The sequence below is a fragment of the Labrus bergylta genome, chromosome 15 (assembly GCF_963930695.1).
Source record: "Labrus bergylta chromosome 15, fLabBer1.1, whole genome shotgun sequence".
Taxonomy (NCBI): Eukaryota; Metazoa; Chordata; class Actinopteri; order Labriformes; family Labridae; genus Labrus; species Labrus bergylta.
Window position 1 is genome coordinate 14,328,990 of NC_089209.1, and position 144,179 is coordinate 14,473,168.

Consider the following 144,179-nt stretch of genomic DNA (forward strand, 5'->3'; position numbering starts at 1 on the left):
ACTTTATGCCAGATACTTTGTCACTTAATATACACAGTCCGATGGAAATTTGTAGCACGGCATCCAAAATATAATTATTGTATCATTACATACGATTAAATCTCTCTTTTTTCCACACAGAGGCAAAACGAAGGAAAGAAGTTGTTCTTCAGCCTCCAGAGACTATTAAGCTAACTGCTGCAGCCCTTACCCCCCCCCCCCCATCTGTCTTGAATTAGACAGCAGTCTCCACCATATAAATACCCACTTATCATCTCAGTAGTTATCCTCCCCTGATACAGGCCTAAGATGACACAGACAATAGCCATTGCACCGAGTCCCCCTCCAGGCATGTCTCGACTCACGGACTGCATTTAACTTTTATTACCCAGGGAGATGGATTGGCTGCTCCCCACCCTTACTTGGTGGTTCGGCATGTGTAAGCGAGGGGCTGTGGTTGTAAAGTGAAGGCAGCGCGGCTCAGTCTGATCGGAGCCAGGTAACTAAGAACAAGAAGCTCTGCCTCCAATTGGAAAAGCTGCTCTACAAGAGCACTGACTCATACACATTTGCTTTTAGGATAGCTTGTTGTTTTTATAATGACACAGTAACTTGTGATCTTGATGATTGGTTTGGGGGAAAAAAGTAATGAATAGGCCTAAAGCAATAGGGGTAAAAAAAGATTGCAGAAGCTAACATTACATTTTGGCAAGCACATGCCCAGTGTAAGTGTGAACACGTATTTCTATTGACCTTCAGCTGCAAAATTAGTTTCCAGACAAATCAGTTCCAACATTTAAATTAATAATTTTCTCTATTGAGTTCAATGGTTCTATTTTCACCTTCAAATGCTGAGGGTGTCAAGGTTCAGGGGAAAAACAAGGAACTGGACCCATGTGCAGAATTAACCAAAATATATATTTCTTAGAAAAGATCAAAGGCAAAACAAAAACTTACTTAAAAAGCCAAAAACTATAAGTAAAAAACACAGGTAAGCAGAAGTCTGGCATGGGACATGGAAAACAACATACAATACAGACAAACAACATACAATGAACTGACACAGAGGGCAAGAAACACAGAGACTAAATAGACATGGGGTAATCAGACACAGGTGAGACTAACAACACAGGTGAAGACAATGAGGGCAATCAACACTGGAGGGAAACACACAGAGGCAGGACAAGAAACACTGAGAACAACTATGACAAAGAGATGAAACACTGAGGACACTAAACATCAAGACACACTAGAACAGAGAGGGACACAAGGATTTGAAATTACAAAATAACACAGGAAACACTGAAGACTAAACTAGGAAACACACAAGGGAAAAACCAGCAACACATGGAAACCCAAACGCCAAAACCCAAAACCAAACAAGACCAAATCATGACAGAGGGCAGCATATAAACATTGAAGATGAGAATATAGGGGCGTTTTAGGCATGCCAGTAGGCTAACCTCGATAACAGAAAACTGTTATAACTAAATCATACCCTAAAAAGATCCTTATGGGTAATACAGATTCGACAATTGTAGAATTGACACTGTTCTCACACTTTTAGTATATGAAAATGTGTGTTGTTAACCTTTTGCATGAACTCCACTAATGTAGCATCTACAACTACCAAGCTAGGTTAATTAGCCTACTTTACCAGTTAGCAAAACTAGTCTGTTTTTTCTTCACCTTGACTGAATTTGTTGCTTCAGTTCGAAACATGACCAAGTTGTCTCTTCATCAAATGAAATGTTTTTCAACCGCAGAGATTTAAGTGTGTCTAAATATTAACCATACTTTAGCTAAGGCTAGCTCATTAGATAGGCTAAACTTGATGTAGCATTCCATTTGTGGCTGTATTTAGTGTTGTTTTAGTAAGTGAAAGCTTATGTTAAGAGCCCGGAGAGATTTCCAAACCACAGAGCAGAAACTGTATAGATTGATTTCCAGATCCGTTAAGAAATGACTGCACATTTTACATGCTACATCTTTTTTTCAATGGCATAATAACTTTCTATCTGAATGCAGATGTCAGAAAGTCATTCCATTCAACATTTATCCACATGCAACAATAGTCTGCGAAAATGTGAAATAGTTGTCACTTTAAAAACACAGGTAGGTGTTCGGATGTGAGCCAGTTATTATAAGACGGTCCACAGAGAGAGACTCAGCTAAGAGGGAAGTCAGGCTATTCCCCAGAGCCCCTCCTCAGCTGCAGCTGCACCACCGTGTTTTGACCCAAAGTGCTACACCTGACATGTGTGCCCTTTCAGAGCGGCAGGCCCTATTCTCTGTGGACAGGAAGTTCATTTCCTCAGAGGATGGAGCCACACCTATTGAATTTTATAATGCATGGTTTTTATTTTCCCCCCAAAAAATGTTGCCTGTTTCTTTTCCTCATGCTTTTCCTTTTGTCGCACTGAAAAATAAGTGCTTTACACTCACTGAACTTTAGAAATGTTATCTTCCTTTTCAGCACTGTATCCTAAAGTATATATCAGGCTATATACCACAAACTCAGCACAGCTCTGAAGGTGTGAACAAAGAGAGTAAAAAAAGAGGTAGAAGATTCATCTCCCTTGACCTGTTTCCCATAAGACACAGACAACTTTCACAAGGTGATAATTAAAATGTCATCACTCTGTTAAACATCTCGGGGTCGCTCCGTGGATTGAGAAACCAGAAAGATGGTGTATGACACATTTTTTTCCACATTTGTTCGCCGTTCACAACAGCCCAATGTGGCAACAAAAGAACCCAACAATGAATATTAATATGGACTATGGAGTCTCTCTTGTTTGTTTTATCCGATGAGCGGGATTTGCACCGATGGATACGCCTTAATTTGTATCCAACATAGATTTTTTAAAAGAAAACATCTACATTAGGTCCTTTTTTTCATCTAAATAAGAAACATGGGTAACGTTTGGAAGGCAGGGCAGGATGAAACAAAATTTAAAGAATACATTATTTCCCTTAAAGGCTTTACATCTAAATGAACACGCCTGTTTCAAAGTTGTATAGAGTTAAAAAGTGGTAAAAAAATAAACTCTTAAGTAAAAGACAGATACCAGAAACCTCTACTGAAGTAACACAGTGTTTGTTCTTGATTACTACACAACTCTGTCAACATCAGGACAAGGATAAGGATAATAATTTGAATCATTAGAAACATTTGCATGTGACTGCTTCTACCGTGCATGTGTGATAAAAATATCCCTAAAACAAACATTGAGACCTTTCCTTGATGGAAACATTTCACCGAGTTCTCAGGCGAGTCACTAAAGGGTTAATGTGTGGTTTCTGAGACAGAGAGGGAGAAGTAAACAAAACCAAAAGAAAAAAAAAAAAGTCAGCGGCGGGAGCTTCTCTCTACAGTGAAGTCGAGGCGTGACCCTCCAGATAGGCAGCGGGCTATCATGAGGGCGTCTCCCTGAGTGACTGGACCAGGAGAACACAGAGGGCCTTTGTCAGGGCTGTGTGCGAAAAACTGCTGAGCCAAGCAAACCCTCACCAACACCCCCCTCCCCCCCTATTTTTTTTTCTTTCGCCCTGAAGACACACACAAACGCTCACACACACACACACACACACACACACACACACACACACACACACACACACACACACACACACTTGTCTGTGTTAACCAGCGGTCCCGGGGGACGAAGGTTTTCTGTTGAGCTGGTGGGAAGTTACAGAGGGGGATGCAGACTGTTTTGTGGTTAAAACTCTGTATATATTAGCAAAGCATTCTGGGATGCATCTTTAACTTTAATAAAGCCTGCTGCAAAAAGTTTCTGAGTTTCTGCAGACAAAAACACTTTCAAGGAAATGTCATCCCGCCTGTTAAATGACTGCTCTTCTTGAAACCATTAAGAGTCTTCTGCTGCGGAGTGCTGCAATTTTTACTGTTTGCCAAGAACGCTCAGAAAAGAAACAAGACAAAGAAGAAAAAAACCCTTTTTGAATGAGTCCTGGTTAACTTACTGTCTGGGCAAAATAAAGATCTGACACACATCAGGACATCAAATTATTCTAAAATAAGACAAGATGATGCAAACATGTCAGCATCTCATTAAATAGAAATGCGAAAAGTGGTGTTATCTGAGGACATGACATTAGTGTCTGGAGAAACATGACCATCCAAACTAATTCATTTGTCTCACAATGTTCCTGAAGATAAGTGTAAATAAAGGGCAGACAGCTTGTCTGCATCTGATTTCTGTTTAAACATACAGATATCATAACACACTGTTTGCAGAAACAGAAACAAGAGTGTGTATGTATGCGACAGTTTAACAACAGAAAAATGCCCCAGAGCTTCTAGCAGTGTTGGAAACATGATTACTGTATATCAACTTATATTGCCCTGTAGCTCAACGTATTCCAACGTGTTAATCTTTATGCAGATTAGGTCAGACTTTCTTCTCTGTAAACTTCAAATTTGTATTTTCCCGAGGCCATTTGTTGACGTACGCACACACCGAACACACTCACTGCATGTATACCCTCCTTTAACCTCCCTTTCTGCCCCTGCTGACACAAAGCAGATGCCGTAGGGGGATCATTTTAGAAACATATACTGACAGAGGAATGAATCATAGTTTATGTAAGGTACAACCTTAACCCACCAGAGGCAACAAGAGCATGTCAAAACAGTGCTGAGTGTCATTATTGCATTATTCCAGGGTTCATGAAATGCGTCTATTGTTCTTTGTTATTAAACTTTTTAGGGAGGAAAGGAGGAAATAACTTGTGTTTGGTCAAATAGAAGACATTTATATTAAAAGACTGTGACTGTTTTCTTTGTTTATTTACATTTTTTATTTCATATTTTCAGGGGGTGTAGGATTTCAAAAAGTCATGATACTCAGATCTTTGTCTTGCCTCCAATCAGGTCTAAACTTCATTTATTCCAATTATCTCTCATCTCTCAGCCCTGGTTGAGTTTCGGCATGTTGACACTCATATATGTCTTTTACAGTACAGCAGTGTTGAAATATCGCCTGTAATTCATTGGTATGATTGAGACTTTTACTACATATCTTTCAAAGTGAAACAGACCACTGCTTCATAAATACAAGAGTGTTATCCTGACAAAAGCAACACTGTTTAATCATTCTTCCATCATCCCTCCCATTCTAACGTTGTTCACCACTTTCAGTAAAGCATCTGAATCTTTAGCTAGAATATGGAGTTTGGCGATCAAACATATAACATATATGTTTGGGGAGATAGTTGCGTTGGTTGTGCTGTTGGCAGAAATGATGCCAATGCTATTGTTGTTTCAGTTTGTATCTGACCTTGGCTGTGTCGCTTTGGTCAATTGTTTGACACATTGTCGTCAGTTACTCACTTATGTATGTAGGCTAATAATTTTTTGGTTTTGTTTCAGTATGTGTTCGACTGTGTTGGAAGGCGCACTCATCACCAGTGATGAATATTTAACAGTGACCTGTTTAAATTCATGTCGACTCAGCACTTTATTCTGATGAAAGCTGCTAAGCGCCTCAGTCAAGGATCACTGTTGTTTCTCAGAGGCTGCTATATTCAGTGCCTCTTACAGTTTACCATGTTAGATTTTTAAATGTATTTTTGTATTTTGTATTTTTCTTCTGTCCTGTTGTCTTGCCGTAAAACCAATTACCTTTCTGTGCCAAATAGAGTTGAAGTTGAGTTGGCGTATAACTAGCCTAGGTCAGTTTCTCATCATTAATTTGGCTGCTAAGCTAAACAAAGACCAGAGAAACCCCTTATATGGGAAGCAGTGCCTTATGTCAGTTACAGGCATCATTTTCTAACCAGTCCGACAAACACAGCAAACATGTATAGACAGTTTATCTGGACTACCAATGTGGTGTATGTGCGTTTATTGAGTGTTAAACTGTGCATGTGCTTAAAATCCTTCATGGTTGTTTTTAGCTAAATAAATCAAGCAAAAGCCATGTAAATTGTCCATAGAGTTTTAATGAAAAAAAAAACAGCAATGTACCCATTTAACAACAAAAAAATTAGAGAAATTGTAAGATTTGGAGAGCCAAGCTCTTATGTACAGCATATTGCACTAGAAAAAAGAACAAACATCCCCTGTCCTCCTCCGTTCCCTCCATCACTCTACGTTCTGCACTGTTCCAAACACAGAGCAGTCCCAACGATATCACAGCCAATGCTTTAACAAAAAAAAAAAGAAAATGCTACATCTGGCCTGGGTCTCACTTCATAGGGCACATGAGCGTGAAATCCTTGAGACCACTCTGAACGTAAAGAAAGCAATGTGAAGACAATACAAACTCGCCGCGCACACAGCACAGGAGTCTGAAATAAGTTCCACTGTTCAGTTCATGTGTTCAAAGATATATTGTGGTTTTCACTCCATTAAATTACATTCAAACCTTTTAAGATACAGGGTTTTTTTTTCTCCAGGAATGTTGGACATGCATTTTTACTCCATTTACATATATCCAAAAAAGCCCTTGAACTGAGTGTCACATCAGACTTGGTAAAAATCCCAAAAATGTAAGATGCCATACCATTGAAAAAAAGCAATCATAGAAAAGAAAAAAAAAAGTTGTGTTGCTGTAGTTCTTTCTTTGATGTATTCTTACAAAAAGATATTGAAAATGTTTTGCTAACATGTTTTTTTTTTAAAAAGATAGCAACAATAGCTGTATCAAATTCATGTCTTATGTATAAAAAAACACCAAATCACAGCACTTGACAGTAAAGATGCACTCTTTGTTGGATACTCAGAAAACGGATTGAAAAAAATTGATAAGAAAGACACTGAAGGTTGAACGCATTAAAAAAAGTTTCACTTGAGTCAGGGTTTGCAAAAGAGCGGTTGGTAACGACAGGACTCAACCCATCCCACGTCAGAATAATACTGGGCACCATGGTGGCTCATTCCTCCTTCAAATGTAAAACCCGCAGCCCTACTAGACTGTAGACAATAAAGCACAAGAACCCAGGCAAGCTGGGGTCGATACAGCATATTACAGATCTTAAAAAAGTCTCAGGAATCTAGAAGGGGAAGTTCAGCACAGGAGTCGAAAGAGAGAGGCGCAAAATACAGTATACAGGTTAAAAAAAAAAAAAAAAGTTGTTGTTGCTTTTTATACAGTGCACATAGATTGCAAACAGTCGTCTCTGGTAGTAAGAAGGATCTGTGAGGTGAAAGTCACCGTTTGTGCTGAGAGATGTCAAAGGTAGAGCCTGTGCCTCGTGAGCTGATGTGAGAAATCAAACTGATTTAAGATCGTTTTATAGAAGTTGATCTCACAGAGCCCAAGTGAAACAAGAGCTGTGACCAGTGACTTTAGGAAAAAAACCATGCCAAGTGTTGACGATGATGATGATGCGACAGGTCTGTTAACTCACAAGGCACATTATTTTTATTTTTTGTACATTTGATTGTCCGTTGTTTTCATAGAATTCGGCTCACACGGCGTTTGTGTGAGGATGCACGAGGCACATGGCTTTAGTCCAGCCTCCCCCCACACACAGGCATCAAACACACAACTGAATGCACGTCAACTAGAAGAAAAAAAGGACTGTACACACTGAGATAGCATCTATACAGTAGCACTGAGCGAATATACACACAAATAAATTAGAATAAATTATCCAAAAGAGACCAAACAAAGTGAATCTTCTTGTCAATAAGGACAGGGAGTAGTTAAACACGAGAGAGCGGGAGTATGAAGACCAGAGAGTGTGTCAGAAAAGATATCTGAATTGGCTCAGCGTTCATTGTTTGCAGGAAACAAACTTTTGGTTCAGCTGTTTTTTTTAGTCATAGAATAAAATATGTAACACACTTTTATGTTGAGTGAAAGTATTTGGAAAGATAAAAAAAAAAAAAAAATCGAATGAAACATCTTTGCTTGTTCAGCGTCGTCCACTGCATCACGTCCTCGCTAAAAGGCAGAATTTTGCGAACACTTTCGACATAAGCGTCAGGTAATCAACACGGTCACTTTAACTACTCCCTGAGGAAACCATAAAAGAGAAAGTAAAAAAAACAAAAAAACATCAGTGTCTTCAAAAGTTCATATCATGAGTCTACAACAGACTGAAAAAATACATCAAATGAGGAATTGTTAACATCGTATTTGAAGTCAGAGGAGACTTTTTTTCCTTACATTTAGAAACGGTGGATGTGTTGTTGCAAAATGCTAACGTAGCACGTAGCAAGGAGTATAAACCTTCTCCTTTACCTTGAATGTGTCTGTGAGAGTAGTAAAAATGTCTTGTTTTTTTTAACTGTACAGAGTGAAGCAGAATGTACCACTGGCAGTTTGGTGAAAGAAAGCACTTGAATGAAAAGTTGAGGTGATACAAACGTGTATCAGCACATCAGGTTTGAAGAAAGTGTGTGAGATATTTGACTAAACCTGGAGCAAAAAAAAAAAAAAAAAAAGCATCTCTGTGGCTTTTAACTCAAATGTTTCTGTCATAAAAAGGTATTTGTTAAGAGGTGTGTTTCTTTGACAACGCAAACATGTCTTGGGGAAATGTCCTTTTTTATGGGTGTCAGTTTGATTGCAAATGCAACAAATCCTGAAGATTGTTCCTGCTTCTTTCCACTGGCTTTAATATTGCTCAGCCCTAAAAAATAAATAAAAAAAAGATGCTGTATTTTTTTTCACAGGTAATTCACAATGCAGCAAAAAGGGTGAAGATTGTCAATCCAGCCAGAGAACGAACCCCTGAAGAGCTTCAGAAAGTGATCAAATTCATCCAAAGACTTTCAGCTGTCTGATTGTTTTTCCCAGTTCCCTGATGGTCATCCCACAGAGGAGATTTGTTTGTCTTTGTGCTTATTTGGTAGAAATATTACTGCAGATTTGGGGAACAGTAAGCACACTCTCCTACAAACACAGGATCACATATTGTAAGAGTAATCACAAATACAATCTTGAAGTAACTCGCCTATGACCTCTAAATTCAAGTATGCATGTGTTTTTCCTTTAAAACAACAGGATCTAATCAACACACTTGAACAGCATGAGTGGTACTCGAGTTGGAGATACGGATGGATGACACAGGTTGATAAAAATGTTTCTACATCTACAGTGGAAGCTGGTAAAAACACAGTGCCACACCAGCGTGTAACACATCATCTCAATCAACCATTTGAAGAAAAAAAAAAAAAAAAAAACGCCAGTGTGGAAAAGTCAAAGGAAAGTTCAGGGCGTGTTGTAACTCTGAGAATAAATTAGTAATGTGCCTCGAGTCCTCAAGGTTTGAAGTCAGAAACTTCAGCGCAAAAACGTCCATATCCACAGATGGTCTCCAAATGAAACTGGCCCAAATCTTAAAAATGGATTCTCTTGTCTTTATGGATTCGTTAATGCAAAAAAATAAAATAAAAGAGTTGTTGACCTGTGGCAGGAGAGAATAAGGCATTCCCCGGACTGATGGAGGTCCTTCAAGACTTGAAATACCAAATAAAAAGAGCGGTTTACTGTACAAAATAGGTCATCTTACAAATATTTCGAAAATATCTCTTTAAACACAATGGCTCCTTCTTGGAAAGACGAAAAAAAAGCTAATAAAAAAAAAAAAGTAACAAAAGAAATGTAATCAAGTCTCCGTCCAGCGGTGACTAGTGTCTTCTTCATCTCATCTTCAATTAGAAAACAAAAAAATCCAAACCCGTGTTCCATCTTACAGTGCCATCTCTTAAAGTCTGGACCCTCAACCCCGTGAGGAAGGGAAGAGGAGGGAGACAAAGGGGGGGCCGAGACAAAGCCGAGCAGGCAGTCCCTTCATCTCTGCGCTCCTCTCAGGCGAGGGAAGAGAGCCTCTCTTTGAAACAGAAAGCCAAACAGGGCCATGGTAAGGCGCATCCAGGCGGGCAGGTTTTGTCTCTGATGCCTCATGAACTGCAGACAGAAAGATAAAAACATATTAGTTTTTATTAGCACGTGGGACGGCATGTTATATCACAAACACTATGGCTGACATACTTTCATCATCATAAAAAAATGACTTCACGGACTCAGATTTCATAATATCAGGTTCTCTATGTGAACTGTGGTAAACCCTGTGTGCTGAAACCATGTGATCAGGTAGACTGGATGTTTCCACAACATTAGCTTTTGTGTCTAGCAAACAAGTGTGTCATAAGCACATCCTGCCTGACACAGGTACAGGGTAACACCTGGAGTCTGTAGGATCGCTTTGGAACTTTCATTACCAGTCAGATAGAATAATTGTAAAACTTCATTAAGTGTTTTAAAGCCTTGGGAGTTTTAGTTTGAAAAAGTCAAATGAATATACGATAGTCAAGATTATTCTAGCTAAGCATTCGCAAAAAATCGTAGAAAAAACATTGATAACTCTTAAAAAAACGTTTAAAATGCAGGTAAGTTTGCGTTTAATCAACTCAGGAAAGTTCACAAGTACTTTAAAATGAATACTTTGAAAGGGATTTAAAGTAATTTCCTCTACTGTAAGAAGGCTTGGCTTTGCATTTATCAAGTCTACAGGTAATCTCGTTTTAAATTTCGACTTCTAAACAAGAAGCTTAAAGCATGCTTTCAAAGAACAGGCTTCTTATTTCATCACAGCTCTCCTGTAAGAGCAAAGTCAGCCGAATAATGATCAAAAACAAAGCCGAGGAAGCTGAAACTGCTCCCTCCTATGGAGCTGCCTTCCCTGCTCCTGTCATGATCTGTCAGGCTGCTCAGCTCCGCACTGACTTCAGTCAGATGAAGGAGTTCCTGCTGCAGCCTGCGATCTCCTCTCTCTCTCTCTCTCCCCCTGCTCCTCATCTCTGATCCAGCACAGCCTCACCCCCCCGGCTCTCTCTCTCTCTCTCTCTCTCTCTCTCTCTCTCTCTCTCTCTCTCTCTCTCTCTGAACACTCAGATATTTCAGCCTGTTGCATAAGCATACTTGTAACGATCCCTCTCCCTCCACGCTCCATCAAGGTCTCTACCAGCCTGGCAATCAGAGCCCGCCACAGGCTATTTAATGCAGACCAAGCAGACTGAACTGAACTGAAGCAGCACCGCTAAATGTAACCTTAATTGTCCTTAATTGCCTTAATTCTATGCTGCGGAACTTACTTAAACAGTACCCTGGTTTGTTCCACATGAGGCTCATCTTTCTGCCTGGGTAGCAGTGAATTGTGTGTTTTTGTTTGCCCTTTTGGGATAATGCAAATTTGAGCTTGGATTCAATTTCTTCCCTAAAATGAACTAACACAACACCTATTTGATCTAATAAGATGAAGTTTCCAGTCTGTCTGGACCAGTTTTTCCACTTTCTTATTCATTTTTTATTGCAGCAAAGAAGCTTTTTAAAGGGAACAAACTGCCTCCATTTTTTGTTTTTACCAACTTGCTGTCTCTGCTGACCTCAAGAAGATAAAACACTATCATCCAGCAGACTTACAAAAAAAAAGTTTTATCATTCTAGTTGTAAAAGTTTTTATTTGTACGCACATTGAATTATTGTATTAATAAAGCATTACCATTCAAAATATTCTGATACTATGCTGTATTGATTTTCCCTGCACAAGTAGAAATTACCTTAACATATTGGTATTTCATTGGCCACATAAGTAGTTTGAACTCATACATAACACTCAAGCTGCAAATACAATCTACTCCACATAAACAAAAGCCCACACCAGTCACTTCTGCTCGGAGAGGTGAGTGAAAAAGTCTAACAATAGCGAGCAGACACAATAGAGAGAAGCGATTGGATATCATAAAGGACCACTTGTGTTCATTCTCCCCCCTTTAGAGTATTTCTACAGCAGCGGCAGTATCAGATCCTGCAGGATAAAACCGACTCCGGCGCAGACAGCAGACAAAAAAAAAGTTAAAGACAAAAAAAAAAAAAAAAAAAAAAGTCTCTCTTATCTCTGTGTCACAGAGTTGCCACACAAAAACCAAAACACACACAGAGATGCACACACTGAGCCAGTCAGCGGGACAAGTGAGGTATTGTGGGTAGCCATGAGTCAGATTCTATTTTTAGACGCACGAATAAACAGACGGCCAAGTCTACCCAGACACAGACGTGCTTCACTCGCGCTCGCGACAGACACGCAGAGCTCACCTGCTCCATCTCAATCTTTGTAGTGTTTGTCAAAATCTATCGCCGTATTTTCTTCATTTCTCTCCTCTTTATTTGTTCTCTTTCTCTGGTAACAACACTGTCAAGTGCTTTTCAAAACTTATCAACCACACCTTGTTCTCAACAAAGATCCCCCCCCCCCATCTTAACAGTCACCCAGTCAGGAGCAGATAAGAAACATGCCACTCCTCCCTGTATACTCTGTACTCTTTAACTTGATTCCAGTCATACGACTTCTGTGAACTCTAACCAGTAACTGCTTGATAAACACTGACACAAGTTAACACCCGAGGAGTGACACCAAATCTTGCCAAAGTCAAACAAAGAGAAGTGTTTTGTGTGTAGCGTAGAATTTATTCATCAACAAGCCGAATTAAGCACATATCATCAGTCTATGTGCTCAACTATTTCCTCAGGAGTTCTGCAAACATGCAAGCCTGCACAATCACCTGACTTCAACATTTCTAAAAAAAAAACCTTCAAAAGTTCGAAACTGTTTCATGCTGTGCGTGGTATTTTTTACGTACAAAGGTCAATAAGAGGAATAAGAACATGCCTGTGGACTTTTGGGTAAAAACACAAGTACTGAACAGAAGGCTTGCTTTGTCTTTTCAACCACAGAGAGGCGACAAAGGGATACAGGAAATTGGTTGGAGACAGGCGAATGTCATTTAATCTGCTCTTCCCCCCCCCCCAAAAAATTGTTGGGAGCATTAAAAAGTGGAGGGGATGGATTTCGCTCTTTTCTTTTCTTTTCCTCTGTCCTCATACAGACCTGGTAACATATCCCTATTATACCTGTTGACTGTAATTGCATGCTATTGATACCACTGACAAGTCATATGTAACCCTCTGCTCCTACTCAGGTGCAGCTGATGTCTTTTAGAAAACAAAGATGACCTTGACAAGAGGGCCAAACTTTAAATCACTATGAGAATATTGACAGACAGAAAAGGGCGACATATATCGCTAATTTTTTTTTTTTTTTTTAGTTTCACAGGTTTAGGTTAGTTATTACGTTATAATTGCCTCTTATTGACTTGGGAATTTTCCTTAGGTTTGGCAGAGAAAGTGGTTGATTGCCTGCAGAAGCTATTTTTATCTAGCGTGAGTTGTGGTCAGCCAAGATGGTTATTGTTCTGTCCCTTTCCGCAAATGAATGAGCCACAAATGTGGTGCTTGATAGCTTTCGTTTATGTTTCTTATCAAATGACAGAAGACTTGCATTAACGGCTTTCAAGTAGAACTTATTGCCTGAACAAATTCTAGTTTAATTCCTATTAATATCCCTTGTTTTTTTTTAACTTGTTCCAGTTATACCTTCAAGCAGATGCTCTCCTGGGGAAAAAAAATTAAGTCTCATAATTTCCATTTCTTCTTCCCAGAAATGTAAATCTGCTTTTGTTTGTATTGTTTCCCCCCTTTTTGCAGTCAATTGTTGGAGTCAGGCTTACCAGTTCAACATGATCCTGGTGGAACTTGTCTCCTATCTCTCGGAGTTTGCGACCGATTTGCGCCTCGACGCTCGCCCCCGCCTGCTCCTCCAGCCTTTCCGCCATCCTGTCGTCTTCCTCCCCTCTGTCTTCTTCCTCCTCCTCTTCTATCTGCCTCTCTCCCCTGTCCTCCATGGGCTCAAACTGAGCAGGGAAATGTGAGCGTAATCCAGCATTGCCTAAAAGGAAACATCAAGCCTTTTTAAACTTGTCTTGTTGTTGTTGAATCTCTGCGACACCGAGAGGCTGGTGTCTGTCACTGCTGAGGTGATGTCAAGGTGAGGAGACATTACTGATATCAGCTCAGTGTAACTACTTGTGTTTTTCTTTTTTAGACAAGATGGTGAAAAAACCTCTGAAAATTATTTTCCACACGCTTTTTCTCCCTTCCTTTCTCAAACACAAACAGCTTTTATCAGATCTTCTCAGAGGGGAAAATTACAACACACTCAAAGTACAACTCAAGAGTCCACAAAAAAAAAAAAAAAAAGCGCAACAATGTTGTTAGGGGGAAGAACTCAAACACCTCATTGATTCAACAATGGCCTCAGTGAACAGCATCTTTTTTTTTTTTTTTACGGCTGTGTGTCACTGAGTTTGCACATCGCCTCCAGCATAACTCTTGCCATCATGCCACTCGGAGGGAAAACATTTTGTTATGTTATCATGTTTGCAGAATGCGCTGCTATTCTGCTACACAGAGGAGCATAATATTTCCAAGAAAAAGTGAGCATGCTGGACCAAGGCCAAGTGCATGACATCAATTACTGGTTAGCTTATAATGAACCGCGATGACTGTGAATGTATTGAGGACTTTAAGTCGAGAACAATAGGAGCCTCTTAAACGCTGACACTGAATCAACAAACAAACAAAACTCTTCTTCAACTTTCCATCAATTAAATTAGGGTGATGTCACACTGATGTAATTAGATACAGGGAAACTATATTGGATTTAAATGGTTGCACGTATTAGGGTTGGAATGTGTCTTTATGTTATGAGTTGTTGATTTGGATTGTTTCAAGAAATGGCAATGTTAAAGGAATTAAAAAAGAAATGAGCTGGAGAGTGACCACCATTTATCAGATTCAGTTAAAAATGTATTTTTAGAGTGCTAAGTAAGAAGGATAAATTAAAACTGACATAGTAAACAAAAGGTTTATTGGCATGTTTCTGAAGTTCTCAGTATGCGATTTATAGGATGAGGGGATCTCCCAACTACAAGAAATCCAACGTCTAAGATTGTGTGATTTTTGTAAACAGCCAGTTTGCTTTATTAGACAATGAAGGCTGAAGACGCAGGAAATGTGGGGAGAGTAAGTCGGGAATGGCCGGCAGTCGATCCAGTGACCAGGGCTGAAGGCTCTATACATGGGTCAACTGCTCTTTCAATTGAGCTAAACTGGCATCCCAACTGTGTGAAAACTTAAAAGGGAATTTGTTTTGTTAAATGTCCCAAAAAAAACCCACAAATGATTCCACTCCCATCTTGTCTGGCACTTTAAATCAAATTGACAGGTTTAATCACTTGGGTCTTTGAGGCCAATAAGCTCCCAGACAAAAGGAATGACTAATACTCTACATCATGCAATGCTGCACACACTACGTGTCTAAAACTATAAGCCAACATCCCCGTCAGCAGGCTCAAAGTATTATTATCTCTCCCCCTCCCCCCCCCCCCCTCCTTACCGTGAAAGGGTAAGTGAGGCTGCCGGTGCAAACTGCAAGGCAGCGTGTCGACGCTGATGCTGTTGTTGTTATGGCTCTGTGAAGTAGGCATGGCAGCGGTGATGGCGGGGAAGGCCTGTCCGGCTGTGATCTGTGTGGATGGGTCTTCGTATTTGATGTCCCTGAAGGGAGTTCCCCAGAGCTGCGAGATGGGCCGTGACATGTCCTCCTCCTCATCATCCATCCGACGCCTCAGCGGTAAACTCCCTTAAGAGAGGAAGGGGACAGGAGATGGAAACTTTAGGAGGAGAAGTACGTTGATGCTGCAAAACTCAGCAGCACAAGTTTTGACAAGGTCAAAAAAGACACACAAGGCACTCAATGATTTGCCCTCATCCTACATCACTCCTGTTCCCATATCACACTGTCAGACAATCAAGACCCTCTGACCAAAGACTTCTGTCTGTCCACAGATCCAGGACAAGGGGTTATGGGGACTTTTTTTATCCGTGCCCCAAAACTCGCTATGGAACTCGCTGCCCCCTTTGAGCTCATTCTCCCCCTGTTATTGACATCTTTAGGAGTCATCTCAAGACACCCTTATTCCTTAGCTTTTAACTGTCCATGACTAAACCAGCACAGCATCCTCTTCATATTTTACATTATTTAACCACTCCTGATTTTCTCTACTATTTCTGTTTGTTTCATTCTTTTGTTCTTGTCGTATTCTGAATGTTGAAAAGCACTTTGGATTAACTCTGCTGTGTGTACTGTGAATGAATAAATAAAGTTCATTTGATATCGTAAATATCATCATTTGTTTGAAGACTGTGCAAAAAAAAAAAGACAAATCTCATTTGTTATTAGTAGAAACTCTGCCCCTGTGATAGACAGAAAATGATCACACATTATCTACATTCAGTGTCAATAATTCATTAGTCATTTGCCCAGTAAGGGGGCTAATGTAGTGTGAGGTTATGCTGAAAACAAACACGCAGACTTGGATCTGTCAGTGTTTACTCGGTGTAAAGAAAGGTCATAAAAACACAAGAGACCAGCTGTAGCTGAAGCATAATCTCCTATAACATAGTGATAAGCAGCAGCAGGAGCCAGACGTATGGAAACACCCTGTGGGTGAGGACTCTGTGGGTGGCTGAAAAAGCTCAGCCAGATTTGCCGCCCTCCCGCAGCAGATTTTGCCAACCTGTTTCTGATGATGTGCCAATCGAAATCCACCGAGAAGGTTTTTTTTTTTTCTACTAGCAACCCACATTAATCTTGAATAGTGTGCCACAGAAGAGAGCCCAGTCAGGGGATAAGCGTCCTCTCCCACAATTCTGCAGCTTAACATTAACACTTACTCTCTCTCTCTCTCTCTCTCCCTCTTTTAATCGCACAGTCACTGGCTGGCTGCATGTTTACACTGACAATCCATAAACACATAAAGTAGCGGATGGCGTGCGAGTGAAACCCCCGGTGAAACCAAAGTTCTGGCGAGACTGTCATGTGCTGCCACCGTTTCATGAGCGAGATGGCAAGTTTCACTCCATCCTCCTGTAAACAATCACACTCTTCCTTGTTGGCCACGTGCCACAATCTGCCCTGCTCTTCCATCTTTTGTCAAGGGTGCCTGTCTTTTTCTTTATTGTGTGTGTGTGTGTGTGTGTGTGTGTGTGTGTGTGTGTGCGTGTGAGTGAGTCAAGACAAATGGGCTGGGTTGACTGGCAAATGCGAAAGTTGAAACTGGATATACTGGTATTGTGTTTACCGAGTGATGCAGCCCCGTTTGTACATCTCATTGTGAAAGTGTCCTTTTGCATGATGTCATATCATATGGAGTCAAAAGAGGAAACTGCAATTTAATCAGCTGTGGAAAAAAACTGTCTGTGTAGCTAGACCACATTATTAGCGTCAGATGATTGTCTCTGGATTGGACTGTCTGTTTTTTGGAGGTAAACAAAAACATATTCTGACCCACAATAGATGTGGCCGCCAGCGTGTACAGAGCATATAGTCTACATTAACTAACTGTGCACAATTCCAAATAGCCCTTATCTGTGTTTACGTCTCCTCCAGACAAGTTAAGTCGTACATTAATTCATGCTATGCAAGAACTCTCTGCAACAGTACAAGTTTTCCTCAAGTGTACACCTATGTTGCTAGTCAATGAAAATGTGTGTGCTGCTGTCTTAAATTTCCCCTGGCAGCCAACAGCATACTGGCAAGACTGCCATAGTGTCAGACACATAAAAAAACACAAACATAGAAAGCGAGACACACGGAGAAAGACATCACACACACACACATAATATACACACGGAGATACACACTGCCTGGGGCATGCAGGGAGGCCTGGCATCCAGCACAGTGCTGGTCAGAGGCTCAAAGCAGCAGCAGAGAGTGGCTCCCTCTGCTGCACCATCTGTGCACCGGGCACTGCTCCATGCTCGGGGTGGGGGTGCACACAAGGTGAGCTCTGCAGCTATTTCACCTACTGCCTTCATGTAACTATGAAAACATATCCTGTGGTTATCAGTGTGCAAATGACAGGCTCCAATTAAGTCATGAACTCGGTTTTTTTTTTGTTTTTTGTTTTTTTTACCAACAGCATTTACACACAGTTCAGTTGGCCTGGGCTAAATGTTATTGTTACTTTTGTTATTAGTGGAAGTTACTTTAGCCCACAACACTAGTGTATCCGCACACACTGAAAAGGGCACTTAATGTGCGACTTGCAAGGTGGTTAAATTTGTTCAAAATTAGGCTCTGGAAGACCACTGCGGATGCTGTGCAGCTTGACCCGCCATCAGGAGCTTGATGACCGGGGGCAGCTCAGAGCGTACACCCGCGACGTTCAACCGCGGATCACTGTAAGCAGAACATTCACACGCCGACAGACGAAACATCTACTAGTGCAGGACACATTTTGCTGACACATGATTCTCAGCAACAACAAAAAAAACGCCAAAAAACCCCAATCATGTTTATTTATTTTTAATAAAATCCTGTTTTTTGTTTTTTTTTTAAATCCTGAAAGTAGCCTAGGTGAAACTCTAGGTTTGCTCTTTTTCTTTCAGCGTCAAAAAAAAAAGAAGATAAGTAGTAGGACTCCGAAAAATTAGGACAGTTTCATAACAGTGTTACTCGCATTGCTATCATTACAACCTTTATCCTCCGTTGACTTTCTCCTCACTCCAGTGACAACTCTTCTCCAAAACAAACACACCACAGAGAGGGAAGGTTTGCCAATACAAAGCTGCAATTAACAAACAATGAGTAGTACAAAAGCCGTAGTAGCAGGTTTTTTTTTCTTTTTTCTATGATGTCGGTTACAAACTCGTGGTGCAAAGCTTCGGTTACATGTTGTATCATTGTGTAAGGACGAAACAGTAACGCAACCAATCAGCCGGTTAAGAATCAAGCAGTCACACGCACAGTCACTTATCCACGCAGTCCAATTAAACAACAATAAAGACTTACTCATATTAAGGAACAAGACATAAACACATCCTTTAATGCCATCTCAGGCATAATATGCAAACCCTCCTCCAAGTCCGCTCACAGCGTCTCTCTGCCCGGGCATGCCCGAGCTGCCCGCACATTTGTTGACAAACTTCAACAGCACAACGAAGCCCCCGCGGCGGTGCAAAAAAAGACACAATTTATGCACTTTTTTTAAGTTTGTTCAACTCACCGCCAGCAAAAGCGCTTTCCGTTGTGATCGGTGGTATCTTGACAACTTGCTGTTTACCTTGTCTCCGACGGACTGCACTCATGCGACTCGTATCCCTCTTTGCATTACAGCCGCTCATAGAATAGAGGTTTGCTGACTGGAGTGGGGTTGTTTTTTTCCCTCTCTGTCAAAGCGGTCCGCCCCGACGGTCCGGGACCCCGCCCATTCTTAATAATGGGAAAGGAACACAGAGTCAGCTATGGGTGTCATGCAAAATAGGCTACAACACACTGAAAGGATGAAACAATGTTGTTGCTTTTGAGTCGCACGTCAATCTGAATTTTGTCAAATGACAAGTGCTTGAGGAAGCGTTTAGACTCGCCTATTTCATTTAATTCGGGAGTAAGCAATATCTCATCGTTACGGTTATCATGAATCATTCAAATCCATGAATTATTGAGAATGTTACATTAGTAGAAGTGCAGTAAACGTAGAGTTATGTAAATGCACTCGAAGGACCAAGCCTGTCTTAGACGTACAACAATATGTCAAATAGACATTATGCAAAATTCTTAATTTGTATAGAATAGGGATATCTCTCTCATACATGGGCTCAGTTAAGCACGTTGCTTTTGAATTGGTGTTGTATTAGGGTACATAGTCAAATGGAGAACACTAAAGCACTTATTCAACTATAGGCTATTTTATTATAGCCTACTCTGTGTGGTAAATAAACCTGTAATGGCTTCATCGTGTGCCAAATGTAGCCATCATTTTCTATTTGGGTGTGTATTTCTGAATAATTTTCGAATTTCAAATAAACACATGAATAAATCAGTCAAAACAGAAGTATAAGACATATATTAAGTTGAATCTGTATAGTTGTTGACATGGAAAAAAAAAAAATATTGTACCTACCACTTTAAGAGAACAGTGTTCCTCGCAACCATAAGCTGGTGACACGCAGTGGACCAATCAGGTGGTTTGTTTTGGTCCCGCCTTCTGCTTCGGGTATCTTGACACGTGGAGGAGGAAAAAAACACAAACCCAGATAAGGCATGTGACTGCTTTCAGCTCTGCTCAGCTGATTGGGAGCTGCTGCTAGATAGAGTGATTGTACCCACCCAGTAACTGGGGTCGGTGTGCTGATGAGTTGTGTATTGTCAAGGCAACAAATAGAGCCATTGATTGAATTGCCACACATTCATGTCAGTGTCCCATTGTACAGTAATGTCATGGTTATACATTTTATATAAAAAGGAACACAATAGAAAGACTATATTGACATGAAATACATTTTTATCTTTGTTTTTTGTTTTTTAAATCCTTTGAATACGACCACTAAAAATTAAACATTAGGCCTACATAATTAAAATGTAAAATTAAAAAAGGCTTAAGTAAGTTATCTAAACAAACCATTACATGAAATAGTTTAACGTGACTTAACTTAAATATAAAGGAATATGACATTGTATGATATAATTTTATATAACAAAACACAACATAGTGAAGTTAAAGTGTCCTTAAATGCACCATGGCTCTATAGTAACTTGACAACAACGCGTGAATGTACAACGTAAACATAGCGTGGAGCCATTTCAGTCCCGACCCTGAGGGCACCCATTGTTTAACATGGTGTACTCAACTGATAGATGCACAGTGACAGTGAACTAAACCACATCCCTGGCTGGTGACCCTCATTGCACGGTGAGGGGCACGCCCATCCATGGCATCACTCAAAAGAGGAAGAGAAATGTACAATGAAATCAAGCCTTAGCTGCAAATAAAGAGGTTACTGAGTTCAAAACAAGCTCCCACGAAGAGTGAGACTATCTGATCCGTGGTGTGAGTCAGATTTATTCCCAGGAGACAATTTCTGGATGAAAGCAGATGCTGTTGGTTTTTTATCATGTTGTGTAGGTCAGCCCGTGCAGGATGTTGTGGGTTTTTTTTGTTTTTTTTTGACACTGTCCCACTTCTTTATTGTACAGCTGGTAATGTGGTAAAGTGTGATTTTCTCAACTTCTCACAAGATTCCCATGCACAGCTTTCTGGCAGACCAGCAAACAACCCCTGCTCAGCCTTGTTACAAGCTTCCCAACCCCCCATCCACACTAACCTACTGCCTCCAACTCACAGTGAAAGGGACCCCACCCAAAATTTGGAAGTAGACATCTGATGGTGCTTGTTTTTGCTAACTCTCTTTCTCTTTTTTTGCGTGTTGTATGGGTGGGGGCATTAATGGATGATTGTTTAAGCAGATAGCATACAGTTTTAAACACAGTATAACATTTTTGCAAGTTATTTTGCTCTAAAACTTAATACCTATGATAAACCTTATGCATGGCTGTGCATTAAAGTAAAATTGAAAGTGAAAATGACTTATTGCATGAAAATTTCTTCTTTTTCAACTACATTTTGACTCATTGGTAAAGTATTGAATATGAAAAGAATTTGTAGTTTACAGCTGTAACATGAAGAGTTATAAAGGAATCCATAGCAAATATAAATGAAAGCACAAACATGAACGAGAGTTAAATGCCGACTAAAAACGCCATATTATTTTCTCTCTTGTTGAATGATGTTTAGGTATTTATGATTTGAAGGACAAAGCTGCGTTTTTTTGAATAATTAATAAATACCTCTTGATTAAAGCGCCCTTTGAAGATTAAAAAGCTTAGACAAAACAAAAATAAAATTACCCACTGGAATTAAAAAGTTTAAAACATCAGTTTTGCTACAGTTTGATGTGGTATTCTGGCTTTTAAAGCTAATTTCAGAGGTTGAACCTTCAAAAATTAATTAGTCCACTGTGAGCTGCATTTGAAAAACAAAGAAAAAAAAGAAATCAAATCGCCCATAAGCATTTCAGCGCTCTAGTCCTCCCTGAGCTCCCTTTATCAATAACTAATTAATGTTCCCAAACAATAGCTCCAAGATGAGAGCAATTCAATCACAGTCAGTTATTCCATTAACAATGGACTCTGGGGTATACAGTCATTTTTCTATCAGTTTCATGTGTTTTGGTGAAGTCTTTTTCACCAGAGTTAACTACATTTGGGTTGCAAATCTGATCCCCCCCCCCCTCCCCCTTGTGTTGTTAGAGAAAATAACATGATGTGCTGTCAATGCAAGAGTTTTAGAAACCCAAACGTCATGCATTGTGCAATCTCATCCTCTGTTTTTAAGCTGTCTTTTACTTTCAAGCGCGCTGTTTGAACCCCTTTGAAGAGGGAAAACAGCCTTTGTGTCGGCGCTGAACTCACAACTTGTCATCTAAACTGAAACTTCCAGTACCTCTAATGTGTCAGCAGCAGCGGCAGACAATGTGTCCTCGCCCATTTTTATCCCAGCAATTTTCCCCAGCGAGGCAGTCAAATATTATCCACCATGAGTTATTTCTGATTTTGTGCTGCCAGCAGAGGTGCGAAGGCTCTGGATGTTGAAATTTTTCAAAGTTCGCTGCATAATGATACAATTTGCTTTGTGGCTTTTTCCCTAATGGTGCCTGACGTCCAGACGCTTTGTCTTCAATCTTCAATCCGTTCCGCACCCAAACAACTCCATCCGTGTTTGTGCTTGTACTGCATGCACTCACGCATCACAATTTTATGGTTTTGATCCCTTTGCCGCTTCATTATCTACCTAAATCCTTGTTTTTAGGGGGCTGTTTTTCACATAAATTGATTGTGAAATATCATGACAGAGCTGCCAAGTTTTCACAGGTTATTGGAAACCTCTGTCCGCCTCCACACTCCCCTCCTCCTCCTCCCTCCTGTTCTGTCAACACCTCTTGATTTTAACCACAGGTACAGCAGGGGCTCTGCCAATAAACACTGCTCTCCCTGAGTTCATCCAGAGGTAACACATTTGAAGCCCAAAACCACCCGAGGGGAAAGACTTCCTTACGATTATTATGAATGTTTTGTCACTACATTAAAGCCGTGCATTAAATGTGAACCAATGCAGAAGTGACACTGGGCATGTTTTGGATGGAAATAATTTGTTGCATTGTCTTGCCGTTTGTCTTGACATGCTTCCAGCTGGGATGGCAGGTTGAAGTGAATGAAAGTTTAATGATTACTGAGCAGCAGCAGAATCAGCCATGGTGGTAAACAAACCATTCGTCTGGCAGCCTGATGACACCTTTGAAACATCCAAAACACTTCCTAGATCCAATTTGCAGGTGTCCTTGCACTGATGTACAGAAATATATTTTTGCTGTGACATTATTAGCATCCTATACTGCTTAGCTGCACCTATTATACAATGGAATAATTGTTTTTCTACTCATTTGTTGTGAATTGATTGTATCATTTAACACAATTGTCAAAACTACTATCTAGGACTTGTGACTCAACCAGACTTGTTTGGTCTTGAAGACAATTCAACAATCATGTAACAGGCATCAACACTTCATCAGTCATATCTTATTGACTCACTACTTCTGGAAGTCCTATGAATTAGTTGACTAACACTCTTTATAAACATACTCATAATCAGTCAATCAACTGTTCCAAAACTGTTCTAACAAAGGCCCTTTGTTGGCCCTGCAGCTACAGATGACAAGAACAAGGATATATTTGAATTACTATTGACAAAGAACACAAAGTGTTCTTCAACAAACCATTGACTCAAAAACAAAGTCAAGAGCACTGATTGATTGAGAAGTTCGATTGAGAATTTTAAGGATTAATACAACTGATGTGCATTTTTTGTAGGGGTTGTCTCCAATTAACTCATGTGCTACTTAAAGGTCAAATAATGTGAAAAACTCACCATGCTTTCAAACAGTAATACTATGTAATAATATGTGTCCCTTTTCTGTCTACAAACCCCCCAGTTATGAGAAAGTCCATCCTCTGTGTCTTCTAAAAGGCGAGATTTTCCCATCATGACATCACAAAGGGCAGTAACCCCTCCCCATGTGGGTGACACTCCACCAACAGCAACAACAAGGGGACAACAAGGGTGCAAGAAATCCTAAACCAATCCAAGACGTTTGAGAGAAGGGCGTGGTCAGACACATACCATTTGCATTTAAAGCTACAGACACAGAAACAGCCTGTTCTGAGCAGGTTTGAAATAGTGGGGTTTATAGCCATGATAAAATACAGGATTGAAACAAATTTTTTGGCAAACAACTTCACAGACATGTTTTATGGAGCTCTGAGACTTATTTAGACCTGATGAAAAGGAGAATAATATGTGGCCTTTAACTTTAAGATTATCTTTACAGCTGACCTACAATATGCATCATATGGAAGAATTAGCACTCCAAATCATTGCTGAGTTTTTTTTTTAGACATAACATAACATTTCGAGGTTGCTCAACTCTTCCTTGTTTTGTTTTTTAGAAGAGAAATCAGTGTTTCCTGCAAGAAATTAGCCAGTAAAGATGGTCGCTGGCTTGTTGGCTGGCAGGTGGGTATGGGGTTAAAGCAAATGCGATCATTAATTAAACCAAAAAACCTGACCACAATCTACACATGTATGTGAAAGCCTGCATCTTTTCAATAACCCTATCAATAATCCCAAATGAGCTGTGTGTGTTTGTGTGTGTGTGTGTGTGTGTGTGTGTGTGTGTGTGTGTGTGTGTGCACTGCTGCAGCTGCAGCGCATGCTGTGTTGTCAATTGAACCACCAAAGGAGGTGTTTGCATTTAAAGGCTTTAGCTTCAGTTTTTTGGACCAAACCCAGCACTCTGTAACTGAGTTTGTTTGTCTAAGTTTGCAGCAACAGACTAGAGCAGTCTGTCACGTTATGGCCAATACATTCCTGATTGTTGTCACCTGTAACCACCAGCTGATACCTGCAATATAAATACAGACACAGTGAGATGAAACGGAGAAAAGTAATTGCATTTAAAAGCATACACAAATATGTGAAATATATGAAATATCAACAGTTTAAAGCATTTCTTTGTGAAAGCCTGCAGAAAACTAAAGTGAAATTCAAAAGACTGAATATATTTTCTATTTGTAGAGTGAATGATCTGCGGATCATGAACCGCCAGAATAGATCTGTTGGAGCAAATATTTTAGGTTGAGTTGTTGGCGCATCATCAGCATCTGGAGCTGCTGTTGGAGCTCAGATACAGTTTAGAGACCCAGGAGGACTTTAATCAAGGTGAAGGACTAGTGTTGTTATGGCGGCTGCTTTAACTATAAAGCACTGAGGGAAACACTGCGAAAATGAAGTGGAGGCACAGTAGTTGTCTGTCCACTCACTTGCTGCTCTCGAGTTTAATTCTTGTAGCTCAGGGTGCACTCAAGTGGCATTAATGGGATTTTGGGAAGCCCGTGTCAGATGTGATGAACTGCTTCTTTCTGTAAATAGAGGGTTCAAAGGGGGGGAGGAGGTGGGAGAGATAACATGTCGGCAAAAGATATGCGAGTTTGTTTTTTTTAGGGCGGAGTAGACGAATCAATCTGCAAAACACAGAGACAGTTCATTTGTTACCTTGCAATCTTGACATGTTTTGAGTGCTGACATAGCTCAAAAGTTCTGTTGCCTTTTTATAAGACGCACCAGCATGGGCTCCTTCATATCTGCTTAAATACGGCTCCTCATCAAAGATGTCACACAATATTCTGAATACTTCATTGGCTGCTAAAGTGTTGGTAGGTAGGTACTGCAAAGTGGATTAAAAAAAGAAAGTAACGTTAAATCATTGAAGGAAGGAGACATGGATGGAAATAGAGTTGGAGTTGCTCTTGTTTCTACGGTAACTGTCGATGGGGAGGTACCAGGGATGAAAGTGGAGAGAAAACAAACCTCCCCGCTCCGATGGCAACAGCACAGCAATTGGTTCTCGTTTCCTGCGAGGACAGGAAAGGAAAAAAAAAAAACATAACAAGGTCCCCTAGTAGCCCAGGAGACACAGTTCGATGTTGCATCAGAAAGCAAAGAGGCAGGGCAAAATGAACACACGCTCACAAACACGCACACTCAACTCGCACATACACACACACCCCCATTGCACTCACACACACAATCACATGCTCCACTTCACCATTCAGCCGCCCCTCCTGCTACTGCTCACTCTCTCTCTCTCTCTCTCTCTCGCTCTCTCTCTTCTCTCTCTCTCTCTCTCTCTCTCTCTCTCTCTCTCTCTCTCACTCTCCCGCCAAAACATCTACAGCACGTGAAACCTGCCTAGAAACCGATAGGAAACTTCCGCCTCACTCTGATTGGCTGAGCTCCCTAGCAACCGCGTATGCACAACCAGCCAGTCAGATGCGTTGTGAGAGGCACACTGACCCAATGAAACAGATTATTCAGAGGCGCGGGCAGGCGCAGTGACCTGGTAACAGTCAGGAGAAGAAGTCAGGGAGACGCTGGAAGGAAAGAAGAAAATCTGTCTGTGATTGGCTGACAGATTTCTTCTTTGTTCTGATTGGCTAGATGCTCTTCTCTTTGCAGTCATTCATACATTTCTCTGCCTGCCTCAGCACTAGCACCTCGGTTTCCTACACCCTCAGCCAGTTCGTTCAATTTCCAGTGGCCACCCTGCCCTCAAGGAAATCCACTGCCCAAGGTCAAGGCAAAGACTGCACTGCTGAAAGAGGATTGGTTTAGACACCAGGAGCAGAACAAGATCCTAGTAACAAGTCTACCTCATCATGTCAGCATGGGATTAAAGCCTGTGATCAACAACTTGTTAAACAACACAAGTGCTCTTCCTGTTGTGGCTGCTGATGAGCTTGTTATTGTGCTGCTTGTAATGGACATGGGCCAGTGAAAGGCGTAATTAGCTTTTCGCTTAATAATGTAGCATTGACAGGGCTGTTCTCCGGGCAAGTAACACCACACGAATTAGCAAATTGGTTAGTTTGTTTTGAAAAACTTTGCCTTTTGAAGACAGCCCAGGCAAGGTCTGCTAAAAATCTTTTTAAACATTCCAAACTGCTTGCTCCAGTAGTGTGGGGAATTAATGTCAATACCCTGCAGGATCAGGAGTTCACATTGAATGGTTAATGAGTTGGGGGAGAGAAGGACTCAAATAATTCTGCATATCGAGCATGCCATGCATACTGCCTAATTTAACATAACTGCAGGCAGGAACTCGCTCAGGCAGGAACATTATACTGCTATGATTAGTAAAAACAACATTACCATCCAACACAGAAATTGCTCATGGCTCCCTAACAAATTAGTTTATTCGGTTTGGAAGATAAACTGCATCCATATTAGGGATTTTTTTTATTCGCTTTTAACAATAAACATTGCCCTGTGTTATTTATTCTGCACTGAATGATTCATTTTAAACTGCAAGGTGGAGCTAATAAGTGCTTTCGAGCCTTACCAATAGTAATAGTGTTTTGTTTTTCATATACTGACAAGAAGGGAGTATCACTCTACATGTGCTGCAGAACGAAAGCAAAACTGTGGTTAAAGAGTTTCTCGAAATAGAAGGCGATGTCAAAGGTTTTACTGCCTTCAATAAGAGACCAAAAAAAAAAAAAAAAACCCATAGAGACTTGAGAAAAAGAACAAAAGGAAAAGGGTGAGGTTCCTGAAAAGTTCTGAGTTGAGTACAAACAGGCATACTTGCAAAATTGCAAGTGGCAGATGTGCAGCAAACCTCTTCTGGAAGCAAACGCCGTACATTGGCACTCTGACAAATAAATACAAAACAGTCTGTTGGCTAAAATATAATAAATTACACAAATCTTCCAAAAATCAACAGACTTTTAGTAATGTACAGCTTTTAAAGCAACTAAATATACCTCACTGCTGAATGAGTTGCTAGAGGCGGCTATGGGACGGCTGTGGCTCAGTTAGTAGAGTCGTCGCCTCTCAACAGAAAGATTGAGGGTTCAAAAACAACTTTGATATCCCAATGGCTAATGTTAGCACTAACCATATCTTAGCTAAGATTACCATCTCAAATTGTTAATTTCACAATATTTAAGGAAAAGAAAAATGACCAGTTTATCTGTAAAAGCAACAGCATACATGGAATTGTTTGAATGCTAACATTGGCTGTTGAGACTTTGCTGTCAGCAGGTGAAGTGTTATCAGAAGTCTTTGACATATTGCCAAATTTCCCCTCAGGATCTTGACTATGCATTGTCTTTTCAGTAGTTTATCAGTACAGAAAAAACTCAAATTATTATTATGATTTGTCAAATTCCCTTGATTTAACTTTGAATACAACATTTCAAAATTATTCCAACATTTGAGCTTACCACCCGAAATAGGATGCTTGAAATGACAGTGAGACTATGGTAAACAATTGAAATGAATGCTTTCTTGCTGAAAGATGAAAGAGAAGATAAAGAACCTTAAAAGCTTGCTCATTTATATACTCTGTCTTGTTTGTATAATGGAGTCATTGCTGGTGGCCAGGTCACCATGTTGCACCATGAATGCCTTTGGAAGTCACTGCTCTTGGCCACAAAACCACAGAGAGTGAGTTTAACACTTTATAAACAAACAAGACATATCAAACTCAAAGTGAGTTTGGCGATATGTCAGTTTTTTTTTTTACATCAGCCAAGCTGTTTACCTGATTCTGTGCTAAGATAGCTTAACGGCCGCTGGATGTAGCTTCAGAGTGCAAAGGTGATGTACATTAAAAGCAACAAAATGTTGAACTTCAACAAAGCATCAAAAGTGAAAGTGAAAATGACAATATATTATTTGTTGTTAACCCCGCCCTCCTTCATTTTCTATGTGTGCAGGTGAGCATGTGCATTTGAATTAATCAGTATGCATGCTCTGTTTTACATGGTAGACTAGGACTTTGTTCCCCAAATAAACCGATGTTAGGAGTCCCTCGGGTCCTTGGTAGCCTGAGGAATTACGAGATAAAGATCACATTGCGTTTAGCAGTCATCACAGGAGGATTTTTCACTGGGAAATGTACTTTGATGCAATGTAAGATGTGAATTTCTACCATATACTTATTGTCAGGATAAATATGAACTCATGGGAAATATTGGTAGGGTGTGTTGAGATCAGAGGAAACCTAGCAAGCCCTGTGTCATCAAATAATGCAAAGGTTTGATATTTAAAGTTGAAATGTGAAATATCAGCAACTATACAAAAATAAAAGCCCTTGCTGTAATGAGGTAAAGCCCTAAACTGTTTTATTTCCTGCTCAGACCATTATTGTACTTGTTAAAGGTCGGCCATCTTTGTTTGTCCCGTTGCAAAGGCCTCATTAATGTCAAAGGGGATGACTTCAAGACAAACTGCCCTTGAGGGGCATTTCAAAATGACCTGGAGCATCCAATGACTCACTTAATTTAAAATTGCATCAAAGGCCCCCAATAAATCCGCCTTTTCAATACACCACTCCATCTTTCACCAGTCTAGGCATTTCTCAGAAACCAGTAAGTGTCATGATTTTTAAGGATTTTATGTTATGCATTACCTCATCCCTCAAAGCCATAGTCATTTACATATCCTGGGGTTTCTGGGGGAGATGAGCGGCATACTATTCTCATCCGTGAAATGACCTATTCAACTTGTTTTTTGTTTGGCCTGTAGAGAATCGCCTCTGCTGTCTGTGTGAAGCTAATTGGATACAGCAGAGCTCCAAGCGGAGCTTCACAGCCAAGGGGAAATAATTCAAGGAAATAAAGCATAAAAGTATTGTCTCCATGAAAACAGTATGCATTCAGCATTTTAAGCACCGGAAGAGGGAACAGAAGAAAGGGAAGATGTTGGACAGGTTTGTGAATAGACAGCAAAATCCTCCCTGAGCACCGACACACACACACACACAGCCTCTTAGATAGTTTTAGCAGGAAATGCCAAGGAAGGAATTAGCATATGCAATTTTCATTCACATTAAAAGAGGGCCATAATGTTTGGATGTAAATCTTCCAAATACTTCTCAGCCTTGTTCTTATCATCTTGACACACTAAAAGTGCAAGGCTGTTTTTACAGTGTAATTAAAAAATGAATATGCTCAACATGGAGAGAGAATTTTAAATCATACAAATGCTGGTAACTTAGCTTCAATTGCATCTCATTTGTTCACTCAGCGCTGACCTACTTAGCAACTTAAAAAAAAAAAAAAAACATTTATCAACCGAATGAATTATCCTGACTTGGATTAGCAGACATAAAAGACCATAAAGATTCCCCTAACATCACCTCTCTGACTTTGTTTGGAGATGGAGCAACCAGAACCAATCGAGCAGCTGCTCCTGTCTTTGAACTTTCTTACACTAGTGCAGCTTCCTGGGCAGCCCTGGTGTATCTCAGGGGGGTCAGCAGCTCTGAAGGATCTCCACTGCAGTCCTGAAGATTGCCTGGAGGTGTGACAGCTGCCCTCTGATCTGCTGGTGCCTCTGAAGATCTGAGGACAGACTTTGCTCATATCCTCTGTCGCGAGTGCTCCTCACATTAAAGCAGAAGCACTTCAGCAAGCCATGCAGAAACACAGTGTGATCCCTAATTTCCAGCATCTTCCTGAAACTAAAGAGCGGGAGATTATCAATGAGGAAAAAGGCAGATGTAATGTTCCCAAGACAGTCCCTGGTATGTTTGAATAATTTTAAGGTTGTCTTAATTAGACAGGCATTATCTAGCAGCTCGGTCAGGGCATACTAAAGTGGTGGAAAGCATTTTTAACTAACACCCACTATGCTTCACACCTCAAATTTTAGAATAAGCTGAATGCAATTTTGTACCCCTCAGAGGCAGCTTTGCTGAAATTTGTCAATCGGTGTTAAGAAATGATCCGGTTACCACAGAGGAATTTTATGCTCGTGGAATTCTATTTTCTGGCCAATTAAAGAAAGAAGGAGGAGGCTGCATGGCTGAGCTGCAAATTAATTTTCGACTGTCTTTCCCCTGGCTGCCTTCCTCTTTTCCCAGGGGGCTTTGCTTTTTGGGTGACTGAGCCTTACACAGCTTTCTGTCAGTGCTGCACACAGCACATGGGCAGCAGATGTTAGCAGGCTGTGTGCCAGGGTGGTATGGGTACCAGACTACCCTTTGTACCGTTTCAACAGATGTGGCTCCGTTTCAGGGCAGAGTGTTGGACAAACACACCTGTGGCTGGGACCACCAGCCTTTGACCACCAGCACACTCCTGTAGCTTACAGTATCTGTGATTAATGGGTTGTCCTAAATTTGCTTTCTGTGTGGGAGTTTAAGCTGTACCACACTCCAGATCTTGCTGTGCTAGATCTGATAAACGTTCTGTTGCATTACCAAGAAAGAGTCTTCAGTCTCAGTGGCTTTATAGGCTGTATGATGTCACAGCAGTGCTTAGAGCTAAATGGTAGATGCATGTACACTATATGATCACTTTGATCACTATGATGACTTTGCCTGCATTTATCTCAATTCTAACCATGTTCACCATTTTGTTAATACGTTATCACTTCCATGATTACGACTAATTATGTTTAAGTTTAATCTGATATATGGTCCTTCCTTCTATTCTGGCTGGAGGGCTTTTTTGAGTTTGACTGACAGCTGTGGCAGGCTGAGCTCCAGCATGGAAACAAAGAATCGAGAAGTAGCTTTCAAGCCATGGGCAAAGTATGTGTCATAAGGAGTCATATAAGGACATCTCCAGCAAGTAAAGAAACCTCAAGGGTTTCAGCAGGTTTATTTAAATGCTGTTTGATGTGCTTCTGCAGAACACCCAATTAGCCATGTAGTTTACAAACGTGCATTTCTTATTTTGAGTGATTGGTTTCTTGGTCAACGAGAAGACATTTTCTTGTGTAACAGGAAAGCTTATCTGGGTTGTTGTTCAAACTCTGTAGCTACTGCGTTGTTAATTAGACTGTATTGAAAACAATTAAGTCATCTGCATAGAGGAAACTAATGGTTTTGTTATGAATGTCAAATTAAGTAGCCCAAAACAAAAACAAAATTGGTTTTGCTTCCAATTTCCTCACATTTTTGGGGAGAAGGTGCATATATAAAAAAATGTAATTTGGAATTTAAGGCACTACTACAGCATGTACCCATAAGTTCACCCTGAGGGGACTTGAATGACCTCTCCAAATGCCGTGGCAATCCACCAAATACTTGTTGCAGTCTGAAACAAGGTGAACCTCGGTGCTAGTTTGGTTGAGGTTTTTGTCTTTACCTCAGGCAAGCCAAGGCATACACATTAAAAAAACCTAAAGATCAATGTCCTGCCAAGAAATGATGCCACTTGTGTTCAAAGCTTGAGAATAAAATATGATAACTTAATGAGCTGTGTTCAGGACATGCCTTTGGATTTTCAAGAAAGGTCATCAATTATTTATAAAGATGTTTCCATGGCAGATATGTTTAATTATACAAGATTTCTCCTCTGCCTGTATAATAATAATAGAAAATACCGGAAAGGCACTGTACTACCAGTAATGGCTGGAGACACTGTCTTCTGCTCAGGGCGTTTCAGTGTGGATGAAACAATCATCACCCAATAGACTCCGACAGCATCCTGACAGCCATGGCTTATATTCAGTAGTTCACAGAGGCGAAGATGTCACTCCCTACTTGAGAGACATGACCAGGATTTTGGCATAGTGGATTCGAGCTGCGACTGGCTGGTCCTCCGTAGCCGGCAGTTACAGTCAGTCTCCTCATCTTCCCCCAGTCAGCATCCCAGGGGAAGCAGGAATTGACGTGCCATTAAAGAGGCTTTGAAGAGAGGCAACTGTCAGCATGACTGCCTCCGCTTTTTAAGCAGTGAAGGAATGGAAGTACAGATGTGGGTGCAATGAGGACAGAGTGAGCAGACTTGGAAATATTCTTAGCGAGTCTTGAGTGTTGAACAAACAGGAGATGGGCAGAGCTGATTCTGGAGCACATACTGTGATCCAGAAGTTTTTCTGCAGGCAAAAGAGAAAAATGTCACCTGTGATTGTTTTACACTGCCTATTAAATGGATATGGGTATAAATAAACTGTTTAACTATATTGTACTGACCTGGATCCGTAAATAATTTAAAACAAAAAGTATTCAGTAAGGGTTTTTGTCCAATTTTCCAGTTTCACCATGACCTGTGTGACATTGCAAAGACATTATTTTAATTATGCACTGCAGGGGAGCCAAGCCTAACCATACCCACAATGATGTCATGTGTTCGGTAGTCATAAAACTGACTCGGCGTGCGAGATGACCTCATTTCCTGTGTTGTCACCATTAAGAAATCTGAATTTTCGGGACTTTCCCTGTGGCCTTATTTAGATTCAAATGACACCAAATTAAATCAATATGAAACTGTGCAAAAAAAACAGAAACTACAATTTTTCATTTTTTGTGTAATAGGCTTTCTGTTCATGCTAAAGGGGACTTGTACAGTATGCTCCTGTAATGCGTATAGAGATAAATATATGCAAAATGGCATTTATGTACACGTCAGAGCTGTAGCCTACAGAACATAATATCAATACATGGGATGTCATGAATGCTTTACATGCATGTCATAAATAATAACACCCATGAGCATTGTTGTAAGCTATGGTTGATTTAAAGACGTTATCCACATCTGAACAGTTCATGCCACACATGATCATGGCTTCATGGCTCATTTTGCACGCTGTCCCTTGAATGATTTTGTTCATTGTTTGTCTGCTGAGTCTCTCTGAATAAGCATGAGCCCCGCCCCTCCCTACAAGCAGCACCGCCATGTCTGGTAGCACAACTGGTGTGGGATCAAAAGAAGTCTTGTAAACAACCCATGAAAAGGGTTATGTTACGGATGACACCATCACTTAATTACAGTGTCTTTTATACAAAGATGAGCCTCGCTTGTTGCCACCATGGAGGGATATAAAACCATGGATGCAGATGATGCCTGCCGTCACTGGGCTGTGTTTATTTCAATGTTAAGGCTACACAAAATGTTAAACACACAATTAAACAAACCATAGCAGGTCACTCATCAAAAAAAGACTTCTGACAATAAGTCTGTCTCCTTTTTAACCTCATTTGATGCTTGTAAGCCCATAAGACACAAGTTTGGTTTAATTAAAGGAGGATAAGGAGCCCAGAGGTCACATGCATTATATGATCTTTGACCTTGTTTGTCTGGATGTGATTCTTTGGCACGGCATGACATTAGAAACACTGGGTTAAAACTAGTTTCTCGGGGCGCAGCTCTGATCCTGATCCACAAGATCCCATCCAATCATATGAATCTGCAGATAGAAGTCTGGTACTTTTTTTTATGACAGTATTGTAAGATGACTGTTTTTGAAACTGTGGTCAAAAGAAAAGAGGAAATTACCAAGAGCTCGACAACAAAGAAATCAACACAGCAGAGTTTAGAGGCTTTTTAATAGGAAAGAAAAAAAAAGGCCAAAAAAAGTGATCTGTGCTTTGCTGCTCACACTTACATTTGTCTTAATGTTCAATATAATGTGAGTTATAATAGCTAAGAAGGGTAATTTTAAGAAGTGTCAGACTTGGATAGTTTTACAGATGTAGTTCAAAGAGTAGAATCAAAACAGACTTTTGTTGCGGAAACAATTTTTGAAGAGAATACTCAATAATCATTCAGGGTTAGACAAGTCCTTGTTTAGGTTTCCTCCTCTTACTGCTGGCCGTACATTATTCCTTATTACACGGCTGTGTTAATACTTCATTCTGATTTGCCATGAGCTGAAAGAAGTCCAGTTCATTTTAAACCGTCTTTTTACTATGGGATAAAGAGACAGGAGACTAAAAAAGCGATGAAAACAGGTAAAAAGATGTAAAAACTGTACGCTATGACAGAGAAATCTACAAAGTTAAATAACCACATGATATAGTATATGATGATGTTTTAAAGCATGCTGAGTGATAAAGAAAAGGTAATTGGGCTTTGACATTGACGAGACAAAAAAAAAAACTCATCAAGGTGCTGTGCTGATTCATGAACAACCGTTTACCTTTTTTCACTTCACCATGACAGGAAATGTTCAGTTTCATGTCTATAAAAACAGCTAGGTTAAATCATTTAGAAAAGGCTCCTGTTAATCGTCACAATGGATGCATCAGTAACTGCAGATTCAACCAGAGGAATAAAGTATTTTTGAATGACTAAAATTATTTGCAAATTAAAATTTCTGTCAAATTAAGCTGGATAATGTACAGTGAGCTGAGCTACATGATCCCTTAATTACATTTTTCCTAAAAGCTATCCAACAGCGCTGACTCATTCATATTGACTAAATTAATTAAAAAAAGACATAAACCATCATTCACATTTTTTGGGTCAAAAAGCATCTGGCAGTATAAAAGAGATGTTACTGTCCTGCATGTATCTCTGTTATTAGGGCATAGAAAAATGTTTATGTATTCTTGATCTTTCTATTGTAAATAGAGGATGTACTATGGACGTCTCATTAAAATTTGGAGGACGATGTTCGACACTTTTGTCATTTGTTTGTCAACCCCACTGTCATTTAAGAACAACTATTTTTTATTCTTAAACGAACAAGTCAGCGTTTCTCACACTCTTCTTTGGCTAAACCCGCAATTGTTCGTCTCTGATTAAAAATGTCTTTTAATATCTTAAATTAGATCATTAAGGGACATTACAGAGTTATTTTTAGAGTTTGATTTATGTTTTTGGTCCTTGAAGGGCAGTTACATTCCCAGAATTAAGCTTCATCTGACCGGACTGGGCATGAAAGACAGCCACAACGTCCAAAACGCTGACTTCTTTTTCCCTGAAAATCGCTACAGGATGCGTCTCTGGGAATTTTTTTTTCTAGAAATGTCTTTGAAGTCCTCACCCAGATTAAGTAGAGGAAGTGAATGTTTGCTCAGGAGAAAGTCCAGGGAGAGGCATGCGGGCGGACAGAAATAGCAGCAAAAGTGTTTGCCTCAGTTTAAGGGGGTGGACAGGACTTTGGGGTCGGGGACGGAGGCAAACAATGACATCATGGGATCACCACCCACCCACACACACCCACATTTCACTACATTGCCTCTCCTGTGGTGATTGAGGTGTAGACACATCGGGATTAAGTGATGTCATCCACTAAGCAGCTCTTCTGTGGTCTCCCTCTGGGACCCCCATGACCCCTCAGGAGCCACCTGTAGTTCATGACCATTAGCCGTGTGCATGTATCAGGGGGGTTCAAAGGAAAGGCCACGGCCCAGATGGCCAACAATTGGTGTCAAAGGGTGCAAACAGTGCATCACAGCATTCCCATTACATGTCGTCACCCGGTCAGGGGATATCCACCCCAGGAATGTCCGATACCTTGTTACTTGTCGTCTGAAACCATGTAGGTCACTGAGACGGAGACATTTGATCATGATTACAGCTTGTTAGCTGTGCAATGTTGTTAGTTTATACACTTTATTTTGATTAATTTGATTGACTCATTAAAAGATTGAGACTGCCGGGCAACCAGCAGACACTCTTGAAAAGGTAGCTCCCAGACAAGACAAAACTAAGGCTGTCAAACGATCATTTAAAAAAAAAGTGATTAATAACTGAATTTCAATAGTTAATTAGGATTATTGGGAGATGTAGCTGCCAGTGTGGTGGCTAAGCTACGGTGGGCCTGAAGGGGGGAAAATAGCAAGAAATGTAGGCATTCATTTCGGATCTTGATCACATTGTGATTAACGGGTTAAGGCTGATAGCCCCAGACACAACAAACTAATATACTTCAGTTATCGTATAAATGAATAATGAAAAGGATAATTGGTGTATCAGAGGTGCTGTTTAGTGGATCTTGGCATTGTTGCACAGAATTAGTCAAGCCTTTCTTCCATTTTTCCTGTACTAAACTAAGCTAAGCTAATGCTAAACTAAGCAGTTGCTAATTTAGAAATCGCTAATAGTCGATTTTTCAATCTGATAGTTGCTCCAGGATATTCCTGCTGTTGGTTAAGTATTATTACTTCAAGTACTTCAAATCATGACTCTGTGGGTCTTGCTAAAATACTGAACATCCTCTAATACTATGAAAAGTGCAACAGTAGAACCATCAAACTAGATGACTGTAATGTCAGGTGAACAAAAAAAAAAGAAAGCATTATTTTTTTTATTTTATAGTTTAAAACAAAGTCATAGATTGGTTAAACATCAAGTAAACCTCATCAGAAATCCACACAGTTTCAGTTCTCTGACTTGAATCAGTTACCTCTAAGATCCCCCAGCAGCTCTGTACCTTTGCTGATACTTAATATTGAGGAACTGAGCAGTTAGTATTTAGGTAACAGGGTGACACCTCAGGTACAGGAGAACATCCTAGTATCTTAATTAGTGTTTCTTGTACGCATCTAGAGTCAAAAACCGCCCTGGGTTGATAGAATCGGGCCGTCTCCTGTAAAGACACTAATGCGTGTCTAATGAGTCCATCAGCCTGACAGCATGGCGTCCTGCGGGAGCCTCCATCATGATTACCAGCGTGTCACAGATGAATGTTTCTGGATTGAATGCCATCTGTCACTACATCGGATTGTGTGTTTACTCAACAGGGTTGCGAGGTAAATCATCTGCACCTGTTTGTTGTTTCTGCAAATTGGAACGACTTCCCATCACATGACACATCTCCATCATTTCCTCCATATTCTCAACGAGTCAGATGAGTGTTCCAGGAGAGGCCAGAGCCAGTGGAATTGAAGTCTCTATATACATCAAAAGCCACAGAGATATGAATGATTTACCACAGCCATAACTCAAAGAGCACACGCAATATATTAAGGTTTCAATAATTGATGCTACATGCTGTTAGCCACCAACACAATTTTCTCACATCAGGTGAAGCAATCAAAGTGAAAATGATGTATATCAACTTTACTTTGCATCGCAGGACTGAAAAAGGCTCCCTAGGGAGACGCAATGGAGTGGAATTACTCTCATAATATAAAATGGCTGTTGCACGCTACATATCTCCAACCTCTCACGCACTTGCAGCACTTCATGCTGAATGGTTTTAACTCTCAGATTCTGTGAACACAAAAAAAAAGCCATTTCCTTTCACTTCAAGTACAGTAAATATTTCCACCATGCCAGTTTTTTGTTTGCTTTGAAGCCTCGGCATAAAGATGGGAGTCTTTTCATCAGTCGACACGGCTGCTAGCATGTAAACATCCCATTACATGTCATCATTCAGTCATTAACTTTGATCTTGCTCTGTGTACAGGTGCAATGCTCTCGACAGGGGTGAAAATAAAATAAAAACCAGGTCAAATAAGATGTAAAAGCAGTGGATGTGTGGGAACAGAGGCTTCTGATTTGGCAAATGGGATTAAGGCACGCTTAGCTGAAACATCAACACAAACACATGAGCAAAGTAAACTATTGTTTCCCTCTGGAGGAAGCTTTTCCTTTCGTTTGTAATATTATACATAGCCTGCCATAACTTTAAACACAATAACACTGAATTATTGTTATGTAACTCTTAACTTCTGACAATATATTTTCAGAAAAAGGCGGTTGTAAAGCTTTGCATACATGCTAATTATCTTCCAGCTATTCCCAGTGAACATCAAATGTTTACCTGCCTTTAAATGAATGCATTAAATGTACCTTTTCCACTTAAATAGACGACAAATAACTACAGAATTGAAATAAAACCACCAGACTTTTCACAGCCACAGGGTTTGTGTAGCAAGCAATGAATAATCTTATGACATGTGTTACACTTCCACATTGTTTAGCTGCCATGCTGCCTTGTTATTGCTCATGTTCCTGCACACATCCGTGGACAGTTGTTCTTTCTTCAGCTGCAACATGTGCTCTGGTTTCTGCTCGACTTCCTCTAGGTGTGAAGGGAAGCCTTCTGCGCTTTAACCCGTGATTCAAGTGTGTGACATACCCAAAAAAAAAAAAAAAAAAAAGTAATCATATGATAAGGCAGATGCTTATGGTTTCCGAAAGCTCTTTTTGCCCAGATACAGCCTGTGTGTGTGTGTGTGTGGTGTGGTGTGGTGTGGTGTGGGTGGGGGGTGGGAACTTGTTTACAGCTCACACACGCTGCTTTGAGTCCTCTCGACAGGGGAAGAAAGACAGTGTATAGCAGAACTTGGCAGAGTGAAAGTGCAGCGGTGAGTTTTAAGGGATAAAAATACTGCCGGTGAGCTCAGCGGAGAGACTAGAGGTACAACAGCCTTTAAGCTTTGAAGCATCGCTATCTGTGGCAATCAGCCCAGTGCACTCAAGTAGGTTAAACCAAATCTCCATAATATGCAAATGCCAAGGATTAAACTTTCTGGAAAGTGGAAAGTTGCTTTTTTTTTTTTTTTTACCAAACAGGAGTGTTTATGCGATTTTATTGCACACAGTTCTTGTCTCTGAATGCAGAATTTTACAGTCAGACTAAAGCTTTAGAGGGTAAAACATGCTTAAGACTGAACCACTGACTATAGCACATTATATAATATATCTCTGGAAAGAAACAGGGCTTGTGTGAAGTCAGGGAAACCTTAAATGAGCAGATCCTTAGGGCGAGGAGCTCAGCGAGGGACTCAGTGCCAACCTGCCCTGCAGCCTGCAGCTCTATGCTTGATTGGTCTCAGTGGGAAAGCAGGATGGAGGGCAGAAATCCCATCTACGCACACATGCACACACACAGGCAGCATAGATATGCATAAAATACACATGCTGGTACATGAACTCGCATACTGTGTAAACAAATGCTTTAACACCACAAAACAAAAAAATTTCAGTTAACAGCGAAGAAAAATGCACATACACCCACATATTACAGCACATTACACCCACATTCAAACACATGACACCCACACAATGAGAGTCTCACTCAGCATGGGGGGCTGGGTTCACACTGCCTGCAAACCATTCAAAAGCTAATTCTTCTGCACTGATCCTGGCCAGCCACCTGCACCGATGAGGAGAGGAGATGGGAGGAGGGAATGGAGAGGGGGGAAGAAAGGGAGGAGGAGGTAGCAGTGAAAGAATGACATCACCTTCCCTGAAATGTCACCATTATCTCAAGCCTCGGCTTAGCCGTCTACAGAGCTGACATCATCCTCTCTTTGCCCCTCCCCCCTCTGTTTTCCGTGCGAGGTTGTGTGCGGTGAGAGGGAGGATGTTTGTTTGTGTGGATGTGCATGTGCATGCAGGCGTGTGTGTGTCAGTGAGAGTGGAAGGGTGCAGGAGAGCGTTTTCAAAGGAAGCATGAGTGAACGTTTGTCGGATCAGTCTCTTCCCTGCCTTTAACCTGACAGGACAGCAGTTCAGCTAAACGACAATTTAATGCAATTTACCTCATTTAGTGTTAACACAACAACAATCAGAGTTTAATGCTGACAAAAGGTTATTCAGTTTAAAAGGGACATGTTGCTTTGCATGTTGATTTGCACACATTTACTTTTATCTAAAGGCGTGTAAAGCATGGAAATCATATATGAAGTCACACTATGAAGTAATTTAAGATGACCTGTGACAGTAAAAAAAGAAATACACATGGAAATCAATGTAAGAGTGCATCTGAGGTTATTTAATAGTTTGGTTGTTAAGACGTAGTTTAATAGTTTGCAGCGCTTGCAGAATATGCATCTTGTACTGATAGGTTATCTTGATTTTGAATTATTAGACTCTTACATTTCTGTCTCCACTGTGATACAACTGAAGCCATTGAAATTTAGTTTGTGGTTTTTGAACAACTAAACATGTTTTTTTCTTTTCTAGTCCAGTGTCAGTGTTCATCTTGATAATCTTGAACCTTGCTGTCAACAGTCTTTTATAGCGACTATTTCTTTCATGGAAAGTAGTCCCATTTAGAAAACATTCAATCATCTTTGCTTTTTCTCTTTTTATTTGGTTGTACTGACCCTGAATCATCATGTTTGAGTCTTTAATAACAACCTGCCTGCATCCCCATTTAGAACCAAACTCCCTCAGCATTTAGTGACAGAATCACTTATAAACCTCCACTCAAATAAAAAAAAAAAACTACTTTTCAGATAAAATGAGACACTGCGTCAATGCTATATACAGTTAATGGATGTCATGTCATTTTCTCTATTCTTCATCCCTCTTTACCAGTCATTTATTTTCTATTGGCTATCAGAAAGAAATCTCAATCTGCCGCCTGAAGTTTACCCGATAGTATGCACCTGTAATTATGTTTTCTTTTTTAAATTCTTTGACACAGATGCACATAAACCAGCTTACAATTACATCCTGAACCATCTCTCCTCCATTTTTGTGTCTCAGCAGAGCACTATGAAGGCTGACCTCTGTCATGTCATTACACTGTTTGATGCCCTGAGCAGCTGACGAACATAAAATCCACTGAAGCATGCCAGGCGTGCCATCACTGCCCTCTGAACGTGTCCCAACACTCCCCGACTACACCCACAACGGTGACAGCCCCCAAATGCCTCGTTAAGATCCAGTCAGGGGAGAGTGACAGGTAAATGTGTCACCTCAGCTTAATACATCATACCTTATTGGAAATCAAGGGGTCATTGCGTTTTTTTTGTGTGAAACATATACTTGATAATAATCACAATGATAGAAATCCCTGTCTCCCAGTTCAGTTCTTTTCATGCTCCTACATCGCGCTAAAACAAATCGGAGACAAACCAAAGACCTCGGGGTGTCACTGGAAAGTAAAACAAAGTTCTGACAGGGGCGGCTGCTTTGTTTTGCCAGAAAGTTCAAAGTCACCACATTAAAAAAAAACAACCTTCACATTCAGGCATTTCTAACAGGTGTATGAGCTGGAATTTAAACCTCATTCTAGAGTGAGTTATCCCACAGAGTTTAAAGGGTTCAACAAAATAAAAAAACATTGATTCTACCTAGTGCCTGTCAAGAAAACTGATTTAACAAATCTATATTTAAAGGTCAAAATGGTCCTGTATTAGATCCATAATGTTTATCCTAGGAGTGTAACCTTTCTCCTTTCAAGTTTAAACAACTTAAAATTGTTTATGCACGGTAGATTTTTTTCTTGAAAGTAATTAATTTGAATTTAATTGATTCTAAACATCTATATTTATTACCCTTTATTCCTCTGTTTGGATCGATTTAGTTGATCTTATTTAACAGCCTTAATCACAGTGAGGGAGATTTGAGTTACTGGAAATAATCCTCTCAGTTCCTTTCTTTAATGTTGACACAAGTTACACTTTTTTGCCAATCTAACAAAATAATCAGCCAATCAGCTTTATTTTAACACTCAATTTCCACAACATTTGCGAGTCAGTGTGATCATTTAAGTCGCCCTTTGTGACGGTATCAAACCTGTCTTGTTTACAGGTCTAACCTGTCTTTAATGACCCGCTGTTTAATGACCACCACAGTGACCTTTATACTTCTTCCTGCAGGAGGTTTAATTGTATATCATTTCAAACAGCAGGTCTCCATTCACAGCCCCTCTTAACGTTTGGGATATGTGCAGTTTGTCCTGTTTGCTGAGCTGTAACCCAGGGGCCCCTTGCTGCTTCTCACCTCTATTGTAAAGCATGACAGGTTTATAATCCGCTCCTGGCCCAGGCCACTTCACACCTCGGTGAGCACTGTGGTCCCCCGCTGAGTCTGGATTCGGTGACCACCCCATTTTTGAAAGGACCCACACTCCCACACACACCTGCTGCCCTGAGCAAATAACTCCCCTGTTCCTCCTCCAGCGCTCTTGTGTCCCTTCTCTTTGTCTTACAGGTGTCCATTCTGCAAGTCAAAAGGTGAACAAATAGAGAAACCATTACTCACAGGAGTGATGTCAACAACATTTTGACCTCAGAGATCACTGCTGCAAGAATGTGGACTTAATGACCATCAGGGGAAAGATAAATATTCCTGAGTCTATTAAACAGGCAAAAGGTGGGGGGAAGATTTCTAAAATGAGTAACTGTGAGAAGGGGGGGAGGGGGGCAGACCTTTATGTTCAAAGCATACCAAGTGAACTATTTGCACAGCAAGCTTCCAGGGTGGGGTCTGTGGTCATTAGGGTGGGATGCTTGGACAGGAGGCAGAGACATAAGAGGTTTTATTCCCCATAAAAGAGAATAATCTTAAAATAGGTTCAGTGGAGTCAAAAAGGTTTGACCTCAAAATACCAGGCTAAAAAGTCATATTTGCTCATCTGGAGGTCAACGCCTTCACAAGTTTGGAGAATATGTGTTACACTGTTACACTCACCTTTGATTTTAAAACATTAACATGTTTTGTGCATAAACAGATCATTTGTGTTATGAATATCCTTGTGAACAGAGAAAGAAATAGAAAACTACATCATATTATCAGGTCACGTAAGTTCTGTGTCTTTAAAATTCTAAGGACAAATCAAGGATTGGATGTAAAAACAGTTATAAAATAAGTGACTTTAAGAGAAAATTATTACATTCATCTCATAGATAGAGTCCCTGGTTATTTAACAGATCACAAGTTAAAGGACAAAATATTTATTTGTCTTGTAAAACATGATGTTGGATGCTTTCCAACATCATGCAGTTCAGTTAGTTAAATCTCAGCCAGCAAAGACATTAAAAAGCTAAAAAGCTATTTTCTCTCCCTGGTCCTCGAAAAAAAAGATATAAAAAACAATTCAGTTCTTTGATTCTAATCACACAGAAGATTTTCATTTTGCAACGGTGAATATTTACTGGAAAACAACATCAGTGACAGTAATGATAAAAAAGTGTATCTACTCTTTATTTGACCAACATCGTTCTGATCTGTTCTATAGTCAGTTCACTCTATTACAGTAATTTTCTTTAAATCCTAAATAACCATTTCAGAGTTCTGCTCAGGAACTGTTTTTGTTGTTTTCTTCTGAATGGAATATATTGATTTGTTAGTATAACATAAACAGAATATTATCCAATTTCTATATCAAACTATTTGACTTGATACTCAAAGTATTTTTGGTTTTGATGATCATACCTTTTACCCTGACCAAGTAAAGTTTTAATTAAACTCTTAATTTAATTTAAGTATTCTTATATCTACTAGAAGAGAATAATCTGGAAGTTTACAATAAGCTAATTCAGTGCAGTAACTCAAACAGTGTAGTGAAGTTACATTTTAAAGCACTTTAGTCAAGTTTTTCTATTTGACGGAACTTTTTTTAAATACGTTAACTCTACAACATTTAAGACATGACTTTTTCCTCCCCCTATATGAAAAAGTGTATTTGCAGCTCCAGATCTAATGATAAAAAAAGGATTCATCTACACTGAAGAAATGATGGCTAAATTATTCTTCATTTCTAAAATTTGATTCTAAAATGAAACATCAGAAAAACAGAACTGTGCAGTCCATGTTCAATTCTGTGTTTTAACCTTTCTGGTCGATTGACCCACATTAACAGAATCTCAACATCCACAGTGAATTATATTTTAAGCAGCACGCTGCCGTAACATATCTGACACTCGTCCCTCAACACCCTGAACTCTCTGGAGAAGAGCAAGAGTTTCTGCATGAGCATGTCGATCAGCCACTCATGAGGTTTTATTTCTCTCGACAGGGAGGGGGCACCCATGGGCTCGGTAGGGAGGGGGGGATGTGATGATGATGATGATTTAGTATTTTCAGAGCAGGAGGGTCTTAAATAGTTGGTGTTAATGATCACATAGAGCCTGGTGAACAGTGAAACCATTGTAACTGCAAGAACTCACCATCTGCACAGTCCGTTTCTGCTACCGTCTGAATGCATATGAATCCGAGCTGGACGGCACCTGTTGGGGATTCTTGCCCTTGACACCGATCAGGTCTGCTGGGTGCTGCTGGGTGCGGTATGGTATCGTTCTAACCCAGACTTGAACTCCCTCACAGCTGTCATTGCTCCACACAGCTATGCCAAACGCTCTGGCACAGAGAGGAGAGCTGGGTGATACAACAAGAGAGAAATTAAATATGCCAATAAAGTTTTCAAAAATCAATGCATCTTACAAACACAGCAGGAATCAACATCAACTTATGAAATGTTCACAACACATTTAGTTTCCTGTGCTGATGGCAGCAAAGGAGTGATTAATGACATCACATTAAATGACATACATTTTGGATTTTTAAAAAGTATTTTACATGTATGCAGATCATAGTTTCAATTTGAAACAAATCAGTTAATTTAATTGTATTATCTTCTTAAGTTTAAACTCTAAAGTACTGTATGAATAAGTTAAATAAACTTTGCCTCAACCCGTCACATTTAGTTGCTGTTCACAGATTGGATACAGATGCATTGGCAACAAAAACACAATAATATAATAAATGATTAAATTACAGTAAGACAAGCTATTATGCTACATAATGCACTGCACAGTATAAGCAGGTGTGCATTAACTCAGATGTTGGCTGTTTAAGGCAGCCTTTCTGCTACAATGATTCAAAGAAAGCTTTTGAATATTTGCTTTTATAAACTTGTATTTCTTTGTAACATAACAATGAGTAAGGTCTTGTACCTGCTCTTTTGTAAAGCGTCGTGAGATAACATTTGCTATGAATTGGCGCTGGACAAATAATGAATGATTGATTGATAATGAAATCGCTGCATTAACTCACCAGCAAAACACAAATGTCTTAAGATGGAGTCAGACACTACAGACAACAACATAATCAAAGTTATAATCTGCTGTTAAAGTTCAAACCACACTAGTTGTTAACAAGATAAGTTATTAGTTAGTTTTAGACTTAGGAAAACTTTGTTCATTCCTTGTAAGAGACACAATGAACGTTGGATGATTAATTTAAGGATGACAAACAAGCAGGACTTACGTATAGGCCTCTTTCAAAAGCCACATTCACAAGAAAATCTCAGTTTTCTATCACTTTTGGTAGGCCTATCTATCAGGCACCTCAGTAATTAGTCTATTATTCAGAATGGCTTTGCCGTAAAAACTTTATCTAATACAATTTCTTTTAAACGTTTGCATCTATAAACCTGAATGTTTTCACTCCTACTTTTACTTTATATAGCCTACTGTTCTCTGAATAACGCTTCAAGAACATGTTGTTGAATAATTACAAAACATTTATGCTCATTCTAAATTCTTATCTGCTTAAATTAATGCTTATGACTGAAAACTTCAGCGTTAAAACAGAGCTGGACCTTTAAAGTTACTTTTAAAGCAATGCTTTTCTTTGGCTTGTAGCGCTCTCTACTGGTCAGGCGGCGTAATTACATCCGAGGGAGACGGAGGGAAAACAGAGGGAAAGGATTGGTCAGGGTTTATATGAATTTCACAGACATGGCCCTATTTCTATAAATGTAAGTGAAAAATACTGAGTAATGTGACCCCTTCGCGTATGAAACTTGGATACACGACGTGTTTTAGAGCTGCATGCTATAGTAGTTTTTAAAAGTATTCGGAAGTCTAACAGAGTCCAAAAGTCCCCTGAGACTCAGCAGAAAAAGACAAGTAGGACTGAGAAAGATATTTGTGACGATAACGTTGTTGGAACAAAAACAAAAAACCAGACACCAACCGCCATGTTTCTTGAAACTTCAGAAATAAGGAAGTGGTGGGCTCACCTTCCAGCAGAGTACACAGGTGAGGGAGTGGCCACCTGCCGCCTCCTGCTCCCCAAACAGACTGTCAGGCCTGGACTCTCCAGGAGGAATAACGCTCTTTGTCCGGCTTTTATTCTCTGAGGAAATCAATAAGAACCAGGTAAGACGCAAGAATACAAGTTTTTTTTTTATGTATGCTATATTCTGCGCAGGGTTTTCAAATAATATGCCGAGTTTGAGTTGAAAAAGTTATCAGTGATTGAAGAAGGTCCGCAATTATAGAGATTAACGCAATTTACGCCTCGCCGAGGCCTGTATTTACACCATTACACAAGTTTTAAAGTATAGGTGTTCTATTCAAATCTTTAAAAACAACATCTATGTCTTCCTTTTAAATATTATTTTAATTTTCGGTGGGACCATGCAAAATCTTCAACTTAACTTTGAAGTTTTAATAACTGCACTTCCATAGTAGTAAACTGATTTTAGTGGCACAGTGAGAAGTTGCCGTTTTCTCCCAGAGAGAGAGAGAGAGAGAGAGAGAGAGAGAACTTTGTTCATTATCACAGCGTGTCTGTGCAGGTGGAGGAGCAGCCTCTACATTCCAGTGCCTGGGGTCATGACGGTGCAGTGTGCAGACCCCTCAGCAGCACAACACATTTCACATGCCTGCCTGAATGCCTGCCTGTGTTGACAAGAAACTACCATATCTGCCTAGTGAAGCTTGAAATGCACAGATTTACAGTTTACAGATTTACAATGAATATGCTTTTATTTAAAAAAAAACCCATCCTTTTGCCAAATTAATGTAAATGATAGAAAGCCACTTCAGGTCACCTCACTTCAGGTTTATTTCATTTACCTCACACTTTTTCTATAACATACAACCTGTAGCAAACAACCTGACACTTAGAGGCAACAAATGGCTTACTACAATCTGGAGTGCATGTTATGACAGATTGCAGCGATCCTCCATTGCACCACTGTCAACAGAAGAAGAATCGAGTACCTGTAGGCTGATCGATACTGATATTTAGGAGTTTAAATAATGTACAATTTTGATTGAAGTCTCCTATTTGCCATAAACAAAAACCCAAATTATTGGATAGCATGGAAAACAAGTACATGAATATCAGTGTAATTATTTGGGGCCAACTTTGAATTTATGATACAAAGAATCACTCAAATACAAGCATCGTTTTAAACATATTGCGAAAGGATTCTAGTGACCTAAAGCCTCGTCGTTTTCTCTGTGAGGCCCTTGTGGAAGTCTGTTGCTTCTCCACCGACTGCTGTGGAACTTCATACTCATTCGTCACAATCTGTCCCTATAAATCCGGCCCCCGTCAGTCACCTCCTGACATCGCACCAGGAGCAAGAGCTCATATCTAACAGAGCACGACAGTTCAGATCGGAAGTATGGCCGCTATGAGGAGGAATAACTGGGAATGTGGAAAAATTCTTGGGTTCTGAATATATGGGGCGGCAGTCGCTCAGTCAGTAGGGACTTGGGTTGTGAACTGGAGGGTCACCCGTTCAAATCCTAGTGCCCGTTGCAGTCTTTGTTGTGACTGTGTGGTGATGGAGTTAGTCTCTCCTTTTTCTGATAAAAATCTCCCTTGGGAACTGTTGTTACCATAACAACTCAAGTGCAAGCATGACAGGGAGAAAAAGCAACAACAGCGTGATCTTGAAATTTTGACTTGCTTTTTGTAAAAAAAAAAACTAGATCTATGACAAACAAGTAGAAGAAGCACTTGAGGGCTGTAAGAGTTTAAAAAACAAACAAAGAGTAAGGTATTGTACCTGCTCTATGTAAAGATTCAGATAACATTTGTTATGATTTGGCACCATGAAAATAAAGATTGATAAAGACTTGCTTTCTGCATTATAATGTTAGTATATTTGTGATATTTATGAGCGATCAGGCTGTTGGATAATGCTGCCGTTCTTACAAATTATTGATCCACAGTATACAACAAAATAAAGAAAGTCAATATTAGGCCTTTACCTTTATCAGTGTGTGATGGATTTTACACAAAGTGACACAAACATACCACCGTTTATTGTATTTCTGGTGTTTTTACAGTGATTGTGACTTTTTGATACTTTAAGAAATAGAAAGTTTATTTACATAGTCGTACAAAAACAAACATAAAAATATAGTGTAAATGAGAGCACAAGTGGACTATTGGTTGGTGTGCGCACCCCATGTGCAGAGGCTGTGGTCCTCCAAGCTGACGGCCTGGCTTTGAGTCCAACCTGTGGCTCCTTTCCGGCATGTTGTTCCCCACTCACTCTATCCCAGATTTCTGACGTTACCCACTGTCCTGTCTCTCGAATAAAAAGGCCCAAAAAGTCCAAAAATACATCTTTAAAAAAAGAAAATACAGTGTAAATGTTAGGTTAGATTGTGATTCCTATCTTTAAATATCTGAATCAGGAATAAGTTAACAGATCTAGACCTTCAGTTTAGGTGTATGTTCACTATAACTAGAAACTGCTGCTATTTTAGTCATTATACTTACATGTTGTCTTTCAGTTTGTTTGGAAATAATATCACTGGAGTATCCCTGAATCCTTGAGGTACTTGAAATAGATGATTTGTCTCAACATCAGTTTAAACCTCTCAGATACTCCGGGCTAAAGACAAACTATGGTCAGTAAAGAAAGTCTTTCCCCTATACACATGCTGAATAAACAAAAGTTAAGGAGCCAAAGCTTACTTTAATGATGGCTGAGTTCCATAGAGGTGGAAACATATCAAGGCTTTATTATGTGCACACTGGCCTCATTTGAGAGGCTTCATGGTGCACTGTCACTTATGTCTCATTATCAATCAATCAATCAATCAATTTTTATTTGTATAGCGTCAACTCATAACAAGTGTTATCTCGAGACATTTTACAAAAAGCAGGTAAAAGACCTGACTCTTTGTCTTTTAACATTACAAAAGAGCAGGTAAAAAGACCTTACTCATTGTTATGTTACAATAAGCAGGTAAAAGACCTTACTTATTGTTATATTACAAAGACCCGACCTATCCATCATGAGCACTTTAGCAAAGCAGCAAAAGTTACAGTGGTAAGAAAAAACTGTTCAGGCACGCCGTCCATCAACAATCCGGTGGGGAGGGGGGTTGTTCTGACAGGCCGTCAACCAACGATCTTGAGGAGGCTAAGAGAGCTCAAGAGCTCCCAGGAAAGTAGGTGGTTAGTGACTTAGATTTACAGATAGATACATGTAGTAGTATGATGTACTGTATATGCACAGAGAGAGCGAGAGAGAGAGAGAAAGAGAGGAGCTCAAGGTGCCAGTTCCCCCGGTAGTCTAAGCCCATAGCAGCATAACTAGGAGCTGGTCTACACCAGCACTAACTATAAGATTTATCAAAAAGGAAAGTTTTAAGTCTATTCTTAAAAATACAGACTGTGTCTGCCTCCCGGACGAAGATGATTCCAGAGGAGAGGAGCCCGATAACTGAAGGCTTTACCTCCCATAGTACATTTAGAGATTGTAGGTACTGCATTCTGGGACCGTAATGTTCTCGAAGGGTAGTACGGCACTAGTAGCTCCTTAAGATAAGATGGTGCCTGGCCATTATGTCACCTTTCATGCTACCATAAGTCAATACAATAGCCATTTAGAAGTTCTTTTTCTATTTGCTTAAAAGCCCAATTTGACAAGACCCAGTCCTTCTGTATTCTGTACTTGTTTTGGGTTTTTGTGTTTCAGTGTGAAAGACCAAAACTACAAAAGAATCAGGTCTCACATACTTGTTAAAACCAGAACCGTCGAGGTCACAGAGTTTGAACTTTGACTTTAAGAAAACGTGTTTCTTTCTTTCTTCCTTTGTTGTTGTTTTTCGATGAGTAATGAATAACTATCTATAGATAATAAACTCTTAATTGACATATTCCAACCAACCTTCCTGTGTCGTCTATAATTAATCTTCGAGACTGAAACAAGCAAAATATTTGAACACAACAGATGTTGCAATGCTGTCTGAGAATGTGTAGCAACATGTAATGTATATATGTCTCCAGGTTGCCTCATTATGTCTTCCACATAAACACCGGGTTGTACTTGTATATCCACAGCCCCTCATAGTGTAAGCTTTCTTAAACTCCCCCTTCTTGCTCTTCCTCCTCTCTCTCTCCACCCCCCCCCCTCTCCGGCCTCCCACACCCAGGTGATGGTGCAACATGCCGTCCATGCTGCACACTCATCCTCTCTCTTTCTCTCTCTTTGCCCTTTCTCTCTTTCTCACTATACAAACACGCATACTTACACACTAACACACCCACACGGCCCTGCTGGGGAATTCATGGCCTCAGGCTAACAAAACACAACCCCGTCCAACAGCAGAAACGATCACAGCTCGGCTCCCGCACTGCAGACTTAACAGCATGGAGCTTCATTTATGAGAAATAAATAACGTTATGAAGGCCAGAGGGCACTTTTCCTGACGACTCAGCCGTAAGGTGGGTAACTGTCAGAAACCTCTGATCACAGCTGGGTGTGTTGTCGAGGAATTTAGCTCAATCTTTCTGTGTTTGCTGAGTCAACATGCCTGAAGATTATGATTGACAGGCCAGAATATTAATGGAGGACTGGAGTTTGACTTCAACTCTTGATGTATTTTCTTGATTCTTTTTACTTGATGCATCAGTAGTTTGCCGCCCTTACGAGGGTTAAATTCTACCTGAAAGTTCAATCAATGTGTGTGCAATGAGGTTTTATCCAGTGGAAAGCTTTCTTTTTCTTTGTGTGTGTAGTTGTGGCTGCAGCTGAGTGCTGAAGTTTTTACTGTGTTTGGTAACAAACTCTGTTTGTTCACAGCTAAGTGGTTGGAGAAGAATCTGCTGTTGCTTGGTGTTATTCCCTATGTGGTATTCATGTTTTAAAGGACCTGCAGGACATTTTTGGAAAGATTTGGTTTAAAGAGTTATCATTTCTGTTTGGTAAATATGAAGACGTATGTTCCAGGCTCTTATGTTCCAGCCTTGATTGGTAAGGTATTATTCGCGACAAATGTAAAGGGAGACAGAAGTTTTAATGCACTTTAAAGGTAAAATTTGCCCAGCAACTGTTAAGATATGAATGTTTAAAATCAAATAGCTGCTTAACTAGCAAATTTAAGGCCACAGGCTGGAAGGCATACGAAATCAACTTAAAGAGATACAGTAAGCTGTAGTGTGCTTTTCACAAATCGACCCTGGGAAAATACATTGACTATTGAACCTAGAGGGGAAAAACATCCCTTAGAACATACCCCCCCCCTGGCAAAGTCTTTTAAATGCATTATATTCAGAGGAGTTTGATGTAGGGGAGAGAAGACCCTGAGAGAACAGAGACTCTCTCATTTGAAGCTAACACGAGTAGTTAGTCATTGCTTAAAGACTAGAAACGAGGAGAAACAACAAGCCTGGCTCTGTGCAGAGGTAACACATTAGCACCTCTGAAGCTAACTAGCTAACAAATTGATCCCGATTTTTTAAAATTCCATCACAAAAAAGTTGAGTGTAAACAACCTCATTGCAATCACAGGAATTAATTTGACTCTGCCAACAAGGTACAGGTACAAAAACACATTTAAATCCCCAAATGTGAGGTTTTACCTTTTTTATATGTGCTAAACAACTGGAACACAGTTTGTAAAGTAGGACGCCTCTGATGCCCTGTTCTGGCATCTATTGTTGTCAGCAAACAGAGCCACTTCAGCGGTTTTACCCTGTTTCCAGTCTTTATGCTAATCTACACTAGCCATTGCATAACAGTCCAGAGCTACGCCATGACAGTCATCTCTCTGTTATTCAGTGTTATGTGGTTTTGGGATTACCCGTTTCGTTATTTCTGACAGCCTGTTGACAGGTAGATTCCTCTGCCACACTGAAGTCAGTTGTAACTAATTAAAAACAAAAATGGTAGTTTTATTTTGCAATCAGGAAGAAGGCATCATTTGAGGAGCTTCCCTTATTGCTATATGTGCTACATGTCTCCACACTGTCACAATTTCGCTGTATGAATCACACAGGCCCTCACTTGAAATCACGGCGAGGAAGGAATGTAATCGGCAGCATCTCAGGGTGAATTGTTGTGAGTCATAGACCGACAGGGCATGGCACAATATCACAGCATCAAGGTGAAGCATAGATGACAGTTAGTGCTGTGAGGAGGTATTATTGTGTAAAAAATTGTTACTGCTCACTACTCAATCTAAGAAATTCGATTTTTGCTTTTCCTGGACCATCAAAATGTGAAAACGAGTACCTAATTATCAGAGCCGGATCTATAAAGCTGTCGGGCCGATACTGACTCATTACATGTATATCATTTATGTGCTTTATGTGCATCAATAATACCGGCGAATACTTTTTCTAGAGAACATTTAATACGGGTGATGTAATACTGGTGTCATGACATAGTTTGTCCAGCAGAGCATGCCCTGACTCACTTATTTTTAATACTCTCAGCACGGTCTGTTGTGGACTTTAAGAGGTCAGATCAACAATTTGTGGATGATGTATCATAATGTGAATTAAAAGAAAATTCACTAATCTAGGTATACAAAATTAATTATGTGGACCTCTGTATCTCTAAGCATTGAGACTTTCCTTCTTAAATAGGAACAGGTATCAATCTCAGATATTCCATATATATATTAGAATGTACTTATTAAACAAGGCTATCCTCCTTCCATCTAATTTCTCTTCTCTACATTCAAGATCAAGACTTCAGCATCGGATGTTCAACAGCTCATTCCACGTTTATTAAAGTTGTTTTTGTGTCTTTTTTTTTTTCAAAGGATGCTGTTGGTATGATGATGCCCACCCAGCCTTGACAATGTACGAGGTGATGTCAGGGGATACCCTGGCCTGGAAGGGGCCCAGTCCGAGACAAAGTGAAGCAGAGCCCAGCCCAGAATCGCTCTTCACTGGGGATGGAGGGCCCATCAAAATACTCAAAGTGTGTTTCTGCACCAACAATAACCTGGGCAAGAATTTCAAGCTTGTGAAATGTGACAGCTCCTGGCAAATCAGGGTGAGAATAATCTAAGAAAAATATGGGTGAAGGGAGGTGATGTGTCAGAAAACTCAATTTGAGATTTGATTAAGTATTAGAAGAAGAGCCAGAGATCAGATTTGGCATCCTTAACATGCAAGAGAGATAATAAAACTGTTATATCTGCACATACAGTTCCCATCTCTTCGTCAGTGTATTGCAAAATATATTCTTCATAGTTCTCCCTCGGGCCGACTTTTAAAGCTGATTCATCAACCACTACACTTAAGCTAATATAAACTACCATGTAGTCATGTTGAGGACCAACGATTCTGGTGGTACTTCTTTTGGAGGGTAAACAAAGTTTGTCCTTTTTCCACCAGGCTATTATTCGATCGATTCTGATCAGCGGTCGATTGGGGCCGAACATCGAACACGCAGGATGCTACGGTCTCCTGCTGAAACACCTGAAGTCAGAAGAGCTTCACTGGCTGCATCCAGATCTGACTGTAGGCGAGGTGGAGCAACGCTACGAGAGCCATCATGTAGAAGCTGAGTGGAGGTGCAGATTGAATCCTGGGACATTGATATCTGTTTTTTTTTCTTGGAAAGGAACGTGTCATATGAACAATATACATGGAGTATCTGTTTTCTGTTTTTGAATGCAGGTATGACCTTCGTATCAGATACATTCCTGTCAATTTCTTGGAAAAATTCAAAGACGACAGATCTACGTTTGTATATTTGTACCAACAGGTAATATGCTAGAGCTTATTGGATTCATAACATTTTGACTTTTGAATAGAATTCAGATTTGTCACTGGATGATGGCAGGAAGAAGTGTTTATGTCATACTTTGTTAAAGAGATAAGCCATCTTGAAATCACTTTGTCTCATCTGGTTATATTTTCATAAAGCTAAGATAATTCCCATCTAATACCATGTGCTGCTATGGGCTAATTTCCTGTTATACCATGAATATGTTCCAATCTGTCTTTGCTACATCATAGGTGCGCAGTGATTACATGCAGTATCATGCTAGTAAGGTCAGTGATGGGATGGCGCTGCAGCTCGGCTGTTTGGAAATCAGGTGAGTCACTGCATTCCTCTTGTTCTTCTCTTCTCCATGGTCAAACTTGAACTATCATGTTTATGAGTGAAGTGATAAAGGTGACTTAATGGAGCTTCTTAGAGTTATTCTGACATGTTCTACTACATATTCTGTGGTCAGTGATTATGGTTTATAATGAATAATGTTAAGGTTATCAGTATGTTCTGTAAAACGATGATAATATGAGTTATTGCTAAGGATGAAGGAAATTTGCTGAGATGGTTTTAATTGGTTGCCAAGCTGTGTTTTTTTTGTTGCTCTGTTTATACAGGAGGTTCTATAAAGACATGAATTCAAAAGGTCTAGAAAAGAAGTCCAACTTTGAGCTGCTAGAGTAAGTTTTTATCCTTCCTGAATTCTTCAAATGTGATTGTTATGAAATTAAAATGTTCAACATGTGATGTTTAATGAATAAATACAAGATAAAAACCTTTAGTTTTTCTGAATGTTGTTGTACTAAAATAGAAAAGAAGTGGGCCTGGACCTTTTCTTTCCTCCAGAGCTGATCAACAGCATGAAGGTAATCGATCTAAACTTTGATATAATTACATCATCTACTAGTGAATGGTAAACCAGAACCTTCATCACAGTGTTTGTCATAAAAATTAAATTCTGTGTTTGTGATTCAGTCAAGGCAGCTTCGGAAGTTGATCCAGCAAACGTTTCAACAGTACGCGACGCTCAAAGAGGACGACTGTATGGTGAAGTTTTTCGAGACCCTCCGAGAGTTCATCAGATATGATGAAGAGGCCTTCCCGTGTGAACTAGTGGTGAGTGGTGACATCATGTGTTGTGTAAAAACGGAGAAACAAAAAGTCTTCTGATAATCATGGATAAACAACCTTCAAACTTTACTTTATTTGTACAGCACTTTTCATACAACAAAATGTAACCCAAAGTGCTTTACATCAACATAGATCAAACAGCAACAACATGACTCCCTCCCCCACCCCTATCCCACAATCCAAAATCTAAGGTAAAAATAACTAGATAAGAACAGGTACTGAGGAAACGCTATCATTTATTCTACATGAGGAAACACAGGAGGTTCAAAATGTAATAAAACTAGATGAAATGAGATTCAGTTAACCTTGGTCTACTCTTGATCATTGACGTTAACTCTGTCCCGTATCAACAGCAAGGTTGGAGTCTGTCAGTGGAGCTGGTCATCGGTGGGAGGGGAATCCGCCAACGCACACAGAAGGATTCAGCGGTAAGCACCTTTCCACATACTGCACACTGTGTTGCATAATGTAACTGCGCTAGCATTGGTCCAGGATTTCTGTTGGAGGATAGTTGGACATTTTTTGAAAGTGTCAAGATATGATGAAAAGATTGGCATCAGTCTTATGTCACTTTAAATACAAGGCTACCACCATCAGTTTGGTTTACTGAGCCTAGCTTAGCATGAAGACTAGACTGGAAGCAAGGGGAAAGAGCATGCCTGGCTGAATCAAAAGAAATGTATGCAGCTAAGCTAACTGCTTCCCATTCATCATAGAAACAAGATTGTGACAATAAACATTTCCTGTAACTCTCAGAAAATAGAAGTTAAACATATTTACCAGACTTTTCATCTTTTCCTTAAAACATAAATGTTTTTCAGAGTTTGATTGTATAACTTTACTCCTGTTGGTATTTTGTCCTCTCTAAACATACTTAGCATCTTTATATCTCTTAACCACATGCTAAGGTCACAGCAACATGCAGATGCAACATCGTTATCTATCTCACAGAATCTCATCTTCATTTCCTTTAATGCTTTGCTCTTCTTTTCGTGCCTCAGGCTGTTTTTCTGGCCGACTTCAAACAGATCAAGAGAATACAATGCCTATCTCAGAGTGACGGCAAAGCTCTCATAAACTTTGACATAGAGGGGGCCAGACAAGTGAGTATCACAATGATGCAATCTTCCTATTATACAATATTACTCTGTACGCGGTTAAGAATCTGAACGGCCAAAATTAGCAGGCACATTTGTTACAGATGGTGTCTGCACAGGAAATGTGACCTGGTACATGTGCCCTTTCTTTCTTCTCTTCTTATAGCGCCTGTCGATCAATGTGGCCACTGTCCCTGTGGCAGAGAACATGATGGACCTTATTGATGGCTACTGCCGCTTGGAAAATGACACAGATGATACTGTAATCTATCGACTAAATAAAGGTGTGTATGACTCAGCCACTTCCCCTACTGCTCTTAACACCACTGTGGTTAAATCTTACATAAAGGGCAGGCAGATGTGTAAGGCATGAGGCATATTTTGTTGCCTTAAGAGCAGTATGAAGAACTTTTAAACTCTTTCAATTCAACTTGATCAAAGCTAATTTCTATTCTAGATGCAAATGCACGAACTTCCCTACCCGAGCTCCCCACAAGGTGAGTGGAATCTGGCTGTTTCACACCTCAGAATGATTTGTGACCACTCTGAGCCTCGGTATAGCCGCACTCCTTCCCTCTTTGGTTGTAATATGAGATGAAAAGTTTGAGTAATTGATGAACAGGGATGTTTTATTGAATCATCCTGTCAGAGCTCTGAGGAGCCATAAGGCGACAATTTATGACTCGGGCTCTCTCTCATTCTGTCTTTTCTCTGTAGCAGCAGGGACACCAGCTCCATCAGGCACAGTATGGGTAAGAGGACAGTTCTCATTCTTTAAAGAGTCATTATCTCACAAAAAACAAGATGAAGGGGGTTTAAAAGAAGCACAGAGATCATGAACAAGTTCAATTAAAGTTCCTCTTTTCTTTTTTTTTCCAGGCTCAGATATTTATTGTGAAATTCTCGATGAAAGGCCAAGATCAGGTTTGTTGAATGTTGAACTTTTTTTTGTCAGCATATTCATTGTAAAGAAAAAAAATAATTTTTGAACAATTTAAATTTTGTTCTGTAGTTGTTAAGTACGGGATCGACCGAAGTGACATTGTACTTGGACGAATCCTGGGTGAGGGCTTTTTCGGGGAAGTCTACGATGGAGTTTACAAAAAAGCTGTAAGTGTGGCTTCCCTATCACAAGTTAGCTTAAGCTTATAGCAAATAATACTTAAAAGGTTATAAAGATTTACTTTCTCTGATGCAGGCAAGCTTGTTGGAAAAATGAAGGCAAAGGAAATAACTATGTTAGCGGTAGTCAAGTTTGCTTCATAGGTCATGTAATTTTGAAATACAGGCACACTGGTGGCGCAGTGGCAGGGCGCGCGTCCCATGTAGTGAGACTCTCGTTTCGAGCGGTAGGCCCGGGTTCGCTTCCACCCGTGGCCCCTTTCCGCATGTCATTCCCCGCTCTCTCTCCTTGGTTTCCGACTCTATCCACTGTCTTCTCTCTGAATTAAAGGCACGAAAAAGCCCAAAATAAATCTTTAAAAAAAATTGAAATACAAAATCTTAAAGGGGACATATTATGAAAAATCCACTTTGACAGTGTTTTTGAACATATAATTGGGTAACCTGAGTGTCTACCAACTGACAAAATGTGGAAAAAACCCATCAAGTCCTTTGTTTGTGGTCTGCATAAGTCTTACAACACTGAGCAAAATGCTCCGTTTTAAATTTGCACTCCTTGTGATGTCACAGTGGGATTCTGGTAAAAAATAATCCCCTCCCCTCCCCTGATATCTCCACCCATGGACTCCGTCTCCAGCCTAGAGCAAAACATTTGCGCAGGTCCTGCCATTTTTATTCTCGCTACAGAGGAGTGATGTCTACCGGGAAAACTCAGGGGGCGCTCATTGCATTTAAAGAGACACACACACCAAAACTGAGCATTCTGAGAGTGCTGGTTTATACAGGGTCGGAAACCTCCTCTGGTGCTTGATTCATGTTATATTTTGACGAAAGCACAGCACATGTGTTTCATTTAGACCACAGGGGAGTCGGACTGTTTTAAAAGGTGGAAAATGGTTATATGTCCTTGTTAAAGAAATCCATTGTTAAGGCTATGAATGGTGTAAAAACTGTTTGTTGCACATTTCTAAAGTACCAAAGATAAAGTCTTAAGAAAGTTTTTTGTTCAGCCAAATGTCCAAAAAGGTGACTCCAACATGATCAGATTTTTAATTAGATGCAACCAATCATCTAATCCTTTAACAGATTGATTTGGCTCTACAGTAAGGTGTTGTCTTTTTCGAGCTGGTTTCTTTAACACTTAGCAGCTTTGACATTTTTTCGCTCGTTGATTTCACAGGATGGCAATAGAGTTAACGTAGCAGTGAAAACCTGCAAAGACTGCTCACCTGATGTGATGGAGAAGTTCATGAGTGAAGCAGGTAACTGGGAAAATTATCCAAAAGAGAATATCAGGATACCAATAACTATTGTTATAATCACAAATATGTGTGAACTTCTTGTATTTGTCAGTTATAATGAAGAACCTGGATCATCAGCACATTGTCAAACTGATTGGGATCATTGAGGAGGATCCTGTGTGGATCGTCATGGAGCTTTATGAGCATGGAGAGGTTTGTGTTTATCCTCATGTCAGTATATTTTTTAGTTTAAATCATATTGTGTGGTTAAAGTGTTGTTTGAGAGGAGATCAGTATGCTTATCAAAAACGACTACAGCCCTATGAAACCTTGCACAGTTCTTGCATGAATTATGTCTGATTGTGTTTTTGCTACATTCATCCACCTCAATATGACAGACAGACCCTCATAGATGTTTTTTTTTTCTTACTTAAATGTTGTCACTCTTGCAGCTCGGTAACTACCTGATTCAGAACCAGAAGACCCTGACAAACATTACCCTGGTGCTGTTCAGCCTGCAGATCTGCAAAGCTCTCGTCTTCCTGGAGGGAGTCAACATGGTGCACAGGTCAGAGACTCCGATCATTTATTCTGTAGGAAGTTCCCTGATACTGTGATGTGTATTTTTTCTGTTGATAATGTTGTCTATATGATTGGAAGAATTGCAAACACAGTATACATGAACAATGAAGCTATCACCAACAATTAGTCCAATTAGCTGACAAATCTTCTGTATCTTGTTTGAGCTATTTTGCAGCATTTTAAAGATGTCCTGTGTCTCCTTGTGTTGTATCTTTCCTGCTGGATCACAGTCCTGTTGACAGATAAAGCTAGAAAACATCCCAAAACAGCATCAGAATGTTAAGTACAATGATATCAGGCAGTGTACGTTTGACATTTAAATTTAAGGGGTTTATATTAAGACAACATAACGGAAAGTAAATGTGAGATGAAAACAGAAAAACTGGTTTCAGTCATTCTTTCTACAGAATGTTATCAACGAGTTTCAGGCAGGAGAGCTGCCTCTCCAGGACTCAATCTGCTGTGAAGAAAAAACACAGACAGAGGAAATTAGTTTCTGCCTGTTTGGAAAAAGTGAAACATTCCTTTAGTATATTTTATGCTCTATTTTGGGATTCAATGAAGCATTGAAGAAGTAAATTTAGGTCATCAGCGAGGATCAGTCCACGCACTGTGCTCTGCTAGTATCAAACTGAATTGTACACAATTTCTGCTTTTATAATAATAATATCTATCTGTACATGTATAGAACTTATTATTATTATTATTTTTTTAAACAGAGACATCGCGGTTCGGAACGTGTTAGTTGCCAGTCCAGACTGTGTGAAACTCGGAGACTTCGGTCTGTCCAGATACATCGAGGATGAAGAATACTACAAAGGTAAGAGAAAAGAAGGCGTTAAAAGAAAGGACAATTTGACTTTTTGACATTAATAACAGAAATAATAATCTTTATACTTTCATCCTATATGTCAAAATACCATTCTAGTAAAGAGGAAAATACAATAGTATAGAAGCCTGTTCCGTCAATAAAAAAAAATCTCACAATTACCAACGTCTTCCATTTCTTTGCAGCGTCTGTTACTCGGTTGCCAATTAAGTGGATGGCTCCAGAGTCCATCAACTTCAGACGTTTCACGTCAGCCAGTGATGTGTGGATGTTTGGTGAGTTTGTGACACACAGCACAGCGGCTCAGTTCAAACACATTTAATGTAAGTAGGGCACAAGACAGGAAGCACACTCAACCAGACATGATAAAGGAAAGGTGGCTGGTTAATCTTCAACTCAAAATGTTACTGCATGATTTTATAATGCCATAAATGATATAAAGGCACTACTGTATGAATGGAGGCCCAGAGTTTAGTAAGTAGGGACACAATGTTTAGTTTTTTTCTAGAGGTAAAAATCAAAACAATGTAAGTATCACAAGTAATCACATCTTTCTCTACTTGTTTGAGTAGATTTGTGTCCTTTCTTTTGCACCACAAACACACATCAACAAACAAGGACTCATGCTCCTCAATTCTTGAATGCTCCTTCTCATAATCATTGTATTTATCATCGGGAATAAATAACAAAAAGCACTTATTACAGCGTCTTCTCTTTCTCTGTTTTGCATTACTTAATAGCCGTGTGTGTGTGGGAGATAATGAGTTGTGGGCAGCAGCCATTTTTCTGGCTGGAGAACAGAGACGTCATTAACCAGCTGGAGCAGGGAATCAGGCTGCCCAAGCCGGACAACTGCCCTCCTGCCCTGTACTCGCTCATGACCCGCTGCTGGTCCTACGACCCTCGAGAGAGACCCAACTTCACCGAGCTGGTGGTCAAGATCAGGTGATGCTTTATTATTAAATATGTACAAAGAACTGTCCTCTTGCCAAAGGTATAAAAGTACAGATTGAAACTATATCTGACTGTGATGCTTCCACTTGTGCATTGTAGCATTTACTTAAGAAGAAATTAGATCCTTCGATGGCCGGTTAGTGACTTAATGCTGAAGAACAACCCTGCTCTGAATTTTGAAATAATTTAAAAGAATCTGGACACATTATGTAGTGCAGTACAAGAGTTATGTTTTTATTCATTGCAGTAGATTTCAAAATAAAAGCATGGTGTTCTAAAGGTTTTTTTTACAATCTTATTTTTGAAAATGTTTAATATTATTAAGAATTAGCCCTAAAGTCAGGAGCTTGTGAGAAAACTTTTTAAACCAATCTAAACAAAGGGATTTTAAATTATCAGAAAAAAATGGGAACACTTTTTTTATTATATTAATCAAAAATTAAAGCTGTTGGATCTGTTGTATCACAATACATATCATGTGAGACGCCGGTATATCAATATTTTCTCAAACATCTGTTGTACGATTGTTACCTGATATTAAAGCTCATTGTATGTGGGTTTTTTTACCCTTTGACTACATCATGACATTACTTGTTCTCTTAAATCTGTCAGTGATGTCCACAAGATGGAGAAGGAGCAGGAGGTGGAAAGAGAGCGGGACAGGACGCGCTCTGTTAAATATCTTGAACCCAAGTTCAACTTCAACGAGCCTCCTCCGAAGGTATGTATCCCTGTCAAATTCAGCAGCTATTTGATTTTCAAAATGTACCTGTGCAGGTTTTAATACGTCTTATTCAATGTTCCCTGAAGCCCTCAAGAATGAAACCAGGGAGGTTTGGGAACACGCTCAGTATTGGTCTTCACATTCAGGTACAGCAGTGGACAAAAATCATCTCTCAAGATTTTTTTTTCCTCCAAGATAGTAAGACAAGTTATGTTAAGTTTTGTATGTCTGTGTGTTCGTCGGTGCAGCTGAATGAAGCTTTATGTGCCAGCTCACCTGACCTGGCCAGCCCATGTGAATATCAGTCACCTGTGGACTCCATGAACTCACTTACCCTGCCGGTCAGGTCCCCTCGCCCACGAAGCATGGGGGTAAGAAACCCTCTGCTGTGTTTATTTCTGTTGATTTAACTTCCATTTGAAGTCTGCATTCAAAGATCAAAAATGACTTTGCGTGCAGTTAAGCCATCATAGTTTTGTTTGGCTACCTGATTTTAGGAAGGCGGGTTTCTTCGACTGGAAGCGAACAGCCGGGAGGACGCCCAGCGCCTGTGGCAGCACGACAGGCAGAACATGCAGAACACGCTCCGCCAGCAGAAAGTGCAGATGATGGAGGATGAAAAATGGCTGGAGATGGAGGAGAGACTCCTGGTTAGAAATAGAGCATCATTAACTTTTGTCAACCCCCTCTCTGTGTCTCTGTGTCCCCCTGCTCCAAAATTCAGTGTGGCCCTGGAGGCTACGCTGAACGGGGCGTCATCAAACAATTTAAAGCCGCTGGTTCACTCTCGACGCCCCGCTAGTTTGAATCTCAACGTTCCCCTGATAACAGTTCCAAAGAGAGGGTCCATGTCCATAATCTATAAAATGAACCTGCCTGTTCTTTTGCAGGACCCCATGGGACCAGAGGACCCTGGCAGCCTAGTGGTAGGTTTCCGCCTGTACCGATTTAGTTAAAGGAGCAATATGTAAGATATTTACTGGATAAAATCATAAAATTACCTCACTATATTATCAGACATTAAAACACAAGCTACGTTGAAGTGCACTGCTTCTCTGTCAACAACACAGCAGCCAGCATGTCCTCCCTTTCAAACAACTGTTTTTAAAGCTCTGTATTACTGCACGTTCTCTACTTCTGCTCTGCTCTTGGAGAGCCTTTAAGTAACTCTTCAGGATGTCTGTAACTCATGAGATTTATCTTGTACTATTTTCAGTCTGCTGAAGCTGACGCAGAAAATGGTAAGTGTTTAAAAGAAAGTAACAAATCCACATTTAGTAATTCTATGATTCCTCTTGTCTTTGTTTCTCTTATTGTTCATCTTTGTGCCCTGCAGGACCTCCAGAGAAGCCCCCACGGCTCACAGCACAGGTTATTATGACAATTCAATTTACTATTCTAATATCCTTCGACCCACTGAAAAGACACTTTAATTTTATTAGCTTTGAGATTTTAAAATGAAAAAGAATGTATAATGAACTCAGTCATCTAAAAACAAAAAGCACATTTACCCTTCAGTTGAAAGAGCGTAGACACCACCATGCATTCACAATGATTTCTAGTTATCTCTGTGTGAAATATTGAATTATTAAAACACACCTTGTCACCTAGCCCGCACCCACAGCAGAGCTGGACCGCTCAGATGACAAAGTGTACCAGTCCGTCATGAACCTTGTCAAGGTCGTCGTCCAACTCAAGAATGACATCACCGAGCTTCAACCAGAGCGATACATCACAATCGTCCAGGTACGACTGAGACTGATCTGTTTCTCTCTTCACTTTGACACTTTGTTGCTGCTTTATTGGCTCATTTGAGGTGCCTGAATGTAATCGAAAGACAAAAGCCTTGAGTATTACAGCTGATAAATTCTCTGCATTGATCTCTGCCCACAGTCTACGGGGATGGCTTTACGAGATCTGATCCGCAGTGTGGATGACATACTGCCCTCCTTACACCAGTCTGTCAGGACCGAGGTACTGTTTATTGTCTGCAGCTTGTTTGCTGTGTTTTCTCATCGTCCTACTCCCTCTCTTTATTGATTTTTCTTTGTCCTCAAGCTGTTCTGCTGCTTGTCTCTGTAACAAAAAGTGACTGAACTTCTCTTTAAACACAAAGAAGCAAAAGAGAACATTAACATTGTGTGTTTTCCATTCTGGCTGAAGATACTATTTATCTTAACTTTATATATTAGAGCAGTGTCAGCCAGACATTTAACAGTTTATCATTGTACAAATGAAAATAAACTGCTCAGAGCATAACACACTTGAGTTTAATCAACTCCTCCCTGCTTTTCAATAAAACCATCTAAACGGCTGCACAAAAACATTGTATTCATATCTGTACTTCAAAATATTGTGGAGTATAACAGGCCTTTTTCATGGCATAACATTTTGACTTTAAATATTTCAAATCTTCACCCATTGTTTTGGTTTACCATCCCCTCAGATCGAGGGCACCCAGAAGCTGCTGAACAACGACATGGCAGAGCTGATCAGCAAAATGCGTCTGGCCCAGCAGAACGCCATCACCTCTCTGAAGGAGGAGTGTAAGAAGCAGATGCTGGCTGCAGCTCACACCCTGGCTATGGACAGCAAGAACATGTTGGACGCTGTGGACCAGGCCAGAGTCAAGGCCAACATAGCCAAGCCTGTGATCCTCTAGTGGACTGTAAACAATCTTTTATTTCAGGTATTAGACTTTGTCCTCATCTGTCGGTCAGAAATGACACACAGTTAAAGTCGGGCAGCGGGCGTCATCATTTCTGTAAATGAGTGTTGTTTAGTTTAAATATGATGCTAAAACTCGGTGGATAAAGTTGATGTATATTCTTGCCATGGTAGTATGTATACTGAAATGAATGGTTGTCTTATCAGCATCATGTTTAGGAGGTCAGACTGACGCTTTGATTTGTGATCTGTGAGTAACTGATTTAATCCTCTGCTCAGAAACAAAATTATTCTTGTAGATATCAGATTTTTTTCATATCAAGTTAAACAGATTTTACCGTGGAGGAGAAAGTTAAAAGATATCCAATATAATATAAAACACAAGAACATTATTTACTCTTTCAACAGTAACATGTGTAGAATGTAAAGATGAAAAAACAAAAAGGCAAACCATACCTATCGAGGTTTAGAGTTTAAAGTTAGGAGGAAAAGACTTCAATTCATAGATTATAGATGATCAGCTGTGTGTCAGGTACGTTGTTCAACTGAGAAGAGTTCAAGTTTTGGTTCGTTGCCATATTTGAAAATATAAAGCTCTAACATATAAATCATGAAAAGAAATGTCATGATGTATACTGCTATACGTTAATGTCCTTTCATTGACCAAATCTCTTGAACTTGTGCTTCTCTATTTTAGGTTTTCCGTTACTTTCAAAGAAGTGAGGTTTTGGTTTATTGCAGGTGATGAACACAAAATTGACACCTTTTATAATATCATGTAGTCCAATCTATTAATGCCAGTGTTTCCAGCCTCAGAAATAATAACAATCACTGTGTGAAATAAACACAGTAAGTATTTCTGCGTTTCCCTACAGATAGTAAATGTTATGGTTCTTTAATCTATCATACTGTGTCTGTGTTTTATGATTGTATGAACATTTGAGGGAACATTTGTATTCTGGACTTCGTGAAGCTGTATTCTGTTCCACCTTTTTAAATCACTTAATTCATGCTATAAAGATGCGTTTTCAGAAGGGAATTTATTACATCGTTTGATCATTCAAAAATAAATACAATCATGGCATCATGGCTGGGACAATAAGTGAAAAAAAGTATTTCAAACCAGTACAAATAACCTCAGTATATGTATGTGTGTGTGTACAGATCTCAAGTACAACATGCCACTGTCCAATCCAAGCCAGATGGAAAACTAAAATGATTAAAGACCCCCCCCCCCCCCCATGGAATAAAGTTTCTCAGGCTGACAAAAACACAGCGTTATTTGACATAACACTTCAACACACATTAGAAAAGTGTAGGCCCCTAACTGAATGGACATTTAAGCCTGTTCCCTTATCGGTCTGTATTGTCAGTCATGATCGAAAACTGAATAGAGTGAAATGGAAATGTTGTACTTTAATTTAAACATAAAAAGACTCCTGTGGTTGTGGGGATCCCTTTACTGTGCTCATAAAGTATCACCCATAGCATGCTGATGATCACTGTTGGGCAAGTAGGGCCTAACTTAAATAATACAGTACATAATAAAAGCAATTATAAGTTGCCTTTATGTGTGTTGGAAGTAGGCACTACCCTAGCTTTTGCGAGTTAAAAGCTAGATTTCGTAAACTCATACTCACGCATACCTGTACAGTCACTCTAAGTTGAACATTTAGCTAACTGTCGATAGAAAAAAAGAATACATATACACCTGCATTCACGTGGCTTAGGAATGATAGAAAATTGGGTTTTCAGTTGAAGAAAATAAGGTGAGGGCTCCCTCTAATTGGAAAGATGAATTGTTATAATTTACGTCATATTATGCTACGTAAAATGAATCGTAAATGGTGGCTTGGTCAAACACTTTGTCCATTTGTTTAAACTTTTTATTATTTTTATATTTTATATTAATGTTGTTGCGTCGTACCACTCTAAAGACCTCTGAATCTGCGATCTCCGAGCATGCCAGGAGCACGTGAATGCAGCGTAAAACAATTTTGAAGTAGCTTAATGTCTGACTGGAATTAAACCCTCTCCCCTGTCGTCTCCAGCCTTTGATAATGAAGTCAAGTTACTCATCTGGACCTGGAGCTGATGTCATTATCACACCCCTGATTCCTGGTAATACATCAACATTTTCCAACATATAGCTGATACTGATGCCAAATGGATGTATTAACTACACTTACTGACCACACATTTAAAACGAAAAACCACACAGTAGGAAACAAATCTCTACCGTGAAACCTCCCCCAATATGATCGACACCACGTTTTTTTTTTTAACTAGCATGTTATGCCAACAAACGTGCTTGAGAGAAACTAAACAGTGACATGCTACCATGTTAACATTAGTATGCTATTGTTACCATGTTTAACTAACTAACTATTGTTGGTAAACTTAAAGTTAAAAAAAACTCTGGGCACGTTAATGTGTCTTGGTCTTATCTCGTTCTCGGAGCTCTCTAGTCTCTGGTATGTCTTGTTCTCGGTTAGTGTGGTCTTGACAACAACAGTAGAACACAAGTCAAACACAATTTAACTTAACCTGACAGGTGAGACTGAGAAAGCACTCTCAGGTGTGCTGCTTTAAAGTGCAGCTTAGTACAAACCACATTTGATCCACATCTGGACAGCTGAGTCTAGGAATTTCATGAAATAGCCTTTCTACCGAGGATAAACTTGTTGATATTTGTTTTATAGATTTGAAGAAAAAACAACAACATTGTGTGTGATGGGTTATTGAGGAGTAGGCCTAGATTTTTAACAAAAACTAAGGTCACATTCCCAGTCTGGAAGTAGAGTTCAGCTACATTCTGGAGGTCAAAATTCAATAACTAGAGGTGAAAATGTACCCCCCCCCCCCCCCATAATGGCTAGATCATGCCAGCTAGCCAAGGGGGGAGAAAGAGACCAATGGTTCCAAGCAGGCACACAATAATGAACATCCACAGGAAGATGCGGTCAATCACCATGGCAACATACTTCCAGTCCTCTTTCACCTGTGTAGAAGTAAGAGCAACAGAGGGGGAATAAAGAAAAAAGTTAGCATTAAATTTTACAGATGTGACATTCTTATTAATATGTTAACATTAACGTTGTTTTGTTTTAGGCCACCTGGCAAACACAAGTCCAATATTGACTCTAGTTTCATTCTGTTTTCGTCTAAAGCAACTCCAGAGGGAAATATCAGTCCATTAAGCTCTTCATCGGCTAGTTTCTGACTTAGTTAGTTAAACTAAACCTTGTTATAAGGGTTAGAAAAGGTGAGAAGCAGCTACAATTTTAAAATAATATATCTCTGGATGCTTGGTACTTCAGGTAATCCCTTTCACATTCTTGTCACTTTATCATTAAATGATGTCACATTTAAAATGATAAGCCTCTCAGCAACAGAGAATGGACAATCACTGTGGCGGTAAAGTCATTTTCGAAGAAAAACATTCTATGATATAAAATAAGGGACTTAAAGTTGAAGTTTCACTGCTGTGTTTTGATGTCTAATGTATTATTTAAATGTATCTGGATTTTGGATTGTGAGTAGAAGAAAACAACTTATCAGAAGACATCATGTAAGAACATTTTTACACTATTTTCTGACCAAAACGGTCAATTGGCAGGTTAATCAATGATAAGAAGTTAGATACTTGTTGATACAGGAAGTTGAAGGTTTTAGTTAACTTTATGTAAGACGACCCTCAGATGAATTAGCCATGAATCCTCCTCTGTGCTCCTTTAAATGTAAGCTTGTGTCATTTAGATGGGCACAGGGGGCTGGTGAGTCAATGCACTGACATGGTCGGATCAAATCAATCTTAAACAGGACTTTACATACACCTGGCAGTTGTGAACACTGTGACATAATAATTTTACCAGTGCCTTAACAAGGTTGATCTCTGTTATTCACATATGCATATTAACCATATACATCAGGAAGATAGATCAAAAAGTCAATTATGACCCACTGCAGGAATACAGTGATTTAATGAAATGCATCTTTTGGAGTGACACTCTGATGATACTAAATGTAGTTTTTCATTGATACTCACGCTGAAATCTGCATCCTCTGCCCTCAGATGGTCTGCTATGTAGTGCACGCCTTCCAGAGCTCTTATCACACTTGGTGAAAGCAGGAAAGTTGATTCTGAAACAGTATTCTCTACTTTAGCTGGCTTCTGAGTGGGGTTGACTCTGGCCCCTGTTATCTGTCTGTTTGCCCCCTCCTGTCGGCCCAAGCTGTTCTGAGGGTTTTTTTGTTGCGGCGGAGGTGTTGACCCCGGAGGTCTGGGCGAAGGCGGTCTGAAGGAGAAGTATGAAGTCAGCGTTCCCAGCTCTAAATCCTCGTAACTACTCCTCTCAGTGTCCTCTGACATAGTCCCATCTCTTAACCAGTTCGCCGAGGTGCTGAGGCAGTTGTGGGATTTGTACCCGACTATCCGACCCTGCTGCCGCCGGTCTGCTGCCGCTTCCTGCTGGAGTAACAACAACCTGCGGCGCCGGCCATCTGGCGCGGGCCGCCGCATGAACAGCCAGCGCGGGATCATGTCCAGGAACACGGAGTGGACCCAGCGGGGCATCTTGTGAGTGCTAGGAGAGCGATGGTGCACATTGAGGACAAAAACAGTGATGACGATAGACAGAGTGACAAAAATCATAGTGAAGAGGAGGTACTCGCCGATGAGCGGAATGACGAGGGATGTGGACGGTATGATCTCTGTGATGAGGAGGAGGAAGACAGTGAGGGACAGCAGCACAGAGATGCACAGAGTGATCTTCTCCCCACAGTCTGAGGGGAGATAGAAAACCAAAACGGTGAGGCAAGAGATCAGCAAACAGGGGATGATGAGGTTGATGGTGTAAAACAAAGGAAGCCTTCTGATGATGAAAAAGTACGTGATGTCCGGATAGATCTCGTGGCAGCAGTCATATTTCTTTGTATTATACGTTCCCACAGCATTGATGATGGCCCACTCCCCGCTCTCCCAGTAGTTGTTCAGGTCCACAGTGTTTTCGATCCGCTCCAAGTCGATCTTGGCCTTGTCGTACGTCCAGGAGCCAAATTTCATTTTACAGTTCTGCTGATCGAAGGGGAAGAAGGTGACATCGATGCTGCAGGAGCTCTTGTAGATGGCAGGAGGAACCCAGCGAACTTTACCAGTGTGGAATAAATGAGCTTTAGTCATGTGAGTCACAGCAAACTCCCCGTCAGCGCTGGAAAAGCAGGCATGATCATATAAGTGATGTTGACATAGCAGATACTGTATCATATGCTGCACTGTGAGGGGTTCATATTCCTCTGTTGCATAGTGAAATATATATTTTTCCCCTTTTAAACTATGCAGTTAAGAAGTGTTATGATTTCCCAATAATCTTCTCCAGTAATCTCCCCTCCATTCATCCCTTTAATGGGGATAATAGCTCCTGCTGAAAAACCTAATTAGAAGTCTTTATCATTTCATCGGTTACACACCTTTTTTAATTTCACTTACAGATTGTGATAAAACATGCTCTATGGAGCAGGAATCCATCAGTCCCTCCAAACCATCCCACCCCCTCACCAGGTTTAATTTCTATGAACTGTATTAAGAAGAAATTCACCTTCATTAGCCTTATCACCAAATCAATGTATGCAGGTGGTCTTTACTTTCTAATAAAAATATTTCAATGAAAACATAGACATGTACAGAAATGTTCAAATTGACCTTAACATATTTCCTCCAATGTAAAAAAGCACATTTTAGTTGGAACAGGTTTAATCATATCCACTAGATGGCACCATCTTCATGCAATAAGCCATGCTGTAAAGGGCCATGAAATTAAACCTATGTATAATTGTGTGTAGTTGTTTTCTTTAGTGTATCTTAGAGTCATAACAAGAAAAGTTTAAGTAGTGGCCATGCATGTCAGCTTTGTGAAGGTGGTGCTATCAGTGTTGTAATACTTGAAATCCACTTTTTGCAGGTCTAGGTCTTATCTAAAGCATTTTTACTCAGTCTTGTCTCAGACTGGGCAGACTCCGGATTTTAAATCAAGGCCAGTCAAGACAGGCTATTTTTCCATGTCATGACTGTGATTAGAAGGAAAACTCCCCTCTCTAAAATAACTTATTTCAATTAATTCATAATTTGATTTTTGTTCCCCGGTTGCGGCCGCAACCTTCCTGGTGTTAGGGTCTAAGTGAGTCGTGACATGCCTGCTTCACACAAGAGAATGATTTATCAGTGATATTTAAGGTCTTGGTCTTGGTCTGGTCTCTGTCTCGTCCTTCCTTGGTCTTGACTCCGTCTGAATCACTAAATGTCTTGGTCTTAGCTCGTTCTCGGAGCCCTCTAGTCTCTGGTATGTCTTGGTCTCGGTTAGTGTGGTCTTGACAACAACACTAGCAGCTATTTTCTGTTAGTTACAGGCATGTGTTTATTCTAATATCTCACATACTTGTTGTACAGGACGATGTCTGGTACCCATATGAGCTCTGATGGTACTCTGATGGATGTCACGTTGTCGTAGTCAGATGGTCTCCAGCTTAGTTTGTAGTCATTCCACTCCTGGGAAAAAAAACAGAAAGTTTTTGAGTGCCAGATTTGTTTAATTAATTGTCTTTTAAATAATTCAGTTTCTCATATGCCATGAGCATGTAGAGCTGGGTTTTGTATTCATACCACTCTGTATCACAAACAAATGGAATATATGAATAATAAATCTAGACAACAGCGAATGCTTCTGACCTGCTTTAGCCACACATTGGTTGTCATCATCTGGTTCTTCTCATCCTTGCAGACAGACAGACGGACAGAAAGAAAGAGAGACAGACAGACAGACAGACAGACAGAGTAAAATATGTCAACTGTGTGCTCAGAAATGTGGGGTTGTTTTTTTTATTTATTTTGAGGGTGTGTGGGGGAGGGGGGTGTTATAGTGAACCCAAATATAGGTAGCAGCAACTTGACTTCAATACTTTGATGGACGTGAAGTGTTCTGTAACTGTGACAGGGCGCAAACCCTTTTCCTTAGTTTGTTTTGCTAAACCGTCAAATGCCAAAACATACTGTTAAATATATCGTGGTTACAGCATACAGAGGGTTAAAGATGTGCTTCATAACATTTTGGTTAAGTATAAGGAAGACAAACTCAGTAACCGTGCTGATTAAAGCTCTAGGATGGACTAATAACTCAGAAATGACATTAAATGTTGTCTACATTCTGACTCACATTGACTCAGTCTGACCTAAATGAGGTTTTTGCTCATGGACAACCCAAGACATGTCAATTTCACTTTAGAATACCGAATGTGAGTGTGGAGTGTGATTGACTGGCCAACAGTCTGGGGTGTACCCCATCTCTCGCCCAATGGCAGCTGGGATCGGCTCCAGCCCCCCCCCACGACTCCAAACGGGAGATAGTGGTATTGATAATAGATGAATGAATTTCTTTCAGGGCTAATATATATCAATGTATCATATCGTTATTTAGACTTTTAGAATGACATAGACCCGATCCAGGATATATGCATTATCCAAAATATGTGTATTTAAGTATACCTCCTCTATAGTCTTGATGTACTAAATGAATCGGACAAACGTGCTGTAAACAGTCAATGCGAGACGACTCACCACATCAATAAGCTGGGCAATGGAGAGTCCAAACTTGACAATGACCACGTCCGAGATGTTGGGCACAGGTCTGGACCACTTGTTGTAGCCAGCGAACAGGGTCTTGAAGAGATCATCCTCAGAGTGGTAGTGGGACTTCTCTTGACAAAGACCTGTGTAGCCATTAATTTCTGTAATTAATAAAGGCACTTCTCTCAATTATATGTTAAACATTTACAGAGGACACACACAATATCAGGGAAATGGAATAAATGAGTCACCTTTATTCAACATTGAACACATTCCAGTCCTGCCTTTTTAAAAAAGTAAATATGCTGTTAAAATATCAATGAGTTTTATCTTCAAGCTGTCTGTTCTGTTACCACATAACATACTTAAAAAAATATATATGACTGTAATAACGCCAAAGAAAGTGTTTTAATACTTTGCTGTTTTGACATCATAACCATTAGGATAGTTGTACTTTGATTAACATTTAGTAGTTATTCGCAAAGATAATGAGTCTCATAGAAAATGAATATTATAGGATAGAGCAGGAGCACAGTAAAACTGGGAAATCCTAATCCCCACTTAACAAACTGTAGTAAATCAGGCTGGCATACTATTTTGTGTAGCTGTCAGGAGAGACACTTAGAGTTTTAAACTATCAAGTTTTAGCACAGAAGAACACTCTAAACATCCAAGACTTTTCTTCCTTAAGTCTTACTGACTTATTGAGTCTTTGCTGATCTTCTGATCTCTTGATCTGAGCTCCCTGAGTGGGTCGTCTGCTAAAATCTCCCAAGCTGAGCAGAGTGAGGCAGACTGAGGGAGAGTCTCTCCTCCCTGCAAGGCAACATTCAATCTATTTAACTCTATAGTCTTATTATTACAAATATTTGGTTTCATATTCATTTATGCGGAATCAAATAGAATTTGAACATGAAGTCTAGACAGATTTGCGAACAGGCTCACTCAGGCTCTGACTGTTACTTTTCAGCAGAATGAAAAGCATGGATATTGACAGGAATCCCATCCCTTGGGGATTACTGCTTCTACCTTCATCAATGCAGTCAGAGTCAATTACACACATCATTACTTGCTTGTGTTAAGTGGAGGTGAGCTAATTTCTCACCAGTGACGGGTGTTTATTGTCGAGCTGTCTGTCACTCCTTTACAAGTCATGCATAAAAAAAAATCAACTAGCAGATTTCACTAAGCAGAGAGTGAAATAGTTTGTGTTTGCATTGCAAATTTACACCCCTAGCTTTTTGAATTTGGGTGTTTAAAAGATGTGAGGATCAACACGATCTACTTATTTTGGCATAATTACATAATAATGTTCCCACAGTTCTGTCACAAAAAAATAAGGACCTGGATGTTTTATGAGTGGGTCATCTAAACATAAAAAATAGCATTTTGGTTGGCAAATTATGTACTATTATGTAAGAGCATCAAGTTTGAACTACCTCTCACATTTCTTTTTAATACCTGTATTATTTGTTACCCACTCTTGTCATTGTATACAATGACACGAGTAAACATCTACCAGATTTCATTTCTTACAGTACATATTGACCTTCATTAGAAATGAATTCAAATGAAGTTTCTTTGACAACTTTGGAAATAAAGGTATCACTTTATGCTCAAACAAAGTGAAAATATTTATACCAGCACTCTCATGTCTGCAAGATCAATTTGACACAAGATAGGCAGCTGTTTAAGTAAGCTCAGAATAAAGATGGCAGAAGAAGGAAACGCTCACTTGGCTTTGCAAAGAGCTAATAATCTCTATGGTTTGTTTTCTATTTCAAAATGTGTCTGGCAGCTGGTCCTAGCCAAGTCTTTTGGCTAAACAAACATTTATACATTTTAAAACGTCATTCTTCAATGGATATTTAAAATATCCATTGAGATGACATTAGGTGTACATGCCATTATTACCCACTCCCTAAGGATCTCTGGGTGACAGATTGAGGGAATAATGCAACCCAATGAACCATGCTTTCATCAAGGACCTTAAAACGAGACCTTGGACCACCTGCACTTGGCAGCTGTCATGGTCTCTTACCCAAGGCCACATCAATACCTATCCATGGGTGAATTGGAGTTCTGACGACCTCATTGACAAGTATAAATAACTGGTGGTTGATAACCAGGCGAGGGGCTTAAATGTTTCATGGTGCTAACCTGAGGGAGTCAGTCCATGCAAATCTGCTGAAATGATTTATTGCAAATGCTAATTATTTGGCTTGAGGGTCTTTCCTGAGAAAGGTTGGACAAATATGTAACATGCAACATGACTTTGTAATACAATTATCCTAAAAATGTGGTCTTTGGATTTCATTTTGCAAGATGTAATTGTTTTTGCATTGGTAAAGAGGTACTAGATGTAGATAATTGTAAGAATTCAGAGCTAATTTACCCAAGGTTCACTTGGACTCATCCCCTGCCATTATGCACTAATTTCATTCTGGCAAACAGGCAGGCACCAGAGACGTCTTATCTGTTCTGACAGTCAGGGTGGTATGTGTTCATCTGGCCATCCACCTGGGAAGTACCAGATGTGGAGCTCGGAAAAAAGGCTCTTGGGTGCCATAGATCAAAGGTTCTTGCCAGCAGAGACTCAAATGAGATGAAACCTCCCTCAGCAAGCATGCTGGGCCATGGATGTTGGATCATAGCCAAGCTCCTTGGCGAGGTGTATCAAACACTGACCAGTTTGGACGATGGAGTCAGCAGCTTTTCAGGCCAGAGGCCCTTTTGTGAAATTGGGCTGTCCAATACTGAAGAGTAAAAAGTTCACTTAAAAAATCAACATGCGACAGTTCTGCGCGTGTTGACTAAAAAAAGCTGGAGTCAAGATATGGATATCTGGACCCTGTCAGTGTCATAATGAGAAGCAGGTTGGCACCAGATCAAGCACTTTCACATCCTATTGCTGAAGCGTGTCAAGATGGATGTAGGGGACAGAGAAGCGTCTTTGGTAGTGCACCTATGTCAAGTATATGTTACCATGTATATGCACACAATCCATGTTGCATTTGAGTGAGGAGAAAACTCAAATCTGCCCATAAAGAAGCTCCTGTTATAACAATAGTAATGATCAGACTTCTACTGTTTATCCTAAAGTGAATTGAACTATCGTCGTCTTAGGCAATGGTTCCATCAATATGTCCACACATGGTTTAACCTTGAATAAGTTTGTAGGCATATTCTGATAGGATTGGACCAATGAAAACTATTAATACTTATGTTCATCATTGAAAGCAATGTAACTCTTTTTCGTGTGGGTCCTGGGGGGGGCTCAGCTTTTCTCAAATACATTACGGATGGCTCCAAGAAAAAAAGGTTGGGAACCACTGGTTTAGATACCTATCCCACACTACTTTGGAGACCATTTTTTTTTCTTGTGAAGTGCATGACTCTTTAATTTGTATATTTATATCATCGTCATATATTTTCTCTGAAATATTAAGTGACCCCAGAGGGTTTCTAAGAGGAAATCTTGGAGCACAAGAGTTGATTTCGAGCTGTAATGTTTTTTTTTGCATTTCTTTTTGCAAAAAACAAAAATAATAAGTATTAGGAATATTATCATAAAGTTTTAGCCAGGTGCAAATGTTTTAGAAATGCGCTTACCTGACCGACATAAGAGCAGCAAACAGAGAGCAGCGCTCCTGACAGAGAACAGGTGGTTTTGTCCCATTTTTTCCTCTGGCCGTACCAAGTCCAACTTCACCGGAGAGCACCGAGTGGTTTCCGCACGATGCCAAAACGTTACCTCGAGATCTTGATGTGTGAGCAAACTCTGTCATCTTCGCAGCTGGGAGGCATATCAGGAAAAACTTCAGCACCACTTTTACTACAGCTGCGTGTATATATGTGGGCGGAGAGTAAGTATGGCGAGACTCTGGTTCGTTAACTTTACTGTCTCGTGCCCCAAGCTTTAGCATCGGAAGGTGTGCTCCGCGAGCCTGTCCTCGTGCGTAGCCGGTGAGCTGTCCATCACCCGGTGCTGAATCAGGGAGCAGCCACTGATGCACTGCCCTAGATAAACAATGTTGAAAAAAAAATCCAAATAACAGAAAAAAAATCCCGTTTTGTCGCTTTTTTTTTTTTTTATCAATAAAATATCAACTTCTTTACGCACGGTGCTGAGAATTTACGCGTCATTAGTAACTTAATCTACGACTTTGAAATACACATTGAATTTCATATGAGTTCCTCCCGATAATATTGACAACAATAAAAAAAAAAAAAAGCATTGTTAATTGTCACGCACGCGGGTCTGTTAGGTCCGCGAAACAGCATCATCCACTTTGAGCAGCCGGCACACGTCTGAATTCTTTGCGTCCTTCATCTGGTAGAACAGTCCCTCCTCCACTCCTCTCTCTCTCAGTCTCTCTCTCTCCTTCACACACTCACACTCACGCACACACACACACACACACACACACACACACACCGAATTCCTGTCGAAAAGTTGTACATTTCATACAAGTGAAGTTTTCCATCCATAATTAATTAGCTCACAGTTGATACAAAAGAGTAATGGCTGTCCTCATACTCTTTCTTGTTTGTTCGTTTATTAATAAAGGATGTGTAAATATGTGACACTGCTGAACAAACGCACGAGGGATATTTTTATGGGAAACAGCTAGAGGGCAGACTAGGCGAAAACATTACTTTGAAAAGTTTTACTTTCACTAAAATATTGAAGATGTGATAGCATGGAAACATCTGGAAAAAAAACCTGCGATCTTAAATTTCCTTAATATCCTCTATCCATAACTTTCAAAGCCTAACTTAGGGTTTGTTGCTGTTCACTTGATAAACATAATTTATATCATACATTATAATTATCAGACAATTCCCAGTACTGGGAAGGCATTCATTTAACAACTTCATGACATTTTATAGAAACCTCTATTCATTGATTAAGGATGCAAATAATCAACAGATTAATCCATTCCAAAAATAAATATTTGCTGCCGCATGTATACATGTGTTCATTTTTAAATCACTGAAGAAGCAGAGTGGGATTTTCCAGCAAAACTTCACCGACTTTCAAGGTGAAAGGCTTGAAGTGGTCATTATGCTCCAGCAACACTTGTAGTATGAAGATCAACTTTATTAACCAATTAGACCAAAGCGTTTGGACTTGTGTCCTTCATAAGGGTCATCAAGAAACACCTTGCACGCAAAATTTCAATAGGGTAGGGACGAAATTGAGAAAATTAATTTCTCAATTACGAATGATCAAAAAAGATATCTGTGTTTATAGGAATTGCCTCATTGTTTATAGCCTACATTTTCTTTTTTTAATTTATCAACTTTTAATAAAGTTTTCCTAAAAAAAAAAAAAAAGTACAACATTGCCCTTCGCTTTCTTGTTGTTTTTGTGTATGTGTGTGAAAAACAAATCTTCATTAGAAAACACCATTTATCCTCAGTGTAACCTGGCCCCCATCCTCACCCCAGAACCAGATGGTCGATGCACAGCTCTTCTGGAAGAGACTAACAGAGTCATTTTGTTTGCTCTCTGAAGGCCAATCTAGTTGATCCATAAACTCTCAACTTGGCTTAAACCTGCACCACAAACTGTTTCCACATTTGACCTCACCAAACTCCTGAAATAGTGCTTGGAAAAATGCTATTTTATGGGGTTTCTAGGTCATCCCTGCAGTTAAATGGAGCATATACCTTTTATTTCCTGCTATATTCTCTAATCTTTCACAGATTGACATTCCTGTACCACTGAACCTTGTTGATGTTATGGTTTACCCTGACACAATGGATTTGAATTTAAATAGAAAATTGTGGGAAGGTTAATGTTGTTTTAACATAACTCAGCTTTATTTATACAGCACCTTTCATACATAACAACATGTAGCCCAAAGTGCTAACATAGGTGTCACACAGGACACCAAACATCCCCCACTTGTTGTATGATGTCGTGAGCAGGGCACAAAGTCTTTTGAAGTATTTCTTAGCGGTGTATTTTTGCGATGTCTTTCAGCTGCTTGGTGAACACAGCATGCAGGGCCTGCGATGAGACCTCCAGCCTGTTGGCGATGTCTGCTGCAGCACGGAGCATGTCGTCAAAGGCCAAGGACTCCTCTCGGATTCTTCTCGAGAAAACGAACAATCCAGGTCCAGGTGGCGTGAGTGACAGGCGGGAAGAAAAGGACAGATGTGAAGAGAGAGACACAGGTGAGTAAAAGAAGAGACTACAATGTTAAACATATCAACAGGATCTGGGTGTTGGAGGGGGCACATATGGTTGTTGTTAAAGATAGTTATGTAATGGAAAAGTTTGTGTAAAGTAGAAGAAAATTTATATAAAATGCTAAAAAGAAAAAAAAACTACAAATATTGAGTTAGGGACACATGTTTTGGGGATTTAGTTTCTGATTTCTCTAAATAATGACCACACATTTGTTTGCAAAAAGAGAACTAAATGTAAGCCTTGAAACAACCTTAGGCATCCATGCAGAAACATGATGCAGGGTTATTTGTTTTCTCATTTTCTTTTGATTGACGTGTGCATATATTACGAAATACTGGATGAGATGGCAGTTTTTCTTCCCATGCTATGAAATTGCCCATTTCTGCCATCAGTCAAGATCTTCACTCACAATTCTGCTCTTTCTATTACCATAATGGTGTGTTTATGTAAGTCATAAACAATTGAAGTGCTGAGGCCTGTGAGGTAACTTCATGTTTAACCCCGGGTTTTCAGGGCTATGACATGATCACTTCTGACAGAGTGACACTGCATAGTCAGTCACATCTTATCTCCTCTGGAGAAAGTTTTATTTAGGATGAGACATCAAATTGTATAAAAGCACAACTGACCAATAAGTTGTCTTTGTCATGGAGCTAAGCGTACTGTGAGACAGAAAGAGAACAAGACAGTTTGGATTTCCTCTGAACATTTCCTGATTTTTCTTTGTAGGAGAAGATATTCATTGTGCTTTTTACAAACATTGTAAAACAAAGACACATTGAGGCAGTAAACCGTCATACTAGATGTGCTTATAAGTGACAAAATTAAGGCTAATGACCAATTAAAATAGTTTCATTTAAATGTTTGTTCTGAAGTTGGTTTCACTACATCAGGAATCGATCTTAAGTTGTCATGGTCGCCATAATAACACCTTCCTGCATGAAGCAGCTGTGTTTTGAGCCTAGAATATGTGGTCTTCATACTGACCATATTTGCTTTTTGTAAGAATTGGCACTTTGCTGCTTACAGACCTTTCCATGATTGCATTTAGTTGTAGGCTGCAAAGACCCCTCTCCTTTTTGTGAGGTGTCAAGTTTAAACCTGAGCTGCCCATTAACAGGGTCCTGGTTGTAAGGGTAAGAGAAGCCAAGGAAGAAAAATACATTGATTGGGTGTATTGAACTTATTTCGTAGGCCTTTGATCTTTCTTAGGTTGCTCACTTTATATTTCAAACCTGGTATAACTGGTATATTTCACTCACTTCTGCATGCCTGAGAGAGCCCCTGACTCCTCCCCCTCCAGCTGTTTTTCTAGATCTTCTTCAGCTTTCTCTACCACCTCGTGGCAGCTCTTCTGGTCCTCTTGTATGCCGATGATATTCTCCTTTATCACGTCTTCGTAGTTCTGATCTCCCAGCTCTGCCCCAACAAACTGCTCCAGGTTCTCCATCACTGCCTTGTTTCCGTGCTGGATGGCCTGCAGATAGGCCAGATGCTCTTTCTGGGCCTTGAGCCTTCGAGCTACAGCTGGATCAGTGTTGAAGTACACCGAGCACTTATCCGGTTGATGCTCGTACTGCAGTGTAGTTGAAGGTGAGGGTGATGGTGATGGTGAGAAAGCAGCTGATGTGATCCAGTCCTGGTTGTTTCTCATCCTCACAGGCTCATCACCTGCTGCCTGCGATGTGTCATTGCTGGCCGTTACCTCAGGGGAGATGTCAAAGCCCGAACCCCAATCTCCACTTTGGCAGAGCGTGGGGGTTGCTATTGAAAACCAGGCCAGGATGAAGGGTGTCCAACAACATCCCATGGTAACCTGGAGTAAGATGAGGTGAGTGGTTATAAAAAAAAGCTTCATTGTATTCAGTCAGCAGGTGAAAAGGAACCTCAAAAGGTTGTCTGACATTTTGGCTTCACTTTGCCAAAAGTGAGATTAAAAGATTAATACAACTCTCAGTAATTCCCCCACCATTCATTTGGAGTGGTGGCCTGCCACCCCAACGCGACCTCCTGCCCCTCCAAAAGAAAGGCACAAAACACTATTTATGGAATTAACTTAATCTATGTGCCGTTTGTCCATTTCATTAGAGCATGAGTGTCAGATATATGTTTCCTAAGCATGTCTTTGCTCTGCTTGTGTGTTCTTACCGAGGGTGAGTTTGATTCACACTGACTGACATATGTTCTTTAAGGTTCGTCTCAGTCACAGCGGCAGGATATACATTTTGTCTGAGCCTATTACTTGAAGAAGTCACAACAGTGTCCTTTTCTTTTACCATATCCTACTGGTATTAATTTGAAGATATTTCTCTGAAAAAATGTACAATACTGTGAGAGATGTGTTCACTCACCAATCACCCATGTTTCACATCACTGTGATTTTGATTGTGTTTAAGAAAATCCATATTTATAGCTGAGGGAGTGAGAAAGATATTGTCAGTGGGAAATCTATATTGACTTCTAATGAGAGAGAGCGGCACACTGTGTTGTCTGTTTATGAGTTAATCTCAACAGAAACAATCTGTTCTTGCTTTTAAGACAATTAAGAGACGGTCAGATCAGACAGGAACTTCCAGCAATATCTTATGTTATTTCTGTTGTTTCTAGGATTAGTCGGTCTCAAATACTTTTTTCATCCTATGAAGCAGTGTCTGTCACTGTGGATGAGAACAATGTAGGAAAGATTGTAGCCGTTTAGAAGTTGTGACTTGAACCTGGGTGAAAGTTCAGTTCCTGTCCTTCACTTGACCCATCAGCAGAACATGACATGCTTGAAAGAGTGTTAGTTTAGCAAGCAGGGGCCACTTTCTTTTGAGTTGGTCTGCCCAACTAGTGCCCTGACTCATCCAGTGGTGGCATGAAGTTTGATTTTGTTTAATTTGCTCTTCATTTTAGCTTACAGACAGATGTGGTAGTCAATCTTCTTATATAACAAATATATATGTAAACTTGCAGGGGCGATTCTAGGGTCTGTTGGGGCCCTAGGCAAAAATTTGGAGGCCCCTCCTGCCAGTGTTCATTATTTTTTTTCCTCTTTCTTTTTTCACCCCCAGACGGACAATTCCTCTTAATTTTCCTTCATTGAAAAATGTTGGTTTCACAGCAATAAGGTATGCAACGCTTAGCAGGGCATTGAGAGTGAGTGCCATAAGATGGGGCCCCCTTAGGGAGATTTCCTACTGCCATTGCAAAATTTGCACATTTTGAGGTAATGCTGTAAGCAGATCCTCTGTAAACTTGGGTTTTTAATGAAATGCATGTTTTATAATCCTGATTAAGCCTACATGGCATACAAGTTATAAAAAAGTAAATTATTCACTCAATATCTGTACTGGCCCTTGGTTCAAAATGCACAATGCTAAAATGAAAAAGAGAGTGAATTCATGTTAAAAAAAAAAAACATCTGTAACAATAAGTCAATATCTCTGCAGAACTTTGGCACGCTGAGTGAATATTTAGTGAGGGCCCTCATTTGTCCACCATCACCTTTTCAAGTCAAAGACATAAACACGTTCAGACATAAACACGTTCATTTAAACACACTCCAGCTGTGAGTCAAGACAAACACAGGCTGATTATGAGATACATTAGCACAGTTAAAAGTCTCATCTGAATGTTTCCCATGGTACTAAGTGTCTCCATTTGTTTGTTGTTTGATTTCAATCAAACAGAAATGTGGAGAGTTTTATGCCTATGCTGCCCTTGAAGACGTAAACGCATAATGGGGATCTAGACTTGTCTCGTGACCTTTCGACGTTTATTGTATACGTTTCCCAGTCGTCACTCTCTGCGTCACTCTGTACCTTTCAGTAATATAGAAATAGATTCTATTTCAATCTTTAATGTTATTGTGGCTCAAAATGTGACACCCTGAATGTCACATTGCATATTTTTGCTGAGATCAATTCAAACCAACACATGGTTTATCAGCTAACATTTACCTTTTTGTTGAACTTGACAAATATGTCACCGGCACATTATATATGGTGAGAAATGTTGTAAATATTTAAAGGTCACATATTATTCTCCTTTTAAACAAGTTCAAATAAGTCTCAGGGCTCCCCAAAACATGTCTGTGAAGTTTCTTTCTAAAAATCCACTCTGTTCCTGTAGTTCAGCATTATAAACCCCTCTATTTCTATTTTCATAATTGGGGGTTTTGTAGACAGACAAAGGACACACCATGGTAAAGTGAATTTTGCATAATATGTGACCTTTAAAGAAGAATCCAGCAGTAATAATGGAGTTAGTATGATTGCAGGTCTGCGATGACCTGCTTTGATTATTTAAAAGCTTGAAGAGCAACTGAACACATTTGTGAGAAATTGAGTTACTCCTGTTATACAGAAACTAACCCCATTGTAATTATAGCGTTGTTTTTCACCATCTACTTGATTTAATGTTATACAAATTCCCATCAAGGCCATTCAGACTTCAATCCTGTCGTCACATTCAATAAAATCCAAAATGAGCAACTTAACTTTTAAGATCCCAATATGATGAAAATTTGATGGATTTTTATAGACACTTTAATACTCAAAATGATGTTTCTTAAACATATTGAAGTTGTTTTAACTCATCTAAACAAAGTAAGGATCTGTGGTATTTGCATGTCAACTTTAAGTGTTAATTCATGTTTAAATAATAAGCATAAACATTTAGTTTGTAACTCTACATGACAAAAATCTCTAAACTCTGCCTTTGAATTGGATTGTTTTCGAACACCATCTCTGTAAAAATGTGTCACAAAGTTGTGGGTTGCCTGTGTTGTGTTCAGAAGCTGTAGAGGGGCCTCACACTCTGTTACTGGGACACCAATAAGCAATGGTATGAATTGTGTCTCTCGCTGTAAAATGACGTACAGCAGTGTTTGTGTTGGTTTTTGGTAAACAGCAGTGTCCTGGAGTTCTTTCTCAACATCTATTCCCCTCGTAAATCCTCACAACACCTGAGAAAACAGAGAGGGGGGAACTTTTGCGTTGCATCTGTAAGCTCATATGTGAATGTTTTTTTTTTTCACAAGTGACACAGTTTGGTGAAGGGTTTGTTTGTCCCTTTCATGTGTTTAACAGCTACTTTAACAGCCAAAAGTGTCACTTTATTAAACTGCAGACTTTTGCTATTTCTGCCTCTCTCCTCTGCATCTGGTTATGTATTTAAACATCTGAGTGGAATAATTGCAGAGCTTTTTCTGCTGTCAGAGCACATTTGGTTTAGGGTTTTACAGCAGCCGTTTTTTCTTACTTCAACCTCTCCTAGCTGAAGTGAGCATTAGATTTTGTTGACGTGCACCTATCGCCATGTTTTTGTGGAGAAGCACGGACTGAATGCCAAGTCATGCTCAATAGAGCGGACACCGTAAAATTGTCTATTTATTTTAAGATGAGTTGTGGTCTGTCCTTAACTGGAAAAAAAACAACCAACTCTTGGCTTCTGATTGTCTGTCTGTCTGTCTGTCTGTCTGTCTGTCTGTCTGTCTGTCTGTCTGTCTGTCTGTCTGTCTGTCTCTCTCTGTCTCTCTCTGTCTGTTTCTGATTCGTTTTAACAATGACCTCACATATGTTACAGCAGCTGAAACAAGAGACGTTTAAAGAAACCTTCAAACCAATCCAGACACAATCCAGGAGCTTTGCAATCCTGATGTCAGAGTGATAAGTTTGCTTATTTCTTTTGACTGACAATACATTTGAACAGACTGACATAGATAGATCACATGACTTTCTCTAGATGCGACACGTTATTGTTAACAAAAAAGGTTTGTTACAGATATGATTCACTTGTGAGCATTCACATCCTATAATCGATATCTGCTCATTTCCTGTAACTAATCAATGTTGATGAAATGTAAGTGACCAAATATTAAAGCAAACCTTTATAAAAGTCAATTTTTTGTGGAATAAGATTTAGAAAACACACTTTTAGGTGAATTAACTGTAACCTGATATTAGGGGACTCGAGAATAGACTTTAATGTCTCTTCAAAGACATTTGAATGTCCTTAATAGCTGCACAACTGCATGTTCAAAACTTTGTACTGCTCCGAGCTCGTTTGGACTTTTATAAATCAAAACCTTATGGCGTGGAGTGACAACAGTTTCAGCTTAATGACAACAGACAGCCAAATGGAGATGTAATCCATCTCAAAATAGAGCTTTACTGTCTCTGTGTTCACTCCCCTCTGCTGCAGTAAAAGGCACAAGTCAAAGGACATTGTAGTGACATTAATTCAGTCTCTAACTGAAGCCACACATGCTCCTCTTTATGTCACAGACTGGCAGAAGTTGCCTTTGGAGAATATCTGCACAATCTCACCCACTGGCGTCTTCTGCTTTCGTTGAAACAGTGTGTGAGTTTGAGACGCTCTGTGGCCCGTTTTGCCCTTTCTTGGCCTCACTGTGAAGGAGCTGTCATTGTGAAGTGTCTTTTATAAGCTGACTTTTCTTTGGGCTGAAAATAGCAAGACGCTCTCCTGCACTAGTAAAATCAGTTCATGACCAATCAGATCAGAGGAACATTCAGGTAGTTAAGTTCTTGTTTGCCATCTTCAAAATGAGAACATAATGAAGTGTACTCATAGTAGTGCTTCTCGTGACAGCAGTGTGATTAACAGGGATCAGTTGTTTTATGCACAACTGAATTATAAATCAGATTTATTCTAATATTCATGTTGTAAACTAGACCTCCAGAACAATGCTGTAACATAGCTGAGACAATTTCAGGTTTGCACAAGGTTGTACAATGACACTTAAAATATGCTTAAGTTGAAGAAATTATGAATTATATTTGCAGCTTGATTGAAAAACGATACAGAACTGATTATTAATACATTTGCAGACAGCTTTCTCAGCCTATCAATGAATTTTTTGGGCTAAAAAGCTGTATAAGAAATATATAGGAAGAACCCTCACAAAAGTGTGTAAGCCCAAGGTGACCTCTTTAAACTACATTTATTGGGTGTTTTAGTATTTATTTCCACTTTGAGATCATTAGAATTAATATTAAATAGTGATATTAACAGAACAACATGGTTTTGAGCGTTACATTAACATTTACACATTTTGTTTTTAACAAAATGTTAGTTTTTCCAGCCCTGTGGTTGTGAATTAGATCCTCGCTCACATCTTTAGCTGTTGCTCGGAGCTAATCTGAGTACGTTCTGTGTATCCGACACTCAGCCCCTCTGGCCCCTCTTGTCAAAGCCTGAACAGGTGTGTTGCACAGGTGTCACAACACTCAACTGCTTCTGTGTTGCTATGACAACTAGGTCCTTGGCAATAAGTCAGAAGAGCACAGAGAGGCCTTGCAGGTTCATGGGCCTCGAAGGTAATCATGTAAGGTGGAAACATACTTGGCAGCATAGTAATTAGAGAGACAAGTACAGGAGTGTTTGCACACACACACACCCACACCTACGCATATTCACACATATGTCGACATGCTCATGAACACCATCTGTCATAGATGAAGGTTATCTATAGGGTAATTATCTGTGGTGGTCTTATATTAACTTGTATATTTAAGTCATATTTTTCCACTTAAAACAGTGAAGTTCCTGCAGAAAAAAAGTCCATCCTCCCATTATCCACCAAGTTTAATAAATCAAAAACCCAAACTTACCAAAATCCTGTGATTCTCCACAGCTTAATTCACCTCCACCTCCACTTTTCAGTCAGGCAAAACGTCTCAAACAGCTCAGGACAGCCATTCACAAGCTCAGAGAAAGAATACTCACTCGCTTTCCTTCTTAATGTCAGGGGGAAGAAATGCACACACATGCACACACAATTAGGGTTTGGCTGCAGAGTGTGTCTGTCTGTGTGCCCCTGTTTTCTGCAGGGAGGGGGAAGAGAGGGGAGGAGGGTGAAAAAAAAAAAAGACTGAAAGTGAATGATTTCTTTCTTTTCAGTGGAAAGAGGGGCTGGCAGAAGGAGGGGTGAAGAGGGGGCGTAATTTACTTCACATCTGTCTGTGGGCTCTGGTAGGGGGACAGAGGAAATGTAAGGGTTTCTATAGTATAGAGGGAAATGTCTTCATGACCATGCTGGATGTACATTTCTTCTTTATCTAAGGAATGGTCCTATTGAAATACGTCTGAAGTGTGTACTTAGGCAGTGTGAAATGTGGTTAGAAAAAACACCAAGCTGCTTTCCTGAACATATGTTATGATTTTGAAAACTAGGGCGGCAAGTAATGACAGATTAATGACACTCTGCAGAGTTGAGTGCTACGGTTGGTTTGAAGTGTTGAAATGTTTTCTTAAAACATTTTTGTAAGTACTGTGGTGTAGTTTTTACTTCATTCAAAAAAAACGAGTAATCATTACTTAACAAGATTGTTTGGTTGGACATTCTGTAGGGCACAATTTTAACTCAACAACAACATTTAGTGCCAAGTGAGGAATAGTACTGCATCTTCAATCAAAGAGGTAGAAAGTAAGGTTTCTGTTTTAGACATCTAATCAATAAGTTTGTAATAATCTTTCTTTCTCTGAGTCTTTAGAAGTAGTTACGTGAAGCCTTAATTAAACCTTTCCATTCTGTAGATTCGTTGTAACCATAGTAACCAACATGTAAACATGCTATGGTTGCAAAATGTGCAAAAAAAGGCACATAAACAATCTGTTCAACATCGTTGTCTTTTGATAAGGTTTCTGATTTTGTATTTGAAAAATGTACAAAGTGTTTCTCTGACTGCATGTTTTTGCAACTTTCACTCACAGTTGAAGAGTCGACCTTCCCAGGAGCTACGCGAACAGCTGTTACCACTTTCACAAAGGGATAAAAGACAATGCTTACTATTTAAAATCAAATAGAGATGGCACAGTTTGCCATCTAATGACCAAGCCATGTTTGTTTTGTTGCTACAACCGAGTGCATTTAAAGGTATAATATGCAGAATGTTATGACAATGTTTACATTCAAATATCTAAATTAATAAAAAATTGACTAAGCCTATGTTATATATTTTTTTAGTTGAGTACTTACATTACTTCAAATATTTCCAACAGTTATCAAAGCCAGAGAAATCTATAATTTTTACAGTTGTAACGGGACTTGACCTGACGCGGCAGCCGCCATGATGAGCCGCCATGACAGACACGAAATGTTTATCGTTGCCAAGGAAACACCAGATGTTATATCAAAGACCGCTGCATAAGGAAGCATGAGCTGCTGCTAAAAGCTGCTGTACTGTTCCCGTATGAGCTGCTGTGATTTTTGTAAATTATACTTGGATACATCGTAAGTGAACATATCGTCTTTCTCAGGTCAGTTTCAGCCGTTTGTATCGAATACGGTCGACACGGAGTTCGTTTTCACCGGGTGGGAGGGAGGAGCTTTGAGAGTCCCAAAGCCTCAACGTCAGCTTTTGTTATTGTTTTGATTGAGAGAGCCCTGGCGGCGGATGTTACATACTATGCGTTTAAGAATTGCTTATAAATAAGATGTTTTTATTTCCTCTCAGCCTCCCTTCACACACGTTCTCATCGCTTTAATGCAGACTGCTAGAAAGCAATGTCTCGTAGTGCCAACACCTCGTAGTGCCACAGGCAAGTAGGTTCACTGAGGAGAATACATAAATAAATACACCTCTTAATCTTGGAGGTACATATCCATGACAGCTGCTGATGGCAACCAGTAATCCAGATCAGATTTGAGTAGAATGATTCATGATACCTGCTGCAGAACAATGTGTCACCAGAGGCTGAATTTAAAGGGAGGTTGTAGAAATCCATGACTTTTTATCGACCTCCAATCAGCAACATTGGCAGGTCTCTGGCACCGTTGAATTTATCTAGGAAGAGGATTAAACACATTTTACTTCATGGATAATCAGACATCTGATAGAGTCATGTATCAGTGCAGTGTCAGAGCTTTTGTGGTGAAAAGAAATGTTTACTTATTTGGTTGTTTTTGACCCTTTATGAGGTGACATGGAGAACTCAGCGGGAAAGGATTTTCAGTGTCATCACAACTTTTCTTCATTTTTTGAATAAAGTAAAACAGAGTAGGAGTTAAAGAGGTTAATTTAGCTTTAAAGCAAAACAAAAAAAATCACAACACAGTACACTTCTTATATTGATTTGAGGAATCCCTGCATTCATGTGCTGATACACATGTTTAAAAATGCATATCACCTATACTCATCAGTTCATGCAACTTCATCTTTAGTGATTAAAAAAAGTGGTTAGACATATTTAGGAAGGTTAAGACGAGTTGGTTATATTCTACACTAAACAAACATTTTAGATGCCACAACTTTTGTTTTAAAGTTTCTTTTAAAGCTCTCATTAAAAGAAACAGATAAACCTACTTTATCAAAAATCATTAGTGTAAAGGTGCACCATGGAGTTTTGGTAGAGAAATGTACAGATTCTGTTGTATATGTTCATAGCTCTATAAACAAACTGTCCTCAGAGGAAAATTTGTTACGTGAGATTTTATATTGGGGGGCCCGCAACAGTGAAACTGTAACTATCCTGGTAGCTTTTTAGCTCCAAACAGTGTTCCAGGGACCAATTTTTTCCAATTTTTTCATTTTGCATATTTAGTTCAGAAAATATAGCATAGAAGTGTTTCACTTCTCCAACTTTAAAATTTCACTGCAAAATCTACATAGTGCACCTTAAAAGCAAAAATGTTTACAAAAAAATACACACAAACAAATTCAAAATATTTTTTTTGTTGATGTTGCGAAAACCTCCAAACATGTTTTTTTTTCTGCGCAGTTTATGTTCATTTTGTTATTCTTGAAAAGGACTTGATGATAGCACCTTTCAGCCACATGTTCCCCTCATGCTGCTCGGGGCCAGATGGTCATTGTCAAACATTGCAGTGTGTTAAAAGCCTTCAACTTTGTTTGGACAAGCATGTAGCATGACCAAAAAGCCTCGCTCTACCTTAAGGCTCCGTATGGGAGCTGTTTTTCATTCTCAGTATAAACTATGTCACATAACTGACCGCAATATCCTTGACTTATGCCATGAATGTTAAATGAAATGCAGCAGCTTTCATTACGTGGGCAAGACATTTTTTTTTTACAATATTAGTGATAAGAGTTTGAACTACTACAGGAAGAAATAATAAGTCCTCCATAAATGAGAGAGGATGTTTTTCTGAAGAGGAAGAACTCGATATCCTTTAAACCTTTAAACAGGCTGATAAATATGATAACAAACTGTAGTGAATCTCTTTAGGAGACATTGACTCATTTCTATTTATGACAGTTTTTATTCAATACTCTGTATCATTAAGTATCCTTGTTAAATGATTTAATCCAACACTGTTATATCTCCATGGTAACTTAAAGCCCACTTTACTCCCATTATTATTATTTTAAAAGCCGAGACGAATCAAAATGTAAAATAAAACACCTCAGGGAGTTTAAAACATGTTGAACTGGGTGCAGAGGGGTTAGTTTGAAACTTTTCAAGAACTGATTCATGGGAAAAAAAATTGCGCCGTGTGACCAATTAAACGTGCTTACTTCTTCATTGTTCCTGCACATGCCCATTATCATGACGTAAACACCTGGGGATTTACGTTGCTCGTCTTTCTTCGTGAAATTTATTACGGTGTGCAAACCAGCTTATAGGTATATTTCCATAAATTACAGGCCAAAGGTTTTATGTTTTAGTCAACGTATGTCGCTTAAGGCTATTGCTTGATCAAGAGCTGGACATGTGATGGTTATCCAATCCATAGAAAGTGTGCGTGCAAGTTGATTTAAAGTGCAGACCATTTCTATTTGACCATGCCTGCTTTTTAAAATCTTCATCCTCTCATAATAACTGCAACAATCATAAATAAATACTATAAGAGAAAGAAAAAGTAAAATGGAGGAAAATAAACTTGTATGAAGCTCCTTTCAAACATAAATAGCAGCTTAAATGCCATAACATTATATATACAAATCCAGAAAATAGAAAATAAATGAAAGAAAAATATGAATTCACAAGGTGATCCACTGGAGTGTTTACAAAATACACAGTGGATCAGACTGTGACCGTGAATATATTGACGAGAAACTGTTTCAGCGTTTTATAATTGACCATCGCCTTGTGTACCCCGAGGGCTGTTATTGACCAAAGCCAAGGACTCTGCGCTCTCTGCAGACACTTATCCACAGCAGTGCATGAGCAACGAGTGCCACAGTGTGCCAAGGCTGATAAACTCTTGTTAATCCACTCTGGGACATGCTCAGTTCCAGACTACTTCTAGTGCTAAGGACTCAGTGTGCTCTGCCACTTTATCCATGTTCCCTTTAACCACGGAGATTGGGCCGCTGTAGGAGTACCAGGCAGGGATTTGTGATAACATTCATTTTGTAAAATCTATAACATGTCAAATTGTGTGCGACGATTAATACATCTGTCATTGGCAATGTTGTGTGAAATTTAGGGCTGTTGCTTGGGGATATTCTGTAAGAGTGACAAAGTAATTTTCCTTCAGGCTCTGACACACCGGATTGACCTCAAATAACAAGCACACACAAATGCCCACTGAGGGAGTTGCACTTGAACACACCACGTAGCAGCTGACAGCTAGCAGACATACACATTCTGTGTATTCTCTTTTGACATGAAAATAAGTTCAGGGTTGTCTACTCAGTTTGATATGAACCAAGTTTAAGTCAGTGAAGAGCTATAACAAGATAAAGTCTTAAAATCCTTCAATAGATTTACTCTCAAGGCAACAGAACATTCAGACTCTAGTCTGGGTCGTACACATTACTAACTCAAGTGCATTGTAATTAACTGCCTAGCCCTGTTTGAATCTTGTGCGTTGAGACAAGTAAACAACCAAAAAAACAACCTAAACAACCAAAAAACCTTTTTGGGTTGTTTCTTATTTCACACAGCTTCTCCGTTCCTAAGATGCTTCTTATGTTGAGTTTAGTAATATCCCTGGTATTTTCCATAATTGACTTCTTTATGGGAGATACTTTTTAACTCTAATCTTTATGGCAATATCTGCATGTCATTCTACGCACTATTGAGCATCTGACTACGATCATTGTACTTCGGGAAAAGCAAGTTAGCTTTATTGAAATGCAAATTTCAACTCAGAAGCAATTCATACATCTCCATAGTCATAGAAACAGCAAAGAAACATTAGATAAATGAAATTAACTGTTTCAAATTAGATACAATTAGAAAAGCTTAAAGTGCAGATTAGAGTGTAGTCATAAGTTCTTTGTTGCCCCAAGTGCAACATGGGAAATAAAAGCGCAGGAGCGAAAAAGTAGCTGAAACAAAACAAAAGAACAACAGAGCTTGAAAATGTTGCTTGGATTTGAAATTGGTGAGGGTCTAGGCACATTGGAAATCACCAGGAAGCTGCTTCCATCTGTTTGCAGCACTGTAGATGAGTAGCTACTAGCAATAAGAAACATGGGGCATCTTATTTATTGCTTTCAATTTGAATAAACAGCTGCTGAATAAATACATTCCCCATTCTGGATGACAATGTTGGTTTGTTCTTTTGTGAAGATGGTAGAGTTGATGGTGCAATACCAATTACTTATTTCACAGTAACACAAGTGGAGCTTTTAAAGACTTAGGTTGAGCTTTGATTCGCTATGATTGCTGTAAGCCACTTACACACCCACTGCTGCTGTATTGATGCTCCTTTTTGAACCAATTTCCAAGCGGGCCACAGGTCACCAAGGCACTAAAAGTGCTGTCATGCCCTCTACAAACTGCACACTTGACCACACTTAATGCTGCACGTCTTTTTTCACCATAGCCACGATGGCATTGAAGTGGAAACTGAGAGGCTGTAAATGCAACCCCTGAGCAGCTAGAGGGCTCTTGGATCGGCTCGGGCTGCGTGGGCTACGTAATATGTTTCAAAGGAGATGCCACCCTTAGAAAAGGAAAAAACACAGACCTCCATCCAGACCTCATTATATAAGTCAAGTAGCAGGAAATGAGACGGCCTGAGGATATTGTGAATGCTGATCAATCAGACTGACACTGATTTCGACCATTGAAAATGTGTCTGCACATATCAAAGACAGTGCTCCTGCTACATCCCAGTTCTCTTGCAGTTGTAATGTAATTAAACATCCCTTGATAAATATAAGATAAATGGTTTGAAGGCAAGCCAAAATGTAATAAGGCAAACATAATTAGTCTGTTTGGATACTTCCTGGATACCACAAGGACAAAATAGATGACTTCATAATGGAAGTCAATGGGTGACTTCATCCTCTTAACAGCGATATGTCACTGTTAACAAAATCCCTTATTATGATTTTTGTTTTTCAAAAATGTGACAACCATTCATGATCAAGACCCGACAAAGCATAAAAAACGTGGAGAGAGGACGAGAAAGAAGGCTACAAAATATTCAGACAAAAGAGCAAAAATAATGATGACACTGATGAAGGCCACAGGCCCAAACGCATTGGTCTCATTTGTTGATAAAGTTTAGATTTTTTCTAATGGTCACACATTAAATTGTCCATATTCAGATGACTTTGCACATTCTCTGGTGTTCTGTTGGCTCTTTAACTGAACGATCATTTAAAGCTCGGATGTCTTCCATGGGTGACATTCCCCCGATCATTTAATTCAAGGAAGATAACGCAACATTAAGCCCTTGCTTACAATTTTTCTCCGCAGTTCTTTTATTGATTTGTGTAGCTGTGTAACAAACAAGAAGAGATTCAATAGACTGCCATCACTGACCAATCAGAAGCTACTCTACATTATTTTGATCCCAGTGTGTGATTGCTCTCAGACGAATGATGCAGTCTAGGACCAGAAGGGTGTCAGTGAATCAGAAATGGTTAGAAGGCTAAATTAAAGCTCTTGAATGAGTGATAAGTTCATTATATGTTTTTTTTTTTAATTTAATCATTCTGAATGGAAACAGACTTTTAGTTCAGTTCTTTACTTGAACAAACAAACAACATTAAAATGAAAGCAGAGATAAATGTCTCAGTGTGAAATGCAAAGGTGGGACAACAAAAACTCAGAGGGCTTGTGAAAGGCGCCAACCTGACATTGAAATAAAAACATTTGAATACTTTTGTCACACATTACAAGCAGATAAAGATGTTAACATGAAGTCTAAAAGCACGAAGAGAAGAAAATAATCATTAGTTTTTATACACTGTGACATACGTCATTCAAATGATATTTTTAGTCTTTAAAGAGAACTTGTTTCAGACCTTTAAAACCTACAACAGCAGAGTGATAAAGTGAAGTGGATAAGCTGTTCCAAATGACTCAGCCTCTGTCCACTGGGCCCACTGGCCGTGGCTTGTTCTGTAGAATTGAACATGTAATAGATCAGCAGTTCTGATGTGATTACAGTGGATCTGAGTTTGTAACAAAGAAGCTGTAAAAAAGAAACAAAGTATTGAAAAACTTCAACTCAAAGGTGCCTGTCTGCAGTGTGTCAATGTAAAATCTGCTCTTAACAACTGCAGGCTTTGAAATAATAGAGCAGAGCATTCCAGCTGGAGTGAGTAACTATTCTAACAGATTTCCTTTATAATAAGAAATGGATTTCAGACGGTTTATTTTGTGCTTTCCAATACTATAAGGATAAATGTTACAGTAGTATTGATCTATAAGATGGACCCACTCTAAAAACTTTATTTTATTTTAGGCTCAATCATTATCACTCGCTGTTCCTTGAAAAAGAAAGTGAGGCAATGCAAGAAACAGAAATGTTATTTCAATTAAAAAAAAGTCTTACCTGCCAGTTAACATGCATGTTAAGGAGTGGTGTGCTTTGTTTACACTGACTCAGGTCATTGGGACAAGATGATAAAAAAACTCGGCACCTCAGAGATAGTGGAGAAGGATAGGAGTTTTATATTCACCAGCATCCTGAACAGAGCTGAAATGCAGACCAGGCAGGTCAAGTTAGTAAATATAAATGTTTTGAAGCTCAGAAACAACATTGGCACCAATATTGCATGAAGCAAGACGCATAAAGCCAAGGAAAATAAGAAATATAATAACACTATGTTTACTGGGAAAAGGACAATCTACATGTAAAGCAGTCCAATATGTCCAGGGGGAAAAAAATCACCATATTGTACGAATAGCATTCAACACCATTTCATCAAAGTTTCTCAAAGGCAGCATTGTGTTGGATTCCTTTTCATTATCATGCTGTGTCCACCTGTGTGGACTCTGTGACTGTCTGACTCATTCACTGTTTTTGAAAAAGCCTGAATCTGTGGATATAAATATAAACCTTGCATGCTTTGCCAATTTAAAGTAGCTGAACCTGCAATGAAATGAATTTCTCTGATGGAATATGTATTTTGTCTGGAGATGAAAGCTTTGGAAGCTGGCACTGGATAGTTTTGCTCCCTAGTAGTACAAAAATTGGTTTCACTCACACACCTTTACATTTTTTCTGAAGAGCAGCCATCTTTAAACTTTTACTGTGAAGTAACTCCTGGTGTAGTATTGATTTATTTATAAGGACAACCCATATTCATCAACATGTCTATAAATGTGGCAGTGATAGTCAGCCTACTGATTTAGTACTGCAGTCCTTCAACGAGACGTTGTAAAGCCAATACAAAACAAGTTAAGAAATTGCAAGCATACCAATTCCACTGGGCTAAAAAGCAACAAAAAAGTCTCTTCAATTAAGACACTGATGATAGTCAAGGGCTGAAATGTTTGCTGCTGTTCTTGTTTACCTTTATTGACCACCCATATCTGAATTAAAGAGACTATTTTTGGATGTATCTCAGCCTATGGATTTTTGGGTCTTTTAAGCCCAGTGGAATTGGTGTGCAGGTATCTCCTCTGCAATTTCTCAAAATGTTCTCCAGTATCGACACTTTTTTTGATACCCAGAGTAGGTGCAGTCTCACACCTCCTGACATGCAAGTAAAGAAATGCCAACATAAGACATCCCAATGCAACAGTGTCAATTAAGCATCAACTCACTCACATAGCGCACAAATCATGCAGGGCAACGAGAAGAAACGAAACATTGATTTAACAACATCACATTTTTATTACATACAGAGCAGTATAGAGCAACAGAAACGAACAAGCGATACTTTTATCAACTTATTTTGAACAGATAACCCATACAAAGCAATATAGGCTGGAAAAAATGTATTTATGTAAAAATCGAGATTCTAATCTTCAGAGATTTTTAAAGGATTCATAACTTCCAATTTTTTTGTTATTTTGTCCAATCAGTCACTCCCTGCTAAGTGCTAAAAAATAACTCTTTAACTCAGTAAATGGCCGAATGGAGCAGCAATAAATTCAGCCAGTCTCACAGATGACTGGAGTAGATCCTGATGTATAATTCAAAAATAGACTTCAAATCATGAATCCAGAATCGTTTTGATTCTAAAATAAATTCTGAATTGAATTGAATCGAATCTTGAGACACCCAAAGATTCCCAGCCCTACAAAGCAATAAGATATATATTTATTTATGAATATTAAAAAGCAGCATGTATGTCTTATGCATGTTTCATTTTAACTCAAATAATGACTTGAGCTTTCCGCTGTTAAAGTTCTGGCCTTGTTTTATGAACATCCATCAGTTTACCAGTTAACATCCACCAGTTTACCAGTTAACATCCACCCGTTTGAAAAAAGAGAGGCCTGCGTGTTTATTCTCCACGGTCCAGCCTGTACAAATCTCAAGTAGCAACCTCAAACTTTTGATCATTTATTTCCAGTGTTATTTTCTGCTTCCTGCTTTTTTAAGTCCCCAACATGCTAATCCGTCTTTTCCTGTCTTCCCCTTTCCTTATAAATGTCCATGAAGTTAAGAATTGCTAGAAATGAGATAAGGCACCTTAAGGCGATGAATCACTCAATAAAGCAAAGGAAAAATGTAAGAGTGTTATACCATGGAAGTCACAGTGGAGATTCTCTTGCAGAGGTTTTTTGATTTAGTTTGGACACATTGATATTTTCCAGTGGTTTCGATTTGTTTGATCTTTTCAGTACATCTACTGTACATGAATCAAATGTAAGACCTGTACTTTATATGTGACCAGAGCAGGGATGTGAAGAAAAAAGTAAACTCAAAGAAGATTATTTTCCTAATCTGTGCTTGGGAGAGTCTTTTTTTTGTTATAAAACTGCAGGTAATGAAACTATTGTTTGCAATCACTAAAAAGCAGGCTTGTTTTAAAGTGATGGTTAATGATATTTTCTGCTTGTGACTGTTGCAAGTTAATGAAACATAATTCTTGAATGTACTTGATACAAATGGACTTTAAAAACAGTTTAGCAAAACATAAAAAGTTTAACTAAAAGTTATAATCTACAACATGTGGACATTTCCAAATGTTCAACAGGAAGGCTAACAGGAGATGTTGTTTGCAGGTCAGCTGAGGTATTTCCACCTGTATCCTCTGCCTTCTCCAAGCCTCCCTGGTCAGTAATGGAGCGAGGTCAGCGGCAGGAACATAACAATCAAGACCCCAGCTGCGCCCTCAGCCAGACAGGGACTCTTAATCAATACCAGGCAGCCAAAAGTGGCATGTCGAGAATAGTGAGGGTCAGGGTCACAAATATCAAGCTGGTCCGGTGTGCCAAATTGAACGCTGAGATTCCAGGGCTGAATGAAGAAGGGTAGAAAGAATCAATTGTATTTCTTCGCCATAGCTCAGTAAGATTTGGCTTCAAGTTTCAGACAAAAACAAGCAATTCAAGTTTTAGATTTGTATTCTCTCACCACAGCAGTGTAGGTTTGGTTTGATTTGATTGGACAGAGCAGACACTGGTTAAGGTAAATAATCAAACTCCCTTCATCCTGTCTTGATTTTTTGGTTTTTCAGACAGCCACACTCCTCCCGCCTGTGACATTGGCATTCACATCACACAGCTGCCAAGTGCACTCTAGATAGCTCAGAGGGAATCGGGCTGTCCTTCGGGCTCTCGTCAGTCTGCCTTAATAATGGGATTTCCACACATTACATCCGAACTCAGTGGGCGCTAATGTGGGGGAATAATATTTCCAGGAAAAGGGTGCACTCGAGTCCCAAATTGAATTTAAAACGTTACATTGACTTTAAAAAGAGGCTGTGGCACGTGTAATGCACCAGGAAATAACCGTTTGCTCCGCTGAGCAGCAAAGCACCGAGCGGAGGATTAAATGCTGCTGCTCTGGATTTAACACACACACTGCTAGAGTAAAGTTCAAACATTAACACGGATTTGAGCTGCTCTGTTTACTGTAAATATGTTGCAGTCAAAACACTTTTAGTGCGAAAATCCAGACTCACACTGGGTCTGGAATTTGTGCTGTTTAGGCTTTTTGTTAATCATTTTCCTCTTGTTTCCTGTTCTCTAACCTTTGCACACACACACACACACACACACATGAAAAGACACACTCACAATCATTAGTGACACAATATTTGATTAAATTTGACAACGCCTGATTTTGCTCAGTTATTGCATTTGCACATGGACATTACCTGTCGACAAAGATCTAAAGGCATCACAGAAATGTATGCATCAAATTTCTCCGTCTTATTTAAGTGGCAGACTTGATCCCTCAAGGTGGAGGGAACTATTTCCTGGATCTTGAAAATGAATCAGCATAGATATTACTTATTCAAATCGCTGATAAAGCATACCCCCTTTTTGTCTGACTGAACAAATATCCGTATGCAATTTCTCTCTGTAGCCCTTTCATTGTGCATTTCATGATTATGTGTCACTCACTTATCTTTAATGCCTTACTTGTGGATTTCAGTGCAGTTTTCCTGCCCTAATATTTTGCAGTACACATGAGCAGACAGGATGGAGTGCTGTGTCCAGACACCTCCACCTTGCTCTTTGTTTGGGGAGAAAACCCTGCTGAGAGGATTTATTTGTTTACCATGTGGTCGCCTTTCAGATCTAAAAGATCGAGGAGGCAGCAGGAGGTAACAGGAGACAAACTGGCAACCCGTAAGTCAAGTTTTATGGAGAAAGTGAGAGCATATATATTGATGATGTCAGTACATTTCTGTGGGTGTGTGTGTGTGATGATGTGTATGTGTATCATGCTGAACTGCTGAGCTATCACTCTGCAGGCCATTACTGGAGGATGAGACACTGTGACTGCCCGTTATAGTTTTTTACTCTGCTAAAACAACTATCTGTACATGCTTTTATGCATCAATATATTTTATTACTCACATTGTAAACGGCCACTTGGCACATTAGCACATTTCATTAAAAATGAAATGTAATTTTAGCATCATCCATTGAGACTGTAGTAAACTCTTTCAACACATATAAGCATCATTCTTACTTTGGAAAATTGTCTTCAACTGCAATGTCGCTTAAATTTGAAACATTTTGAACTTAAATAACCTGAAGTTTCAACTGACAACAAAATTCTTTGTGAAGAGGTTGACAAAGCAGGGAAACTATTGGCGAGACAACAGACTAACAATAGTGTAATACCTTTGATAAAAAAGGGGGGATGTGTTAGTGTTATTGTCTAAAGAAATAAAGGGAGTCTTTCAGCGGTTTTCTGAAGACAAATATACCTCACAGATGAACCAACAACAGAACAAATTCGATCAATTCTTTTCAAACATAAAATTGCCTAAACTCTCTCAAAAACATTGAGATTCCTTGGATGCACCTACTTCTGAGACTGAAGTTAAAACGAGCCTTCACATCCATGACAGTGGGGAAGTACAACATTTTTCTGGATATATTGGCTCCCATTTTAACAAGACTGTACTCAGAAGCATTTAATCTGGAATCCTTTCTCAATATGTCCAATAAAGCCTTAATATGGCTGATTCCAAAAACGGAGGGATTCAATGAATTCCTTCAAATTATAGGCCACTTAGTTTAATCAATGAAGATTTGCAAAATACTGACCTAATTTTGCCTTACGATTATAGATAGTATGACCATCTTTAATGCATGCTGATCAGGTGGGCGCCATTAAGGGAAGGTCCTCAGCTGACACTTTAAGGAGGCTGTTACATTTAATTCGGCTGAATTGTCAGAGTAGAGTCCCAGTTACTGTCATCTCCCTGGACGCCAAAAAGGCATTTGACATGGTAGAGTGGAAATTCATAAATACGGCTTAGCCTTTTAGGGGGGTTTGGCCCGGTCTTTCAGTCGTTGATCAACATAGTGTATGAATGTCTTTAGGCTGCAGTTATGACTAATGGTATGAATACCCCTTTTGCCAGAGTCTCCCAAGGTAGAAGGGTTGTACCTTGCCCCCTCTCTCCGTTGCTCTTCATACTTTTATGCAAACCATTGGTAAATATAATCAGAGCAACTCCAAACACTGGAGGAATTTTAAATACGTGCCAGTTGGATTCACTTGGGATCAAACTCAGTCAGATTCTAGACTAAATTGTTGCTTTAAATTATGACCCAATATTGGGCAAGATAAAAAAAAAATAGATAAATGGGGAGCATTAACATTATCATTACATTAAGTGAACCTGGTTAAAATGGTTATAGCTCCTCAGTTTAATTATCTTTCCACTATGATACCATTAAAGATTCTACATTCAAAACATAAGAATTATAACAAAAGTTTTATGGGATAAGAGGAAAACCCAGAATTCAAATGTCTAGGCTGTTTATGGACAAGGACTTTGCACATAGTACTGAAGGTGATGATTAGCTTGACATTCTTTCAAACTTGGGTAAAATTATATGAGAGGCCAGGGGGAAACGTATTCACCATAAAATGTGACACAGATATTAATGGACACCATTGAGATTACATAGGATGGGAATTGTTGATAGCAATCAGTCTAAGAATGACTTAGGCACATATTCATGTGACCTTGGAATGTAATGTGTTGCATCCATTCTGGTGTAATATTTTTGAGATGCTTGGGGAGTGGATTGGTGCCACTCCTCTGCTACCTACAACTCACAACTCAGCCTCCTTAGCGACAAGACATTGGTACCTCAAATAACAAATTTAGCATGTTAAAGGTTGGAATTATCACAGCCGCAAGCTGCGAAACTGGAAGGGCAACAGGTGTCCCTGTATGAAGAAATGGACTGACGAAATGGTTTAAATCTCAACATGTGAATACATGTTTGGGAAAATATATTTTGGAGGAAAGACGACGGCGATATGGGATCAGTTATTTTTTTAGGATCACAATAGAATGGAATCATGTTGGTGGCTGTGTCTTTCTCATGTCTGTGGTATGATTTTGATGTATATTTTGTGATATCAAATCTAGTTGATGACTTACATGCTCTGCGTAAATGCTCTGTACTAAAAACTTACCCAAAAAAACACTTTTTTGGGTAAGAAATTGGGTTTGAAGACCAACAGTGTAAAACAATTTATGTTCACGAAGAATGAGTCTCTTAATTTTGCTGACTGCCTGATCTTCCATTTGCCTTCACTGTCAGATAAAAACTTTTATGTGCACATAAAATGTGTTGTATAAAATTGGACTGTTACTACGCTTGCTGAGTGCATCCTTGCTCCCTTGCAAAATGAAAGGGATAGTTGGGGATTTGTGAAATGGGATTGTATAGTGTTCTTCTACAAATGGGAGTACATTATGTTCAGTAGATGGTCATTAGTACAGTCCATGTTTTAGGAAACGTGTGGACCGTGTCCATCTACCCCTGCAGAAGTCAATCCTCTGTGGGTTTCATTCATCAAAGTATCTTCACTATGAAGGTAAAAAGTATTTAGTAATGAGCGTGTGCTGCATGCTCAGGATTACAGAACCGTTTAGTAAGTGAATCTGTGAAGACAAAATGAAGGGCTGCCTGACACCAAGTTGAAGTCTTGAAAATCCTTTTTTAATTATTTTTAATTGAAGGCTCTAAAGTGTCATTGATGATATTCAGTTGGGATGTTTTTAGGTGGTTAAATTAGATTTTACTTTGTCCACAGCTGTATATAGTTAAGTTTCCATGAAGGTACCCAAGCCAGCTTCTCCTAACAGGTGAGTCTCTGACCTCAATAAACTGAAAGTAATGCACTGACAAGAGACTTCAGCCAACAACCTGAACTATCCCTTTCAGTAACCTCAGGACAAATGTCATCTAAGCCCAAACACTGCTGACACTCTGAAAGTTACAACTTTTGAAAATGTTTTTTTCTAAAATAGTGATTAACTTTGGTCTCCAAAATGATCATTATTTTTTTAAACTTCAGTTTTCTGGAACCATAATGAACCTTCACGTTTGAGATAGCTTTTGAATTGATGGTGGGGAAAAAAAGCTGAAAATCTATGTGCCACTAGCGCCGCTTCAGGGATTTTATATTGTTCTTATGTCAAGTTTTGGGTGTCTGATTTCAGCAGCAGTTTGTCTTGTATAGCTGTAAGAAAGCGTTTATTTGTTTGTCAATGCTGCAGAGAAGTAAGAAGTTAGCATTACAAGCTGCTGCAGTCAGGACCATAAGGGAGAAAACATTCACTGTTCAATGTGTGATAAGACGTTGTATAAAGCTCCCTATGCATCTCCTTTTTTTTTTTTTTCAAAGTCTCGACTGTAGCTCAACAACTCTCAGAAGAAGTGTTTGCCTTGTCGGTCATTCTTCATCACAGGTTAGCCTTCTGCCTTACTTCAAAGAAAGGAGACATTTATTTTTTCATATGTAAAACTTAAATGTTAAAGCAGTTGCAGCACTGCACTCATCAGTCAACATATGTATCGTAAGTAAACAACATTGCAAAAAACAAGGTCAGTGGAGAGAAATGTCATTTTTGTGTGTTTGTGTTATGTCGAGTATCCAAGACCAAGTGGAATAAAACAACTGGAGAAAAAAATCAAGGAATAGCTCTTCAAAACAGACAAAAAGGTAAAAACTTGACCTTCGATGGGTTTCACTCTTAGTATCTGGATGTTTTTTCTTTCCAGCCTTCATCCTCCACAAAGAAACGTGGAAGGTTTTGTTCACTTAAATTTCACACAAGGACTCCCCCTGAACTGCATTCTCCTCCAGCCATGTGTCTCCTTCATACCCTTTGATGACAGTTATACAATGCATTACCTAAACAATGTGGTCAACAGCCCGTCCGTCTGTCTATGTGTACTGTTCTGGGTCAAGGGCTCAGTTCGGGACAATGCTGTCGTGCTCCTCTCACATTACTGTGCTTCGTTTCAAAACACGCTGATGGCACGGCTTTAGTCAGGGTCAAACACTGTCGTCCATCTCTTTATATCAGGTTCCGTGTTGACTGCAGGGAAGTATGATTTAGCTCACATTGTGGCTCTTAACTGGTGGAAAGTACATGCACAATACTAGATTAACAATCAATTACTTTTTATACATGTTTTTTGCATTGGACTTGTCAAAGCCTCAGTATTTCTTTGCATATGAGGAAGTGCTGCTTGGTATGAAGAAGGTTAATAAGAGGTGGTTTGTTTTTTTGTCAGGGCTTTCTGTTCACATTCCCCACACTGGCGTATAACAGCCACTAATGGCTCCTGCTGAACGCTCTGTAGCTCAGACTCACTCCTCTATTATAGTGATTATTGGGACTGAGGGCTCTGGCAGACTTTGGTGTGGTAAATGGATTATCAAATGTGATTTGGTCACTTGAGAAATTATGCCCATTTCACCAAACTCTGAAAAATCGGTCCGAAGTCGTGATTCTTTCTGTGGTGTTTTCATCCTGAGTCTTACATCCAGGTTAGATTCATTTTTATTTATGCCCTTTATGGATGGGACAGGTAGAGAGAGACAGGAAATGTTAGGTGGAGAGAGTAGGGGGTGACATGCCAGGCTATATGTGCATCCTAGCCAAGGAACCAAGAAATATCCTTCCCCATATTAACAATCATAAGTAGAAGAAATACCATAAATATGTTATGCATAATCAGGTGAATTCTACATAAATATCTAGCCGATAGAACATTTAAGATAATATAGATCATAAATGATTGTCAGTGACTTTGTTCGACCCATATAATTCACTCATCTTCTTGAAGCTTGCACTTCAGAGAACAATTGATGGATCGTTTGTTAAATCTTCTCTGAAGATCTGTCTTCCTGATTTGTCTCTTATATTGTGTCTTACAACATATTAAACAAAGTCTTTATCCAATGAAGAGGATATGTCTGAGGAGAACACCCTCAAATGATTTATTGTAATGTTTGACAGAGGTGCCAGCACAGATTCAACAACAGAAACAAACAGTGTAATTGCACTAGTGTAAAAACAGAACTGTGGGGATTAAACTCTGTTCAATATTTTGGCAAGAGCTGTTTAAATTCACGGCTGATCGGTGTTAAAGCTGGCAAGGTTACCACGCTTTGTTCAGTGTCATTTCTGTTTACAAACACTTTTTCACTGCTTTCAGCTCTAAGTCAGAGTCACAGGAAACGTTCCAATTATGCAAATAGGAGACAAGCTTATTAGTTTTGAAGGGTATGGACGGGGTTTGTTTGTAGAATAACAAATACGCAGACAATGGGCTGGAAAGAGGACTATTAGCTTGTTGGCAATTATCTTTAAAAACAAAGCGACTGGTTGAATCAGTTTGAAATGTTGTTTTTTTGTATCTGATCAGTGTGTTAGTGGCTTTTTTGAACAGCTTGATAAGGCCTTCAGTTTCATTTACTCTTTCAATAACTCTTGTGAGTTCCACTATTGTTTCAAAATACATTTCTATGGATGTAAAGGAATGACGAGGAGTCCTGTGCTGCCCACTACTAAGGAGAAAAAGTTATTGCCTATTAAGGTTTTTGAGAGGTTGAGATGTCTCCTTTAAAATGTCCTGGACTTTATCAAACAAAAGTATTTCCAGAGCAGATTGATTTACCACTTTTGTAGCACTGAGTTAAATGAAGCCAATGTGGAAGTGCAAGAAAGTACAACCTGAGGCTGTCTCCAAAAGCTGCTTTAATGGTATGATGTGATGGAAAAAATAGTTTAATCTGAATAGCTCATTACTTCATTGGTTCACATTTTACAGGGGATGAGGTTTTGAATAACTTCTCTGTTTAAATTATATTAATGCTAAAATGAATACATGCATTTGCTTCATTAGGGAATGACCGAATTCACTGACAGGTGAGCACGTTGTAGCTGAATGCCTCGAGGTTTAATGTCGCCTTATCTCCACCCCTTTGCCTGTTTCTAGATTGACCTAAACTTAGGCTGAGTCAGCATTTTCAACATGGCAACCACCATTGTTGGGCAGTCAATTTACAATTTATTGATTTCCATCAGTTCATTTGTTGATTAGTCCTCCCCAAATGTAAGACATGTTAAACCCTTTTGTTTCTGAATAATTGAATGATGCAATCCTGGATGTTCTTTACTAAAATGAACATGATTCTTCATACAATTTGACCTATTATTATCTGAATTTAGCAAATGTGAAAGACATATTTGACAGAACATGTGAAACAATAAATAGAGCTTAGGGGAATTGCAATCAGTAATTATGTGCCATGTTATGGATTAAACAGTTCATCACATGATAATGTTGTCAAAGAATAAACTGCTGGACTTGGTTGGAGCAGTATATATTTTTTTAAACTGTACCTTTATTAACTGTAACCTATTAATGTCTCAAAGCATGAGCTCAAACACAAAAAAACATTTCTGTGTGTTTCTTAAAAACTTTTCCTCTAGCTTTGTAGATTTAAATTAGCGCTTTGCTGATGACTTCTTATATCAGCATTTTTAATCAGAAACTTTATAGAGGACTTTAAGGAGCCCTCCTCAGCTCAGTGCAATTCCCTAATTCATTCTCATCACAGTAAGTGAAAGTGAAAAGACATTTAAGTCACTTAAATGGAAAGTCAATTAAGGAGTCCTGGATGATTTATTGTTTTGCTACAAATACATTTTTTTTCTTCTCATTTGACACCAATTTTACAACTTACTTTAATTAAGTCTATAGGTTTTATCATGCTGAAAAAGCTGCCGCACTGTACTCTTGTAAGTCTCATCACCCCCACTTAAAGAAGCTTGTGACACCATAAAACACGGATTTATGATACCTTTTCAATATTTGAGTGGAATGTAAACCTTTCATCTCATTTGTCTTTGGCAAAGAAAACATTTTGATCACATCAAAATGTGTCGGAGACAATGTGACAAATGAGACACAGGGTAAACAAAGAAAGAGGCTTAGCTAAAGTACACATACTGTAATACTCACTGCTCTTGCATGCAGATATTATTCTTACGATTAAAAGAGCCAAACTGTTAATAGAGATTGCTTCAATTTCACTGTAATCCAGTGAATTGTTTCAGTATGAGTGGGGTTGGATTTGGTACTAGTTAGGGTTTATGCAAAAGCTACATTTTAAAATCTCCCTGTAACACTAGAAAAGTGCAGTGATACAGTAACCACATTGATGCAGCTAAATGATAAACAAAGAATAAAGTCATTACTTTACTTTGTGCATAGTGAAAGATTTTGTTGGTTGTTCGACAGAAACAGAACTGCCAACTGCATGAGCTCATACCTTTTGTTTGCATCTTAATCGGTATAAATGAACTACAGACAAATATAAAAGTGTTTTACATTCAAATAGCAGATCCACCATATCCTAACTTTTAGCCACCTAGAACTCCAAAACACTCGCTACTAAAATCTATAATTAAAGATTTTTTTTTTGACAAACTAAATGTGTTGACTGGTGGTTAAATTAGCATTTTACGTTCTGTTGCCACTCTGTTTACTCTGTAGTCTTGTGTGATAACAGCTCGACCTCTGGCTTGATCTCCACATTCAACCCGGAACACTCTGTGTGCATACTATTTTACACTCAAGTTGATAGATCTTCAATTTACAAAGTCTAATCTTCACCTCTGTCTGCTGCAGAGGGCACATGTGTGTTTCAAATTGGAGTTACCCTTTGACTGCTCATACAGAACCGTAACTCTCCTAAACAATGCACACTGCAGAAGTGTCATTTAGTGACAAAGGAATGCCACAAACGATACAAATTTACGAGTTAAATATTAAATCATTTATATCAGAATAATCTAGATCATAAAGAACCAACAACTGTTTTTCAAAAAGTGATTAACAGCGCTTTATCAAAAGTCTTTATGCTCCTGTAGTGTGACAAATAGACCTATTAGGTGCTAATTAGGCCTAGATGAAAGAGATGGAAAGCAGTGGCAGAGTGAAGGATGTACTTCCACAGTGAGAAGAAACAGGGAGCATGACTAATAATGTTTTGGCCCTGAAGTGTTACTTGTGACTGACAGTTTTGAAAGCCTCCAGTGTTCAACTTCAATGGAGATGTTTTCCAACACCCCACGGAGGTAATTTCCCCCAAGGCTGACAAATAGATTAAACTCAGAGAGCGAACCCTTAAACAGTTCTCTGTTTCTGTTTCACAAATGTAATAACTAAGCACGCTTCAGCCTGCTCAGCCATGTCTTTATTTGAAGCTTGAGGCAGCTCTCAGACTGACAGACTCAGGCACTAGTACACACTTTATTGCAGTTTTTTTTATTTTCTGATACTCCACGTAAACTCATCACATCCTAGTTTGCTGCACATTTTGTACAAATACCTGGCAGAAGAGATTTGTTGGCAGGACATTTTAAACAGATATTTGTGGTCCCTCTTGACTCAACCTCTAATGCCATTAAGATGGTTAGTTCTTAGATTTTAGTAAAGTTCTCAGGCCAGTTTTGTATAGATTGTCATAAAACTGAAATCAGACGCATGGTTTTAACAGGATTAATCCTATAGTGACTTTGGTCATCCACTAAACTTTAATCCAGCATCAGTATAAGGTTAACTGCCATAGTTTTAGTTTTAGTTTTAGCACTTGATGTGTCTATGTGGTGCAGTGTCGCTCACTTGACTTTGTCACCCTGTGCTATCATCAAATTTAACTGTGTCCACTACATCCTACACCTACTACTTGTTAAACTAACTCAAATTCCATCAGCCTCCATTGCACTTGTGGAGTTAATTAGCAAATGCTAGCATGTTAGCATGTTAAATTAAGATGTAAAAGGTGTTACCATCTGAGCACTGGATGACAATATCTCTCTGATATGAACAGGAATACAATTTAATTTAATTTAGAATAAAAAAAATATAATTTTATTCAGGAAATTTTAATGAAAGTCCCTTGCATTTTTGTGTGTGTGTGTGTGTGTGTGTGTGTGTGTGTGTGTGTGTGTGTGTGTGTGTGTGTGTGTGTGTATGGTGGGGGGGGAGTCAGCAAATGCTTTTATACTTACTTGCTAAACTAAGGTTGTACACAAAAAAAATTAAATACTAAATATTGTATAAACTACCTGCTGACGTCCAAGCTAAAAGTACAATTGAAGCAAAAAGATAATTTTCTGGGAGACACATTGACCTCCTGAAGAAAGTAGAATTTATACACACAAATATCATAACTGATTAAACATTGACTAAACTCATGTTATATATTTTTGTTTTGGTTGAGTACTTACACTTTCTTAAATATTTCCAACAGTTATCAAAGCCTTAAAAATCCTTAATTTCATAGTTGTTACAGTTGCCAATGAAATCAATGGATGTGACGTCGAAAACTGCTACATACGAAAGCATGACCTACTACTGAAAGCTGCCGTACTGTTGCTGTATGTGCTGCTGTAATAAAAACTTAAACTTTACTTGGCTACATTACTTCCCCACTAGCCTCAATGTCATCTTTTGTCATTGTTATGACTGAGATCCCCCTGGTGTCTGTGCATTTAACTTCTTATTTATTTTGCTTTAACAAGATGACTCTGAACTTTTGCAGTTTGGCAAAATGATCTTTCCGGTGACAGAGCCTCTGCCAAATGAGCCTATTTAGAAAAATGTCTTCTGCTGAAGTGCTCAAGTGCTGCAGCTGTGCAGTGTGGCGAAGTGGAGCTCCCTACCATGAGTCAGAAATTCATTATCTTGAAAGCAAGCGTGGCAAAGACCATGGGCAGGTGGTGTGGCTGATTTCACATCTCTCCTGTGCCCTGTGAGTGAAGATGCCACTTTGCATTACCTCTCTGTAGAGGAGTCCAACTGTCAGTACTCCTGAAATTAGCCAGTGTTAATAGCCCAGCTGATAATTTGAGGACCTCTAAAGTCCACTGCATTTATCTGTCTTCACACAGTCTAATGGATGTGTTTGAACACAGCTTAAAAGTAGAGGGGAAAGATGTGCATATTGTGCTAACCTGGGACACAATCTGTACTTGCTCATGTTTGGTTGAAGGCAACAGATTATACACATTCAGTGAACATTACATCACTTTGTGGTGGTTTTCATGTGATTGGATATTGATACGTAAAACAGACAAGAAGCTTTTCTTAACCAGTCACAATCGTTTGCATTGTTCTGAACAAGTATCTTGAAGTAGGATTCAGGAGAAAGATGTTTAAAGTTAGTAAGGGTCACCAAAAGCCGTTCCTGCTGAACATCTGCCAGCGTCACCAGTTAATTCAACACCAGTCAAACTGTGAATCTGGATTTTTTTTCCAATGTCCAATCACTTGACCCATTCAGTTTTGTGCTTTGCCATCACGTACAGGACAATGAACACTGAGATTTGTCAGAGGGTTTTTGTGTATTTAGGACGACTGTTATAGGCTGTGATGTAACCGTGACGTCTAATCCAAATTGGTTTGTACTGTAGGTGTAATGATGAAGAAGAAAAAAACACGCTTGAAAACTAGGTAAAAGTGAGCACAGTGTCATCATGTAGTGTTTTTTTTTAAGGTTGTGTTTACCCGTAACATCTGCAGCGGTATGTCATCTGAAGCTGCATCACTGGAGGCAAAGCTTCTTTAAAAGCACAGATATCTGTCAAATTCACAGCTGGTAGTCGAAGCCATGAAGAATTTTGATGTGATTCCCTGAAAACATTACATCTCAGAGAGCTCACAAACTATTTTCTAACGCAAGGAACTTTGCTGAAATGTGCGACGAGCTGCCTCACTGTAAATATGACCCTGTGTTTTTTATCTTTCTATATTTGGCTCTGCGCACGGTAGATCTCTGAATGTCACTCATGTAATCATAGATGTTCTCACAGTTATCCTGAAAGTTGTTTCCTGAACAGCATGACAACATATTTGTGAGTACTTCAGGTGCACATCGTAGAGAGATGTGTACAAACAGTTCGTCATGGGGGAGAATGTATTTGCAGTCTTTCACTGTCACTCAGTCAACTCTGCCACAACAACACAAAACACACACAATGGGCTCCCTCCTGCTGATGCAGTAAGTATTGGCACTATTAATACCCACTTTGCTGTCCTGGACTCATCTCTTTCGCAGTGTTTATACTGGAGCAGCAGAGTGATCGTATCAATCAGATGTGTATAATACGCCCTCAACATCAACCGTCTGTGCTGCTGACGAGTCAACGTTCCTGCTCTCATTGCTCGCTATGAATAAGAATCCAATTTCATTTGAAATAAAATGCATAATTTATATTGTCTCTTTTACACAAACATCAATACGACATCAGTACATTGCAGTGTGAGCAGTGTTTTAAGCCAGGTTTGTTACTGACAGGGCAATAAATGTTCAGTGGACTGCATTTTCGATTGTTTTTGGACGATATGTCTTGTACAAATTCGTGCTTCAGATGCAAAACTAAGATCATAAAATGAATGCTTGTTAGACACACAAATGAACAATATGGAATATGAATATGGACGAAAAGTCAGCTCTGGCCAGCCATTATAGTGTAGAGTTCTTTTATATGTAGGTGTTTTGTGCTATAAAACTATTATGAATAATAACATTGAGTTTCATAGCCAAATTACAGTGACATGTAAGTCTAGGATAAGGATGTAATAACGGGGTAGAAACAATGACAAATGGGAATAACAGAAAGCGTCTGTGTGCATTTTTGTTCCCAGTTTTCCTCAGCCAATCTAAACCTGGCCTCGAGCAGTTGTGACGGAGAGAATGGCAAGCAGTTTCTCATTAGCTAGGTGGTCAGTTAATATGTAAATAAGAAACTCTATTGAGAGAGAGAGAAAAAACCCCCGATAAAAATAATAATGAGAAGCTGAAATGGAAACTTGTTTTCTCAGTATTGTATCTCTGTTTGCCAGTGCACCATAGTTTAATAACGCCGACCATAAATTGTATACTTTTAAAATAGGTTCACGACCTCATCAAACTGTGTCCTAGTTTAGGATTCCATTATTCTTAATCTATACATATTTCAGAAATAAAAATAGCCAAATAATGGCAGTTTGAATAAATGACAGTTTGCAGAAAGCCACATAGAGTTTTTATTTCTAAGAAAGTAGACCTGAATATAACAACTTTAATACACGAGTCAAATTCTACTTCACAGTACGTAGTTTCTGCAGTCTGACTTCTCAGAGTGATTTTCAAAAGACGGCACTTCTTTGAAATGTACCGGCATGTTGAAATCCAATACAACATGTAAATGAAGACATTTGTAGCCTTTTGAAAAAACCTGAGCCCATGTTTCACTTTGATTAGTAGACCTCATCTGCGCAGCCTTGCGTCTCCTTTGATGATACAAGGTTATTGGTTCTCGGCTGATCAATGACATCCATTATTGAAAGGGAATAGTAGCAGTTATAACCAACCTCATAAGACAAGCAATGATGTGTAGAATAAAATTGATAGTTATTGGATGCTGAGCCTCTGCAAAGGAGGAATTCAAGCCAGAAAGTCTTACATGAGTGATAGTAATTGTTGTTCTGGGATCTGCATGTAAAATAAATGAGTCCATATTATTTGATTAATGTCTTTTTCCACTGTGTATTGAAAATTAGGCAAGCATGGATTTCCCCAATAAAGTGTTCAATTAAATGTATGCATAAAGAGCACTTACATATTGTAAAATGGAGTGTCTATGAAGGATATACACAAAATCCTCTTCATTGGAAAAAAGTAATTCCTTATAGAAAATCTTCGAGTTGCACTAATAATGATTGTTTCCAATCCCCGATGGAGACCGTAATTGTGTCTTGTCTCTTTAATTGAATACATTGAAAACAAAACATGAACCCTTTAGTTCTGTTTGTGGACGAGCGTTTAGGTTCAGAGGCAACACTCAAGGTTGTGAGGACAGTAAATATTTATACCTTCATTTTGACAGGAACAAATGACTTACGGCTAATTTGACTTCATCCAGAATGAGTTCTTCATGCAAATCTGCTATTAATTATCAAAGCGGTTCGTCTGAAATAGACACAGTTCTTCCTTCCCTGTAATATTCAGAGCTATTAAAAAAGGCAATATTTTCCACTCATATGGCCAAATGACATTTCCCCGATTGATTTTTATGGTGGAAGTCAACACTGAGGAGTTGAGCCATCATTCTGGCTGCCATATTTGTCGGGGCTTGAAGGTTGTAATAGCTTTTATCAAATGGACTTTTGGCTTTTAGACAGTGCGCAGGATGCTAGCTTGCTTATATATATCTTGTCCTGATCAATAATGGATTAATTTTGCATCTCAAACAAGGACGGAGTGTCAGCGGATGTTTACTTGCCAAAGACTGCTCTTCAAATTAAAACAGCCGTATTGTTGGGGAGACTTTTCATGCTCGTATTGTGAAAGAGAGAAAGAGGTCATAGGACACGAAGGGTGTTTTGATTATCATAGGGAATAAAGCAAAAGTTTGCCATTAATATGAAGTTTGTTAATGAGCGTCAACAGTATGACCTGAGATGTTATTGTTAAAGAGAAGATGGAAACAAACAAATGAAGTCATTTGGAAACACAATGCAACTTTTTAAAATCTTCACAAAAAAAACAACAACTTTTTCCCGCTGTCTCCTGTGAGGAGCAATGCAGAATATTTTTTTTAATTCTCACCGGCCTGCAGAGCCTCAAGGGATTGTCTGTCTCCTGCAAAATAAGTGCATGATGGCAGACCTGTAAATGTCTGTGAATCACTGCATCATAAATCTCTGAACTTCAAAGGGACGAAGGAGGATGAGGTACTTTCTCATGGGTGACATGTCAATTATTCCTCCCTCCCACCTCCACCCATTTTATACATGGCTACCTGCAACACACACCCCCAACCAACAGCTATCTCAGATATCCTGAATCTAGACCTAAGCACATTTTGTCAGCTCCAGACAGATACATGATTGATGAGGAGTACGGCCCTTCTCTTCACCTGGGACAAGGTTTTCTCTTAATCTGAATAATTCATCCAACCTGTTTGTAATCTTCTTCCTTTTAACTTTAAGGCTTGGTTTGCTGTTAAATTGAAAACCCTCAAGTCCCCAGCGGCTAGTTTCTTCTTCTGCTTTGGTCTAACATCTGCGATTACAATTAGAGGTAATTAGGTCTTTGACAATTAATGTGGGAGGCTTTAGATATTGACCATCAGGCGTTTCATCAGGGCTACATCACAGCCAGTCAGTGAGGTGACTGGTATCCTAGCAACAGACCAACATCAGAACTGCCCTCGTCTGAAGGCTGTTTGAATAAAAAAATGCTGCAGTTTGCAGTTTGCTGCAGGTTGATGAGATGCTCGGCTGTCATTTGAAGCTGAAAAGGGGAAAGAAGTTCACTGAGGGGAAAGTTAGTAATACTTCACCTTCTAAACCCAGCCAAACAAAACTCATGACATTTATTCTTTCATGATGCAATAAGGACATTCATGTAACTGGGACCCTTCTTATAATGTGTCATTTACAATAAAGAGTTGTTATAACAGAGCCTCAATTTCGGCGCTGGATTGTTTGAAATGTGCACAAAGTGTTAAAATATAGAAGACCTGAAAGTTTGGAGAATCACCCACAAATTGCCAATATTTGCAATTCCCCTGTATAATACATTGCAAATGTTTGCAAAAGTTGTGTGCAGACCGGCAGTAGATGACACATCAGAATAAGTTTGGATCCCTTGCGCATCAGCCCGCTATCTCCCTCTCCCCAACACCACTGTTTTCATGCAGGTGTGCAGTAAATAGGAAAGAGGACCATCTGACCACACAGTCTTTCCCAAGCATAGACCACAACGGGCCTGCCCACCCTTGTATTTGCGTTTGCAAATTGACGAGTGTAGTGTAATTGACGACCATACAGGCGGTTTTTCTTGATCAATTTCTGTTAACTCACTGTCTGTGATTGATAAACTAATGAACAATCCCAGCTCGCTCTGATCCCGACACGACATGTTGCCAGTGGTGTCTGACACATGCTCTGCATTCCGCTATGTAAGTTTGGGACTGTTTCGATATAGTGGTGCAACGGATCACAAACCTCGTGGCTCGGATATACGATCACAGGGGGGTCTTTTGTGTGTGGAAGTCAAGGTGATTAAGATTAAAGTCAACGTGATCAAACTATCCAAACAAAAATGAATAACCTTACCTATTATAAAATGGTTATTGTGTCTTTGATGCCTCATTTGTTGAATGCTATTCCCAAGCATTATATTTCAGAATTTTAGTGGAAAAACAAAGATTCCTGACATTTTGCTAGCTCTTACTATTACACTGTCTGCCAGCACCGTACTGTTTATGTTTGACATTGTCGCATGGCAATATGCCTGGAATCAGTAGATTTGTCTGAAAAGCTAATAAGTCCAAAATTTGGCTGCCGTATTCGCCAATACTCCAATACAGCATTTTAGGCATGCTGCTATTGAGCGCTGGTACAAGTATCAGATCAACTCTAATATCAGTCACCTCTTGAGCAGCTGTTTGGTGTTACTGATCAATGCTGCAACATTGTATACTGCCTGCTGCTGTGATTAGCCCACTGTTTGGATGAAGGATAATCATTATTTTGAATGTGGCATATTTTACCTTTCTGCTGACAGTAATCAATGGCATAACCCAACGAGTCATTTATGACACGCCAATCAATGAGCTTGTACCTTGATTCAGTAGCAAATGTATTCCAGACAACTAGTGTCCCAAATATACAAACCACAGTTGCTTTTATGACATCTGCACCAAATCAAATATTCACGTCTTTCCATTTTGTTTTTCCTTCTCCTTCTTTGGGAAACTGGTTTTTGATATGTATGACTCACTTGTGTGTTAGTCTCAACCCCTCTGAATGACAACATCTAAACGAGCTATACCCTCTCTACTTCTCTCTACTTCTGTCATTCACTTAACAGATGAAACGTGTTGAGGCCAATTTCCCCAATACCATGGAACTGTATCGTCAGTATTAATCACAGGTCCAGGCTGACAGAAGCAGAAGTCATCTGTATTCCCAAATGCCTTGTCAGGAGCATCACCCAATATGTAATATACTACACAGACACTGGCGTACTTATAACCTTGCCAAAGGGATTGAAATATGTCATCAACTTCGGCAGCAAAGCTCCTGAGGTCTGTCAAATGAAATCAGAAGTCATATTCTTTCTACAAACAGATAAAAAATCTATTTATTTTGACACCACTAGGATAGAAGAGGGACGTGTTGGTGCCATATATTCATAAATGGATAAGAGATTTAAATTTTGTAATTGTACTCTTGTACTTTTTGTGAATTCGCAGATTTCTTTTTCCTTTTTTTATGTGGATCATTTCAAATAGAAAATGCTGGCATCACAAAATATTGCCCTTTTGAGATACAATAAATTCCAGAAGCAGGTCAAAGCTTTCCAGGGTGAGAAATGGGTGTCATGACCTGACCTGTCTTCACAAATCACACACTGCACACAAACAACCCGTCACATCAGTAATGCCTGGGAGACATGTACAGAAGAGTGCTGCTTAGCCTCAAGGTCAGACGTCAGCTTTGAGTCACCTCTGCAGCCCCCCTCCTACAAGCACTTAATATTCTTCTGCCAGGAGCTGTGATTCAAGACCAAACTGTCAATTCAGGAAAAAGTGCCATGAACGATTGTGATCGCGATAAACACTGAACCATTGTTTATAGTACAAAAGGTGCAAAATTCTCAGAGCAAGACAAGTTGAGTTCGAACAAAAGTACACAACTGTGAAAATGTCCAAAGACTTTATCTTGGAATATGTTGATAATGTTGGACGGTTGTGAGTGTTCATGCATGTGTCCATGGCCTTGTCTTTGTATGACCTACATTTCTGAGGATGTCTACAAAGATAAATTAGCAACCTTGTAACCATGACAGCAGCCAGTCATCATCTCTCTCTGAGGGTCATCCTTACGTTCATCCGTGGATCACATCAAATATTCAAAGTCCTTTTGAGCACCAGCCAATTCCTTATTACTCGTAATTAAATATCCCATTGAAAATAACAGCCAGCAGAAATTAGAGCTCCCACACACAACCAACAAACCCTGTAATCAAATGATCAACATTTGTGACACAAAATCAGCATGTAGCATCAATGTTGACAATCAAAAAAGTATTTGCATACCTTTCACAGAAATTGCAGGTCAGTGCAAGAAGTAATTAGACCATGTCGTGTTTAAGATAATTTGAGGTCACAGTGATGGAAATGACTGCTATGAAAACGAGCTGTTTGTAAAACACAGCACAGATGAGCAAGGGCATATCATCAGGGCAGATATTATAGCTGTTTAATTTATGCCATCTGCATGTATAATGTGAATCATAAGACAGAATTGGACTTATCAAGCCACATTTTAAGGAAACATTAAAGCAGAAATAGAATTTCAAACTGCATTTTTGCAGATTCTGTGACTGTACTCTGGATAAATGTCAAATATTCACTCTCTTGTGATCCCTGTTTTGGTAACAATAAACCAATGCATGTACTGTAATAGAACTGAGGGGAACTGCATATTTAGCTTCATTAATGGTTGGTAAAGCACTGCATGCATTCACTTTATCCAATGATGATATTCAAATATTGTTTGTATCTGTACAGCCATATTTAGATAGGAGCATGCAGCACTGGAGAAAGAGCCAGATAAAAAATGTTGGCAGTTAATTTTCTGCAGATATGCTCAGATGTAATATTATTTTTACTGATTTACTGAGAAATTACAGTCCGGGCAGCGCTCCTCACAAAAACTAATTTGAATCTAAACAACCAGAATTTTTATGCAAGAAACAAAGGATTCCAACTGTTGAATTGTATTTTTTAGGTGGGGGAAGCAATTTTTTACATATTTTATTGGATAGCAGAGCTGAAGAGAGACAGGAAATGCTAGGAGGAGAGAGTGGGGGACGACATGCAGCAAAGGGCTGAGGTCGTATTCAAACCCATAGCTGCTGAGATGAGGATTGCATCCTCTGCATATATACAGTATCTGACACCCCAACAATTCAATTTTGAACTTGAATATAGTCTTTAAAATTCACCTTAAAAAGGTAAAGTCACATTTGAGGTCTCTCTGTTGGTGTGAATGTATATAACAGGTTGTAATTAGTTGTTTCCAATCAGTGATTACTGAGTGTGTCAATGATTGCCTGCAGCTACAAAAGCTTCTTTAAAGACTGAGTGCACCTGAATAAAAATGGACCCCTCTGCATCAATAGCTGCTATTGATTTATTGTTTTTCCTTTCTCTATCTGAGGTGCTCATTCTCTGTACTCTAATAAGCCCTCTCACACACACACACACACACACACACACACACACACACACACACACACACACTAAAGCTGGAGCCACCGTGCTGAGTCATTTGACATGGCAATCTTTCCAGAAGTCTATTAGGACTGCCAAGTCCACAATGTCAAATCGGCGGAGAAGGAGTTCCTCCCGTGTTGAACTCATTAAATCATATTTTAAACAGTTTCACACTTTTCTCTATTCACTTGTTGCTCGAAACTCTTCTTGTTTATTTTGACTCAACATTGTTGTATAAAGTGACGGTGCAAAATGTTAACATTTTTGGGGTGGATGAAAGAACCTGCACATTTAAACTAAAAAGTCCTAATTCCGTATGTTGGATACACTCACCTAGGGGTCTATTAAAAGCTCATTCTAACCTGAACGTCTGTATCTTCAGACTTCTGTTCTCTAGCCCTGACTTTACCCTACCTGCTGTATAAATTCACAGCATATAAATTATCTTCGGAGCACAGACTGTACCCGGAATAAAGTGGGTGAAATGTGGTCTGAAGCAGCAAGATTCATGAGGGAGGAAAACAATTCATTTAATCACTGAATGCATACACACAAGAATGTGATATTTATCATCCCCTGCCATGATCATTGTTTGGTTTTCTTTTTTTTTAAAGAGACCATTGTTAACAAAATAAATTGGGTCTTTTGTAATCCTGAGCAATAAACAATACATTATAAAATTATAATTGATTAATTTGTTCTGCTTGTGAAAAGCCAAAATGTATTTTCCCATAATATGAATAGAAATAATAGGAAAACTAAGGACAGTATTCAGTGTATATATGTTGAGAAATAACATTATCTATCAAAGAATTTACAATATAGAACTCCAGTCATTCTGTTTGTGTCATTACACGGCAGATCAAATGAGAAGCATCTTCTCATTTGTCGGTGCTGACAGCTGTTCAATACCGACATCACAGCAATGACAAGAAGGCAAAGCATCAGTGTTATTAATGGTAAGTGCTGATATGGTTGTGGTCATGAAGGGAGCGGATTTCAGCTGTCAGCCAACAAAACGCCGCAACACTGAGAAGCTTATTTCACAAATGAAAAGCCCTCAAGGGGATCCTTCAGCATTACAGTCCAGACTCGCAGAAATCCCCTCTTTCTGTGTTCATGTGACCAAAGTCAGAGGCAGCACACAGCAGGGGGCAACTGTATCAGATAATATGGAGGCAACAAGTTTCATTATGTTAGGATTCACTTGCATGAATCAAACATGAATACATGTGCTCATAAGTCTCTTTTTTTGTGGTAAACTACTGGCTGAGTTCACTAACTATGTTCATGTGTGGAAATCACTCCCATTATAAAAGATGTATACACCGCGTGGCCAATCAATTTTCCACCAATGATACCATCTGGCAGTTATATCATTACAGAAAGTCTCTCTCAGGGGTTTGGGGCCAAGCACATTATATACAGTCTTGTCTGAGGTAAGCAGCAAAAAAAAAAAAATCTGGTCATCCAGGTCCTCATGTCCTTAAGGCATGCTTCTATTGTACATAACCGATTTCTGTCATCATCATTGTTTTATTTAACTAACTAGTTAAGCAAGGGCTTCAACGTTTAATCGTTCAGTCAACTTAACACGCACATCTTTAAAACCAACACAGAGAAATTAAGTTTCTTTTTTAGAGTGTAAGATATCTGAATCTCTGTATTTATTTCCCCTTATTCATTAAAAACTACAGTTAAGGAAACCCTTTAGAAAATCAAACTTTGTTAAGGTTTTTTACTCAAATATATATTATCAGTTGCAAAATGCAGTATTAGTTTATCTGTACTTTTCTTATAGTATACATTAATTTTTGTAGCACGATAGGAAAGACCCCTTCTCGAAGTTCCATTATTTTGCTTCCTGGATGTGTTTTGTAAGCAGCATCAGAAAAGGCACAGAGCATGCAGCCTCCACATTTATTCTTGATGCTTCATTCCCATCCTGTCCCCCAACTTATTTGTAGAGGAGAATCAATTTGAAGCAGCTGTCTTCATGTTCCAGCAGACTTCCTGAAATGAGAATACATAAACATATTCAAAGTGACAACCTGAGGCTTGCCTGTGTCTGAATGCAGCGACCATGTTTGGATTGAATCTGCAACTGGCAAATGAGACCGGTGCTAAAATGGCAGAGGCCCCCTGATTGGATGACAGATGGGAACTAAACCTTATTTTTTTATTTTCCCCTCTTCTTTCACTGAAACTGTGTCTTTACTTCCTGAACAGATGCAACCACGAGTGTGACCCTCCTGCCCTCCATTTGTCTGTTTTATATTCAAATAGAATAGAAACTTCAGGAATGATTTTGATCATCATTAGAGGTGCACACATTACACATACCTGTATGTAGCTCCTACATATAAATCATTTAACATGTCAGTCAAATACATGTAGCCTTATCCTGTGTGTCCTCCATGACATACTAGTATAAATAGCTTGACCTTGGCGTGTGTCACTCAGTTTAGTGTTTCTGAAGGTAATCTATGTATTGATCTCTGTGCTACTTGATGAATGTTGTAAGCCTATACATGGCGGTTGAAGGTCAATAATGACATTCAACGAAAATGACTATAATGTTTCAGACTCTACAGTGTTCCATTTATCAACGGATTCATTTGTTAAAACCGTACAGAGATTGATCTTGTTATTTCTGAATATAAACTGCATGATGACAGCTCTGAATCATAGACTATAGGACTTCATGTAGTTTATCTCAGTGGGAGAAAGGGAATAGATCAAGGTGTTGCAGTTTCTCTGAGAATTTAAGTACATGATCTTTTGGGGGGAAAAAACGTTTTTTAAGATTTATTTCTGGGATATGGCCTTTATTTTGATAGGACAGTGGATAGAGTAGAAAAGTGGGAGGGAGAAGAATGACAGTAGCAGCAGATCTGACCATATGTTACATGGTAGAGTGCTGCTGTACTAAATAACAGCATGACCCTGACTACCACCGCACAACCTCTTTTGTTTGATCTTTCTTTTAAACAGCTTTTCTACCAGCAGCATACCTCCTTTCTGCACACTTGATATTTATGTGATAATCCCAATCTAATTTCTGTCAATCTAATGTCTACCTTCACAGTGCAAAGTTTTTAGGTAAAGGTGATATGTTCTGAAGTGGAAATTGTTCTACAGAATCAAACATTTCCATACATTTTGGCTTTAATTTCATCAGTAGGGAGATTCATTATTTCCATTTATTTATTTTTAATGCTTTTAAACTTTGCCGGCTGCTATAGGCTTTAGAAGAGGGGATTAACAGCACACCAAAGAAGCCTTTCATTGCATTTTTTATGGAAAAGATTTACAGTGAGTGATGTGTTTTTTGGTTAAAAGACAGCAGGTTGACATTTTTGGTTACTGGATACCACTACCCATTTGCAGATATACATCAGCAATGACATCAAAAGAACCACTTTGTCCATTTTGGGGTCGTCAAAATGACACAAACTGAAAGTTCCTCACAGGCACACTAATATAATATATATCAATAAATATTCACTAGATGATTTACTTTACTCGTCAGCTGAGACATTTCAACATTCTAATCTTTTGTTATTTAATTCTACTGCCAAGTTTTTCAACATATATTACCCTAAACATAGGAAATGTTTAGTAGAAGAGTATAGATTTATGACAAATAAAACATTAATGATAGGTTCCCTGGATCTAAAAAAAAGAAAAGAATTGAATTCCAAAAAAAGCCTGGCTCCCAATTTCCTTTTTTTTTCATTAGTTGACAGCCTCAGAAAGAAAAAGTGATTCATACTTAAAGGCTGCAGAGCTGCTTTTGTATAGGTGCATAGAGCGGATGGCAATTTCCCAAACAAATAATGTCGCTTCGTCTTCCACTGAATTAGGTAATAACACTATTAGAATTCAATTACCTGGATTGGATTAGATTTCTCGCCAGAGGATGATATGACTTTTATTGTTCAATGAAAATAGTTCTGCAATGAAAAAGCAAAGCCTGCTGAGCCGTAAATATTCATGGAGAGCGCGGCCATAATATTCATTGCCACTGCAGTGTTGAAGTAATTAATTGAAGCAGGTTGCTGCTCAGTGCTGTTTCAATTGAGGAGTTATGTTATTTCAGGCCTTGATATTACAACCTTTTTATTTTTTGTGATTCTGTTATTTGTTTCTTGATCAACATTTGGAAATGTATTCCATTTTCTTTTTTTATTAAAACTGATATAACTTACTCTCTACACTATAGTCATATATTGTTTTTAAAAAAACATTCATCTTTCACAGGTTTGATAGGATCTAGGGAGACAATTTTATGAAAAGATGAGTGTCTTTTTTGATAATTGATCATAACTGAGTAAAAAAGTCTCACAGCCGCTTGCTGATGGAGCAACCTTCTTACAAAGCTCATGTCATTTATTTAACCCTGATTCATGTCCCTGTGCTTTTAATATGTTCACATTCAAACCTACAGTAATACCTCCTTTTATGATGAAATGTCAGTGGAGACCCTTTTATTGGCTGCAAAAGTAACATGGTGACAGGAGATACTTTGCATTGTTAAACACGGCTTATCCTCTCACCTCTGATAGACGATGTGTTCATGAGAGGTGACTGCTTCAGACACTGCTTAATACAAGTACAATGGGAAAGAGATTAACTTAATTCAGCCCTTTTATTGCACAGCTGAGCCACCAATCCTCCATGGTTATCAGAGAGTGACAAAAAGGACTGGCTACAGCCACAATTCTTTCTCATTCCCGTTTTGCAGCTATTTTTAGGTAACAGTTTTTTAGGTAATGTAATTTCCCTTTTGTAGCAGCAGTTATCTGTGACTTTTGAAGCCTGAGAACATGTATTCACAATACTTAAATCTAGAATAAAAAAGCTGGTGATAGTTGATATGATATCTTGCTTAAACCCCTTCTACAAACTTGTAGATATAGTTAAAGGACTTCATATGAATTCATTTTCTTCTTTCCAGAATAACACGGAAACAATGTGCAAACAGTGCAACACACCAGTCTATTCAGAAAATGCCGTTCTCTTGTAGTGAGATGTCTTGTTTTCTAAGTTTTAAGACAGCACAGAAATCCTTCAGTAACAGTGCTGAGACTAGCTTAGAGCACAAAGTGTCATACACACAGCAATAATTTATATAAAAACTGATGCCACTTCTGGCTACAAGCAAAGTCTGAGTAACTCAGGACAAAAATGTACAGTAGATATGTTTTAGTCTACTCAGAATAATATCTTCTATGATAAAAAAAAGATTTGCAGATAACTGTTTTGGATATGAGTCAACAGCTTTCTATTTTAGATTCATATAGTCATTTTCAACAAATACATTCATGGGAAGTTACAAAAAGCACATCATTTCAAAGTACACGTTTGTTTTTTAAATAACAAAGATTGGTGAGTTGGACCTTCTGAACCTTTGATCATTTGGGCTATGTACAGTTCTTGCACCCCTGTACTGTATTTAAGATGCAATACATGACAACGTTAAATAATTAGCATGGGACCATGCAGTGTCATGTCCTCTGAACTCTTTTTTTACATCAGTAGAAAGAAGATAATGAATTCACTGAAACTAAGTTGGTTCAAGGTGTGTCTGTTGCGGTTTAAGAGTGGAACAAAACAAAGCAAAACGAGCAGTCTTTTTTTCCCGATGGTAATTACGCTCTTCGCATGATCAGTCACACTAAGTTGATGACCAAACCTGAACAAACCAGCACAATTACGGAGGTTGATTGAGAGAGCCATTTCCTCTGGGATCTCATTATTAATTATCGTCTGTCTGTGCAACATGGAAGGGTTCATATTTCATGGATTCCTGGGACAGCTTGCAGAATGAAAGGCAGCTGCCTGACAGCCGTTACCATTGGTGCATTAAGTGTGGCCGATGTGTTTCATGCCAGCTGAAGTGCTGGGGGTGGGGACTCGTCAGAGGCTCTGACAGAGCTGCTCACCTGTGCTGACACACTGAAGAATCATTTTCCATAGCTGTCTCCTTTTCAAAGTTGCACCGACGCTGCCACCCCAAAAGTGATAGGAAAACGCCTCGGCAATGGGCACTTACATATTGTGATGATAACAAAATTTTGGAGCCAGAGTGTGTGCAGTAAAGGATTGGCTGGTGGAGCGGGGATATTAATGGCCCGCCCCTTCGACTAACCAAAACACCTTTAACTCACAGACAACACTGCAAACATCCCTCACGTCGGTCCACTCCACAGAGAGCAGATCCATGTGTTAGATTGAAGCAGACACTTCTATAGAGCAGCTACTTTATTCTATAAATGTTTATTGTATGTTATATCATGTTTTTGGAACAAGCTTGATCAATCTAGATAAAGATCATCTGTAATGTTAATTAATAGTATTCAGAAAACCTGAGGCTGATTGATACACACAGTTTTATGTCCCAGTGGTCTTCTACTTTGTATCAGCGCACATGGAAGATCTCTTGTCCAATCAAATCATTTGGTTGGAACTAGCTGTTGTTTGGTAGATAAACAGCACATGTCGAGGCACCGGAGAGTTAGGATAGCATCTGCTGAAAATACTCTACACTTCAACTCCCCGACTCACTCCTGAATGAGGAGAATTGTTTCGACAGAGTGTAATTACACCTGAGTGTGTCACTGCTCAACTCATGAGAATACACTCAATGACTTCTTGTTAATTGAATTGGACCAGAATACATTTTGTAAAGTGTTTTACCCTGATTAACTGACCTGCGTGTCTTCTGCACATGTTTTTAATGCAATGAGCGCACCAACTGTCACAGTAAACATGATGGATGCGTTTCTTTTTAAGTGAGTCACCGTCGCATTGTTTATGCTGGTCAGGCCGTTTAGAAAGATGCTTTGCCTTTGACACGGTCTACATGCACCTTTGAAATGAAACATGACTCGGCAGTAACACTTTTGCTGACTTACTTTGCTCCTCTCCGTCACTTGTGTATAACAGCTGATGATGGAGCCAGATGTTCATTTCAAAGAACCAGTGAGTTGTATCACAGAGCAGCAGCTTTAGTAGTAATTACCATCTGTTGTCGATTTGAGAAAAATGGTGTTGTTATAGTAGAAAAGATCAGTCAATATCGAAACTTGCCACCTACTTTGACCAAACATTTTCCGTGCAATTGAAATATGGATGTCGCATTATAATCTTTGCTAGCATAGAATCTATTCATTATACTGCACTCATGAACCCAGTGGGGCATAGGGGGATATTTGGTTTGGTTTGTTTCTATTTAAGCAAGCAGATAGATACCTATTTGTGGATATCTGTTTGGAGATTATTAAAAGCTAAAATTTTGTTCAAGGTAACAAATGGGATCCTTGATAGCGTTTGGATGTGGCCAATGTGTTTAGCCTCTATGATGGCTCTGGCTTTTAACTGCACCTAGCTATTCTTTTTCAATAGAGTCACCTATGCTTCCATAGTGATTATTCATTAGCAGATATTTACAAAGACTGTTGCAGACACAACTGACGCTGGGACTTGTTTTTTCAGACCAAGCAGGCACAAAATACTGTGAACCATGGTACAGTTGGTCATCTAGTAAGTCTTTTTCAGAGAAGTCTCTGCCTGGCCTCAACAAGAATGTATAAGAAGACATCAGCAGAGTCCTTGGATGTAAAAGCTATCAGCTCCACCTCAGATACCATGAGCTATGACGTCATCACATGTAATAGTACACTGGTTGGATATGGGTTGCATGCATGTTATTAATCTAACCCTGGTGCGTCATTAATTTCTGTCTATACATTTTAAGTAATTTAAACTGTCTTTGACAAATTAAAATTTTGTTTGACTAGGCTCAAATCTCATCTGCACACCTGGTTCAGAGGAAACAAGGAAGACAATGTTGCATGATAGTGAATGTCATTTTTGTTCTTCCTCTATTTCCTTATTAAGGGGTTTTCTGGAACAAGGGCACACAACAGCCTGTAATCCATTTTGCTTAGAGTTTGTTCCCCTTGGTCTTACATCACTCTCATTCACAACATCGCAGACTCTTTACAAAATTTGCTTCATCCATCAAATAATGCATGTCTGGATTAAATGGGACAGGTGGTGTCACTGCAATAGCAAAAAGCTCTTCTGCAGTATTTGCTTTGACTTTCAATGCCGTGGCACAGTTTATAGTGTATGTTGTATCACGGCTCCACCTTGTATGATTCATTGAAAATAATGAAAATAGTAATGACACAAAGTTTAAAAGTCTTGTTCAAAAGAGAAAAGTAAGAACCGACTACCTGCTTCACCGATCCGAGAGATTGGCCACAACACCTCGACACACACCGGCAACACACTCGCAATAAGAATGGGTTGCTTCATGCAAAGCCCCATTAGTGGATGTTCTCACACTAATAATGGGATCTAGTTACTCTTATTACTAGTGGCAGTCGTGTAATGCAGCACCAGCTTTGATCTCAGCTCAGGATTTGCAACTGGCGCTCTAATTGGTCTTTGATAGGCTCAAGCTTTGATCATAATCAGCAGACATACTGTAGCAGCTCCACATTTGTCAAATAAATAAAATAACAAACCACATCAGTGGTTTCATCTTATATCATGAGTGTAGGTGTACCTTTTAGATTATCATTAACAATTTCAAACAATAAATGAATAAAAGATACCAAAAATTAAAATTGAACAGAACGGGTAAGTATGTCAGACAAAAATCTGAGTAAAAGTGATTTAAAATATTGCCCCTCCTTCAGGTAAGATTTTCTCAATGTGTTTCCAGTCTTAATTGCTATTTCCAACTCGTCTTGAAAAATCACAATGCCATTCCAAGCCAACATTTAAAACCCATTGGCGATTGACTGATCCCAATAAAGCATCTGGAGCGGACGGCCAAGTTTTCAGGGCATTCGGGTACAGTAGTAAGATGTCCAGATTGGTCATTGTTGACGGCAACTTGAAACTTCAGAATTGTCTAGGATTTGAAAACAACATCTTCATTAACATCCACATGTAGACAATATTCAATGGGTGCCGAGAGTGCATTACAGCCAATGGGTTTAGCCCGTTTTGCTCTTCACACAATGGTTTTCCTGAGCACCTCCAAAGCCACAGAAACACAGAAAATACTATTTTGACCACAAACAGATACTAGAATGCTTTCAACACCCAAAAATCATCACCCTCACCTACAGATTCCTTATTTATGCAAAATTTCTTTAGGGAGATGGTAGAGGTGTAATAATGTGTATCCACCCTGTAGTTCAAATATTGCCTTGTGTGTGGCTCTGTAAACCTAGCCAAACCTGAGGCTACAAAACTAACCAGTGACGCCACTGTTAATGTGTCAGCTCTTTTCATACAGTCTGTAGTAGAAAACATATTTATGCTTTATTAGACTTGATAAAAACAATGCGTTGTCTTGGAGTGACTTTAGAAGCCTTGTGAACCCTAAGCCTGAACTACTGAGCATTTACCATCACACATATAATCCATGAGCTGCTCATTTCAGGACTTTGGGTCTTGCTTGCACCACTGAGGTGAAGATAGACAGGAGGACACTGATCAACTTTTTGTCTGTATTACATGATATACAGTGTGGGGACAATATGGCAAGACAAAGAAACTGTAAAATGATATTGAATAAATGTCACAGTCAGGTTTTTGTACATATAGGCAGCCTAAAAAAATAACTCTTTTCAACAAGTATTTTAGTGCAATTACTCCTTTTGCTGCTGCTGAGGATTGGCCATTTATCTTGCCTTAAATCACAAGATTGTTTACATAGATTTTGTAATAAAAAGCCTGGCCCTGTGATAAAATGCATGTATTGGCTTCAAAGCAGAGGAAACCGTTTGTGAATAATAAAATGCCTGAAATGTGGTTGGTTTTTGGTCAGTCGTTTATCATGAAGGTAAGGTGTTAAATGTTGGTATTTAATAAAAACCTATTCTTCACAAGTGTCTGTAAAATATGATCGGTGAAGGGTGTTAGCTGGTCAGTAACTCAGTCTGACCCAGAAACTGAGCTACAAATTTAGCCTTACTCTTTGGGCCTGATTTACCCAAGTAAAGAGTGTGTGTTCGCGCCAACAAATTGCATGTTTAGTTGGTGTGCGCTTTGCAGGGGATCAACTAGGAAATTTTGCTTGAATTGTAACAAGTGCAAAGCCAAAGTTACTTCTTTGCAGTCTCTCCACCCAGTGGTTAGATTACTAGGTTAGAAACACCCCATATTGCATGTTCATTAAGATGATTTCTTGCACATTTGAAAGATGCAATCCTTAGTGCGAGGTGTTAGTAGATCAGTTCGCTCATTTGTTTGCCAGTGATATCAAGTTTATACACATTTTAACACACACAAACCTTTAGACAATCAGGCCCTTTGTGTCTTATGAAATATCCTCCCACAAGTGGACACAATCTCTCCTTAGTAGTTTTGAATTAACAACATCTTGACGGTTAAGAATCCCAAGTCCTTTCATGTTTGGCTAACTCTGCCCACAACTTAGAACTCATGGAGTCAAACTGAGGACTGGCTGCATCAGACTTGCCATTGAACTTAGGGAACAGTCTCCTCAGGATAATCCACTTTGAAGTTTAAGAATGAATGGGCACAAGGGGCATTCATCTCAACGTCCTGTGCTCATTATTGATTACAATTTAGACTCGTAATCTAATCAGCAAGGAAAGCTAAAGTCTTGTTCTGTTTCTGCTGCCAAAGCACAAGTGTTAATGTGGGAAGTCTTGATGATGCCTGAATTTAGCACAGATTCATAGGGACAGGAGTGGTTCCAGGTGGTAGCATGGGATGGCATGGCGCCAACAGACACCTAATTGGCCATCTCAGTTGCCCCCCATATGACTGGCAATCTGACCAGTTAATGGTGGGATTTACAATGAGTAAGGTCATTTACCTGCTCTTTTGTAAAGTGCCCTGAGATAACATTTGTTATGAATTGGCGCTATACAAATAAATATTGACTGATTGTCAGTGCTTAAAGTAGATAACATTAATGTAGGCAAAGAGGATTAAAAAAAGAAGATATTTGACCATATCATTTTTTGCACATGTACTTAATGCAGCCCCTGAATAAGTAAGAACCCCAGTTGGGCCACCCCAGTGAGAAAATTCTGGACAGACCACTGCATAAACAAAGTTTAATAGATTATTTCATTAATTTACTTTTATTTTACTTAAACATATCTTTTACAAGAGGGACCTGGCCAATGTAGCAGCCAAACAGAATCACAAACACTTTAAATAACAACCTAACATCACATGGGAAAACCACAACAATTTTTTTTAATTTACTTTAGAGACTAATTTACGCTGAAGTGGAAAATTCAATAGCTTTAATGCAAAAAGTCAAGAAGAAAAATTGCGGCTTTTCAATCTCCAGCAAAGCGTGCTACAATACCTTTGGGGCAGAGTGTTTGGTCAGTCAACTCAAACAATGAACAAAATCCCTCACAGAGACCCTCTGTTACCGACAGATAGATCATAACCAGGAAATAAGCCAGAGCATGTTTATCACAGAGGCTTTTTAGATCAGTGCCCTTTCAAAGCTGCTTTCGTTCGCTCCCACTGGGCAATGGAGGGGAATTAGATGTCATTCTCGTTTCTCCAGAATAAAACCAGCTTTTTTCTGAGAGTTACAGCTTTGTGGGCAAACATAAAAAGCAGCAGCAGTATGGAGTGGCGCCCCTTCTCGGCCTTGGGGTTATTGTATAATAAAGCTGCAATAACACACATTGTTGCTGTATTTGTTGGGGGTGGATGCTCTGTGTAACATTTACAGTATTTATATCAGTTTCAGGCTGAACAATACTGTGTAAATTGTGCGGGAACTCAGACTAATTGCAGATAAATGGGTTGACACTGACCACAATATATTTGTAACTTGATTGAGCTGCGTTTATTGAATCAAAGTGTAGCATCCAACATTGACAATTTGCTAAGCTTTATAACACTTGAGTACGGTTTCTATGTTTGTCCTGCTAGTTTACTGGCACGTTACATATGACATTTAACTTGAATAAGAACTCATGTCGATTTTGTGAGCGAGAGATACGGAGACTGTGGAACACATTTTCTTTCATTGTGAACCACAGGGATTTTGGTTTACATTTCAGAGCTAGTGACACCCAAAGATTTGTAATAATAATGAAATGAAAAATGAACATAGCCTGTATAATTTGTCGTAAAAAAAATCAAATAAAATGTAAAATATAGGACAAAATTAAATATTTTTTTCTAGGACCAATGATGAACTTGGGGGTCTTTGAAATTATGGTTCATAATGATCATGCCGAGTTGATGAAGAGTGCTGAGTCACTGGGGGATAGCTGAAAAAGCTAGCTCTGGTGATTGGCACCAGTGGGTGATGCCTTGTCATTTTTATAACGTTGTCAACATGCTCCCAATAAAAAAGCGCACTGCGAAACCCGAAGTTTCCCCAAATACCTGATTTTAAGAAGCAGGCGGGTCTTTGAGCTCCGCCGTGTTATCTTGCTACCGTGTATTACTCTTGTTCTTTGTGTGTTTTGTTGTGACTTCTTCTTCTTAGTTTACTTTTTAATATTGGTGAGCAAACTGTTACGAGCACTACCGCCAACTGGATTAGAGTGTGGGTAGGTACTGTCATGTGTGATAGCCTTTTCTCTCCACTCAGTTGATGCTGTATGACTGCATGCACTAACCGTGATGTTCCAACCATGATGTTTCATTACCAATACCAATTCTGTTACACCCATTCTCATTTCTCACTACAGTAATATTACATGTCCACTGTTAAACGTTTACATGATAGAAAAAAACAATTTAAGGTAGTGTCATTTTACAACGGTCAAGCGCTTACATTCATTTCTAAGTAAAATGTTTGGTTTACTCAGGGACCAGAGTGATGGGTTTGAGTGAACCATTAATCATCTCTTCCTCTCCTTAAGGTATGAACCCTCTGTTAGGAGTCCCATTTTGAATTATTCAGCTTTTAAACAGGTTTTTGATTACCTGTGATATGAGTTTGATGAATTATTTATAAATTGTACTAAAAGGTCTGTTCTTCCCTCTAGCAAAGTTACTTTGTGGTAAAGAAATGCATTGAGGCTCACAATGTTTCAGAAATGTTTATTGATTATGTAGGTTATTATAAATATTAATCTTTTCTGTCCTTTTCCAAAAGGGATGAAAACGGGGGAACTTGTAAGATGAAACAACCTGACCTGTCGTTTTTAAATGCCACACGTATGGCTGAGAAATAACTACAAATTCATTCAAAGATTTTGGGATTCTTTGTGAATTTTTATTTGCAGATAGCTTGTAAACTTTGCAGTAAAAAATATACACATTACATTTAATTAAAAATTGATGTACAGGATAGAGGTGTTCATAGTCAATTTTAAATAAACCTCAAATTTCCAACATGTTAACATATTTCCAAAGCCATCATGTGTCAATATTTTAAAAAAAGTTGTAACTCAGGCTTACACGGCAGATCACAGTCTCTTGCAGACGAGATATTCCCACTGCCTGGAAATTCATCTCCTCAGAGAAAAAAAGGGGTTATTAGCCCCTCTCTTCACACTCAGACCCTGTGTAATTTGAGTCTTAGGATGAGACATGATGAGCTTCAATACCCTTGATTTTCCTTCTGATTGCATCACGCTGATTGCTCAACAGTGCACAGATTCTCTGTGATTAGTGTAGTTTGGCCAAAAATAATTTTGTAGCAGACCAAAGAGTCTCTTACCTTTCAAGCAGGGAGCAAATAACTTTCTGGATGCAAATATTCATGTCTCTGCTATGATTGAGCACAAACTGTTCAGGAAAAAAAAGGAGCTCCTAATGCCTTTTTTCAATCGTAAAGGTATAGACCAAATAAATCAAGTCTAAGATAGGGATAAGCACTGTGAGTGATGTGTGAGTCCCTCTTATTCTTCTATCAGAAACTTAAATCTGGACGTGCCGTTTATATTCCGTCACTCCGGGTTACACTAAAGGGGAATATTATACAGCTCTGTCAGATATGGAGCACCTCAAGCACTCCACAAGCATCCTGACAGAGAGACGTGTCAGGGTGAGAGTGTCACTTGGAAGTTTGTCTTCTAATCTTACCAGCTGATCTGAAGGAAATGGGGGAAAACTAAGGCATCATATATACACAGTGGAGCTTCAAGAGTCTGTTGGGGCCCCAGGCAAGAAATAATTTGGGGCCCTACAACTGGCATTTATCCCCATTATGTCAGCCAGTGTCCCGACGCTTACTCCTCTTCCTCTTTTTTCCTGTTTCTGTTTCTCTCCTATAGACGGATAATTCCTCTTCATCTTTCTCCTTTGACTTTCATTGACAGACTTTTGTTTTCACAGCTATTTTGAACGCAACCCTTAGCTAGGCGAGATTGAGTGCTCTTAGACGGGGCCCCCTAAGGGAGGTTTCCTACTGTCATTTTGAGCCACTGCTGTGGTTAAAGGTTTTTAAGCCATCAGTGCACCCCTAGTGGTCTGGGGCCCCAAGCAGTTGCCTGCCTTGCCTGTTGACAAGCAGCGCCTCTGTATATACATCACATATAACTCAGTTTTTGTACCCTCTTTAAATGTCAAATTTGCATTTATATAATGGTATTAAGCATTTAATGTGTGTAACCCTATTTTGCGACTCTATTTTACGAATGTTAACCGATACAAAACCGAAAACTAATACAAAAGTCCAAATAAGCACCACAACAAGCCAAGAGCTCTCCAGATGTAAGGACGTAATCTTAAGCATCTCTTTGTTTAGTTTTCTTTGTTTGGATGAGGTTATTTGTGTATTTTCTGCAAATTTGCAGCTTGCTAATGTTTTTAGTTTTTTATTCTCATGTTTTGCTGACTCTGCATTGTTTCTGAATTTTCCCCTTTCTTCTTATGGAACATTTTTCTTGGCTATTAAGTGTTTTGACCCTGACAGCCACCGTACCTTACATCTGCATATATTTTCAGGATGTGGTGCCTTGAGCTGATGATGAAACCCTTGTACACATTGCATTCCTTTGTGTGTCACCCTCCACAGACTTAAAGTTATGAGAAGTGACTGCTCTGTGAACATACAGTACATGCCACTGCTTTAGAGCTCTGCATATATAGAAACAGTTATTATCTTATAATATTATCTTTTCTGCAATAACCGGTTATCCTTGTGAATGTTACCGTAGATCACAGTTGGTGTAAGGGATTATGTGCATGGATACCAAGGAAACTGCACCGCTTATGTGCGCACATGTCTGGTTAATTGAGCTCCATCTTTCTGTGTCCTGTACCCCCTCTCCCCCTCTCCCCCTCGGCCCCTTCCTCCACCCTGCGTAGGTTAATTGAAGCACACTAAGCGATGGCTCTTTTCAGATCTGCACGTAAACGGGTCGTAATTCACGGTCACATGGCAACTTTATAAGAGCCTTCATGTCGCAGGTGAGTGAACCCTGCTTTTTTATAGAGCTGTGTAATTGTGGAGCAGTTAACCAATGAAGTGACAATCTTTGGCCTCTCACACGCTCTCAAGTCATTTGCATTTATTAAGCACTCCCACGGGCTTTCAGAGAGCAGGTTCAGTTAATATTCAGACTTTTTTTTTTTCTGTAACACACTTCAATACAAACTGACGGGAGGGATCACATCCAGCTTTGACCTGCCTTTGAAGCAGAGACGGGTCACAACTTAAAACAATTGAAACATCATGAGTTTACACATTTGAAAATGTTTGCAGTCTTGAAAAATATATATAACATTACTATTGAGCACAATTGCCTATGTGATATGTATCAGTGAACAGGTTGTCCATAAATTGGTATATTTACGAGCTATTGTTTTCAATCTTTTCATATTTACACTCAATACTGGAGAAAATGAGAGAGCCTCACTCTACCTCCTCAGGGGACCATTTAAACCTTTTCATCTCAGAATAGAAAACATGATCTGCAAATACAGCATGACCCGTGGAAAGGTAACAATCTCATTATACCTTAACCTAACACTCAGCTTACAGTGAGGCATTCTGGTACTTATTCAAGCATGACATTTCAAAATGAAGGACATGTCTTATGTTATATTGACATTGATGCTTTGAGGAATGTTTGTTACAGAGAGGGGGACTCTTGAGTTGAACAGCTTTAGAACGTCACATACTGTACAGAGAGAAGTGAGAAATGGGTCGCTGGTTTAGCTCGGTTGGGTAGAGCAGGCAGCCCGTGAACAGAGGATACAGTCCTCGTCCTCGTTTGGTGCATGTCATCCCTCACTCTCTCTCCCCCCTCATTGTCCTGTCTATCTTTAGCCGTCCTGTCTGAACAAAGGCAAAGCCCAAAAAGTAATCTAGAGGCATTGACAAAGGAGAGTGCTGAGAAATAATTTAAGAAATACTTGGTTGAAAGTCGTGTAGTAGTAGCGAAAATAAAAAACACAAACACAAAATATAAATTCCTTAGAAATGTGCAGTAATAGTGTTAATAACTTGGACACAAAACATTTTATACTTATGTATGTACATATCTGGGCACCAGTGGCCGAGTGGTTAGCTTGTGTGACCCATGTACAGAGGCTGTTGTACTCAAAGCGGGCGGCTGTGAATCAGACCTGTGGCTTCTTTCCCACATTTCATTCCCTACTACTACATCCACTGTCCCGTCTCTGCAATAAAGGCACTAAAAGCCCCCAAAGTAAATCTTAAAATAAAACATTGACAAATGTAAGACAAACACCCGTATGCCAGTATCAAGTTCAAAGCTTGCATTCTATGACAGTTTTTCTTCTGCCACTGAATGATTAAAAATGATTCTTTCTGAGAGAAGTGATAAAATGACCCCTGAGGTGAAAATAAGTGTTTTTAGGCGTGGAACAGTAAACAGAGAGCAGAAGCATTTGAATAGAGGCTGAGTATTGATCCTCTTGACACATCAAAGCTGATTGAGATGGAAACTATACACCATCATAATATATCAGTCGATATTATACCTTCTACATAAAGAAACCTAAGTACATTAGTGTTCATTCTCTGTTCATCAAAATCCATTCTGCTGCGCATTTGATGCTTTGTCACATTTTGCACTCAAATTAGAGTTTCTGACTCTCTGCTTCTTCCCTTCAATCTTTAGAAAATAGATAGTTTTTCATGCTTTGTGTTGATGTTTTTTGTATGCATTGGCAGGTTAACCTGTCCTCTATCTGTGTGGTAACTTATTTAACTATACTTTTTTATGTCTTCATCAACAAGCTTGTTAGAGCTGAAGAGGAATAGAAAATTATTAATACAATTGGCACATAATCTCTTATTAAGTTCTGAATCAAATCCAGACATTACATGTTCTGCTTTATGATTTTTGTTTTTTAACCATAGATGTATTTCTTTCTGTCAGAAGCAGCAGAGGTAAGCACTTCCTCTTTCTGAAGCCTCCATGAGATATTTTTAGAGTCGGCGGTCTGAAATGACTCTGCATTTAGTTTAAGTGTTGCCATTAGAGTTGCAACAAATGTGCCGACACATCTTGGCACGGCCTTGTTTCTGCCTCACCTTTGTTCATTACTGAAAACGGCCGCTCTTGGCTTTTGCTGCACGCAGAGCAGCCAGCAAGACGGCCTGAATTTATTTATGCACGCTCAAGTGCTTTCATTCCAGGTTTGAAGACTGAGTGCGGCCTTATTCATGCCCAGTACTTCGGGTATCCATTACAAAGAGCCTACAGTATGAGGACGCTGGGATTATTTTGTGGATAACAGATAAAGCTCTTATCAAGCTTAAGGACCAGGGCATTAATACAGTAAATCACATTTCTCTCTGCTGTATGTTGTGATGGTCAAGCAGGTAATGTGTGTAGTGGCTCTAAAGGGGAAATGATTGTATAGTTGTCACTTGTTTTGAATAATACGTTTAACAAATAGATGAACAAAATTACTATTCCCCTCATTCATGCATGAACCTGCTACTTCCTTACAAATGTTTTTTTTTTTTTTAAAGAAATCTTACACTTAGTGGTGAGCATCAAGTCTGTTGGAGCCCTGGGCAAAATGGGGGGGGCCCTCCAACCAGAGTTTGTTGCTATCGTGTCTGCTGCTTACTCCTCTTCCTATCATTTCCCTGTTTTGTTTTTCTCCCCTATAGACGGATAATTCCTCTTCGTTTCACTTTGTTAACTTTCATTGACAAACTTTGGTTTTTACAGCAAGAATACATGCAACTCTTAGCAGGGCAACTACAGGGATCGGGATCGTTGATAGACAGCCTGCCTGAACAACAACCCCCCCCCCACCTCCCCACTGTTCCCTATCCCTCTTCCTGCATCTTATCCCATCTCCCCCTATCCCTTTTTCAAGCCTGGCGCAGTCTTGACTGTGAGGGCTGTTTCGTTATGAGCCGGGGATGCGGCCGAAGATTTCTGTCTTTTAATAAGGCAGTTTTTTCTTACCACTGTAACTTTTGCTGCTTTGCTAAAGCGCGCATGATGGATTACGCCGGGTCTTTGTAATATAGCATTAAGTATGATCTTTTACCTGCTTTTTGTAACATAACAATGAGTAAGGTCTTTTTACCTGCTCTTTTGTAATGTTAACAGACAAAGAGTAAGGTCTTTTACCTGCTTTTTTAAAAGTGTCTTGAGATAACACTTGTTATGAGTTGACGCTATACAAATAAAGACTGAGTGATTGATTGGTACAGTGAGTGCTGTGAGATGGGGCCGTCTTAGGGAGGTCTCGTACTGTCATTGTGAGATATGCGCATTTTAGGGCCACTGCTACTGATTTAAAGTTTGACAGCACTCGGGGAGCCCCCCCTACTGGCCTGGGGCTCCAAGCAGTTGCCTGACTTGTCTGTTGACAAGCGGCGCCTCTACCTATTATCCCATAAAGGTCCACTTTCCTCCCCTGAAGAAATGTGTAATATTTACTGTGAATTTATAAAACAAATGTTTGTACATTGTTATGAATGCAAAGATATGGATTTCTATAGAATGGCCATAACTATAGGAGTCTCATATTCAACATATTCAAGCATTTTAGGAGTCATTTGTCTCATTTTTCTCTGAGGTTCATTTCATCTCTCCCTGCACTGAGTCTTCCTGAGACATTAGTCTTCTGGTCTGCAAGCTGCTCTTTTTCCAAAGAGGGTTTTTTTTTTTTTTTTTGTTTGGCCAAGCAAACATACAATCCTCCGACTCTCCATGAGAGCCAGTGCAGCACGAACACAATATGTTCACTGCTCTGTTGTGTTTGGGAAAGATAACCACAAGATGTTTGAATGGAAAGAGAAAACAAATGTTTCTGTTGCCACAATGAACCAGCTTTTGTGTTTCGATTCAAACCTGGCAGTGATTTGTGGAAAATGTCCTCCACAGTGAAGTTGGTGTTGTGGTCACGTTCTACGTTTTTCCCCTCTGGAAAACTGGTGGAGTAGTCATTTTTATCATTCATACTGAAAGATAACGTATCAGAGACTTTCCTCAGTGTTGTTTGAAGCGCTCTGTCTTTAAGTTGAATACCCCAGCAACCTTTCTGCAATCTGAACTTTTCACCAAAGGAAGACTGGACTGCTGTAAAGCCTGTAATCCTACAAAGTAAATGAAATGTCTTTGAGCAGAGTAGTGTTTGCTTTCCCCATCATTTACTTCTAATGGAAAATGAAATGTTGGCACCACCATTTTTCTACTGGTCACTGGATACAGAGCAGTGGAGATAAAGACGAGATATATCGAGCAGATATTGCCTCAGTAGATATTGTGACTTCAGAGTGACTCTTTATACCATCTGATGGCTGACAGACCTCTCTATTTCCATCCCAGTGCTCACCCACAAATGGAGCCATTATCATCTGGCTTTTTAAATTAAGGTCTGAGATAAGTCTGTTTGAGAAAGATAATAAAGAGAACATTTCTATTGATCTAGCAGTGCCACAGTTATACCAAAACCATGAGAAGCTGATAGCTGAGTCTAACATTGAGGGACTCACTTGAAATGAATGCTATGTTTGCTCACTCAGATTTGAGTTTGGTTTGACATTGTTTTGCATTGCTGGTTGATGATAATGACTCAGAGAAAGAAAAAACACTTTGCATTTCTACCCATATATCGATACTTTGTCAAACCCACGGTAGCACGTGGTATTATCTATTTTGTTTCTTTTGTTTTTCGTTTCATTTCTTTATTTCTGTTTGTCGCCTGTGTGGTTCGCTTCAGAGAAAGAGACTGTTGATAGTGGACGTTGGGCCTAGTCCACACGTAGGTGGTTATTTTTTTAAATGTAGCTTTTTCAACGCATTTTTGCCTTTCGTACACACGTAAACTGCGTTTTACCCTTTAACTTGTTTTGAAAATACATTGAAAATTGACTTGCAAGAGACTAATTTCAGAAAGATTAAAAAGAACATTATCTAATAATATATGGTCATTTTAGGGTCATACGTAAAAGAAAAACTGTTAGTGTAAATGTTAGTTTTGGATAAAGGTAGATCTTCTCTTCCCCACTCAAAAATGAACAACATGAATACACCCTCATGTATGTGTGTAGTATATTTGAATTCTCTTCTCTTGCTTCACGTTAACATTTTTGTACATTTTATAGCCATGAAAGCTGAATCATCTGAGCATATTTTTTTGGGTATCAAAGGTCATTCAGGAAACCTGTCACGCTGGAAAGAAGAATCTGCATGTTTTGATGAAAGCCTTTTTTGTCGAGGAGCGGGAGAGCACAGGTGTGCTTCTTTTCATTTGTTCACTAATGGACACTCAGACAGTGACTGCTGGAAAGAACACATAGTTTAATCTGATTCAGACTGGTTCCAGGTGTTTGGTTTTTTATTTTTTAGTTGGGCTTATTAGTCAGTGTATTCGATTTGACATGTTTTTTATATTATTCATTGGAGTGTATCTTTCGTTGTAAACTCACTAGCATGATGAAATGTGATGCTACGCCTTTTGATTTGGATCTCTCACATGGTGGATTTCATGAGGCACTGTTTCATGGTGAGGAGTTAAAGCCACATTGAGGCTTTATTTTGAACAATAAGCTGCTGACTGTCTGCTGACTGTTCATAGCACTTATCTGTTAAATTTGATCTGGTTTCTTTGACAGTCTTATGTGGGTCACTGTGATGTAAACACAGAAAAATCATGAGCTATCCTTGCTTCATTTTATGAATGACAACATGGGGTACGATGGTTAATATTACTGTCAGGATCACATGATTTGGATGGCTGAATAATTCAAAGCAGGAGGCAGACAGGCAGGCACATATTTATATAATAATATATATATCATCTGACTGATGTAGAATAAATGTGCGATGACTCAGGATGTAGACATAATCTATGAGCAGGCAGTGGTGAGTAAACTTCAATAAATCAGCACCACAAGCCCGTGGCTTTTACATGTGTTCATTCCCTCTGACTGACACAGCACACATCTAAGACTTTACCTCAGTACTTATGACAAATGACAGTTTAATCAAAAATCAATCTCAAACTCAGTTAGTCTTCATATTCTCCCACTTAGAGAACTAAATATTTAAAAAAGGAATTTTATAATGGATTACCTTGTCTAAGATTGACTCATGATGATCTTCCATGCAGCTGATAGATAATAAAGTCAACATTTCCTCTTGGGTAAACAAGATACTTTTTTTTACAGTTGTATCAATATTTGTCAACCAATTGATCAATTAATCAAATGCATTTATAAAGCACTTTTAAAAACAGAAACAGCTGACCAAAGTGCTGTACGTAGAACAAAAGAGATTTGTGAGTGAATCGCTTTTAACACCCTTTAAGACATATAGACAGAACGTCTTCACTGGAGAAAAAGGAGGGGGAAAGATCGGCACCGTAATAATAAATGAAATTGCTGTAAATTAAAAATCATAAATTATCAGCATGACAAAGGATTATTTCACTGCTCTATGTCAGCTAGAAAGAAAAAACTGGTTTGACAAAATCAGTAAATGTAGTCTACGTCTATATCCCCTCTCATTACCTTGTCTCTCTTTGAGAAATGGTCTGACTGAACGTCCTGAACAAAAAAAAAAATGCTGATAAAATCACAGTTAAACCATACAGTGCTTCTACCTCTTTAGTCTGTCTAAAAAAAAGTAGTTTCCAATTCTTATTGCTGGAGCCTCATGTTGTACGTGTCAGTGTTCTTTGTCGTCATTGTGGCAAAGATTTTTTTGTTGAAATGCTTACTTCAACGTGGTTCTGAGTTCTTCTCTGTGTTGGAGTTCAAGGAGTTAACTGAACACAGAACGACGTTAGAGGAGATCAATGATGTGGACAGAACTGAAGCCTTCTTTGTCTGAAGTAAAATAAAATGTATCACTATCCTTGTTATATTATTCCCTTTGTATGGGTTAAAACATTTGAATTAGATGGGGTTTTTTAATCCTTTCAAATTACTTGTGATTGGGAGCTAAATGTAAAAAAAAAAACTGACACATTGTTTAATGTTTTAAATCTGCTGCACTTCTCTGCCTTCAAGTCAAAGCAGAGCCAAAAGGATTATGAAAGTTGTAATGCAGTAAGCGTGAACATCCTCAGTCTGCTGTGTGACAATTTCTTTGTTCATGGCTATTTCAAGTATAAAACATTCATAGGGGCCAGCTGAAAGTTTGAAAAGAAATAAGAAAAGTAGAAAATGTCGGAGAGAAACTTGATGATAGTATATTTCTATTGAACTTTTTCTCCAGAATGACCCTCCTTCCAAAGGAGCTCTTTTGATGAACTGGATGTGTGAAAGTGTTGCTCTTAAAAGAACAAGTTACATTTTGAAAGACTTTGTTCTGACAAACAGCGGTGGCTGTCTCAGATGTTCGAGTTTGAGCTTTAATTCATCACTGGTGTAGGATAACAAGTTCATAATTCAGTTCTCACTGTCAATTAAAACTGGTTTAAGAAGAGATAAACAGAAAATCATTGATCTTAATTTAAAAAAAAGACAAGTTTTTCCAACTTTTTATATATCCTGTTTTTGAGGGCCTCTTTGCCTTTATTAGATGTGATAGCTGAAGAGAGACAGGAAATGTGAGATGGGAATGAGAAGAGAGTGGGGGGTGTCATGGAGCAAAGGGCCGAGGTTTGATTCGAAACCCACGGTTGCTGTGTTGAGGACTTAAACCGCCGTACAATAGGTGATACAACCACTAGGCTAGCGACGCCCCCGTACAGCCAACCTTTTACAATGTGTATGTGCTATATGGAGGTAAAGCTCATCATGATGCCTTTCAGAGACAAACATTGTGAAAACAAATTAACTTCTACTGTGCAAACATTCAATTATGGGTTTTTTTTCTTGCAACAAAATTGACAAATCAACTAGGACCAATATATTGTTCAGGATGTAGACGCTTTGAATCCACTTTTAACCCAGAAATACAAATGGTCTTTGAAGTGAGTCATTCTTCTCTTTGTGGTCACAGAGAGTAGAAACAATCAAAAACAAATGAAAAGGAACCGAAAGTATTTATTTGAAAAAAGGAAAAAAACGAATGAAACAAACATAATAGTTCTATACAGCGAAGAAACAAAACAAAGTTCAACAAAGGGGAAAACAACAAGATGAGCTACTAAACAAAAGAATCATGCTCAAGCTCTAAAAGACACAAAAAGATCCAAACTGTAAAGTCCATGAAACAGGTGAGAAAACCAACTAAATAGATGTATAAACTGACACAGAAGTAAGGAAACACAGAGACTAACAGGGTAATCAAACACAGGTGAGGACAATGAGAGCAATCAAAACTGAAGTGAAGCACACAAGGGCAGGTAGAAACACTGGACTTGATACACAGGAGCAAAACCTACAAAATAAAACAGGAAACACTAAAAACCAACCTTAAATAAATAAATAAAAAACACTCAAGGTAATCAAGCAACACCAGAGAAGAATGAGACAAAATAAGAAGGAAAAGGAAATCTAAGCATTGCAATACACAAAATATAATTCTAAACAACAAACCCTGACAGATTCAGTTGCTGTGTGAGAACGTTAAGATGCTTTATAACCGTGCATTACTGTGTGCATGAGCTTAAAGGCTACTCAGGATTTTGCCCAGTAAGACGCACTGAAACAAGTCTGGAATGTAATTCATCCCTATTAGCATCAGTGAGGCGTTGCACTAAATTATCTTCTCCGTCATCTAAAGCGGTCTCATTAAACCGTAGCAGGAGCACGTCTCACGTCATATATCTGCTGATCTAAACCGAGAAATAAAACATTTTTTACGCTCTCAAGAAATTAGCATGCATTAAATTCCCCCTGAAGTGTCCCAAATCTGCCGGCGGTTCTCTTGTTCAGCAATACGTCTGTTCGGCTTTATAATTCTGCCGTTACCCGTGAGTTATTCTGTGCCAATATGATGAGAAGATGTTTGTCGATTGCAGCTTCAGACAGAAATCGATTTAAATTCTGTTGGTAATGCATGAAAAGCTCACGCTGATGAAATGCAAAATATCACCAAAAGCCAGAGGGGTCTACTTTTCTCATCGGCAGCAATAGTCAGGTACATAAATAATACACTTAGTGTAGACAGACATTGATGAAAAAGGTTTGTCTCAATCAGGATGTGTTTCAAAACATGGATAAGTTACCTGCATCAACTATGGGATCATTTTCTTTTTTATGATACTTCAAATTTAACTCCAAGACCTTTCAAAAGGTATGATTTAACTTTTACTCCTCTTCATTCACCCAACAATTTACTTTTCATTTTTGATGGCCTTTCAGATAGGACGCTGTGTGCGCTGTGTAGGGCTCAGAGCAGATGAGGGGGGGCAAAACAGTAGTCGGGAAAATAAACACTTTTTGAATGCACAGCACAGTATGTTTGTATCTGTCCACTTTTCAAGCCCTGACCTTTCATCTGCTGCGGATGGAAGAGCAGCAAAGAAGAAGATGATCCTCGGGGTAGGACAGGACGTGGGGGAGTTTTGGCTCGTCCAGGAGCTGCAACTCTATAACGTCCCCTTCACAAGCACGACATACATTTCTGCTGCTGTTTAAAACACACCTGGTGCGCCCGATTAACTGTTTCTTTACAAACTAGAGATTTCTCTCTCCGATGGCCTGGGAGGTCTGTAAACTAGAACTCAGGAAAGTGGGACACATTTTGGTGTGATCTGATCTTCCCTCCTATTGGAGGTGCGTAGATTACATCAAGTTGAACATCTTTTTACTTTAGCGCAGCATGCAATAACGGCATGTGCGACCTTGCGCTCAGCTCGGCAGGGCGCATAGACATGAATGGATTTGAGAGCCACGCACAGCCCCCACAGCGTCCTGTCTCAAAGGCCCTTAAGATTTGACATTAGTATGATAAGCTTACAAAAAAAACAACGCATCATTTTGGGATTGCCACATGGCAACAGACGATAGGACGGGGGGGAGGGGGAGACAGCTCTCTCCAATGCAATTTGGACTGCAGTATCAATTTGAAACACTACATGTCAGATTTACATATTGCTCCTTTACATCTCTTTGTCACCTGTTGTCAAATATCCTATAATGCAAGAAATTCAGTTTCAGAGAGAGGTACAAAAAGTTGATGTCCATTAGTATCCCTAAGCTTTTTTTTCTTTCCTTTCTTATTAATCATTTCATAAACTCTCAGTTATCTTTTGACCTTTTGACCCCTAAGCTGTTGGACTTCACTTCCAAACTGCTTACAAAGCAACTTTTCAAATCCACAAGCTGCAACAATAAAATACTAAAAATGTATAGTTGCGTCAGATTTAAGTACATTATGTCAAATTACATTTAAATAATAATGTGATGTAAGGAAAGAATTACGTCTTATCCCTTTAATGATCTCGTCTTTTATACATGTTTAGTTTTATATGAATTAAAAGCTTGTCCCGCTTCATTTACAGTGTCTAATGCTCGAGTCACTGTGTAAGCAAAGGCTTCTCTGGTGTGCAGGCTTTAAATGGCTGTGTTGAAATCTGACCCGGAGAGAGGTGACATGCATAATAACTCAAAGAAACAATCCGTGTTCCTGCAGGTGGTCTTCATTGGTATTGTTGGTTGTGTAAAGGCATTGGTACAATCACAGCCTGTTGCTGTATAATCTTCTCACTTCATGTTTAAGTTCAGGGCCTTTAAACTTCTTACCACCACGGCCGGCTCCCAGCCTGAAGCTTCCATATGGTGACTCTGCATTGCCGTCATTGTTTGAGTCTCTGCCCCACCTTTGCTCCCCCCCCCCCGCCCCCGCCCCCCAGTCAGAATGATCCCGACTCGCCTCCTGATTCAAGTTTTAATCAATACAGCTGACTGAGTAAAAGGATCTTCCGCAGCGGGGCTTGAATAAACAAGAGGCCTCTCCCCACACAAGTTCACATTCACACGTACAACTGCAGAGAAGTTATAATCTCTGGTGGGACGCTTGAGCTTTAACAAGGAAAGAGAGAGGGTGGGGTTGTAATCAGCTGCTGTTGTTTCCATGTCTCATCTTCCTCGCTCTTCTCACAGGCCGCTCCGATAAGGTTCAGAAAGTTACAGCAGAACAAAGATGCTGCTATTCCTCAAGTTGTGATGAAGTGCAGGAGTCTGCAGGGATGTTCTTAAATCTGTGTCGATAAACGCCAAGAAACCCTTTTCAACAGATGCTTTATAGATTTAAGGAAGTTGAGACTGAGGCCAAGTGAGCTGAATGAAATTGATCCCGATGTTGTTTGATAATTTTGTGGAATAATCTTGTGTTGCGCTTTATCATTTCCTCTCTCTCTCTCTCTCTCTCTCTCTCTCTCTCTCTCTCAAACGTTCTCATGCTGAAAACAAAACACAATTGAAAAACAGCTTATTTCCAGCTCGCAGCGTGGGATTGCACTGAGTAAATAATTTTGTCTTATCGAATATGTGATTTGATTTTGTTTAGCGTAGCAGCAAAATGGTGTTATTATCGTTGTGTTTTGTGCAAGGGGAGAGCTTAATCTAAAGTGACTATAGAGGGACTAACAAATGAAATTGAAAACCGGCTTGAGGTCAAAACAAAAGAGAAATATTAGTCGTCTGTGTCAAATAGCATAACACATGTCCTACTGTGTACATTACATCCATCTGCAATTACACTAGCTTTAACCTTCAAGAACCTCCTTTGCTTTCTTTCAGACATTAGATGAGAACATCTTTCATGGGAGATGACTATGAAGTCACTGTTTGCGGCCATAACATAGCAAGAAGACTGAAAACAAGGAAAGGTTAAATCTGCCTTATAGATCCTTCACAGGTTGCTCATTAATGCTCCTGTGAGGACTTTTTAACTGGTTAGAAAAAAAGAATGACATTAATGATGCCTCTTTATGACCTACAAAAGCAGACCGGGATGATGAACTTTTACTTTATAGTAATTTTGTCACTGTCAAGCCAAGTGTCAGACCAAGTATTAACATGCAGCTGAGCGAGCCTTTGTTTACATTTTGCAAAAAAGATCTACAGAAAGTGATATGTTTGAATGTTGAGGATGAGATTTTCTTTTTCAGAAATGACTACTTACATATGTACAGGTCATGATCTGCCAAGAGATAAGCTCCACAGGGGTCACCAATGTTCACACAAAGTAAATGTTCTTCCAAGAAGCTTTAATAGTATATCTTGTTTGTTCGTAGTTTGCGGTGAGCAAC

General features: G+C 39.2%; 4 protein-coding genes and 1 long non-coding RNA gene across 8 annotated transcripts; 1 reads left to right on the forward strand and 4 right to left on the reverse strand.

Moving 5' to 3' along the window:
- Positions 1-5,929: 5,929 nt before the first annotated feature.
- bmf2 (BCL2 modifying factor 2) lies at positions 5,930-19,136 on the reverse strand. The gene is made up of 4 exons (XM_020638849.3): positions 18,929-19,136; positions 15,256-15,501; positions 13,529-13,746; positions 5,930-9,869 (listed from the first exon to the last, which is right to left on the reverse strand). Exons 1-4 carry the CDS (start codon positions 19,044-19,046, stop codon positions 9,753-9,755), a joined length of 699 nt encoding a protein of 232 aa, XP_020494505.3. The 5' UTR covers positions 19,047-19,136; the 3' UTR covers positions 5,930-9,752.
- Positions 19,137-41,586: 22,450 nt separating this feature from the next.
- On the reverse strand, positions 41,587-46,403 carry LOC114920480 (uncharacterized). The gene is made up of 3 exons (XR_010668750.1): positions 46,274-46,403; positions 44,418-44,625; positions 41,587-42,468 (listed from the first exon to the last, which is right to left on the reverse strand). It is a non-coding gene; the product is annotated as an uncharacterized lncRNA (long non-coding RNA).
- Positions 46,288-65,458, forward strand: ptk2bb (protein tyrosine kinase 2 beta, b). Of its 3 annotated transcripts, XM_020638863.3 has the most exons (31): positions 46,288-46,412; positions 53,061-53,296; positions 53,641-53,819; positions 53,926-54,013; positions 54,268-54,347; positions 54,640-54,702; positions 54,834-54,888; positions 54,998-55,138; positions 55,507-55,581; positions 56,155-56,256; positions 56,417-56,534; positions 56,708-56,747; positions 56,971-57,002; positions 57,130-57,174; positions 57,263-57,360; positions 58,553-58,634; positions 58,726-58,826; positions 59,066-59,181; positions 59,915-60,015; positions 60,210-60,299; positions 60,765-60,969; positions 61,591-61,699; positions 61,789-61,848; positions 61,951-62,073; positions 62,200-62,352; positions 62,593-62,628; positions 62,919-62,943; positions 63,039-63,073; positions 63,314-63,448; positions 63,596-63,676; positions 64,149-65,458. In XM_020638863.3, exons 2-31 carry the CDS (start codon positions 53,099-53,101, stop codon positions 64,362-64,364), a joined length of 2,982 nt encoding a protein of 993 aa, XP_020494519.1. In that variant the 5' UTR covers positions 46,288-46,412; positions 53,061-53,098; the 3' UTR covers positions 64,365-65,458. The 3 variants fall into 3 exon arrangements, with proteins under 3 accessions (XP_020494519.1, XP_065819695.1, XP_065819696.1); XM_065963623.1 differs by having other exon boundaries at positions 62,200-62,628; XM_065963624.1 differs by lacking the exon at positions 46,288-46,412 and adding an exon at positions 50,585-50,736 and having other exon boundaries at positions 62,200-62,628.
- Positions 65,459-65,626: 168 nt separating this feature from the next.
- chrna2b (cholinergic receptor, nicotinic, alpha 2b (neuronal)) lies at positions 65,627-76,343 on the reverse strand. Of its 2 annotated transcripts, none has more exons than XM_065963625.1 (6): positions 75,600-76,343; positions 71,979-72,148; positions 71,094-71,138; positions 70,804-70,913; positions 68,418-69,579; positions 65,627-67,370 (listed from the first exon to the last, which is right to left on the reverse strand). In XM_065963625.1, the coding sequence occupies exons 1-6, from the start codon at positions 75,664-75,666 to the stop codon at positions 67,245-67,247; spliced, it is 1,680 nt and encodes a 559-aa protein (XP_065819697.1). In that variant the 5' UTR covers positions 75,667-76,343; the 3' UTR covers positions 65,627-67,244. The 2 variants fall into 2 exon arrangements, with proteins under 2 accessions (XP_065819697.1, XP_020494520.1); XM_020638864.3 differs by having other exon boundaries at positions 71,979-72,130; positions 75,600-76,341.
- A 1,445-nt stretch (positions 76,344-77,788) lies between these two features.
- Positions 77,789-85,994, reverse strand: si:ch211-142k18.1 (uncharacterized). Its single transcript, XM_020638894.3, has 3 exons — positions 85,806-85,994; positions 79,452-80,005; positions 77,789-78,088 (listed from the first exon to the last, which is right to left on the reverse strand). Exons 2-3 carry the CDS (start codon positions 79,997-79,999, stop codon positions 77,950-77,952), a joined length of 687 nt encoding a protein of 228 aa, XP_020494550.1. The 5' UTR covers positions 80,000-80,005; positions 85,806-85,994; the 3' UTR covers positions 77,789-77,949.
- Between the last annotated feature and the right edge of the window lie 58,185 nt (positions 85,995-144,179).

Coding starts and splice junctions, on each gene's coding strand:
- bmf2 (XM_020638849.3), bottom strand. CDS start 19,046: ATGAGCGGCTGTAATGCAAAGAGGGATACGAGTCGCATGAGTGCAGTC. Junction 15,502..18,928: donor GGAAAGCGCTTTTGCTGGCG/GTGAGTTGAACA, acceptor TCCTCTCTTAAG/GGAGTTTACCGCTGAGGCGT. Junction 9,870..13,528: donor ACCAGGATCATGTTGAACTG/GTAAGCCTGACT, acceptor TTCTGTCTGCAG/TTCATGAGGCATCAGAGACA.
- ptk2bb (XM_065963623.1), top strand. CDS start 53,099: ATGTACGAGGTGATGTCAGGGGATACCCTGGCCTGGAAGGGGCCCAGT. Junction 58,827..59,065: donor AGCTTTATGAGCATGGAGAG/GTTTGTGTTTAT, acceptor TCACTCTTGCAG/CTCGGTAACTACCTGATTCA. Junction 62,944..63,038: donor TGAAGCTGACGCAGAAAATG/GTAAGTGTTTAA, acceptor TGTGCCCTGCAG/GACCTCCAGAGAAGCCCCCA.
- chrna2b (XM_065963625.1), bottom strand. CDS start 75,666: ATGGGACAAAACCACCTGTTCTCTGTCAGGAGCGCTGCTCTCTGTTTG. Junction 72,149..75,599: donor GCTGCTCTTATGTCGGTCAG/GTAAGCGCATTT, acceptor TATTAATTACAG/AAATTAATGGCTACACAGGT. Junction 69,580..70,803: donor GACATCGTCCTGTACAACAA/GTATGTGAGATA, acceptor CTGCTTTTCCAG/CGCTGACGGGGAGTTTGCTG.
- si:ch211-142k18.1 (XM_020638894.3), bottom strand. CDS start 79,999: ATGGGATGTTGTTGGACACCCTTCATCCTGGCCTGGTTTTCAATAGCA. Junction 78,089..79,451: donor GCTCTCTCAGGCATGCAGAA/GTGAGTGAAATA, acceptor TTTCTCGAGAAG/AATCCGAGAGGAGTCCTTGG.